We start from the raw sequence: 103272 nt of genomic DNA on the forward strand, positions 1-103272 counted from the left end.
AAATGGTAGGATGGAGAGTGCAGATTTTTTAACCTCTTCTCCATCCCTGAGAATACGCAGCATCCAGTTTGTGCTTGGCAGCCGCCTTAACTGATCTAGCAAAAGTGAAAGACCCAGGTAAGCGGAAAGGTCACCCCAGGACGTGGCGGGCTGGGAGAGGGAGAGAGGGATGAACTCTCCCTGGGCAGCCATGAGAGCGGAGTAACATACCTCTTCCAAAGATTTCCAGCGTGCTTCTCAGCTCTGCGTAGATTTGGAAACCTCAGTCTCGGTGGGTGGGTTTTTCTCCTCCACGGAGAGATGAGAAGAGTAACCCAGCTGTCTGCAACCATTACGGAGCAGGAATATTTAAGAGGCACAGGCATCCTATTTTCAGCCTCTGCTAGGAGATTTTAAAATTAATTAGCTCAGAGCAGACAGAGGAAAAATAATCTTAGAACTCTCCCTTTCCGTTGGTGCAGGGTTGTGGCACTCAGCAGGGAGCCAGCCACAGGACCAGGCAGCGCTGCTGTCCCTGCGGTGTCTGGAGCCGGGGCTGCGGGGTGCTGGTGGCTGTGGAACAGATGCTGGAGAGCACAGAGCATCCTCGGGACGGGGGCTGCAGGGCTTGGGCACTGTGAAATCCCTGGGGTAGCTAAAACTTGGGATTAAAAGAAAAGGAAAAAAAAACCCCACCTGAGTGAGATGAAATTGTTTTGCTACTGAAAAGAGAGGACTTAGTCCAAGCCATGCCGTGAGGACATATCCTGCCTTTCAGGCTTCAGGTGCCGTGGCACGCCAGCTGCTGGCATCTGACTTCCCCTGTTAACAGTTCACGAAGCACAGATCAAGTCTGAAAGGTTTTAGCTTTACTAGGCATAATATTATTAAAGATTTATCAACAGCAACATGGCAGAAAGCTTTTCCTTGCGACCGCAGTGTATAGCGGCCTGTGCTCCAAAATAGAAAGGGCAAGTCAGGATTCACCCGAGATGCTCTTTTACGCCAAAGCAGCCTCGCTGAATTAAACAGAGCAATGCTGCTGCGCACCTGTCCCATCTCCAGCATCTGGTTTCTTTTGCATTTGGCATTAATAACGGCCCTAGGAAGTGGATGTGTTGAAGCTATAATGAAAATTATCCTCCCCCCCCAAATCCTACAGTTTTGTAGCTTAATTGAGCTGTTTTTTCACACACATCAGAACCTTGGTGACATCTATGAAGAAAAGCTCCGCACCAGCCCTTCCGCTTGGCACCAGGTGCAAGAGCTCTGCTGCGGTGGCAGAGGGTCAGGGCACCACACACCTGCCCAGCACAGATGCAGGCACGGCCCCCCAGCAGTAACGCTGCTCCTCATGGTCCCCCCCCAGCAGTAACGCTGCTCCTCATGGTCCCCCCCCAGCAGTAACGCTGCTCCTCTCCCTCCTCCCCCAGACACCCACCAGTAGGAAAGGGGGGAGAGACTCTCGCTCTAACCCATCAAGCAGAGGCACTCCACGGGAGGACGAAGAGGATCTCTCTGGCTGACCAACAGTTGTCACAAGACGAGACTATCCCGCACTGACACGGATGACCCAGCTCCTGTCTAACAGTGTCTGATGCGCTGTGGGAAGGTGCCAAGGCTCTGGGGTTCCTCTTGGCCCCCGAAGTGCTGCAGCAGGGGACACGCACCCGGCTGCAGGTCAGCAGCTCTCCCTGGAGCTTCTGCCTCAGCAACGTGTTGCTTTGGTAGGACCCTCACCGCTGCCCATAGCCGCACCGGGGCCGGCAGATCCCCCTTCAAAGTTTACCCCCAAGAAGAGGCCAGTAACACATCTGTCTGCACATTTTCCTTACCTGAGATCCCTTTTTGGGTGGTCAAAGTAATCCTTAACATCAACCTTGTGTCAAAGTCACCTCGTGTCCAGAAGAGGTAGGCCTCCACGCGGGTCTGGATAGGCAATGACTCACTGCACTACCAAAATGACACAAAGTCAAACCTGAACCAAAAGACACACAGTCTTTGCACTGATGTGTCCTGTTTAACTTCAGATCACTAAATAAATTAGGCAGAAAAACCACAAAGAATTTTGAAAGTAGATGAAAACATTAAATACCCAAAACAAAAATTTAACCATTGCAGAACAGAGACCAGGAGGAAGCCAGTGGACAGAGAGCAGCCACAGGGGGGCAACACGTTCAGGGGTGCTTCTGGAAGGGCGAACAAAGCATTAACTGCAAGATAAACAGCACCATTTTTTTTTCTCAGTAAAGATTTTATTTCAATTTAATTGCCAGCTTCATCCCATTAAAAAAAAAATCGATTAATTTCTACAGAATTCAAGAAGATGTACATTAGGAGGAATTACAAAACACAGGACCGGTGAAGTACAGCAAAGTGTTATCATTTCCTAGTGTAACATCAACGCCGATTCCACAGTGAAGCCATGGCATCTCTCTGGAGTAACACTTGGGCGTACAGAACAGCAGTGAAAAGCATCCACAACTGCAAATTTTGACCAAATAAGTTTTCAATTTATTACAGTATCAGAAAAAAAATAAAAATCACAAGAAACAAAAAGAGTAACTTTGCCTCAGCAGCTTTGAAAGCGCCAGCCGGCAGCTATAAAGTAGCCCAGTATGTCCCAGAATGAATCATCACTTCATTCCAGCTCTGGCTTGCAGGCACATCGTACTTCACTGAAGTACTTTAAATAGCAGTCTGTCTTTAAATGGAATTCTGCTAATTCATTGCATGATCTGTCACTTCGCTTCCCAGCTCTCCCACGCAGATGGCCCCATCACTCTGCCTTTACTGTTTACGTGGTGGGGCCACCTGCACGCTCCGCCTGGGGGCACAGCGCCAGCTAGCCTTGCCCTCGGGTCGCCATCGCCCTGGTGCCACCACCACAGCAGAGGCAGCTCAGCTTGACTTTAAATCAAAAAGGCCACTCCCACGTACCACGACAGGGAAGGGAGATGATTTTTGGCTGGGTCTCGGAGGCCTCCAGCCTGGAGCACAGGGAGCTCACCCAGCCCCCACCCAGAGGAATGCCCACACGAGTCGTTCCGGCAGCAAAGCGGGACCACGGTCCCTGGCGTGAGGCACCGGCTGCAGAGCACAGCCCAGGCTGGCAGAGGAGCCAACTGCTTTAGAACCTGCACGCTCCCACCTCCGCAGACCACAGCCTCTCCCTGCTCACCTCCCTCCCGAGCGCCGCGTTCAGCTCCCCAGCTGATGCAGCAGCCGTTCAGCTCCTTGGCCCGTAACGCAGCACGGCCTCCGCGCTGCACGTGCCACCTGCTGAATTTCGTACCACCAGGACAACCTCCCCGCACACGAAGCAAAGCACCTCCCTGAACACCACCACGGTTTCAGCAGCAAACGCCAAGGTATTCCCGACTTGACAGGGAAGCTGGAATTCTGCAGCTAGACAGGCTCGTCCGACCCCCTACTTATTTCCAGTAACACTGCTTCCCGACAAGGACCCGACTCCCACGCAGGTACGTACGGGCTTCCTCCAGGAAACCAAGATGGAATTATCCCTTCAACTGCTCTCGGCGTGCGCTGCATAGATGTGATTACAGAGAAGTTTATTCCATGCTCCTGAAAGAAAAATCTTCCAAGAAAAAGAATGCCCCTCAACCTACGCACACGCCAGTTTTATAGCTAGCCTCACTTTCACTTTTTTTAATTGGTAACTAGCACTAATAAGGGAATAGATTATTTTCTACTCTTTGTTGTCAGGTCCTTTACCTGGCAACACTGGGATGAACCAAGATGCATTTTTCCTCTCTCCTCCCAGCCTTAACCCTGGGGAGAGCTCATCCTGGATTAATTTTCCCACCCCCACCCCCACCAAGAGGCATCCTCATCTCAAGCAACCTCATGAAGGGAAGAAATATAACTATAGCCTTCAGTAAACTCTCCTATTCCATACACTTTTCAAAGCTCAAGCAAGCCACTTGGTTTAAGGAACTGGGAGGACCACATGCTACCGCACCGCCAGCGTGCTCCTGGAGCAGTTTTATTGACCCGAGAGGGCTCCTGGCACTGCACGGCATCCTTGAGCCAGTAAGCGCAGCAGATTCTCACCTTCAGATGAAATAAGGCACCCGTAACTTCTGTAGGTTTCAGTAACAGCTCACAACAATTTGCAACTTGTTACTGAAAGGGTAACATGGCAAAAAATCTCAACAGAAAGAACGTGCCTAGCACCAATAAGGTCTCTGCATCTGCTTTAAAATGAGATGCGACTGCTACGATTACTATGAATAATGGTTTTTTTGTGTAAAATGGAATATGGTTCCTCTAATGAAGTTTCAAGGCTGGCTTTGAGGCAAAGATTTAAAACTCCTTCAGATTTCAGAGCTATTTTTCCTAGTCCCTTAAAAGGGGGCTGCTCTAAGAGGTAAGCAGCAGTGCAGAACGGAATATTTCAAATGTTACAAATTAGAGCTGGTTTGCTGGAGAAAAAAACTCAACCTGTTGTCACCTTAAACACAAGGCAAGGCAGAGAGAAAACAAGAGAATATTAAAGCACTTCCCAAGATGGAGGGCAGCACAACAGCAGACCCTTGTGTAACAAGGGCAGCAGAGCCTGGAGGTTAGGCAGTTCTGTGGGAAATGTGCTCAGCTTCATCACCATTTTCTCCCTAATTAAGAGTCCCTGCGGAGATCAGATCAAAGAGATGCAAGAGCCGGTGGGGTGGAGGCAGAGGCAAAGTCTGAATAAACCGCTCAGCTGGGTATTATTTTGTTGGCACGGCATCTCTCTTAGCGTTTCACAGGGCAGCAATCAGGCTAGTAAGTGCTTATCACCTCCCTCGGCCCACAGCTGATTTTGAGGAATGTCTGCCTGTCCGCGCAGAAAACTCTTCCGTCAGGCGCTGCAGTTAACCGGCGGAGCTGTCGGGACCGCCAGCTCTGCAGTCACACCAGCGGCTGCAGCTGTGGGAAAACAGCCAAGCCAGCGTGAACGTGGCTGGCGGAGACACCGTGCGCAGTGCAAACCCAGCAACGGGGAGCTCAGCTTCCCAGTCAGAATAAATACTTAACCAAACAGCTTGTCCTGACTTACAGTCTCGGCTGTAGTGTTATCCCTGTAGCCCATCCGATTTCACTTGGGTTTTCCAGACCAGCTGCACTCACACCAGCATCCGCCACAAAGACGCACCGTCTGTCCTGGAGATTTAACGTCACGAAGACTGTGGCTACCTCCGCGTGGGCTTGGCGCGTGTCCCAGCTGCACTTCAATGCCATAGGCAAAAACGTTTTATCAGAAGAGAAAAATCAGGGTCCTCTGAGCCCTTTTTCACCTCTCTAAGACATTTCCTGCACATACTCTTTGGGTCTTTCATCTGAAAATTTGGCCCTGTACCCAGCTCCTCCTCTGGACTATCGTGTGAGTGTTGTCCCAGAAAGAAATACAATTATTACAAGATTATTTGCCCCGGAGAAGATGATGACATTTTTGTAGCATGAATAAAGTTTAAAGCTGGCAGACAATTTTCAGTCTGTTTTGAGAAAAACCACTCCAAATGACTGAAAATTTCACATGGGATCATCCAGTGCGTGGTAATTTGTGATGCAGCTGCAACTTTTATTCAGATGACATTTGATTTGATCTGGAAATCTCTTCAGTCAGTGAGTGAATGAAGAGCCACAAAGCGTCTTTCTCACCGAGTACAAGGACACGGTCTCCTCCTCCAGCTCCTTATGCTCTTGAGCACGTAATTGAAGAACTATCCACTAAAAATGCAATTTCTCACAGCCAGTTCAGAACTACTGGCTTCTCCCTTCTGCAGGAGGAAAGCCATTTGTACTGAGCTAGGCAGGAGCAAGATAAGCAACCCCAGGCTGCTTCACCCGCAGCCTTGTCTCCCTGCATCTCCTTCACAAATTTTAGTCCTACGATGGTTTCTGCAAATTTTTCGGGTTTCAACTCACAGACGTATCATATCTCACAAATATATCATATTTTCAATGTATCATCATCAGATGACATTATGAACAACCTCAGGCTCTTCAGGTAAGCATACTTATTTCTGGCCATACAGAAGCCCCATGTCACAAAACTTAAGTCCCTGTAAAGTATCTCGGATTACTTCAGTTTCTTAGATATATAGAATGCAAAACATTTCACTGAAAAAGTAAAAGCTAAATAAATCTGAAAAATGTTCTGGGTAGTCTGAAGTGCAGATCGGACATCCCAGCCCCTGGGACCCTCCGCAGGCTGGGAACCAGTCTGCACCAGCTCCCGCACCTTCAAACCATGGCCAACAGCTGCGTGTGGACGTGAACAAGGCAGGCTGGCGTGAGGCACGAGCAGCAGAATTAGAAAACGCAGCAAGTACTAGGGACACACAAAGGTAACTGGCACTGATAAACTTCCCAGGTGCCAGCGCCCACCTGAGCTCAGGCAGCAGGTAGAAAGGATCTAGACAAAACAGACAACCCTGAGATGGAAATCCATTTCTTCGTAAGGCTTTGAGAGCATGTGGGGTTTTTAAGTGCTTTTCTTAAATTAATTCTCACAAAAGACAGGCTAGCATTCTTTAAACAGTTGTGATCCTTCATTCCAGTATAAAACACATATGCAAACATGGCTTAAGACCCATGATCACTTAAGATATAATTTTAAGGTTTGTATTAAAAATATTTTTTATCCAAATGATAAATATTTTAAAATAAGCATTTACAAAAATAAATGGTCCGTTCCATAAGGAAGGACATATATAGCTGAAATTCTGAATACATGTTGAAGCAACACAATTATTGATGAATCTAGTTAATAAAATCTTTGGTATGAGAGTAGAGTACAGTAATTTTCATGCACCGTTGTCTTCCCCTGGCAGGTATACTGTACAGACAAGCGAAGAGGCAGCTTTTCCTTAGTTTCTTGCTATGTCTTCCAAATACAACATACAAATATTTCTAACGTGTCTTCCTATGATAATGGGAGAAAAGCCCAAGATTCTCCTGGCTCTTCCTACGACTTTCGTATCTAAAACAGAATGAAGACGGGAGGAAAAAGAGAAAGTGAACACAGTTAAGTTTCATTCTAGCTAGTAAGCAGCAGCTACAAAAAATAAAACTCAATTTAAAAAATTACTCTAGAGGAAAGCCCATTTCCTTCAATATTGTATACATCAACTACCAAGACAGGAGAATGATGAAGCTGTTTGGATTCATGGCTGCAAGTTCAGAGACATGAAGGGAAGATTACCGAGTTAGGTCAGGGGGCAGCCACACACCTGAGCACAGCACCGGAGGGTGCAAGCCTGGCACACCACATCCAGGTCTGGCGGCCCTGTTACACATGGGGCATTGAGATACTGCGCTGCTACAGGGAACAGCCTCAAAAAGTGGAAAAAAGAGCCTTGGAACAAAAGACTCGAAGAGATTAGTTGGTAATTTTAGCAAAAATAAAGATGAATCGCTGACTTGAGGCACAGGGACCTCCACAGGGAGAAAATGTAGAATGTCAGCTGGTACAGAAACAAGGGGCTAAGGGGCTCTGCAATCTGGTAGAGAAATGCTTAACAAAAACGATAGGCTGAGGCTGAAAGGAGTTCAAACTGAGATGACGACGCACCTGCAACACTATGGACAATTAACTGGGATCAAGGGAAGTGATGGATTTTCTGTTTTTTTTGCTAACAGTCCCTGAATACTTTTCTGAAAATGCTTCTATTAAATGCTGGTGAGTGAATTTCATGAAGGAAACACATGGGTTAGCCTCAAAGGTCTAACGGTCCCCTTTAGCCTTAAACCCTGACTCCATGGACAGTCCAGTTGAGAGACTATGAAGGGTAACACAGCCCAGACTCACATCACCTGAGACGTCCATGAACTGGTGCTACTGTAGCCTACAGCTCTGGGGAAAAAAAACCAGGAAAGAATGACGTCCAACTGTAACTGCTGTGACTGGTTATGAGGAGCAGAAGGCACTAAACCAAAATGGAAATTGGATTCTGTTCCCCACGTGAAGACTGGCACTTCCCACAACCCCCATGAGAAGACCAGAGAAAGTGACACCTCTGAATCAGCCACTCTCTCCCCCTTGGATCTCTCCCACGAGTGCTGACTCACTGCTTTGCTGAAGTTGATCCATGTGGACACATCAACGCATTTTCTGCTAAGAGCTGTCGCTCTCACAGCCACACTGGGTGAGCGGAAGGTGGGATAGTGAAGAGGAGCAGGAGCTCTGCTCTGCTGGCTGTGTGAAGCAGGCAGCTTCCAGCCAACAGGGAGAGCTAACACCCAGAGCCAGCAACAGGGGCAATGGCTGCAGCTGCTCGGGCTCAGCAACAGCAAATCAAGCCAGCGTCCTCTGGCCCTGGCACTGGTCTTGCTTCAGCCAGCTCCCAAGGGATGGGGAAGCCAGGAGGTTTGGGCACGTCTTGTGACTGCTTGGAATCACGACCCATTTCTATAGCAACAGGAGCTCACATGACTACTGCCTTTAAAAAGAGCCCCTATTTGAGGCATCCTCTGTAGGCAAACTATCCATTATTTATATCTCAGCATGTCTGAAGCACAATTTGTATCCTAACCTCATTAATGAATAATGACACCTTGACCTGCTCTATTAAGTAAGCCATGTTAGATCAAGAGGCATGCTGCTCTCCCGCCCCGTGCTAAAGTAAGGCAACCAAGACAGAAAACACCGGAGTAGATTACCTGAGTTACAGCAATACCAAAACAACGCAAATCCTGCAGCAACACTAAAACAAGCGAGGAAAAACACTGGACCTAAAGAAAACATAAAAAGAAAGCCATTAAGACAGAACACAGCAGTGGAAGTTTAGCTCAGTTCATAAATCATCAGTTGCTATTAATATGCATAATTAAGTGTATTCAAATGAAGCTAACATTCACAATTATGTATGTTTAGCTAATGTACTATGAAGCACGTTTACTATACTGTAATTAATTTTTACTACAGTTGCTTTGATACCATTCACTGTTCATCTAGCTATATATCCTATGAAATTTAAGTGAAAGCTTCCTCGGATGTTTTGTCACTCTAAAACTTTGTGCAAAAATCCCTTTAAACGCTATAACAAAATACTAACCAGACTACTGGGACCTCACCACCCAGCGTAGCATTTTACTCTGTAAGCAGCCCCCACTGGGCCAACGCATTGCCTGTGGGTAAGAGACTGCTTCGTATGAGACTGCAGTCCCTTAGAAACAGGTTTTTAGGGGTTTGTTTTTTCCCCACAGATGTCCCACAAATTCCACTTTCATGACAAGAGCAAATATTCTTCTTTACAGTTCTGCTGGAAGCTGAAAAGCAGAGCCACAGGCACACCTCAGACAAATCCCCCACTGGAAAGATTTCCTTCATGTGCCTGCCTAGGAATTACATGCAGTTTATCGCTGACGTTCAGTACTGATGTTCAATAAAACCTATCTAATTCACACTTAGCCACAGGCAAAACCTCATAAAAATTTATATTGGCTTCTTTATTATTTAATATTCTATTTATATTTACTACTTCACTAGGAATACAGCTACAACTAAACTGCACCTGTCACTTTAAGGACAAACGTACTGCAGATTAACAGACTGGGGGGCTGCCCATGCAGAGAAGGGGGGAACAGCAAAGGAGCGAGGACCCGGTTGCCCCTTTGGGTGCAGGTCTCCCAACCCCAACGGGGGTGACGAGCAGCCGGGCAATCTCCCGTCTGAGGCCAGCTCTTTCATCAGCACGAGAAAGAACAGAAATGATTTAATTTTCTTATCTCCAGGCACCTCCTCTGTTCTTCCTGTACTGTTATGCTGATGTCAGCAATAGAGACGTGAAAAATCGGAATAGCACTTTGGTTCAATATTCAAAGTAACAACAACGCAGGCAAAAATATACATGGAGTGAAAATATACATGTGTTTCTGCCCCTCGCTTCAGTCGCCTCTCAGGGAAAACTGGCCAAAAGGCACAGCTCATAGCAGGTGCTTTTATTCTCTCATAACCGTACCTAAAGTACTAAATAAAACATTGGTGAAACTTAAATGATAAGATAGCTCGCTATCAATTTGGAAAATTCTTCAGCTTTCTTTCAGATCTTCAATTCCTTTTCAAAATATCTTTCAGTGAACAAAATATTTGCCTCTGTAATCTGGGCACTGAACAGAAGAAGGGGCAAAATTTAACACATTTTCCTAAGGAAAATATATTTTTAAATACATTAATCTGAAATGCATTTAAATTCACCCTTGCTTATCTTCCTTCCTGTCTTTGTTTTCAAATGTTTTATACTTAAATGGAAAGCTTAAAAAACTTTAAAAAGTGGAAAATTATATGCGCAATGACGCTACCAGCAGCTGAACAGACCTTACTATTCCATCATTGGCGAAATCTTAGGAAACAAAGAGTTTAGCTGTAACTGAGTAAAGATACCACTGTAAATATTGATTAAACTCTACAGTGTCTTGATTTTCCTGGCACTGGTTTCCTCAACAGCAGCTCAGTATATTTTCCTCCATTAATTCCACTTAACTTGTGACAGTAAAGACATCGTAAAACAAACTATTTGTTACATGAAAAGCAAATTACATGATAAAATAAATTGCATCATAATCTGAAAAGCCATTCCATCCGGTGACACTGTATGCATTTATTTACCCCTGTCATTTAGCATATATTTCTCCTTGTCAGTGTCTATCTCTGTGGAATCTGTGGTTTCTAGAAATAAAAGCAACACATGAGAAGTTAGTACTCAGCTCAGGCAAACCAACAAACATAATCAGCACATGCAAAATTGTGCAAAACAACGCATTTCAGAAAAATATCCGATTTTGACATAAAATATTAACCCCCTCTAAAGGTAAATAATTTCTATAGTTGAATCTGGGTTTATGCTGATTGAAGGAATATAGGTGCATAGTCATTTTAACGCAACTCTAAATAGCTGCGGCGGCACCTCCGCTGCGGTTGAGCACTAAGCACATGAGTAACATCACACCCGCTCCCCCAAGATCGGCGCCTGCTGCACGCCGGACACCTGTAGGGTCACACACACACAGAGTTCATTAACTAATTAATTATTTAATTAACACAGATAAACACCGTTGCTAATCCAGTGTGGCCACAAACACCCCCGGCCTGACGCCTGGCCGCTCTCCCCGCCCGGCAGTAGCGCTGGGCATCGGCAGGCGCACCCGGCGCCCGCAGCTCGCTCCGCAGCCGGCCGGGACGGGGTGCGGGCACGCACGGCTCCGCGGGAGCCTGGGGGTGCTGCCCCCAGCGCCCGGCACCGCCCGCGGCAGCCCCGCTCGGCCCCCCGCTCCGCACCGCTCCGCACCGCTCCGCACCGCGCCGGCTCCAAACAGCGGCGGAACAAAGGTGGGCGCGCCGCGCCCCGCACCCCCCGCGGATCGGGCTCCGGCAGCCTGCCTGCTGCGGGGCGGGCTGCGGGGGGCGCGGGGCGGGCCGCGGGCCCCGGGGCAGCGGGCGGGGCGGACGGGACGGGGGACCCTGTGCGGGCCGGCGGGCCCCGGGGCTGGGGGGCGGACACGACCCTGTGCGGGCTGCGGGCCCCAGGCTGCGGGGGGGGCGGGGGGCGCGGCCCTGTGCGGCCCCACCGGCCGGCGGCCAGCAGGGGGCGGGGCGGGGCCGCCCGCGCTCCCGCCACGTGCCGCGCGCGCCCCCCGGCGGCACCAGCGGTGCCCCGGCCCAGCGCCCCGCCAGCCCCCGCCCCCAGCACGGGCCGCCGCGGAACGGGGGTTCCCCCTGCCCAGGCGTGGGGCCGCCCCGGGCACAGCCCCCCCCCCGGCCCGCCGGGAGCTGCTCCCGGTACCGCCTGTCCGCGTCCCAGCAGCGCTCAGCACAGCGCCCCGGCCCGGGGGTCCCTCCTCTCCTCACAATTACAATGAGGGTATAATTTCTCTAAATGCTCTGTGCTACATCTGGCAAATGGAGTAACTGCTGCTAAGAGCAACGTTTGAGTAACCCAAACATTGTACTTTTTAGAGGTCTGAAGGATAATGCCTTCAACATTCAAAACGTCCCATTTCACTTAAATGAGAAATAACACCTCCTACCCAAAAGGGAGAGCTTTTCCTGAAGAATCAAATCGTTTGCAGTTTCAAAGTGCCACACAGATGCTCATCAACTATTCCATCCAGAATGCAGACATCTGTCTCAGTCACTTAACTCATAAGAAGCAACAAACACCCACACATCATCTCACCGTCTCCTCCTCAGGTCGATGTAAGGAAGCTGCAGGACCTCAGCGTGCAGTAGGATTTTAACTCGGCTATTTATTCTCATCATTTTGAGGATGGTAACGTAAGAGAGTGTACCCAGGTACAGAGAAGTTAATGACTTACGATGGTTACTGGAGTCCCCTTGCATAATGCCAAAGCAGCACAACAGTTTGGGGGCACCACACACGCTATTTTTTCTGCAAAGCGCTTCTAGCACGTGCACTGGTTACGCACAGTCTGCACATGAGAAGCCCCAACCCTGATTGGCTCCCCAAGTAAAAGCTCTCAGAAGTAACCACGTGTAGCAGGTGCAAGGACGAGATGTTTATGCTCCAGCTCAAATGAAAACACCGCGCAGACACCCAGCGCAGGTTCCCTTTCAGCTGGCTTGGCCGGGCATGAGAACAGCGCGAGGCAGCATGAGAGCTCACCTGCACAGCGCCTGCACAACTTCCAGTGTGAGCTGCATGGGTATTGGTCACAGCTGTGCTATTTCTAGCAGCCGGCTGAATCCAGACCCATCTATATGATCTAACTCAGCCGCATCTATATGGACGCGGTCAGGCCTCGGCTACTGTGTACACGTACGTTAAGATCCATTCTCAGAAATGGCTTTGGGTGTTACTGAACATTAACAGAGCTTAAACTCCTAAACCATCAACACAGGTTTGAAATTTTATTCTTAGTAACTACACTAAGACTTCTTAAGTTGATCTGAATTAATAAAGGCTGTCTGCTGCCTTCTAGGCAGGGTGGCAGAAAAACCTGCTGCTCTTGAGCTCTACCAGAGTAAAAACAACAGATCCAAGACTCTTTGATTGAAGAGCCTGCTCCCTCAAAGGGCACGACTCTGCAGGGGGAACATCGGATCAAAAGCACTGCCCTAAAGCTGCTGCAAGGCTGAATCAGCTGGGATTTGTGTTCACCTGAGATTCTGCAGCATGGATGGGCTCAGACTCCCCCAGTTCAAGAGGGTTCGGGTATGGATGTGGAGACCTGCGGTAACTCTGCAGCCTCCCTGCGAATGCAGCAGGTAAATGGTGTAGCTTCCACTGGTATTTATTTGTGGTGGGGAGATACAAACCTTTTCCTTCAAAATGAAAGGTGAAACAAAGCTAGACAATGCAGTATCTTCGCAGGTAATTACAATTTTATACGCCATATTCACTCCAGAAATAAAAGAGGCCTAACCTACGGGGTTTTGGTGTAACAGTTTGCATCTTACTGGAGTTTGACCCGCATGTCTAAAATTTCCCCTGGAACCTACCTGTGGGGTTTCTGACAACTAGAAATCAACTGACCGGTGAAGCATTAGTGCTGTTAAGATACTTTATAAGGATTTCTTAAACTGCAGTCCCTCCAGAGCTTCATTAACTTAAATGTGGGAGTTTTCCCTCAAGCTCCTCAAGTAATTTCAGTATACAGGATACCCGAACTTGTTTCTCATCCTTTTGGAACACAGTTTTCTCCAGTCCATTGGGGGAGGAAGAAGGAACACCAAGACACAGCAAGCATTATCACAGGTTGGCAACTCAGGCTGGATACTTTTCCTTAAAGGAATGAGCTCCTCTGCAGCACAGAACCAAATCTGTTTGAGGCTCAGTCCTTCTAAAGTACATACGTCTGTATCTGGGAGGCAGCTTTACAGATACCAGTCAGTCCTGTCAGCTGCACAAACAAGCCTTACATGATCAGTATCACAGCTCTTCTTTGACAGGGCCTGTGGATGTTTGTTTCACATTAAACTAGACACAACTAGGAGATTTATGGATTGAGGGAAAGCCAAGCTTCTGGGCCACCAGAGTTTTAAGCTTAACAAATCAGTGGCTTGTAATGTTCTTATGTGCTACGGATCAGAATCAACACAGAGGAAATAAACAAGCCGTTAAGAAGCAATGGTTATGAAAAGACAAATTGCACTTCATGAGAGTTATATTGCTGTTTTACGTGTTGCACTTAAACAATCAAAGAGTTTTGGACTGCCCACATTACTCAACAAGTAACAAGAACTATTCAGTCAAATCCCCTTACGGCTTTTGGAAAATTCAAATCAAACAGAATTCAGAATTATTTAAATAACCTAATTATTTAAATTAAGTATTAATCAAATAAAAAATAACCAAAAAATATTCAAATAACCTAAACGGGTTATTTAAATAACCCAAACCTCAACTGAAACATGGTTTTGTAATATACACATGAGGAAATCCACAACTCACAACTTACAAATCAACTTACTCAAGATTTTCCTGCTTGGCAGGTCATTATACAGTTGTTCAGCATTGATCTGTAGAGCCCTGTAAAACTCTTGACAGTGTCTGTCTCCTTTCTTTTGAAGGTGCTTTATCAGATCTGAAAGTCTGGTATGGAGTGATGCCTTTGGATTCCTGAACTGAAAGAGAAAAGCACTCATGAGAAGTGAGATCAATTTTACATCACTTGGAGATCAATTTTACATCACTTTACAGTATGCCTGGAGTGAAGATACGGAGCTTGGTTTTCACTTGCTAAAAAGAATGGGCCAAAAAAATGAGGGGAACCTAAAAAGGCCGTATGCGCATTGCACAGCCATCATCAAGACACCAAGCTCAATCTCATCAGCACTGCTCGATGGAGAGCATATTGCCTCTGCCTTCCCTCATTCTTTTTTCTGTCCTCATGAAGTGACAGCTACTCCATGTTTAATGTTTTCTCTGCATTCAAACTAACATGGTACTTGCTATTCTACAATTTGATTCTGACAGCTGTTGATAGAAAATATCAACAAATCTTATAATAAGTTTTTATGTCTTCAAGTTTCCCCTTAGTTGCCTAGTAACGATCACTCAAAAAAGTACTTTATGCTGCTTATGTTAGTCCCAATATTGGAGTGTTCATCATCCCAAGATTACATGTTTCATTGTTTCCAGCACAATTAGCTGCTGCATACCCAGTGCAACATGTACAAACTCTCATTACTCAGGCAACACAGCAAGAGGCTGCAGAAGAAAGTACTTTCATTCTATAGCCCAAACCATGATGAATCTTTACAAAGAGAATGAAAACGCGTACCTAGCCTTACGCACATCAAATGATTTCAGCTTACCTGGAAAATGTCCAAAGCCATTCTCAGAAAGCATCATATTTCAGACCAGTAAAACAGATAACCTTTGTGGTATACTTTGTTGGGATCAATTCCTGCTCTAGGGGGACAGGAATGCGATATACATTATACAACACTCCTTATTCTGACAAAATTCCCACAAGGTCTGCCGGATATAGCTGAGACCGTAAGCTTCCTCAACACTCGACAGAGTTGACAGAAACTTGCCTGGACCTACATGAAAGCAGTTTCTTCCAGTCTGATATGTGCAGAAGTCACAAACTATGTTTCACTGATTCTTTATGCATTTATTCTGATCCTCTTGAGGGAATGAGGTGATCTTTAATTGTGCATGTCACACTGTTTATCGTAACTGAGCAACTAGACTGGCTCAGCTGATAATTTAGCGCTGCTCTACACCACCAAAACACTATTCTGAACTCCACGGAGTTCATTTATGACAGAATTAGATCTATCTTTCCTAATGTTAAAATACTGGTATGTCAAAACCCTGAGCCTCAGGCAGTCAAAAAAGTCAGAGGGCAAGTACGAACAGTTATTAGTAGGGCTTGGGAAGCTTTTAACTGACTTTAACTTTCACTCCACATAAGTTTCAAAGATCTTTCTCCCTAAAAACAGCCACCCATTTTTGAAAGCTTCGTTCCAGGGAGGGTAGCCTTCCTCCGTACACAGCAGCACCACTGGAAGATGTTACTAACTCCATTCACTTCCCACAGCTTACAGGTGGGACTCATGCTCCCCTTCTGTACCAATACTCAAAGAGTTATTGATCCCATTAATCAGCAACTAAAACTGAACAAGCTAATATAGATGATTTTGTGGACACAGCTGGATACGGCACAGATCATCTGACATGACACTCCACACTGCCTCATGTGAGGAAGCAGGCATGCAGGGCACTTGGTCACACGATGGGTGCAATCCTGCCCACAGAGTGATTGTAAGAGTCATGGCAAGGACCGTGGCATTAAGCTGCTGCTGAAAAAGAGTGCCCTCTCTCAAAACCGCTTGGCACAGGGAATGTGCCAGCCCTGTGACTTCTCCTCTGATACGAGATCCCAGATACAACCAGTCAGCAAGTAAGAGGTGAGGAAGACCGGCTGCATGTGGCAACAAGAGTCAAGTGAGGAAGAAGGCAGCTGAGCTACTGACCCGCAAAAACAATGCAACATTCAGAAATGTAGTAAAATTCATCAGATTACCTTTTCTGCTTCTGCATTGGTAAGAATTTGGGGGTAGACTCTGTTAAGCTGAAGAATAATTTTATCAACCACTTGCTCATTCAGTCGGCTATTGCTTGTAAGAAAATACATGTCGTGTTGCAGCCGCTGACAATATGACTGATCTAGAGAGAAAATAATACAAAGAACAAACCACAGCAGTTACTTAGCAAGCCATTTTTAAAATCTGTAAATTTCATTTTCCTAACAGTGGTTAAACAGCTGAAATAGAATTACCACCATCATAAAACTTCAGAAAGCTGAACTATCTGTTAGGGAAACACAAGATAGCCACGTGCTTTTAAAGACCCAGCCACTTAAAATCCCACACATCTGAACTCCTGGCTGGTCACTCATGCCCGCTCTCTCTTTCCAAAGGGAGAAGGTTCTAAGTTACTTAGATGTCAAGCACTGACAGATATTTCATCAAATACAGTCCTAAAGTCGTTAAATCACTGAAGATAATTTTTCTATCATTTATGAAGTCAGATTATGGAGTTTAAAACTAATGCGTTTTATAATTTTTTTTATGTAAATACCTATTTCATAGAGAGAGGTTCTCTCTGGTGTAGATGTGGGGTGGGGTGGGACGCAGAGAAGCTCACACAGCCAGGCAAGGCTGAGGACTGACCGAGCTGCAGTGATCTGGCCCTAACATCACCCAACGTTCCAAGAGTTCGTTGCTGCCTTTGGTCTGTCGGAAGACTTCAGCAACTCGCCCAGCGGAAACCACCCAGACTGAAACAGAACCAGACCATCAGGAACGGCATCTCTGCCAAAGAGCCAGGATGTTTTTTAGGGTAGAACTTCTGCCTTCGCACAGGAGTGGGGAGAAAGAGCATTCAAAAAGCAATACATTTTCACCATGGAAGTACACTCAAATACACATACAAGTAAAACGCCTTTTTCTACTAACCCAAACCTCTGCCAATACACAAATCCAGACTTGCTACTGTTTTAGGCACCATTTCCAATTTGGCAGCAATGGATTTTGCAGGAGCACAGCCTTCCCTATAGCTGCTTGACTACAGTCCCTAGATTAAGATACAGGCACAGACTGTTTCCACGGGTTACTGTGCCCTTATCAGATTTAGAAAGAGAATGTCTATGACTGCATCTGAAGTAAGTGTTAAAATGTCAGCACAGCACTGTATAACCAAGCAGCATAGAAAACAAAACCAAAACACCCCCACCCCCACCACATTCCCTGTTTAAAGCAAATGCATAGGTCTTACAGCATTTTGGCTATCAGAAAACACATAACCGTCAGCCCTTTGTGCCCTGCGATTTAGAGAAGATAAATAAAAGAATGAAGGAAAAGAGCCAGAAAACTCTGGCACGATGCACTGCACCTATGCACAGCCCTTTCTATATCGAGATGGGGGGCAGGGTGGTGGTGGTGTTTGTGTTACACTGTCCTTTCCCTGTATCTGTGTAGCACTAACAGTACTGACAGGAAAGAGCTCAGGAAAAACTCCCAGTTTGACCATCACGCACTAATAACTTGTCCAGTGCCAGTGTGCCTCCTATTCAAACAAGAACACACAGCTATTGATGCTGCATAGAGAGCTGTGATTCTACCGGCACAACAAGATTTCAGTTACATTCTTACTTTTTATACAAACACTGTATTATTTCCACGGCTCACTGTCAAAGCAGCTTTTTAGTGTACTGCCAGAAACATATCGCCCTGACACCCTTGCTGTGCAACTTCCTTTTGTTGCAAGAAGTTCCGCGTTATCTCATTCAGTGTGATTAAGCTTCCCCTCTTCAACTCACTGGCATGTGCTAAAGGCTGAGGCAAGGACCAGGAAGCTGAAGTTGTGCCTGTTCATGCAAATACTTTTTGGGGACTTAAGTGCCATGCTCCCTGCAGCTTCCTCCTTCTGCCTCAGCTACATGATTTGTAGTGATTCTCAGTGTCACCAACAACTCTGTACCTTCTGCAAACTTAAAACCCCATTCTTTAAACCAGGTTCTTCCAGCTAGGAGAGCAATTAAACTTCAAATAACACTACGACATTCAAACAACCACAGCAAGCAGTAAAAGCATGACAAGGATCCAGTAGAATTAGTATACAAAGTAAAAGAAAAGTTTCAAAGTGTCATCTCCCTCGCTGCCTCCTGCTCTGTTGCTGCCTTGTCATTACCAATGCCTGCACAGGCAGCACGCAGAAGTCTATTAGCAGCAATTACAACAGTGAAGTTAACTGTGACCAACTGAAGACTGCATTTAAGCCAACATCATTTTCTGAGCAGTCAGGAGCACTCCATGTCCTTGCGGCACTTTTCATTTACACACACTCATTCAATCATCACCAGTCGTACCTGTCACCGGAACCCTGCGCGCTGGTGCACCATCTTGCAGGGCGTAAGCCTCTCTGAGATTTCAGGGGTGGCAATGCTTTCTTCCCATCTAAGCCAAAAGGTAGAAGCGAACATGACCACGCTCTTGGCCTCTCTGGCTACTGCTAGATTGTGCCTGCCAAGCACAGGTCTTATGCCTGGCTCTGACATCTGCAAGATGCTTCTCCCATCCTCTGAGATGCTCCATTTTTAAGAGCCACCCATAAAGCAGTCTGCCTTCTCCCCACTCTCACAGAGACATTTCACCTGTCTGCACCTTCACCTCCTCCAAATTACTTCAGTACATTAGGATGGTGTGTGCAAGGTTTAAAATTTCTGTAGAGCAGTTATCAATCAGCGCAAAAGTATCTCACCTTTCCAGTATCTAACCTCTCTCTTCAGAGATCTTTCATGTCTCCTCTAACTCTGAGGAATCTTTGCCCAAACCACACAAGGAACCAGCTTCAGGCTTCTGGTAGACCACAGAAGTGGAACTTCCCACTGACACCGCCCACCAGTGCAGAATTGTGCCCCAGCTACTAAATTTAAAGAAAGCAAACAAAAAAAGCCCCACCAATGCCAGAAGCCGGAGCATGGCACTTTGCTTTGGAGTGATAAGGGTATCTGGAAAGCACACGTGTGCATTTGAAGCCACCACATGATGCTCTTGGACCCAGCTTGCCGCAGGAACTCCGGCAGCTCTGTTATGGCAGAGACTCACTCCCATGCACCAGGTATAGATAGATGGTGGCACTACGAGGTTTTATTATCACCGTACACAAGCAGCAGCTTTTTAATATTGAACATGCCCATTATTTAGATTTTAAAGCAACAGAAACCCCAAAGCAGGTAACTTCACGACTGCAGTAAGGCTACTGATGTGCTGTCAGGTTTTAAGGATTTAAGGAGTGGTTGTCTGGGATATTTTGCATATCCACCTTTTATCTCACTGCCTCAAAGAGACAACAGTTACTGCCAGGAAAAATTTAAATCTTTATGCTAAAAAGACTTTAAGCGGGAGTAACCCCAGCATTAAAAGGACAGTCATGCTGTTAGCCAGTACCTGCCTAGAAAGTTCAGAGCAGCAAAACAGGGAGACCAAGTCAATTAACCACAGCTTACGGCACAGACGCGGCATTGCCAGGCGTTCTGATGCCCTCAGACTGCAGGAGGATTGTATCTAACTCTGAATTTGTGATTTGATGTTACACCTTCTCCTCCGCTAGAACATTAATCTGACTGGGCTTAACCCTGTTTGCAGGTTTTGGACCCAGGCACAGGTTTGCTCAAGCACGCAGCTGCAGTGGAGGAGTGCGCAGGCTTCAACACAGCTGGAGGAGCAGTGGACGGAGCTCAGCCTCACTGAAGAGAGGGAGCGAATACAGCTGAGATTGAATACCACAGCAACGAAGCTGACCTAAAGGTTGCTTAGAAAAAAGTCGATATTTACATTTCCTCCAGGTAAGAAAAACTTGTCAGACACAGACAGGAAGCTCAGGAATGGTCTTTGACAGTTGAGAAGAAAACATGACTAATAACTTCATGTTACTGCCTTATAATTACTGTAAGCCCACGACACATCACACACGCCTACTTTTCTCTCTTACCCAAAGTACAAAAAGCCTCTTGCATACAGCATATGTACACCACACTAACATACACAGCCTGCACCTGACCGCACACACGGAAGGAAAGGAAGTAGACGTATAATTAAAAAATATTAGAGAAAAAGCAAGAGATTACTGGTTATTTGTAGCCAGCAGCTCCTCAGACAGAGAATAAAATACATACAATCGGTGATGATAAATGCACAAGCAGCAAATGACAGAAACAAAGCAAGTCAGTCATCATTTTTCACCTGCAGGTAAAAAATTATCACCCCTGTGGCAACTCTTTGTAAAATGACACAACTCTATTCTTCCTTCCAAATGGACAATTGGGTTTCTGACAACAGCTGCCAAACGACCCAGCCACTATACTAAGTGCTGGCATTTTAAGGCTGCTGAAATATATTCTGCTCTTGGAGTAACAAGGCTCATAAAAAAAATCTGATCGTATGTGACCATAAGGTGCCACACTGTCTTCAACAGCACCTGCAGGAAAAATGGCAAAGACGACACAGCCACTCTTCCCCAAACTCCTTCTAATTTAATAGCAGTGTGTTCACAGAGAGTTTTTCAGAGACAACTCCTTACCTAGGCACCAGCATGCCAGATCCTGGCAGCAGCCAGTATGTCAGACAAGCGCTGTGGTGTTGGCACTCTCGTTCCATGTGCCTGTGGTGAGCAGTCTGGCCCCTGAAAGGTGTCACTAGCCACCGGCACAACGCACTGATAACACAAAACATAACTTTCAGGTTATAGTGGCTGTCGAAAAACCCTTTGTAATTTTGATTCTGCTTAATTATTATAAACATAAAAGACTCCACGTTATTTTCTGTACAAGGGACATCAAATGGGATTTTGTCTCTTGCAGTCCCCTGCACGTGTTTGTCTACGATCTACTTTTGCTTCCTTTCTGGATAAAACCTAGGGACCTGCCACCTTAGGCTGGGGTCTGCATTGCCACCTCATGTTTATATGAATTTTTTTACATGAATAAATCCAGCTGCATTCCAGATTCATAGGCTGGATCAGCCCCTCCTCCCTAAATTGCGACATGGAACCACTCTCATCCACACCTGGGCTGGCCAACCACCTAAGTCAGACAGGCAGACTTTTCCAATTAATAACTCCCCCAGTATTTACATAGGGACCCTTGCTACTGTCACTGGCACCACTGTATCTTTATTAAGAGTTTCATGTTTTGTTTGTTCTCCCCTTAAAAGCCTCCTTCAATTTACCAAGCAAACAGACGGATCATCACGAGCGTAGAAATTTCAAGACACAAACCCTCTGGCATTCTCCACAACAACACACAGAAACCTCGACAGTATGTGCTGTGCAAACACAAGCTGCAACTTCCTGTAAAACTCCTGGATGATTTTCATAAACTTTATAAAGGCAATGTGACAACCAAAACCTTGAAAACATGTGACCTGCCATTTGTATGCATCCCTATGAACTCCTTGCTGAAGCATCCCAGGAAAGAGATGAAAAAGCCTCTCTCAACAAAATGCAAGCTTAATGCTTATTTAATTTGGGGGTTTTCCCTTTCAAGAGCCCAAGAAAGGGATGATGAGGATTTAAGAAGGAATCTGACTGCAGAGAATGGTCTGGGGGGATCAGATTGCACTGGTTACCAAATGCACCTCCAGTGACAAACAACTGCTCTTCTCCTCTGGGCTGGAAGTGGTGATACAGAGGTGAAGGACCACTTGCCACCGTCCGCAGCCACACTCACCCACTGCCCCCGGACCGCGCTACTGGCACGGTAGTAAGCAGAAGTCAAGAGTCCATGAGCTGCTGTCAAAGAACCAGAGAATCGTTCAAGATCAAGCTCAACCATTAACCTAAGGGTGCCAAGTCCACCAGTAAACCGTATCCCTAAATGCTGTATTTACACGACTTTTAAATACCTTACTTTTAAATAAACCACGTCCTGGGCACCCTGTTCTAGCACCTGCCTACCCTTTCAATGAAGCAAGTTTTTCCTAATATCCAATCTGAGCCTCCCCTGGTGCAACTTGAGGCCATTTCTTGTCGTATCGCTCGTTATCTGGGAGAAGAGACCGACTCCCACCCTGCTGCAACCTCCTGTCAGGCAGTGGTCGAGTTCAGTACCTCATCTTTATCTGCAATATCTTTCAAAAAATAGAAGAGAAAAAAATAATAAAGCAGTGAGCAAAATACTAAAATGCTCCTGGTACTCGAGTGCGACACGATGTTACACACGTTCCCAGCCCTCCCAGCTTCCTACGAAGGCGGCTACAACAACGGGGCCCTTCAGCAGCCGGGAAAGCTCCTGTGCACCGCAGGCGCGGCGGCGGAGCCCCCCGGGCAGGAGCGGGGACCCCCCGAGGGGCACAGGGCGGCCCGGCCCCCGCGCCCCAGGCCACGGTACCGCCGGCGGCCGCGCTGCGGACACACCCCGCCCGCTCCCCGGCCGCCACCGCGGCGCCGGCTCCCACCCGCCCCCGTGACACCAGCCGCCGCACCCCGGAGCGCGGCCCGCGGGACCTGGCAAGACCGCGCCGCCGCCCCGGGGACCCCCGGCCGGGCCCCGCCTCACGCAGCTCGGCCTTCGCTCTGCGCTGCCCGGGGAGCGGCCGCGACGCCGCAGCGGCCCCCGCCCCGGCCCCGCAGCGAGGCGGCGCCGCCTTCGGAAAGCGACCGCCTCTCGGCCCCGCCGGCGAAGTGCCCGGCCCTCCCTGCCGCCCCCGGGCTCCCGCCGCCCCGCACTCACCGGCCATAGCGGCCCCGGCCCTGCCCGGCCCGCCGGCGGGCTGCTGGTCTTCCTGCTGGGGATGGCGCCGGGCCGGGCGGGCGCGGCCTGCCGGGGCGGGGCGGCGGAGCTGGGGCGGTGCGGCCTGCCGGGGCGGTGCGGGGCGGCCTGCCGGGCCCTGCCGGGGCGGCGCGGGGCGGCCTGCCGGGCGCTGCCGTGGCGGGGCGGCGCGACCTGCCGGGCGCTGCTGGGGCCCTGCGGTGCGGTGCGGCCTGCCGGGCGCTGCCGGGCGCTGCGGCACGGTGCAGGCTGTCGGGGCGGCCCCTCCCCGGCCCGGGGCAGGCGGTGCGGGGGCGGCGTGGGGCAGCGGCGCGCCCGGGGCTTCCGCCGCAGCGCTTCGTGACGGGCCCGTCGCCCTGACCGCCCCGAGGCCTCAGCGGGCCCGTGTGCCCTGAGCGCATGCGGTGGGGCGCGGGGCAGCGCGGGGGTGCGGGCCGAGACCCGCATCCTGCCAGGTTTGAAATGACCGATGCCACAGTTCGCTTTTACACACGTACTCAGAGTGACATCATACACACATGACCTCATACACATGTGTTACGTCATACACGTCACACATATGTGACATCATGCAAGTACACGCGACGTCATACAAATACACATGACCTCATACACACATGTGATGCTATACACCCCATGATGTCATACAACCCCTGTGACATCATATACACATCCTGTGGCGTCATACACACCCCATGGCGTCATATACATCCCCTGTGACGTCACACCCCCATGACATCATATATACACACCCATGATGCCATACACATCCCACTGTGATGTCATACATGTCCATATGACGTCACACTGCACGTGATGTCATGCACTCCTGTGACGTCATAAACACCCCATGACATCACACACAACTGCTCAGAGTATGTCTGCATTTTCATCACATCTGTGTTTTTCTTGTGCCGCAGCACTGTACCCATTTGTTTCAATGCAGTGACGAAGTGTAACGCAAATTTAGCAGGTAGTTGGAGCAGTGACAGTGTCTCTTAATCAGAGAAAAACTTGCGTTGAAGCCTCTAACTGGGATATATTAACTTCAAGAGGCAAGAAGTGCAAGGAAATCTGTACATCTAAAAAACTCCCATTTGCACAAAAATTAATCAGCATTTAATTACCCAGCAAAGTAAGGAGGACAACATGCATTCCTAGGAATGAATGCTGCAGAGGAGTGAAGCTGAACCTTAGCTTTACAAATAGTGGTAAAGGATGGGATATATTATTTAATACTACAGATATTTTTTTTCACTGCAAAATCTGCTATCTTGTTAATATGTTGGAAAAGGCAGATTTCTAGTATAGCGAAGACAGAGGGCGATTAGTAATTGTGACTTGTGTTGAAACCATGATGAAAGTGCTTATGTTGAAGAGGGACAGAGATCTTCTGGAGGGATTAAAATTACAGTAGGCAAAGCTGAATCCAGATTGGTACATAAAATGCTTCAACCACACAACTGCCCTTGCACAGACACCTCTTAGTAGCAGTTTGCTTCTGTTAAGCAGCAAGCCCCCAAGCACCAAGAGGTGCCCTTACCCAGGAAACAGCCATTGTGGGGATGACCGCTAGTCCACGAGATCCTGAAAGGTTTGCTCAAGTTTGCCTCCGTGCCGTCTTAAACCAAGCATGTGGAAAATCTATACCAGTGTACTGGGACTGGATAAACAGAGAGTAAAACGTACAGCCCCTCGCTTTGGGTGGTGGTCTGGTGTCTGGGAAACTTGCAGCGCTGAAGCCACCATGGCCCAGCTGACGGGCTGGGACTTCTGAAGCCCACAGGGTAGGCATGAGTTGCCAAATGGGAGGTAAGAAAGGATTTAGTTTAAGACTTGACTTTGCGCTTGGGTACATGTTGTACGCCTTCTCGTGAGAGACAGCTCCAGCTAGCCGGGGTCTTAGAAAAAATGAAAAAAAGAGAATTTGCTGGAAGTTTGCGAGTGCTGCCACTTCGTGGTCTCACGGAGGAAGTGTCACACCCAGCACAGCCCCGGGTGGTGCTCGGGGCTTACCGGGCGCGTTGCTAGCACGTCCTGGGGCAGCATTGCAGCTAGCAGGGCTAGACACACAGACCTCAAGCTTTCTTCCAGTTAATTTCTTTCTCTGATACTCTCGCCTTTGTTTTCAGTGTCTGGCCTTCCCTGCCAGGGGGGAGTTTCTAGCCTGGCAGAGCTCTCCAAAGACAGCAGCATCCCACCCCAGCACTGTCCTTGCCATGACTCCGAGGAGCTCATCACGGAGAAGTTCCTGGTGAGCACAGCCAGAACTGCTGTAACTCACGCAATTATAGCCATCACCATTAACAAATGAGATACCTGCATCCCCACTTTTACTCTTTAAAATGTTGGTCTATAACCCTGTACTACAAATGAAAGCAGCTTATTTATCTCTAGAAAGGGTAAGAACATGGGAAAAAAACCCTCACTGGAATATTTTTAGTATTGTCAAGTGCTGTGACATTTATGGTGCGTGTCCTTGGGAAGACAGATGAATAGAGTATAAACATCCTGAGTTTATTCCATTTACCCTTAGGAATCCAGATCTTCTGAACAGCATGAAAAGAGATTTTTAAAATTGTTATTATTGCACATGGAGACCTTGATCATGCCTGTATCAGAGTGCTTTCTGGCAATGTATTGTAGTAACAGAAACAGGCACCTTATGGAAAGGAGACTGTAATTTTATAACTCCTTCCATCACAGTTTTCTAAGACTATTTCATATATATATATTAAAATATCACAGCAGAAGGAGTTGCCTAGTACTAATAAGCAGTGGTAGTATGGCATGCTGAGGATTTCTTTTTATGACCATTTTATACCATTGTGAATTCACTGCATTTTGTGCTCTGCTAAAAAGTTTCTGTGGAATTGCTACCAGAATCTAAACCTCAAAACTGAAAACCTAGTAATCTTAATGTGACATAGACTGAAATCTCTAATATAAATCTTAAATGTTTTTTAGCAGACAGTGTTTCCAAGCACTGTGAGTGAAATGGAAGTAAGTGGCAATCATTCAGGAGTGCTGCAGCATAAAGTGCCACATTGCCTGGAGATATTTTTACCCTATAGGCTCAGATAATGATACAAGAATCAAGGGTTAAATATATCACCTCCTCATGCCCATGACAGGCAAGACTTCTGCAGCCATATCACTGTTAGGTTTGCCTTGGAAAGACAGGTCCTCAGGGAGTTGTCCGGCCACGGCAGAGGCAGCGGAAAGGGACGGCCATCCGCACGCAGGGGGCACGTCGCCGGGGAGGCACACACTTGGCCAGAGCTGGGCCACCAAATCCCCTCCCACGGTACGATCCATGACATTCAAAGAGCACAGCCGGATCGGGTGGACATACGCTCGGTACTGGCCACAGCGATGTGCCGTATGCAAATGGCACTGCGAGACCCTTATGGTCTTTGAGGCGAGCAATGCTGATTTTCACCCTGCTGACGGGCCGGGCGGCACTGCGCGAAGCCCTCGCTCCCTGCTGACGGCAGGTATGCCATGGGAGCACAGCCCAGCTTGCTTCCGAAACTTTTTCATTTCAGATTTCTATCTCCTGATTTAGTTGCTAAGCTAAGTGGCCTGCCCAGCAGTGTTTTATTTCCCAGTGTCTAAAGGACAGCAGATGTATTTTCTGGTTAGCTAATTGCAAAAGCCATTGCTGTTTCCCCCGAGAACCGACTGATTTGTTTATTTGAGTGAATTATTTGATTTACTAAGTATTACCCTTGTCCTGGCAGCATCGGCATGTAGCGTTTTCTTGTTTTATCAGTTAATTGTTAAATCACAATATGGTTTCTTATTTTCCCACAGCTGAAGAGGACTGGATCTCTTTAGGAACAAATTAAACCCAGATAGCGCAGGCAGTTTCTTTAACAAAGTCCTTCTTTGTGTTTAAGAAAATGCAATGAAATAGTTCTTAAAAGCTCAGATTACGCATTTAGTTCCCTTCAGCAAGTTTTAGCTAATCATTTATAAAAACAGACTCTAAGAAGGAAAAAAAAATGGCAAGGCAGCAACCGGCTGGCCACTCCCGTCCGAGCCACTGCCCCTCCTGGCTCTGCACTTTTGTTCCAGCAGATTCGGACTTTTCAGACCGGTCATTTCGCCCAAGTCCCTCATTAAAAATAGGCACTTACATGTCTTGTAGAGCATCATCCATAGGTTTCACAGGTTTGTGCTGTACACGTACAGCGGCAGGGCAGCCGGAGTGCTGTCCTCCTTGCCTGGATGAGCAGAGGTCACTGGAAAAGTGAAAGTAAACTGGGAGGGAGCATGTCCGGCTGCATGCCGCCAGCGATGGCCTCCCGTGTGTGCCAGGTCACGGCTGCAAGAACAGCCCCCAGCAGTGCCAACGCGGACTGCTCCTCCACCCCTGGCAGCCAGCCACACTTTGCTGTTGGTTTTAAGGAATGTGTAATCAGCTCTGAAACCCAAGACGTTTGTTTACTCGGAGTTATGGGATAATTTTTTTTTATTTTTTTTTTTGTGCTAGTAATTTCTAGGCTTGCTTTGCATATAGAATGGGTAACTTTCCAGTCTTATTTGTCTAGTCATATTATAATTGGTATAACCACCTTTTATTTCTTCATTCATTAGGAGGTAAACAAAAACCATTCACTGATTCCAAACACAAAGGCAGAAGCTGTGCCCCAAGTACTCAGCTCTTTAGTCCTGACCAGCTAAGCCAAACTATTAGATGTGAACAGAACTGACTTGGGTGAGATCATAGCCCAGAGCATCCACAGGTCTGGAAATCTCTGGTCAGTTTTAACCTCTTGTGTTCGTTACATGAGTGAATTACATGCACACCAATTATGCTGTATGACACCCAATCCTTGGAAATTTTGATGGCATTAGTGAAAAAAAAAAAAAATGATGCTGATAATGGAAAAATTGAGTATGTCTTGTTCCTGGCACAATGGGAAAGTCAACATATAGAATAAGGCCTTGTATACTGATCATAAATCAGCTTGTTAAACATTATGGAAGTTACATTAGATGTTGGCTGTTGTGTTGTACATGGGATAATGAACAGCCAGCTTCACATACATGTTCAAAACCACACTTAGCTCAATACCTGATCCCTTTTAAAGTACAAATCGCATTATAAACAGGAGAAAAAATACAAACCTAATTTTTTTTTCCTAGAAACCCCAAAACATTGACATACTTTGAAGGCAGGAAGCAAATAAAGCAACTTGAGCATCCTCCCCTTAAAGCAGGTGTGTAAATAAACCGCTGACAAGTTTGGCAAACTGACATTCCGCAGAACTCCAGGGAGAAAACAAAGCCACTTGTTCTACGGTGCCCTCACATGGAAGCCATCACCCTGCCAGCTCAGTGCCTCACCTGACTGCCACAGGCCGGGAAGGACAAAAAGGAAGGTGTGCTGCCAGCATGCAGCCCACAGGCTGTAGGAATTAAGGGCCAGTGTCTGGGCAAGGATTAGAAGCCACTGCAGACTCCAGCTCATAGATGCAACATACCTTCTGTGGGAAACACTACTGTGAGCACTTCCATATGACCTTGACCTAGAAACACATGAGCACTCTGAACACACACATGCCATGCTTAAGTATAGCATCAGGGATCCGGGGAACAGGCTGCTTCTGCTCTGCCTTACACCAGATGAACTTTCACTGCCTCACTTGCTGCTGTGCCAGGGGAGTTTCATGTTCCCATCATTTCATTGCATTAGCGTTAGCTACCAGGAATGGAGACTGGCTTTTGAAACATCTTGATGTGCAGGGTGCTGGGGACCAGACAGTGTTCTCACAGCTGACACGGTCTGGGTACAGTGACAATAGAAGTGGGTATTGCTTGTGGAGTAATTCTACAATAACCTTTCCAGACTAGCTCTGTCAATCATTCCTTTCTTCATACTAGTTCTTAAAAAATAATTGGAAAAGATCACCTGCTCGTGTGATTGAAGAGATGGGATTTAATCAGATTTTACATAGTCATGTATTTCGAGGTTGAACTCAAAATGCTGCCTTAAATCTGAAAGGTACTGCTCCACCCCACAGCAAGAGGTTGTGGAAATGTCACAGAAGAACCGCACTTTACCCCTGCTGGAGGTTGGTACCCAGCTCTCGCCTGTGGTCTGACTTGTCAAGCTCTTTCTTGTAGGGGAATGAGCCCAAGAGGAGGTGAAACAAGTCCCAGGAATATTTAGAACATAAATCGATAGCTTTTCTGGACTTTTTCTCATCCATGAGTTACCCTACCCTACTCCCGAACCAAAAAACATTCTTAAAATTCTCAACAGTTATTAAATGTGCTGAAGATGGAAAGTCCTATAGATGCAGCCACCTTTCTGAAGCAAGCCAGAGCAGCATGCATGCTCAACTCTGGCTGGAGGTCCTCCACCTGCAAGGTGCTTGTTCTGATGTTCCTTTCTCCTCTTTCCTCACATGTTTGTTATGGGCACAGGAGCTACTGCACTATTTAAATATAGTATAAATTCTGCAGATAACTTGTAAACTGTATTCGATGTTATCAGGTAGCATTTATGTGGATCTTTCCTGAAACTTCCACAGAACACTTAAATCCCTAAACAAAATAAAATATGTATAACAGTTTAACAGCTTCTTGCTGAACTATCAGTTATGAAAGGATGCAACCGTAAATCACCTCAAAAGCTACCAGCTGGCATGTTGCCAAGTCTGCTTCTTGGTCTTTCCAAGCAGAAGATTCAATTATAACTACCATTTAATTAAAGTTATTAAAAAGTTGTGCTGCGTGACGTTGCTAAAAAAATTTTAAAAATAGTTGCAAAAGCCATTTACATCTGACAATGAATTGTAGCAGATTCATTTAGTTATTTTACTTCTAAGACATGGCTGATGACTGGGATGTTTCGGAAGGAAAACTGTTAGAGATGTCTGCCTCCTCTCCACCCCAAACCAACAGTCATTTATATCCTGTTCTCACAGCCGATGTCTGGTGTAACCAGAGGGCTCCTGCTTTCCCGTGCCGTGCCGCTTCAGACCAGTGGTATCCGCCACCTCCTGTAGGTTGTTCACGTTCCATCATTTTCATGGTCCTGCCCCTTTTCTGGGTCCGGAGCTTCCCACAGAAACTTTGAACAATGGCAGCCTGTAGCCAAGAGATTGACAGCAGCAGAGCACGCTGAGGAACGCAGCATCTTTAGGGGCTGCCAGGATAATACCCAAGGGGCAGGTGTCCAGGAGAAAGCCTGCACGGCCAAAAATTCATGTGGAAGGCTCCATGAAAGCAATGTTAACTCTATGGTGGCTACTCTGGTATCCATCCCAAGCTTCATTGCTCCGTCCAGATCAAAAGGAAGTCTTTCCTTTTCTTTCAACCGTAGAAGATGTGTCAAGGTCATACATTTGACAGCTTCATGTACTTGTGAATCATAAGTCAGGCCCCTGCAAATCATGTCATTACCACCAAAGAAACTTAAGAGACTCGTGTGTTTTTTCTGTTGTTTGACACTTTAGGACTGAAACTTCTCCCTCCAAATACAAGTGAAAGACACTTACTTATTTTTAAATAGAAACTGCGATTTTTACACATTCATCCAACTCTACCATTTGTGGCTTAAGAAAATAAGAAATGTCATGAGACTTGCGACAAAAATCACAGGATCTGGCAACACTACATTCTGTGATATCCCACAAAGACAAGTAGGTGTCCCCACAGGAGATATTTCTGTAAGGACTTACTGCTGCCTGTTCGGGGTGCTGTGGGCTCCAGCATCCAGCGCTCCAGGTTTCCAGCATGCAAACGCATTCTTTCCTTTGCTTCAAAGAATGATTTTTCATTTAAAAGGAAATACGGATCAGATACCCTCCTACAGCAAATAGTACGTCAGCTGGCTTCAAAACTATTCTGTTTAGTATTTAGCGTAAGATCTTAAGAACTGTCTTGTGGCTTTCTGCAAGCAGGCAAAGCGTAACAACAGACTAGTGCAACAGCCTCGGCAGAGTTGCCTGGTTTAGGAAAAGTTTTAAACTACAGGATGAGGGAATGCATATAAGCAGTTGTTCTGATAAACACTGTTGCCAGTTTTTAAATCTGTGAAGAATTATCCTGTCATACTGTAACATGCATTGATTAAATTATAAGCATCCATGCAGGGAGAAGACCGTCTTGTGCTTGTTTATGTAGTTTGTGGCATTTTAACTTGTTCTTTAAGTGCAAGCCATCGGTTTCATCAAATACACAAGGAAGTGCAAGTCATCTGTAGCAGAAATGGGAGCCTAAATCCATTTGAAACCACTGGCTGGCAAACATTTAAGGGTTAACTTAATAAATACGAGTTTTTAAATGTCTATTTTAGATTCTCAGCTGCTTTCATCTCCTTCCTGCACAGCACTTATTTTCCTTCTGACAATAAATAATGTTTACATGAGCAATAAAGCTAACTCCAGGGGGTGCAGCCATCATAAACTAAGCACCGTCCCAGAGGGAACCAAGCCACAAATCTTGTAAAAACAGTATGGGTGTTTTTTCCTTTTCTTGTGTAATTTTGCTGCCTCTTGTGTTAGATGCCTAAATAAATGATAGTAATCCAATGCTCTGGCACAGAGACAATAAATTTACCTACCTTCTCTGTTGCTTCCCATGGCCATCAATGTCCTTGTCATCTCAAGGTTTTACTTTCACCCATCAAACATCTCACAGTTTAGACTCATCTGCAGAACAGGGCAACTGGGCTCCCTTCTCACACAGTGTGTTGACCCAGACATCCCAACAAGTGCATTTGTTTCACTCAGTGACTTGCAATCATATGATTACATTTAAAGTCACATGATAAAATTAAAATGCCAGGGAGCTAAATCATGAAATCCAATTAACATAGTTGCAGAGATGTGGAAGAAGAAGGAAATTCTAAAGGGCTGCAGAGGACAGGTTCAAGCCTAACTGGGCCACCCTTCACACGTGCGCCTTACCTGCTTTTAACAGGGCAGGCAGGACATCACTGTAGAACAGAACTGTTCCCTCCTGGGCCTACAGCTCTGTTTAATCCTAGGTTGAGATGTGCCGCCTTTGCAAATTCGATGTTTATAATCATCTGTCCTACACCCTTTCCGGGTATCAGAGAAGGCCCTTCATCCTGGTACTTCTTGCAGTTTTCTACTCTCCCCTTAAGAAAGTTAGGTTAGCCCTTTCCCATCTTCTAAGACCTCCCTCGTCCCATCAGTTTCCTAAAGCAGTGATGGTTCAAGTGTTGCTTAGCCAATGCTTTAGTGCTTTAGGCTTAATTTCATCATGGAATCACATTTATCTTAATATTTGTGATCTTTTGCTTGCTTTATTCTAGGCTGCAATCCCAGTCCGATGTTAAAATTCATTGCATTAACCAGTGAACTCTTCAGTGATGCCTGATCCAAAGTAGACATTAAGTGGTTGTCATCTCTGTGTCCATTTTTTCTTTTCCAAAGAAATACCTTACTTGCAGTTTTACTGTTTCTTCCACTGTGTTATTCTCTTCTTTCATTTCCCATGCTTGCAGTAACGTACATTACCTCTTATCTTTCCGAACAGCTCCACTCCTTTTTGTCCTGCTCCTCAGTCATCTGCCCCATTTCCATTTTTTGAGTTTTTCTGCTCTGATTTTCACGTCCTCAGAGTTCCTGAGGCAGCTGTATCAGATTTTTGCTGTCCTCTGCATTGGGTTTGTCTGGCAGCCTTTAAACAGTCTCTGCCAGTGACTGCCAGCTCTCCTGCGCTCCATCTATCAGATTATTTCTGCATAGATCGTCTGTTATTTTGGCATGTCAAAATGTGCCTGTTTGAGGTCCATTCTCCTTATTCTTCTGCTCTTCCTCCTTTTCTTAAAAATGTGATGTCAGCTATTTTCACATTCACCCAAATATGACTTTGATTTTTAAAGCTTTTTCCTGCTACAGTCAGAGGCAACTGCCACCCCACTTCCCACACCTTTGGAAATAAAGCAGTCACCAAGACATATGTTTGAACTCCTGATAGCTGTACACTTTTCCAGCGAAGAATTAGGCAAAATTACCCAATATTAAAGGTGGTCCTATTATTTCCCCACATAAACTTCTGCCAGCTCCTCCTCCCAGATGCAGGTGCTGAATGCCCAGCAGCCCACGCTCCACGCTCCTTCACCCTTTGTTCTTCAACCACAGACACTAATTAACCAGCATTTCACCTCATGCTGAACTTCAGAGAATGCACAGACCTTTCTTCTCATGGATCCGACCTGGAACAATCTGTGACTTACCGTGCCAAGATTCTAGTCCCGTCATTTGTCCCTTGAGCACGAGTTGTACCTTTTGCGTGGGAAGTCTTTAACTTCTTTGCATTTAATTCTAACATACCAGCCATATGTATAGAAGCATCTCAGATGGTCGGCTGGTTCTCCCAGCCTTTGTTCCTCTCTGTGCTCCTTTTGCACATTTTGGTTTTATTTTTGTCCACCTGTGGACTTTGACCACTGATGCTATTCAAGTCTTTGCTCTCAAAGAGGACCCAGGAGTGCTTTCCTCTGGCGGCTGGAGCCCAGCCAGCTGTGCTGTCAGAAAGCCCCACACCAGCAGTGAGGAGAAGCTGCTGCTGTGACAGCTGGAATGCACAGCTTTGTGCAGAGATGTCACCTCCTTGCATCCCATTTTCCGCTTGAGGGCACACCGCTAGGGTCTCCAGCTGGGAGGAGTCCCTCTCAGGGGCTGCCTTGCACCAAGACTTGATAACGCATCTTCTCAAAAACTTTCTGACCCCTTGGCATGCCCCCAAACATTGCCAGCAGCCACGCCAGGCTGGACGGGCAGTGCCTGCAGGTGATGGGACAGGCAATGGAGCTGCTGCCAGCCCCGCACGCAGTCAGAAGCAAACGCTGCATGTGGGATGCAAGAAACACATCCAGGTACAGAAGCTGGCTGGGTCTGGCAGGATACCAAAAAACTGCAGGAAAAACGGTTCATGGCACAAATACGTCCTAATAAACATTGACTAGTATTGATTTAATGAATTGAGAACTTAATTGGAACGAGCCTTGAGAAGTATATCCATTCTCCTTTTCACAGCATGCATTAAGAAGTGCATTGCAGAAGTGCAGCCTGTTATATATGTATAAAAGAACAACAACAAAAAGCTCCTTTGCAGCAATTTCCACATAGCTGAAGCTCAAGCATGTGTTTTTCATCTCTGCCAAGTATGGCCAGGATGGAACAGGGCATTTCTGGGCCTGACAGCAAGCTACAAGAATTTGAATTTCCAAACCTAAACTTCAGAACTAAAGGTCTTAAGAGGATAATCGATTCATAACAAGTGGTATATACAATACAACAATTACTGGAACTTGCAATAAGATCGTATTTCCATCATGACAGGAATGTGATGATACCCATTAGACAGCTGATGACAGAAGAATAAATAAGGCTTCAACTTGAGGAAGAGTAACTATACTGTAACTATAAGATACACGTGTGTGCACACAAACAGCAGAGTAAGAGCCATATCAGTAATTTGACTATACAAAATGGACAAAACGAGGAAAAAAAAAACTTGTTTCCTCACACAGTGAACACATGAATAATAGGAAAGGAATGCAGGTTTCCAAAAAACTACATCACCCCTTTATTTAGAGTGCTCTCCCAGGGATGCTGCAGCCACCGTCTGAGCCACGCTGCTCCAGGAAGGCTGCACTGCCTTCCCCAGCCACAAGCCCCCACACCAGCTTGGCACGTACACCAGGTATAGGTGTCCATGGTATGTATGCTCCCTCGCAGGGCAAAGCATGCCACAGCAAGGCTGCACATCCTTCCGTACGCTCTCCCCTCTCCGACAGGCTGGTGGACCTGAAGATGTGCCTCTGCTGCACCCGGTCTCACGTGGTCTCTACATGCGGAACAGATGAATTAAACAAAAAGGCCTTCCTGATAGAAAACAACGGGGGCTTTTAATTAAAAACAGAATTTTATTGCGGTTCTATCATACTACTGTGTAAAAATATGGGGGATTTTTCATTCTGAAATGCTTACAAAAAACACTGGTTAAAAGAAGGTTGGAATCTTACGCATGTGTAATTATCATCAGTGACTTTGTATGAGGCAAATAGACAAACTGGCTACCATTTCTCTCTAGAGGTACAGAACAATGACATTAAGCTTCTGCCGTGGTCATAACACATAGCACACCATAGAGAATAGCTACGGCCTGCCAGCCTCAACATTCCTTTCTTTTTCATTTGTATCAGACTTTGAAGCATTTCTGTTAAATAACCATCTTAGAATATAGAAAACTTTCAAACTCATATGAATAATTAACTTTCTATGTTGTCTTTAAGGCACGTATTTCTCTGCAAATTTCTTTTTGGTCCAGAGGAGCGATTGTATCTCAGACACCAGCTATCCAGGTAACTGACAGCTTGGTTTGTTATAACTATCCTTATGCCCATAGACTTCAACGACATGTATTGAATTCACTGCCTGTACTGCAGTGTTGTGTCCTGGTACAGCTTGTTTCACAGGCGCACTACCGCTCTTGGTGAACTTAGGCAGACGACTGTTGTCTTTGCAACACCCAGGAGCTACAGTGTCCCGAGTCCACTCCTCCTGGAACCTGTAAGCATGAAGGAAAAAAATTATTTCTGTTTCATTTGCTCTGGTGAGAACACAGAACTCTCTAATCCATTTTATTTGCACATCAGACATTTTGCAAACAATTTGTGCTGTAACATAAGGACTCACTTCTCCTAGCATCAAAACCAGTTGGCCACAGTTGGGCAAATAATTGTATTTCCGTAAAAGCTGATGCAGACCCTGAAAAAGACTTGTGAGGTTGGTTTTATTTGGGGTTGGGGCAGATGTTACATGTTTGTTTTCCACCAAAAGAGTCCCCGGCTTCAATTGACTGCTACACTATCTGGAGAATATTACCAAGAACACATGAATGCTGAGACTGGTGCAGAAGGAAAGTCCTTGCTTGGCTCTCCGAGCGCTGCTGGGAGCCCAAGAGCCAGTTGTGCTCGGTGGGGTTTGAGGTGCTATTTGTGGAGCTGCCAGCAATGCTGCTGCAGTGCAGTTGCATCACGACCTGTGCTAGCCCATGGCTGCCTCACCTGGCTACTGCCTGGCCCTCCCAGAGGGGACCACAGGCTGGGACGCTGCATTTACCAGCTGTGCATGTATGCAGCACTGGTGGCCACTGATCCATCCCGCACCCCACCTCTCCACACTGGGAAAGGAGGGTTTGCCCCGCTGCTGACCCAGACAGCAAATAACCCAGCAGTGGCTGGTGTGGGCAGAGCAGCAGCAGCAAGAGATCGCAGAGCTGCTGAAAAGATACTCAGTGAATTATACGCAACTCGCTCAGGAAAATGGAGAGATGGGATGAGCTTGTTGTTGAACTCTGCTGCAAGAGGCACGATGGATGCAGTGGGCTTTAAGCACACAGCTCTGCAAGGCAGGAGCGGGTAAGACGCAGCCCTTTTGGGTTTGTGCCAAATTACTGTAGCCTGAGTGTGTGGGCTTTTGTAAAACATCAGTTATTCCACGGCAGCTGCTTGCACGCAGGGCAGATGCTGAGGTTGCTTGTCCCACATTCACTGCAGGTGAGGAGCTGGCTCACGTGGCTCCTCTCGCTTTCTCCGAAGCCATCGGCGTTGGCCACTGAATGCAGCAGCCTGCACACCCACATCCAGGGTAACGCAGTCTTACCCACTCGTACATGAAAAGCCGGTCAGGAAATAGAAGCTGCATTCTGCAAGTATCAGTTGCAGAAAACCAGCAGAAATGCTCTCACACACAACGTGCATACGTATAGGAACCTCAGGGGAATAACAGAACATAAAACCAAATAACCGAGGGCTTGCTGTTCTGGTACAGAGTAGATATACTGCAGATATATCTTTCCTGTAAAGGAGAATAAATCTTGCTCTTCACTGGAAAGCTGTATTACAAAACTATTCGGGGCATGAGCTACAGTCAGATAGTGTAAAGGGATCTTAAAACACCTCTGTGTTAGATGTGACAAGGCACTGTATCGGTGTAGTCAGAATATATTCATCATGGAGGTGCGCAGATGAGAAGGATTTACCCAACTGTAATTTGGACAATGACAAACGCATCTATTTCTTAAAAAAACCCAGCCTGGTAGCTTTAGCCCACTTTGCACTGACCTGTACTGTTTTAACTGTGCCTTTTAATCTCAGTGCATCAACAAGCCCTCAAGTACCTTTGCGCTGGACGCTGGAACACCTACCTGAGTACCCCTGTGGCTTGTCATCAGGGAACAGGAGCTACATGGAGTAACACTGCTGAAAGAAAATCTTCCGAGATACCTGCTGCTGGGAATTATTTATATATATATATACACATATATAGTACGAGGAACTCAGTCCTGTCTTTTTGAGGTGGTAGTCAATAGTTACAAAATAAAAATAAAATCCAAAGAGCACGATAAGGAGAAGATCAGGGATAAAGTTTTGCATGGGGTAGCCACAGCCTTTGCAAATCGCCCTGCCAGGATTATAGGTCAAATCTAGGTATTCTGGTTGTTGTGCAGTAGAGTTTACCTGGGCAGAATTCATCCCATTCTGATGTTTTCTTCTATAAAGCTCTGCACTGTGGAACTCTGCAATTACCCACAGCACACTACCAACTCAGAAAGCCAAACTGGTTAAAACTGTGCTTGGAGGACAGCTATACTGTAAAGATACAGTATATACCATATAGTATACCGACTAAGCAACCTCTTCCTCCCATTTCAGGCACTGTTAAGCTTCCACTGACTGAAATAAGTCTAGGGTAAGGTGACAGCAGGCACCCCGCATTCACTCCAGTACATCGAACCCTGTGGATGTCAAGAGGGACAGTGAAGTTGCACCTAAGCGGAGGCTGAGAAGAGCTGTTGAGAGGGCTGCAGCGTCAACAAGGGATAGATAAATATGCACAGTGGGCTCCCCTCTGCTTGCATGGCTATCAGTCAGGTGCAGCCTGCAGTTTGCACTTTCATCCCCTGGAGTTCAGTACTTTATCCCAAATAAGGTTGACTTTTTTTCAAGCTCTTCAACTTTCCTTAACTCCAGTTTCCAGCTGGGCCACTTCAAAACATCAAGGTAAGAGGATTAGAAGACCTCCCCGTGCTGTTGTCTGGAAATGCAAACCCACCCAAGGATGCTAGGTGCTGAACGGCCTGGCTAGATGCACAATACATTTGACAAGGACAGACTTTATTTGACAGATAAGGCCAGAGCTCCATCTGGGGAGAAGAACAGCCACCATAGCATTTGTCAATGGGTTTTAGAGGATTCACAAGAATTTTGCTTTGTGTGACTTGAGAGCTGTTCCTAGCTGGAGGGGAAAATGCTGTTAACGGGACATCTGAGAAGTGTGAGAACTCAGGGCAGTGGGGCTGCCACAATGCTGCCTGGCGCTGGCACTGCCTCTGAAAAGAGGTTTTTATACTGGAGGATGGGAGGGGATTTTTTTGTTGCTGTATATCTGATGATTTTGTACAAGACACTGGGGTAATCATGGAAGCATTATGAAAACAACAGCAGCAGCTTTATTGAAAGCACATGTTGCTGCGCACACACCCTCCACGCTCACTGCGATGACAATTAAGATTGAAATTCAGAAATCTGTACACTACAGCAGCCAGCTATCCTGCCCTTTGTGGCAGGGCCCCAAGACGAAACCACAGCTCACTTCCCCTGCCTGATCTTTCTTTGAAACTTGTGTCAAAAGGTACTGGAAGATTTTAGTCTCTGAAAGGTGGTGGTGGGGAACACAGAGCATGGTAATAACAAACTAGAAAGGACCCCCCCACACACACAAATAGAGAAGCTTGAGGTGGGACAATCTATATAAAAGCTTGAATAGGAAATCTGCCCCTCTCCTGTGCTGGGTCTCCTCCCCTCCGGTCCTAAGCACCACTCAGTCAGCCATTGCGTGTGTAGGGATACACATTAATGAATTACAATTCTCAAACAGGTCATTTGCTCTCTGCAGCCATTTCACTGGATGCTTTGTGTAACAAAGCATTAAACACCACAGCGCTGATCGGTCCTACATCTCTTCCTGCGGCCCCGGGAGCAGCCCGCTGCTGGCTTGCTGCAGTTGAAGCCTGGGAGCTGGGGGGGCACATCCATGCCCGCGCAGACATTCAGGTCCACTGTGCAAATGGTACCGCGCACGTAGCGCAGCCTCGGGCGGTGGGAGCCAGCAGGCCCGGGCTGAGCTCGGCGTGCCCACGCTTTCAGACAAACAAGAGCAATTTCTGACAGTGAGGCTGATCCTAAAAGAAAACGCATGCGTCTTTTGGACAGGGTGAAGGGTCCAGCTCTCTGGTGAGACTGCTGACCTTCAAAAGCACCCAGACAAATTGGTTTCTCTAGGACCTCCAACAGCCTGGCACTAAGTCACTGTTGTAGAAGATGTTTTGCCTTCTTAATTCTCCCACTGATGCATTTCCTGGCAGTCATTCTAGGTGTCCTGGTGGGTTTTTCTTGTTCTGCTTATGTCTTCCATCGAGCTTTGCAGCAGCTAGTCTCTCCACATGGGTATTTCCTCAAGTGTTGTCCCCCTTCACTGTGGTAAACCTACACCACACCATCCTGCTGCCAGAAGGGCACCAATCCTTCAGCTTTTTCATCTCTTCTACTTAGGTGTTCAGAGGGGAAAAGCAGTTGGGAAAGTGCCCTCATGGGGGCAGAGGGCAAGGCAGGAATGCGGCCGAATGTCCCATCCCATCTTGCCCATACTCCTAGAACATCCTCTGGCTTACAGCCATGCTCCTCAGCAAGCCTGGGCAGGCATGAACACCTTTTAGAGCAACACAAGTTTCTGATTTGCACCTTCCTTGCAACGCTTTACACAAGGTAGCGGGAAACTTCAACCATTATAGCCACTAAATCAAAGAGAAAAAGAAAACACATTCCAATTTACTGTAGAGGCCAAAGCTATGAGCTAATTTCACCAGCCTTCTTGGACTGACTGAAAATGTTGAGTTACCTCTCCTAAAAGCATGCTGGCTTTGGATTTTTTGCAAAAACTTTTCACTTGGACATCTTTGTTGTTGGATTGTCCTTACTTGTTTTTTGCCAGGTACACTGGTAATGCATCTTGTAGTCAGAAAGGGCTCCAGTACAAAAATTTCAGGCACTAAAAATATCTTCCGCGGGAGAAGATACTAGCCTGTTTCTCTGCAGAAAAGTCTTTTTTTCTTCTTGATAATATGCTCCAGCTGTAGTGGATATCTGAAAGGAGGACTTTAGACCTGCTGAGACACAGGCTTTTCTATTCGACTCAATCCTGCAGTCAGATCAGCTACTTCATAGAGAATGTTTTATAACTTAGCCTAGAGCTGTGTAAAATAATTCACCTCAAAACAGTCCAAATTTGGAATGCACAACTTCTTCCAAATGTTTCCACACCAGGAAAAAAAAAAAAAAATATCGCCAAATATCTCTGCTGCTCTTCAGATGTATTTTTGAGCTGGACTAGTTTCTTTCTGGTCATTGTCTTAGCTGACAGAGGGTGAAAAGGAGTTAGTCTACAGGTAACTCCAGTTCTCCTTGAGTGTGGAAAATATCGGACCACCAGTTCTCCCTTGCAAAGCAACAGCACATCCCCGAGTACAGGGAGTATCTATTCCAGGACAGGTTACAGGACTGCTATGCTGAAAAAGCAGAGAAAACAGATGCTCCCCTAGGTGTGGCTGTTTCTTACCATAATTAGGAAGCTGATGTGAACTGAAACAAGCTCTCTCAGCTTTTCGTTATTACTAGCTATCTGTATTTCTTCTGGGACAGCTATCTTTCTGCACATGCTGATATATAAACACGCTACCACTCAGACAGTGGATTGCCCAGGTTTTTTTAACATCTTTGCGTGCCAGAAAGGGTTTGCTATTTGCTCACTCTCACAACGGTTACACTAGATTCTGCATGTTTTCATGGTTTCTCTTAAAGGATGGCTAGGACTACTGAATGGAAGAGGCAGCAGCTGTTTGGCAAGCCACTAGAGTTTCTCCCCCTTACTCCAGGCAGGAGACCCCAAGGCCAAACTTGCCTCAACCCACCTGCACCAACCATTCACCTGGGGAAGAGCTACAGCTGCCCCATGGCACCTGGTGAGTGCACCCCCGCACCCGCGCTAGGCTGGCCCCACACTTCAACACTGGTTTCTTTAATATCATCTCTTACCGACACACTCTCCTCCGTCTCTCAGACACTGCCGGTAGCTGGCACAGAGAAAGGATAGCTGTCATTAAGCTTCTCTTTACTGATAATCTAGCCCGTGCCTGTCACAGGGGAGGGGACAACCTGCCTGCTCAGGCAGCTGACCACGTCCAAGCTCCCCCACTTGGATGTTTGCAGGGGGTGGAAGAGGACTGTTATCTCAGGTGGTGGTTGCCCAAGCAATTATTCCAGAGAAGTATTACTGCAAGGCCAGGTATTATTCTTCATCAGAAAATAGCAGAGTCAAAAATAATGTGTTGCTCAGGAAAACACACATTTCACAAGACCTCTTAAACCCAGCATGGCGTTTCAAACGCCAGTTCCTCTGCAATACCGAACGTCCCTGGTGCTGGGGGCTCTCCCAGTGAGACCACTGTGCCTTCTAACCCCAAGCAGGTGCAGTGCTCCTGCTGCTGTGTGGAAGGTCTCTCACTTTGGACGAACAATGCCAACAGTCCTGGTTTCATTCTCATGCAGAATGATGAAGACTTTTAAATCAAAATATTAAAGACAGCAGAATACAATTTACTGATTTTAGGCTTTTCTCCCGATACACGCTGCAGTTGGGCTGAGAGCTATTCCCAATACATCCCCGTGCTGACAAGCCCTGCCTCTGCCTAGCAATCCTCCTGGGGATCTGTTCTGGAGGTTCATGCACATTGTTCTCCCCTAACTACGTGGCCCAGAGCTGCCGCTAATCTCCCTCCCATAGACAGCAGACCCTTTTCTTCAGCTAATCTGCCTCAAACCTCTGCCTCGCGCAGCAACCTGCTATCTCTGCTCTACGCTCTCCGCTTCTCAGAAGCAACGCTGGGGAAAACGTGTCCCTCCCAGTGGCCCCATGCCTTGCAACTTGTCTTCCCCTGCTCAACATTTGTGAGCTGTTCAAATATTATAAAAGAGCAAATACACTGTATTTGCAGCTTACAGCTCCTGCATACAAGACTTTCTGCTAAAAGTTGGTATTTTTATCCTCATTACATCCTTACATATCCTTACATCCAAATGGAAGGGGAAGCATCAACAGTGTCTGCGCTCTGTAGTTAATGATCCCAGGTATTTGTAGACATATTCCTCAGCCCTTTGAAGCAATTTCTTCAAGAAGCCAGAATGGGATCATTATGATTAGAGTAGTTGCCACTAAGATTCAACATTTCCCTGCAAAACTACACATTTATTGCATTTGTTCTATATTTCAAACACATGGGGGAAAAAATCTCATTTTGTGGCAGACAGGTCTGGAACAGCACTAACCTCTGCCCAACAGCTGGGCTTCTACATTATTTATAGCTTCTATACATCAGCATTCTGCATCCACATTATGTCACCTTGTTACAGCCAAAATTATCTCATCAGCATACGAAGGCTCCACTTTAACAGGTGATAGTTTTTTAATCCTACATTACTCTGTAAACCATAACAAATATCTTACCTGGCTGCAAGAATTGCCTTTTTGTTTTATTTCATATTGGCTTTTTATTTTATCTGAAATACAGATATGAAAGAATTGGCTTTTTATTTTATCTGTTCTTACAGTATTGTTGATCCTTAAAGTAGTGAATCAGAATATTAATCTCTAGTTAATCTCTAAATCTATTTCAATTAAGCCTGAAAAGCAGCACAACCTACATCTATTTCTAGTCAAAAATAGACTAAGATACGCTCAAGAGGGTCCTCTTCAAGGGTGGAGGAGTTCTCACTCTTCCTTGAAGAAGAATGTTACATATGTTACAGGAAGAAGCAGCAGAAGCTTTCTTTAAGAAAAGGAAATGCTATCGTAAAAATGACTTGAATTGCCAAGCCTCTGCCCCCTCCTTTCTCAGACACAGGCACCACTCATCTCTCAGCCTCCCCCTCCTCCGTGGGTTGCAGAGCCGCTTCCCACGGCTGTAGCAGAGCACACCACATGCACTGCAGCCCTGAGAGAGGCAGGGACAGAACCATCAGTCTCGCCTGCTTCCTAGGACAGTGCCTTATTAGAAAAGCAAAGTAGGATTTCTGATTTGCTTGGAGGTCTAGCGATGCATTGCACAAATTCCTCCAAACATCTGAAATGGATGGGATAGGACATTTCAGTTGGAAGGGGCCTACATCGATCATCTAGTCCAAGTGCCTGGCCAATTCAGGGCTGACCAAAAGTTAAAGCAAATTATTCAGGGCATTGTCCAAATGCCTCTTGAACACGGACACGTTTGGGGCATCGAACGCTTCCCCAGGAAGCCTGTTCCAGGGTTTGACCACCCTCTCAGTAAGGAAATGCTTCCTAGTGTCAAATCTGAACCTTCCTTGAGAAACCTTGTTTAAATTTTCTTTTTGCTTGTTCACGACCACGGGCACACACCGAGCTTCACGTGCACGTGGCAATATACAGAATCTTTCCTTTGGGCTTGCTTGCCCTCAGTTTTCCTGCTTTTTTCCAACCATGCTGCATGCCTTTATTTACCTCCTCTGGCAATCAATGCTATAGCAGCTCCATCACTACAGCAACACCCACACAGTTAGAGATTTCCTCCAAGCACAGGCTGACAGTGCGTCCACTTCACATAGAGAAAGGCACCATGGAAATAACCCAGGCAGTGAACATGCCCTTTCATGCTTCTCAGCATTAGCCAGCTTCACATTTGCACCTCCCCAGGGATTTGCCTACACTGTCCTGCTGTTCCCGGTAAGCTGGATGAGCGCAGGATGAGTACAGAAACGTAGCCTAATTCGCTACACACAAAAAATACGTCTTGCAAGTGAAACACAAAGCTGACAGATCATTTGTTGTCTCCAAGAGCTGGCATGAATACATTAGCAGAATTCCCACATCTCATCCTGTGCATATATCCATTTTACAGAATTAAACAGTACAAATTAGCATCTTTTACTAACCTTGATTAAATAGATCTTATTCGAGTCAAGAAAGGGAACAAGGTACAAACTGATGAAAGGTCACACGTGTTTCTACAGCAATTCCAAGACAGTCTTATTCAGAGTCTGCCACAGCTTCAATGCTATTTCCATCTCTGATTAGAAGCAGCACTCACTTCCGTGTGTGAAATGGCCAGACTTTTGGCTCTGGGGGCACAGACCAACACACCTGCTCTCCTAGCTGATTTTTGCTCTGGCTAGTGATTAGCCAGGATCACATCACCCCTGCGTGGTGGAAACACAGTAGACCTTGATTAATAGTGGATCTCACGCATCAGGAGGTGGGTACGTGCACCAGTATTTAATGCAGCGTGCGTGTTGGTCTGTGTAGGCAAAGAGCAGCTTACAGGCTTTCCTCCTCCTGCCCTCTGCAGTTCCCCACTGAAGTTCATACATTCTCTAGTTTTCTAAAGAAATAATAAACTCGTTGATTTCTGGCCCCAGAGAAGCTGCTTATCCAGAGAAATTGTATATTCCCTGCTACTTGTAGTTAAGAAAAGGTGTAGAGAATTTGGTAAACATAATACGGCAGCTTCTGCTGCACAGAGCGGTGCAGATAAGCAGCCAGAAGGAGCTCGAGGCTCCAGCAGAGCGCTAACCTCTGTTTACAGCCCTTTATAAGTTTATCCATGATATTTTAAAAGCAGATTACACTTATACAAAACATTAACATTGCAGCAGATTGAAGCTGTCCAAAATTAAAAATTGCATCCTGAGTCTTCTAAAAACCTGTTTGGGTTATAATCAGCATTTAATTAGCTTTATACATCTTCCTGAGGTCACCCAAAGCTAGGAATTGATTAAGCAGCCATCAGACTTTTGCGCAAGTGCTCCATTTAAATATAATTTCCAGCTGCACTGTGACATGGAAGCTGGTTTATAATCTGCATTAAATTGTTTTCTGCAGGTAACCACTAGAAATCACAGATATGCCGTACATAAAAGCTGTACAAGTGAGCAGTGAATTAAAGGCAAACAAGGATCGTGCATGACGACGAAGCAGAACCCGAAGGATATAAAAGACACAACGACATGTGTTTATATGAATGGTAATAGCAAAACAGCGGTTAGAATTGAGCGTGTATTCATTTTTCTGTTTTTCTTCTGTTAGCAACACACAGCCAGCGTAACACACCTGGACACGTTCAGAGGCAATTTTGAACCGACACACAAAATACCTATGCCCACCATCCATGGGACAGGAGGCATTTTATTTCAGTGTGGACATTTCTTCGGGCTCCCTGAGAGGCAGGGCTCCCGCGCTTGTGGACGAGGACCCTGTTGTGCTTGCCCCGCACGCCCTGATAACAAAAAGTATTTCTCAAGACAGCTTTCGTGGTCGCTGAAGGATAAATGGCAGTACTTGACGCTCACCTTGAGCCACACCATGGCCCCAGGTGTCCTGCGCTACCTCCTCTCCTAAGGCTCTTAGGCAAGCCGGCACCTTGGTACTGCTAACCAATATGGAACAGTGACTTTCCTGCTACAGTTTAGCATCAATTTAACAAAGCCAATTAAAAACCTCTCTCCCGTTAATCTTGTGCAACCTCCCCTGCAGACCAGGCTTAATCAAGTACTAGTGGGGATAGATGAAAAGAGCTGTGAGGAGAGAGGTCACGCTCAGCTCCTCTGCTGTCTCAACTCTTGGAAACATTAATTCCCCACAAGACAGGCAAGTTCAAGAACAAGCCTTGGCAGTCCACTGGCATCACATCCCCTTCAGGGGCATCCCTTTAAAATGCATTTGTTGAGGATTCGTCCTTCTAAAATCTGTTCGACAAACTCATTCAAACCCACTGCGTTTTAATAGCCTTACCTATAGAAGCCTTGGTTATCGTACGCCATGTTAGTCATATCACCAAATACGGATTTATTCCTGAGTTTCTTGTTGTTGTTGTTATTGTTTCTTCCCTTAAAACCAAAGTAAGCAGCTTGCATGTGCTCTAGCTCTTCGCTTCTGAGCTGGTACCACAGCTGCATATCTCTGTGAATAAAGCAAGGGGTAAAATACGTGAGTGGGATCAATGGCTGAATATCCCAGCTTTTATATGACCGCAGCCCCGACTCACGAGAGTTTAAATCTAAATTCAGGTTTACTGAAGACAGCACTTAAACACATGCTGAACTTCAAGCGTAAGCCAAATTTCCAAAGACTCAAATACCTGCCTAAAGACCTTAAGGCAGAGGGTTCTTAAAAAGCATAAATATTATTCTGTAAAACAGTGTTATTTTAAGTATTTCCCAGCACTCCTCAAAAAAAAAAAGCAAAACAAACAAACGAGCAATTTTCTTATGGGCACCTGTGGATAGTTCAAAGGAACAAAACCCCAATAATTTTGTCAATTTGGCTCAGTGGATTTTGAGACAACAGGAATAGGGAAAGTCACTTAAGGCATGATGTTGTGTCAATGATCTCATGGACTTTCATCAGTGACACATGTCAGACCAGATTCTGTTGTATGTGAAAAGACTACAGGCCATCCCCATTTTATGGGGTACATTTTTTTTTTTTTTTCTGAAATAAAGTATTTTCTGTGAATTTTTGCAGCACTTGCCATTCCTAAGGGTTCAAAAATCACCAGGCAGGATGAAAACATGAACTGACTTAAAAATGGAGGACAAGGCAGGTAATGTTGCCTTTGTTAAGAGCAGGGCGTATTCAGTCGCTGTCAAGATTTTATTCTTGAAATGCTCAAGGCGCTTCTCATTGCTTTCTACAACTGAAGAAAAAAAATAAAATAAAAACCCCCATAATTTCTTTTCTTGTTTTTGAAAGAAGTCTAAGGTGCACAGAATCACATTCACCCTAGCTGATGGGACAAGATTAAACTGTGAGGGCTGGCAATGCGGATTTTGTTGTCACTTCTGTCCCCTCAGAGCAGAGCCCTGCTCCTGCCAAAGAACACGGCAGCCACACGCATGCCGCGGGATGAGGTCTGCAGGGAGGCTACGCTATGCGAGGATTTTCAGCCTTTGGCCTTTTTCTCTCCCAACGTAAGGATAAGATACAAGATGGCACTTCAAAGATCATCAAACAGACACCTGGTAAGACAGCTTTGTAGGCAGAGGTGACCTCTTTCTAGTAGGCCAAGTAAGAGCCAAAAAAACCCCAAAATACCAAAAAAACCCCAGATGGGCAGACTGCAAAGCTAGAGGCAAGAGCGAGTCATCCTCCCCACTCCACAAGTACAGGCTGCCTTTTCTTTCAGAGATGGTCTAACTTATTTATCTGACTTGGTATTTAGTTAAATATTTAATTATTTATTATTAACTAACTAATCCCCTACCAAGTATTCTCATTTGGTATTATCAGGCCTGCAGCTCCTCTTCAGATTAATGCTTTGTGCATCCAGAAGTTGATCCCCCATCGTCCACCTACACCAAGAGCAGAGATGCGGCCACCGCGCCTGGCGCTCTGCAGCACTGGCTGAGCATGTTCCACACAGGGACGTGCTACTCTCTTGTGTAACATTGGACAGTTTCTACATCATCTCGGTTGCTTTCTGACAGCAGGGCCAAGCCACACGATGCCCACAGCACCCTGAGGTTCCTCCCCCAGAAGCGGGGCTCAGCTATGGCTGCGCTGGAGCGGCTCCTTCAGGAAGCAGCGAAGGGAGGGCAGGGGGAGCTGAGAACCTCCCAGCAAAGGGCACCGCTTTACGTCCCGATGACAGAACCAGGTCACAACGCCCGCTGTGAAGGGCTTTTCTTTTGTAAGAGAAAATGTATCAAGTCATAGAAGTCATGCGAATAGCTAGTTTTGACAGAATTTGATTTAAAGTAAATGAAAAACAAGGACTTTGATAGGAATAGTCTTAAAAAGAAAAGGGCGACTCCAAAAAACACCGATCAACCCTTTGATTTCAAAAATTATTTCATGCTATCAGTGAAAACCTAGTATTATGAATTACACCAAACAACTTTTTGCCTCACAAAATCTTTCCAACGGAAACAGAAAAATCTGTATTTTGGCTACAAATCAGATTTTGATATGACAGAATTTCCTTCCTAAGCTGGTTCTCATGCAGCTCTAAATAAAACACAGCTTGGAGCAGAAATGTCACAGCACTAGCAAAACTAGCCGGCTGCAACAAGGCTTTTACCACCCCATCCCAGGTGGACTTCAATAAGCAGTCCCCATGCCTTGCCTCTGCACAGCCACCAACCCCCACAAGGCTTCAAAAGTTCATCTACATCTACTGGCCGTGCTGTTTCTCCACCCTCTTCAGGTCAGCCCACCCTGCTCCTTGGCTCTGCTGCATCCAGATTCCTTCTTCCCCAGCTCCTCTCCCAGCCAGCCTCTCCTCATCTGGGCCTCCTCCTTGTTTCTCCTACATCCAGGGCACACACACTCTTTCTCTTCTACCTCTTCCAGGTCTCTCTTCCTCGGGGGCTTTTCTTCCATCCCCCTTAGAGCTATTTAACTGCTTAGCAGGAACCAGCCACAGCTGCACATTATCCACATCAGCCAGCCCACCGCCCCTGAAGCCAGCCCACAGCTGTGTAATATCAATGTTAATTAACATGCCTTCATTCCTCTAGAATTCTTCTACACAGAGAGACCTTCATTCATGTCCTCCCCAGTCCCTTCCATTCCACCACTGCCCTGCCTTGTGCCAAACGCTCCTCTGAAGCAAGAAGAGTCTTCAAACCCACCAGAAGTGCAGTTTGCTGGCCTGGCGGGGGCTGTGCCACCCCACTGACCAGCGAAGGAGAGCCCACGGAAAGCCTCCAGCAGCAGGGGACTGGGGATGGATGCTCTCCTGAACAACAGTGACTCAGCTTTCGTGTTCAGCCAGACAGGGGCACACAGCCACCCTTCACGCCAAGCTTTTATAACAGACTGCATTGGTAAATTATACTTCTTCCCATGCCTGTCTGTAATCCTGCCTGCTGACTTGCACTTCAAGCCAGAAGGTAAAATCCTACATCGCTCCAGAACAGCGCTGCGACAGCTGTAAGTATGCTTTGCCGATGGTGAGGGCTCTGATGGTTTCAATGTGGGTAGATTCATTTTCCCATCAGTATTCAAGGAAAGCAAAGGAAAAAAGGAAAGAAAGAGAGAAGACAGGAAAACACAGCCCATCTTAAATAATTCAAGGAGAGAGAGACTGGGCCAGCAAATAAGACGTGTATATTCAGCTTCTGCATAATCCTGGGTAAATACAGATCTGCCCGGGCTCACTGAGGTCATCTGATATTAACAGACATTAGGTGCCTAAATACTCTTGAACTGCAAGCCTTTCTATGCCTAAAGCCTGACCTACAAATTAACGATTTTAAGTAATTAACAGCATTGCAGTGTTGTAAGCACCGAGTCCTTTGAAGCTCTCTGCTATCACAGCAATGGGGTCCATACAACGTACAGTCTTACAGCATTTAAAAAAAAATCTTTTCTTGACATACCTTTGAGTTCTCCTCCTTTCACTTTTCTTCACACACTTGATGAGACAACAAGTTAAAAAAGCCATGGACATCAGCAGAATGACAGCACAGCTCACGATGGAGGCAATCACTGCGACCTTAAATCCAAAAGTCTCATATTTTGATATGGCTGCAGCAAAGCAAACACAGAAGCATGTTTCTAAGGCCATCCCATGAATTTATCTTTCACATTTTCCTTAAACCATGCTGAAAATCTACCTGCTTCACACTTCTGCTAATAATAGCTCAGTGAGGATTTTTGCACTAGTACACGCCAAGGTACCAGAGCATCTTGGCTTCAGCTTAGAGCTATGCAAGCCTCAAATTAGGCTATTTTAAAATCTCCTGTTTATAAGCTACTAATGAATTGTTCACAAGTATTTCACCACTGCAATCAATTAAACACAATGCCTTTAGCGCTGCAGTAGCTAAAAAGCCCAACTTTGCTGGCATATCAAATGCAGATGAGCTAGCAGACTTATAAGCAATTGTTAGCAAGGACTGGAGCTGCAAAACCAAGCACTGATGGGGTGAACAGGTTTAAAGCGGCCCTTTAGAACAAGGACAGTTCCACATAATAACATCCTGTTTGGCAGGCAGCGAACAGGTCTTCCTCTGTTTGGGGAAGGATGCAGGATGGAAGAAGGGACAGCATCTGCAGGGCTGAGTGTTCACTGTGATCTGATGCTGGAAGTGCATTATCCAGACAAAAGGAGGAGTAGGAATGTGGTGTGGCACAGACAACACATATCTCTGCCAAGTCATTTGGAGCACTAAGCGTGTGTTGCTTCAAAACTCATCTAGTTCTTCCAGCGCCACAACGACCAGCATCAGAAATGGTTCAGCCGAGCTCCACACAAGCGATCTGCAGCCTCTGGAGGGAAGGATTCCTCTCATTTTTCTTTAATGGAATCTCTCGAATGAGAGACAAGGATAGCTGAATTTGTGAGAGCGCGATATGTGTCTAAAAGATCCATCTACCAGTGATTTAAAATTGTACAAGGTCTAGGACACAAACTGAGATTCTCAAAGCTCCGTGTTTTGCTTGAGCCTACTTCTAGTCAAATCACCAACAACCTTATAATAAAAAAGAAGGAACACAGTATGGAAGGTAGTTAATGTTGGTGCCACTCAAACACAATTTGTCAATACGGAAACTTTCCCATGTGGCTGCCCACAGGCAGCAACCTAGAACTGTTCAAAAACTATCACTGTGTTTCTTTTACAGCAAAAATATCTTCAGAAAAGAATGGCAGGAGATTAGAAGGTTTACAAATATGCTTGCACATTAGCTGGTCATATCTACACATTTTCTAAAGAAGGATAAGTCTTGTAGCTACACAGCCACGGTTACTCTGGGTGCAACACCACTGAGCTGGAGACGTGAGATCAGGCACAAATGTGACCGAGCCTTTTCTGTGTCATGATAATGGATGATGTCAGAACACACATGGAGCGCAATTACAGTCAGTGGGGGCACCTTTGAAAGAAATCGAATTTGTCTTTTTCCTTGCACAGATGTCTAGCATTAATCCTAATGTTGCAGGAGATAGGCACAGCAAAATAAACACAATGCAGCCCAAAGGGACTGGGAACGGTTTGGAAAGAACCTTACGCTTGCAGGAGGGCACTCCGGCTGTCCACTGGGTACTATTCCCTTTCCAAATGCAGGTGATGATGCCTGGTCCATCCAGCTGGTGCTCAGCAGAGCACTGGAATGTTATCACCGTCCCCACGGCCGTGCCATTGCCATGAATGATCTGCAGCGTGCCGAGCTGGGGAGGGAAGACGCGGCTGCACTGCCCTGCAGAACAAAAGCAAAGCGAGACAATGCAGCGCCAGAGCCAAAAGCGAAGGTTCACTCAAGTTTTATTGCGATCAGATTGTAAATCAGTCCAAGCCAATGGTCAAAACAAATAACAGACCTCGGGGTGGGTGATGCCGACTGCTTTGCCAAGTACCAGCCCAAGGGCAAACCCCCTCTGGTGCCATTCAACAGCTCCACTGCTCTCACCCCTGGCACAAAGGGGGGTTTTATGCATGTTGCAACATTAGCTGCTCTGGCTGGTACATACTAAACTTTTTTTAAAAAGTCATTCTGCGAGTGGTGTGGTCTCCTATGGATTCCTGTCTTGTTAGACTCTGTGTGTTTAATTAAGTACTCAGGCTGGCATCTTTCATGCTGGGAGTATTCATAACAAATCTTCCCCCATGCAGACTTTCCAAGATCTAATGAACTGATCACATATTTAAGCATTTCAGTCTACTTGGTAGCATCCTTCCATGATCCTACAGAAACTTCCTATCTCTCAAGAATGCTGCGCCTCGGTTGGTCTCGGCTGAAACGAGCAAGTGGGTTCAAAAGCCACAGGGAGGGGACAGGGAGAGACGTACACTACAGCACATCTATGTTCAACTCTTTTTCCATTTTCAGGTGACGATCTCTGCTTCATACTATATATCATTCATTTTTAGTACAGTTTTATTCGTTCAGCTTTTCTATGTCTTGTTCACACAGCTGTTCTTTGAGTCACAGAGCTGTTCTCTCAGCCACCTAATGTCAGCCACTAATTTATACATTGAGTTTTATTGTCACAACAATCCTCGTTTCACACTCACTTTAAACACAAATTTTAATGATCATTCATTAAGACAACATAAAACATCCAAGATATTATACTTCAAAGATAACAACAATAAATACATTTTCTGGTTTTGTACATGTGCACTGACAGAATGTGGAAACTGTTTTACATACTATTTATTTTTTTTTAACTGTTACTAAATACCAGCACTGCTTCTGCATCAGAGATCTTTCACTGGATTTCCAAACAACTTCAGCAGAGTCACGAGACAACTGTGTTGCAGTTGCAAGACCAGGGTTGCAAGTGCTATTATGACACCAAAAAAATTAAAACAGGGAAAATAATGCTTCCCACACTTACAAGCAAAAAGAAACGTAGAGTTTTAATAACCTCCCTGAGAACATCTTGACAGAATCACATGTTGATAGCAAATCTATTTTATTTTTAATATTTAAACTCTCTCCTGGTCATTAACTAACATAAAGTTCCTGTGATCTAACTGCAGCAGACAGCGTTACCACCTATCTATGCTCTCAAACCCCGCCCCCCCCCCCCCCCCCCCTTCTTTGGAAAACAAACCCAAAGAAATCTCAGCAAAAGACCAAATAAAAGCCACAGTGACAATTACTGGTCTAATCCACCACGTAAATATGCACAAAGGACTAGCTTTTAAAAACGCACCTCTTTAATTCCATGCAGATTATTTCTGTTTGGTTTGCCACTTCTTTCAGACTCTTACTACGGCAGCAATTTGCCTCAATGAGAGTAAATATTTTCTAGAGGGTTATCCCCCTTCATCTCTTGTCCTTCCCTCCAACATGCTGTTACTGGCACACATTGGATGTGTGCGCTGCACAGCCTTCCTCCTCACTCCAGATGAGTGTTACAAGTTTGGGCTTTTCTTTTTACTTTAATCACTCAGAAACTTACCATGAAACCCCATTGTCCTAAGCTGCAAAATATCTACCTTTTTGCATTTTACACTTCAAGGCTATTTTTAGGTACCAGATCACGTACTTAGAGTTCACATCGGTGACACTTCCAGCTGCACGAGATGCAGAAAGTAATTCAGAGCCAAATTTGAATCAAAGTCCATCTGCTTAGCCAGCATAGCAGCCCACATTAGACGCTTCCAGTAGACCTGCCAGTTTACCTGGACTCGTTACTCAGTCTCTGCTCTCCAGTGAATAGACCATTTTGCACTGGAACCTTTCTTGCGAGGCATATTTCACTTAATCCAACATTGACCATCCTGAGGAACAGGTGCAGCTGTAGCTGGTTCAGGTGCTCTTGACACTTCCCTGCACTGTCCTTGCCCATGACGATGTATGCCAAGTGATTAAAACCTCTGAATGTTCCTGACCTTGTCAGCATTAGTCCTCAGCTGTGGACTGCAAAATGTTTTTCTTCACTTGAGCACTACGAAGATTCCTAACAGCCAATGTCCCATGAAACTATGGATGTTTCCTGGCTTTGGCTGGGGTTGTAGCAGCGTGATGCCATCCCCAGAGGATCATTCCCATCTGATGGTAACTGGGGCAGGAACCCCAGTTCGCGACAGCCAGGGAGAGCTAACCTGAAAGCCTCTATACAGCTACCGAGCTGAAAGTTCATGAATCCCATTTTATGTACCTGCATTAGGCCAGAGCAGAAATACCATTTCTTCTTCTTCTTCCAAGAGCTTTTCAACAACAATTTCTTCCCACTGAAGTCAAAACATTGTGTCGCTACTTTTTGCTTTTTACAAATGCTTTTATTGAAATGCATAGGTTGATTTTTGCCATATGGCTTTGGATTTCATCCAAGTTTGGGATTAATATCTTAGGATAAAACTTGCCCTAATTTTCCATCAGCAATGGTCTTCTAGTAACTCAGTTTTAAAATCTCTCCCATAAGCTCTAGCATCCTTTCCTATCAACTATCTATAGTTTTTTGTGGTTACTTGTTGCATTCACTTCTCTGCTAGGTTAATTTTACCCTTCCATCTCCCCAAAATCATTGTTTAAGTAAGCTTCCATTCTTACATTTATATAAGCAGCTGTTCCATATAGACTTATCCTCTGAGTACCCTTCAGCCATGTTTATCTGACTAAATCTACTACAACAAAGAATTTTATTACTGTCTTTTTTAGATGTAGTATTTTTGTTTGTTTGTTTTGTTTTCAGCTGAGGTTCGTGCTTGAGGCTGTATTGCTGCCTGAAGTAAAACACAAATACTGCTTAAGTGATTGTGCTGATCAGATTTGCATCTTGATTTATATTTCTTTTCTAAATAACCAGAAAATATCATATTCAGGTCCTGGTTTGCAGTAACTGTTAGCATCCAGGAATATAAAATTGAATAAAACCCCTAATTATTGCTCAGCAATGCAGCTTTTGCAATAGCTGCATCTCAACCCCCCCAGATTCACGCCTGGCAGCCGGCACCTAAAGCTAGGAGGAAAGCTTGAGGAATTAACAGCCTATCAGCCATTTCTACATGGTTTATAATAAACATGAAAATTCATGATGCGTTGCTTAGTTTTGATTAGCTCCATGGCAAGTCTCCCCCAGACGTGATAGGTGTCTCCGGTACCTAGCTCCATCGCTCCTCGCTGTTGCTCCCTGCTCCCAGGCTTGTGCTCTGCTGACACCCCCAGATGCTGGCTGTACTTCCAGGCTCAGAAAGAAAACTCACTTGCTGATACGTCCCTATGAAGCAAAGGCTGGAAATATTTTTTTATGTATTTACTTTGAAGTCCAACAGAAGTTGTAAGGACTCCAGCCTGTTCATTTTACTCACTGAAAAAGATTAACGAACCACCTTGTCCCCCCCGGCGTACTGTGTCAACACGCAGCATCAGCTCTGGGGAACCGAGGGGCCATCAGCCACTGGCCGGCCAGTTTGGTCTGGGCACAAAGGCCCAACACCTTCCAGTTCCTGCAGCTGCTTCTGCAGCTTCTTGTACAGCAAGAGCCGATTTATACAAATGCATTACTTAGCTTGACTTCACACCAAGAGTTCCAAAAGTATTTGAAACTGCTGCTGCTGTTTGCCAACACAGAAGGAGAGCATTTGCTACAGCAAATAAACAGATTATTTCATATGACAAATAACTGTCCTCAAAGTAAAGACACTAAAGTGTAGCATACTCCATAAATTCCTAATTCACCCAAATCTCTGGGTTCAGAAATAGTCACATACATAATTTCCAGGCACTGAAAAATAAAGAGTAAGACAAAATAATCCAAAATATCTCTTCTCATGCACAGCCAGGATTATCTGTATCACAAAATCAATTTGTCAGAAAGAGTTACCATATGGTTTCATTGTCAGCAAGCTGTGGATTTATGTCTTGCTGATAAGAAACCAGAAATGAGAGAGCAACCTAGGCTTGCTTGCCCATTAAATATTTCCTGTGTTCCTTCCATAGCAAAACATAGAGACTAAAAATCAAATGCATTGCATAAGTATATACCAAAATGATCCAAAACACATCAGTAATTACCTGAAAGCATGTTATCAAGATTGCCACTCACTGTTTGTGCAGAAAGGGAGCAATCCACGACTTCGCCTCATTATTCCCATACACACGTAACTCAAGCCTTTGCATTGCTTATTGTTGACTATTTAATGCAACCAAAACACACTGGAATAACCAGATGCCAGAAAGAGACAGAACATTAGGTTCTATAAACCCTGCAGAAAATAAACATGCCGATATTATTTCTGCAAGTCTGTTTTCCTACAAAAACATGCCTTAGAAATTATAAGTCACAGGCATAATGTTGAACATTCACAGCAGCCTCACAGAAGAGCTCTCGGAAGAGCTTGCTATGTCAAAAAGCAAAAGAAAAGCAGCTAGAAGTGAAATATGAAATAAAGCAGATGTAGTAAAGCATCTTGTGTGAGTGAAACCACCCAGCTCTGGCATTGGTCCCCTTGCGACCGTGCCTTCGCTCCCTCACAGAGCTGGCCGCGAATCCTGCCAGGGCTGGGCTCTTATTGCATGAAGTGCTGCAACAGCAAAAGGCGACCAGGAGGAGCTCATCCTCCCACTAGAACCTTCAGACACTGGCAGGGCTTTTTAAGAAATTAAACGTGACACCAACCCAGCGGTAAAAGAGAGGTGGGGAGGCTGCTGAAGCTGCCGAGGCTGAGCAGGGTGCCCAGCTGTGCTGCAGCCAGCAGGATGCGGGCTCTGGGCTCGGGGGGCTGCCTGCTGCGTGGTGGCCCCGGGTAACAACCCGCTTCAACCTTTCCTAACACACGCACACGTCAGCCACGGCGTGATTTGACCTTTCCCACCTATTTCACTGGTTCCCGAGATTCACGACAAGCCGAGACACTGGAAAGTTCTCGCAGAGCTGTCTGCCTTCCAGCACGTGGGCACGGCCCTGTAAAGTGACCCCCCTGGGGGAGGCTTTGGGGGTCCAGCTGTGGCACAACCCCCTGCACATGCATGGCTGTAAGGACCACCGCCAGCAGGCAGGGCTGGGCTCGGCGCTGCTGCCTGAGGGGCTTCACACCCCAGGGGCTAACGGGGACCTGCAAGAACCCCAACACCAATCCCACGGAGGAACCGTCCGGACAACCGCAGACACTGAAAACTTGGAAGGTACCTACAGAAGACATTTGTCAGAGCACAGAGCCTGAAAAAAGAAATGCAGCTCGTTAACGACACGTGGGTCTTGCATTTGCCAGATTTCAGCATTTCCAAATGAAAATACTATAAAACATTCCCTATAAAACATTCTGGGTTTCTACTGAAAACTTAGTTTTAAAACTGTGAAAGAGGGAACCCAGTGTCAGATCATTCTCATGGGCCACCATTAAACATTCATGGAAATGTTTTTTTCAGAAAAGCTTATTCTCCAACAGATAAGGAATTTCCATGCAATAAAGAAAGAAGGAGGGATGGAGAGAAAAAAGGCATTTTAAGTGACTTTCTTTCCGTGGTTACACATCCATACTCAGATGAGCTCTCTGCTCACACCTCCATTACAGCAGATACCGTAGGCTATCTCCTACCAACCTCCCTCATTTTTTTCCTGTGGTCCATTTTGTACATAAAACTGGTTTGGCAGCGTAATTAACTACATGCGGTCATGCCATAGCTCTGCAGTGTGAAGGGTGGTGGGACTCCCACGCCAGGCTGAGTCTCATCAGTCATGTTTTGGGCAGCACTGCTTTCCTCCTCACCACGCTCAGGGTCACCGGTGAGGGGGGAGCCCCAGGACGAGGAAGCACAGCTCAGCGTGCTGCATGCTCCTTCATGTGCAGCTACCGGCTGCCCGAAGTGCTTCAGTTCGGCCATGGCCGAGCTCAGGCAGCAGCTGCTATCAGAGGGAGCAGGACCCTTTGAGGCCTGGGGCAGGGAAGGATGCACGTACAGAACAGATAAGCACATGCATCCAGAAAAGAGAAAGAAAGAGCACGATGTCAAACGCCAAGCGGCTCTGGAACACAAGAGGGGCAGGACGCCCACGAACACGATCTTTTTGGAGAAGTGAGCGAAAGCCCAGACCCAACTGCTGCTGGATGCTGTGGGCACTTCAGTGGGAATCTGATCCTCCTGAGTCTTATTCTTCAGCCGGACAACACTGGTATGATGCCGGCAAGAAGTCACGGGCAAACCATTGAATCACCTTGTCCACACGGCTGCACCGGAGCAGGCCCTGGTGCTGTGCCCTGTGCAGCCCAGCAGTGCCGGACGGCTGCTCCGCTCCATGCGGGCTGCTGGAGACTCGCTGTGCAGAGCTGCCAGCCCTACACCCAGGTGGGAAAACACCGTCACGTACTGACCCCTGCACAGTCCTTGACAACTCGGGGTGCCCTTTGGTGGAGGAAGGACGGCAAAGCCTAATCAAGATCTTTTCATGCCTGCTAAGGTAGCAAGAATTATCAATAGCAGCAAATTCTTGGCTTCCACCTCCAAAAGAAACCCTTGTGCTACGCTGCTGCAAAATCTTACATGCAAACCTGAAGCACACAAATTCAGTTCATCTCTCTTTAAGATCCTGAGCCTTTTTCTTTTCTCTCTCCCAGCATTTTCATCTGGCTTTTGAGCTGCTCAGTGTAGCGAACAAGATGTAGCAAGACTTAGGAGTCAGCACTAAACACTTCCCAACTCTACTCTGAAATAGTAGAGGGCTGCAAGCAATTTTACTCCATGTAAAATCCAAGCCACATATCACCCCAGTGCTAGATCAGGGTTTGATGACGTGCAATTCACTCCTATTTCAAACATAAATAATGTGTAGGATTGGTGTAAAATGATTCTTATTCATGTCTTTTATCTTAAGAGAGGATTTGTTCCAGTCTCCGTACTGCCATCTCCATGATTGATTTTTTTTGCCAATTTACATCAAAGTCAGGTTATTCTCATCTGTAGATTTTACTCTTGGATCTAGCAACAAGGGAAATACTGAGTATTTCTCTTCTTAAGGGAACAATTAAATGAGAAATAAGAACTAAATGAAAAATGAGGTATTTCATTAAGTCGCCAGTAAAGCAAGAACAGATGGGTTTTCTGTGCTTTATTAGCCTGTTTACCAACAGAATTAAAAAAAAATAAGTTATAACACTTCTGAAAAGTTAGTAATAGTGCAACTTCTGAGAACAGGAAGGATTCATTAAACCTAAAGCAAAGTGTTCCTCTATTTATCACTTCACCATTATTTCCATATAAACAAGAACAAAGTAATATTCTCTCTCTCTCTCTCTCTCTTTACCTCCACTATGGAGTGAACCAGAATTATGTCTTAATTCAAAATGTTCCCAATTAAAAATTATCCATGGAAGTGATGCCAACAGTTGCTTTTGTCATTGATTGTTTAGTGAATTGAGCTAGTATTGCTGATGGTCTCCTGCCTTTGTCATTCTAAAGCAGATAACAAATAAATTACATATTTGCACAATGCAGGGGTTTTGCCCTAGTTTCTAAAACAAAGATACTAAAAAGAATAAAATTAAGAGGAATAATTTGAAACTAGCTTTTCACCTGCACTTCAGCTAAGACCCTGAACGTATCCAATGCCCTGAAGCAGACAGATCTGATGGGCAGGTGATCTCACTGGGATGCAACCAAAGTCCACCACTCCAGAGAGCTGAGTCCCAGTACACTGTCCCCACCAGGCAGCAAGGGGTCCAGCCCTTCCTCTGCTTGCCTCCAACATCTGTTAGCACTGCTTCTTGCATAATAAGCATTGGTATTTACAAGAAGGAGAACAGAAGTAACTGGTTACACAATAGCGCAGTCTTCCACAGATGGTCCTCAGCCTCCCCCACGCATCTCTACATCCACAGCCCCTGGAGAGGTTCAAATCCAAAGCAAGATGCAAGTGTTACCCCAGGATCCGTCACCCCATCTTTAGAGAAAGCCAAGCAGAATCAGGGACATAAGAAACATACAGCAAGACAAAGGAATTCATCAGCTCAACTCTGAATTTGATATTTGTAGGTCAAGAATCTGTTTCTATAGAATTTTCTTCCTCTCCAGGGAATAACAAAAACTAGGAGCATGCCTACACCTTCCCCCTGCCACCAGGTCCCTCTGTCCACAGCCAGGTTTTGAGAGGCACATCCTTGCTGGAAGAAGTGTCCTTCATGAAACATCAGACTGGTGAAGTCTGTAGGTTTGTATTTTCAGCTTCCATCACTATTTTTCCCCAATGCTCATGAATAACCTCTCTTTTGTTAAACCTGTGCAGTTGACTGCAATGTTTGCAGACGGTGCAAAGCGATACATGGGCTCCATTAACCAGACCCTGTTTATTTTCCAATGGAAACTATGATGACCAGAAATGTTAAAATTTTCCCTTGTCCATAGTTGAGATGACAGATTATCTTGGACCAATGCTCAAAGCATTTTCATCATCACAATAACTGCAAGAAAACAATCACCGCAAGTAAAAATAAAAGTTAAACAAATATGCTACAAAAGGCCAATGATTTGGGGTTATATAGATTTCCGCATCCAATTCAATATTTAGCACTTAGGTAACGTGGATCAGCTATCAAGAGGAGGACACTAGAGACTGTCTCTGGAGAGCCCTTCTCCACACATTTGGGAGCCTGATGTGACCGATGACCACTTACCAGAGCAAAACTATTTCAGCACTCTCCCTTCATGCAGAGATCATGAGGGGCATTCCTGGGGTCTGGAGAAGGCTGTGGATGCTCACTTGTAGGAGCCTGAATTGGAAAACCTGACCCTTTTGTCTGAAAGGGGATGCTCTGACAAAATCTGTTCACTTGCTTTTGTTCCCTTTACAAAGGCAAAAAGAAGAAAAATGCCAAACCCACCTTGTCCGGCCAGTTCTAATCCAAATACTTTATCAGGACTCATCCCATCAATGGGTCCAAGAAAAGGGATCACTGTCAAAAATCTTCAGCTCTGCAGCTTTTCACCTACAAAATTGTTTAGCACCTCTAACTCTTCAGCTTTTTCTCTGTAGAGCAATTTCCTTTTAACGCCTAGGTGGATCAGTTTTATATTTAACCTGAAAGCCAGCTAGTAACAAATCCAACATTTTCTGGCTTCCTGTGATAATTACTGAAGTTTCGACACCAAAATTAAATATTTTGGTAGATCTTTGACAAACTATGCAAGACTCAGATTTTACTGCTTCTTGCAGGTGAATAAACTAAAACAGAGAGAAACCAGCAGCAATGTGGTCCATTAGGTTCTGGATCTACAGATCTGATATATCAATCAGTGGTGCTGCTGGTGACCCTCAGTGGGAACGTATAGACAGCAGGAGAGCTGGGCAGAGCTAGCTACAGATCCAGGAATTCAAGGGTAAAGGATAGAAAAAGTATTATCTGAACACACCTGGTGGAAAAGCCAGTCTGAATACGATGCTCTGGCAACATCAGACCGCCTACTTTTAACATGGTTTTCAATAGTCTATTTAATTTGCAATAAACAGGGTAGAAATTCAGCACTTCATTGAACAGCCAGCCACTGGGGAAGCCGAAAGAAAACCTCACACCTATTTTCATAAAGGAAAGCACATAGCTGTTAGGAGCTGGAGGAAGGAAGAAGGATGCTCTTCCAAACAACTTGACAGGGCAGAGGCTGCTGCTCATGCCCCACAGGAGCCCCCTGCACTGCTGCCCGCCCTTTGGGGACCTCTTCTGCAACACGCCCCTAGAAGGAGGGCAGCATCCCTGCACGCCTGCTGCCCACAGCCGGACACACTCCCAGTCCTCACCACTAACCCGGGCACGACGGAGCAGTGGAGCTCAGCCTGGCTCTGTGCGTGGCCCCTCGACAGCCAGCAACGGCTCCAGGTTATCTGCCTGCAGCAACTGTTTGGTCTGGTTTGTGTACAGCAGCGTGCAAACACACTTGGGGTAATGAACGTCCCTGATAAAAGCAGATGTCACCCGATGACGATGACGTGGCTGGTGGCCTCTTGCTTCTGCATGACAACCGCCAGCCTGGGCACAACCTCTGGAAGGCAGAAATCCCTGCCAGTGTGGGGGGACACAGGGTGAGCACTGCCCCGATGCTACCTTGACCAAGAAATGCTCAAGTGGGAGGGGTCCCAGTGGGAAGAGCTGGCCAAAAACTGCTTCAGGCATTAGAATATTCACCCCCAACATGAAATTTTAGGTGGACCAGAAATGCTTGCTACTTGACGGTTACATGCTCATTTTTGGCCAAAAAGCCCCAAAACTGAATTGCATTTGCACAAAGCACTTATTTGTAAAGAGTACAGAAACTTTTCCTCTTTGAAACTACCTTCTTGTTTTAAAATGTACTATTGAATACAGGCTTGTTGGTTTTCTATAGGAAATTCCAACCATCCTGTTAGGCAAAACCAGCCTGAATGCTGGAGACTTTGCCTGCATTTGCTCCCGCTGTCTGGCCTGTTTTGGCTTCTGCAAGTCCTTTTTCCTTCCCAGTAGCAAACTGAAGCTGTTCCTGTACTTGGTTTGCTGTGTTAAGCTGCTAAATGCACACCACAGAGCTGTGACCCAACATTCACAACTGTCAGCAAGAATTTCTGTGAATAATTGATTTTTTTAGACAGCAGTCTGAAAAAGTTAGACATAGCATGCAATTTATTATGGGGATAGAAATCACTCACGGACTAAGAAACTAATAGCCAGATTTAAAAACCTTCTCTGCAGTTTTTTTATCGCTTTTTATTTTTCTTCTCTGCTTATTTTTTTTTATTATTATTTTTGTGCTGCTGGGTTCGGCTTTCCTGTTCCTGAGCTTCACCCGTGACAGCAGAGGGGCATGCAGCCAGGATCCATGGACACAAAAGCAGCCTGCAAAAGTGCAACATGTGAAAGTCACGCAGCATCCTGCCAGAAATCATTCAAACACAGCAATGATTAACAGTATGAGTCAATAAGCACATCTGCTTTCAGCCTCCCTGGCCATAGGAATTAAGAGGAAGATGGCATGAAGATTGACCGGAATGCCAGTATAAGGACAGGGAACCAGTCCATTGTGTTTACTTTTTCCCATTAAAAAAGTCAATGATTGCAGGCGAGTTATATGCAGAATGACAACTAGCTTAAGCAAGTAGATCAAAGGACAGCAGCCCCCTGCCCTTCGCTTTCCTGTACTGCACATGCCTAAGAAACCAAGATCTGCATCTCATAATTCAGCTAAATCACTGGCAGCTTAATGGATGGCCAGAATTTGGAGCAAGGAGTCTCCGATTTGTATTTAAAATGAGTGAAAAATTTTGCCCCAATCTGTATTTCTGCATTTATTAACAGTAATCCCAAGATTCTGCTCTTTCACCTGAAGGCACAACTTTCTGCTCTCCTGGACAGGGGTAACCAAGTAACAAAACTTGCCCCTTACACCTTCAGCTACCCCAGCCCAAAAGATCTTCCCAAGCACCATCACCCAGCCCACGCACCTGGGTTTCTGTACACCATCTCGTCCCTTCACCTCACCCAGCTGCTGTCCCCGTCATCACCCTTCCTCAACATCATTCCCAATCAAACCCCCCTGGCTTAGGAGGCTTGCCCATGTGAGCAGCATTGTGTTTGGCTTTATTTCATCCCAGAAATGATGACTTAATAGTCGCTTCCAGCTCCGTTAGAGGGAAAGTAAGTGGTTATCCCATCCTCCCCCGTGACGGGTGCTCTCCCGGCCGCTGCTGCTCCAGCCGAGGCTGTCACAGCTGTGAGCACACCTCCCCGAGCTGCCAGGGGGGCTGTTGGGCCAGCTCCCCTGCACCTGCTATACAGGCTCTGCTCTGCTGTGCTGGCAAAAGCTTGTGCATAAACCAGGCACCAGCTCAACCCCATCCCTGAGACCCTCAGCAGATACAGGAATCGATTTATTTTGGTGAGCGGTTGCTCATTCTGCAACTTCTGCATTTCTTGCTGTCATCTTAAAACAAAATAAAATGCCAGAGAGGCAGACTTCCACCAAGACTTCAAAATCATCTCTCTGTCAATCTTTTGATCCACTGAGCCAGTCAAAACTGCTCCCCAGAGTAGCACCCTTGCTTATCTGTGACTGCATCTGAAAGACACTGTGTCAATAAAACGCTTAAATGAAAACTAGCAACTGCCCTACATGTTGGCTTGTCCCCATCGAATTATTGAAGGGGAGACCCTGTAGTGCCAGGCACATAAAATGTCAGTGGCAATCGTGACGGAAGAAGCTATGTAGCGCTAATTTCTGCCCAGTGAAAATTGTCTTTGTTGTATAGTTGCAGACATGTGTTGGGAGGCTCCACTTTCTCATGGAAAAGGTCCGAAGACATCCTGGCTCTGCTGCAGTGGGAGCAACCAAACTGACAACATTTTGCCCCTTTAGAATGGACCGCATTTCTGGTCACAACTAACCCAGAAAGCGGTACATTATCTGCTGTCATTTGGGTAGTTTTGCCTCTGTGTTTTGAGGCTGACTTCTGATTTTTGAAATATCAATGTTTTGGGTCCAAAACACTGAGCTGATTTCATTCCCTCGCTGAAATTCAGAAGCCTAGACATAATTCATCTCTATAACCCAGGTAATTTAAGAGCAACTAGGGCAAAGTATTGCAGAATACCATAGGGAACAATCTTGCACCATGGAGGACTGTGCCAGAAGACCTAATCTCTTTTTCTTTCCTATTTTGTTCTGTTCTAGAGTTTCATGACAAGCACAAAAATCATGCCCTCAAAGCAGTAATAATGCCTGGTGCAAATGCTTAACCACTAAGATTAGCATCTTGCAGTACAGGAGATAAAACCAATTAGCTGAAATTCTGCAACTGTCACCTCTTTTACCTTATTTAATAGAAGGTTTCATTTTGATCTCTTGGGTAAAAAAGGAGAAATAACCCTGAAGAAATTACAAACCCATATATTCCAAGTTGTGTCACGTTCTGCCCTGTGGAAATGGAAATTCAAGATTAGTATTTTCCTCCCCAGCCTAAAAACTGAGCCGCATGTCAGGATCACAGGAACAAGGTGAAAAACCTCCTTGCAGTCTTTCTGCAGAGCGGCAGCGCTCTTGGCTTTGAAGAACAACTTTGCTTTTGCTTTCCTGGAAGAGCAACTGAGTTCTCAGTGACACGATTTCACAGTTTCTACACTGGCAAGGAAACTCACTTCAGACAAAAGCTGCATATAACAAAAGAACAGACACCTCGAGTCACACCAGAGCCCGGTGCTCACATCCCACCATGGCCACTAACAGTCATCCAGAGTATAACTGAGCAAATAGGTGGTGATGCCTCTTCCACTCTCCAGCAAACTGCAGCTTGTGTCTGCCCTAAGCCAGAGATCACATCTCTCCCCTCAAACAGCGTCTGCTAGGTAATTTCTTCCATGACTTGGTCTGGAGGTAGCATCCACTGGGTCCTGCAGCACATTCCACCTCCTCTAGGCAGCCTCTCTTCTCCCCTGGGTGGGGAAGGCAGAGGGACAGGGCGGAACCGCAGCTACAGGCAACAACCCAGCAGCAAGACACCCACTAATTCATAACCTGGTATAGTGATTGTTCCTCATGTTCTGTATTTCCCTCCTACATTCCCTTTGTCTGTGGCTGCACTGATGTGTTTATAGATGCATCTATATGTTTACAGAAGCATGTGCTGCCCTGGTCTGAAAGAGCTACAGGATTGCATTGAGGAATGAGAGAGGAATCACAGCAAAAAACAAGGCACCACCCTGGAAAAACAGAGGGCGAGAGCCCCCAGCTTCAGAAACACGGAGACTAAAAATAACGACACACCTTTGTTACTCCTTCCTCTTTTTCCTGTTTCACCCAAAGAGCCCCCAGTATAATCTGAGCAGCCTCAGAGGCAACAGCAACTCGGCAGCTGGGCTGACAACAGCACCCGTGCTTCATGGCAATTTCTGCAGGGCAGAAAAGTGCTCAGGTCACCACCGACATGAGCATTTCAGAATTTCAGAAGCTTTTCCAGATAATATAATGAGCCTGGCAAGAGATGGTCGATGAGTATCTGTCCATAGTAAACTACCGCAGAAAGGTAGTAATACTGTAACGCTGCTGTGACAGCAAAACAACCACAGGACGATACAGAACACATAAAAACATCTGTTTCATTTAAAAATGTAAGAGGCTGAACTGAAGAAGGCTTCTTAGCTTCAAGACATTTACTGCCTCCCTCCACCCCAGGCTCCCACTCTGCACATTTGCCCTTCTGATAGGCAGGATATATGAGCAACGCGCTGACCTTGCCAAAGCGTGCGGCAGGCTCCCACGGCTCCTTTTGCAAGTGCGCTGCTGAGCCTCCTCAAGCACAGGGTGGAATCATCCTCCTCGCTCAAGGTGAGACTGTCAGAGGGAGAAACCGGTCCTCAAAAAGTAGGCAAGACCAGGAAAAGCAGAGGGTGTTTGAATTTCACAGCTGTGTTTCAGGAAGCTGTAAGGCCCTTTAAGTGCTACAGGCATCAGCCTGTGACAAGGAACTTCATTTAAACTTCCCTCTCATTCACACATTAATTCAAATGGAAATCTTGCCACATTTGTTTTTTTATCCTCTGCAAAAGGAACCTGTGAGGGAGGTTGTCCATGCAGATCTTTATTATCACCCTGTTGCTCATGGCCTGAAATTTTACAAGGGGTCCAACCAAAGCAGCATGAAAAATGGTCACCAATAATAACACGATACAAGGAAAGATACCGTGTAACACTTGTCATCAGCTTTCTCTAGAGGTCACTTCTCCAGCAAATACTGCTGTATAAATAACATGGTCACATTTAAATTAAGCATCCTGAACAAGACTTTAATTTAAAATTAACCAAGTAGTCATAATTTTAGCTAAGCCACTCAGCTATAACAGCAGCACGTCAGCCTAACCCCATACATTTGTAGTAACAAATGGATCTTCAACAAAGGTGAAATCTGTACAGATGGTGAAGGCCACGACAAACCCCCATGAAGTAGCAGGACAATAAGAGGAGAAGGGAGTAGGGAGCATGACACTCAGCAAAGGTCTGGCAAAGCCCCATGTGCCACAAGCATCTCTGCTGGTCCTGCAACAGATGCAGCAGCTACATGCAGGCACAGCCGTGCCCTGACCCCGCGTGCTCCCTTTTTATTTCAGTTTAGCACTTTACTGAGAAATTCCTGCTCCATGGCTCTGGTGTAGCTGGTTTGGAAAAAAAATGGTGTTTGTTGTTCTCATGGGAGACACGGCTGAGAGAAGCCAGGTTTGTAGATACCTGAGGGATTAATTTACGGTGGATTTCTAGTCTGACTGCCAATACTTTTTATGTATTTTTTTTGGTGGATCCTGCATTTCTGGGAGTTTTGCCACAGATCTTCACAAGGCAAGATCAGCCCAGGCAAGAACAGAAAGGCTGAGCGTAATGTGGGATGTGCCACTTCCAAACCTCACCTTAATTGTGGGCAAACCCAGGCCCAGAAGACAATTTGACACAACAAATAAAAGCACCTAAATATACACGATTTTGCAAAAGAAAAAAGTCAATAATCAGTAACATTAGCATCAAATGAGAGCAACAGGGTCTACACTGTGTTTGAGTTGTTACATCTCTAAGTAGATTTCCCAGAACTTGTTTTGCATTTTTCAGATGAACGGCTCTATTAAATTCAAATTAAATGCACAGTTAAGCACATTCAGGGGATGCAATTTAAAGCGTTGCTGCGCTCTTAGCCCAAACACATTTGCTCATTTCTATCAGCACAACAAAATCAGGTCATTGATAAAAACTGTTAGAACTGCACATGCAAATTAAAGCACAGTGATATGTGGGGACAGGCTGCGATGGAGAAGGAGGTCCCTGAATTGTCAGGAGCTCTCAGCCCTGCTTGCACTGAAGACGGGGAAAAAACCCTGCCTGCCCTGCGATGGCTGGGAGAAGCCTGGGCAGGCAGCGCAGTGCCGGCAGCAGCTCCCACCGCCCACCCTGGCTGCCAGGCCCCGCAGCCCACCGTGGCCGTGGCCGGGGGTCCCGCCGCCCGAGCCAGCATGCCGGGGGCCGCGGCTCTGCCTCCCCCCGGGCCCGGCAACTCGCAGGGGCTACAGCCCCCACGCAGTGTGCACGTCCCACCCGTGTCGGGGCCAGACCCTCCATCAGCTGCCATTACCGTCAAGTTAATCGGGCCCACGTGAGCCAAAGAGGTTTTGAAGGGATGTTATGATCTAGGCGATCAAATTGAATAAAAACACTGCGGGCGGGGGGGGGGGTTGGAGAGAAAAAAGGAAGCAAAAACGCTTTGAGCGGTTGCTCTCCCCACAGCCCAGTGCATTATCCTGTTCCACTACCACACCGCTGCCTCCATCCAGCCGACTCCCGTCCCCCCGGCGGCGGATGCTCCCCGAAGCCCAGCAGCTCCCGGGGGCTGCCCGTGGGCGGCCGCTGCGCCCTCCCCGCCCGCAGCGCTCCGGGCTGCGCGGCCGCGCATCGCTCCGCACCGCCGGGACCCGGCCGCGGCTCCCCTACGCCAGCCCCGGGGCTTCTCATTACACCCCAGCGGAGACCCGGCAGTCGTGTCCCGTCCCCCCTCCCCCCCCGCCACACCGCAGGGCTCTGCCCTCCCGTCGCTACCGGGGCTCCGGCAGCCACCCCCGGGGGTGACCCGCCGGGGGGACCCTGAGGAGGGGGCTGCTGGGCAAGCCGCGATCAGACACCCGTCCCTGGGGGGCGCGGGACGGCCCCACCGCGCAGCCCGGGCCAGCACCGTAGCTCCTTCCCACGGGAGCCGTCGCCCCCCGCCCCGGCAGCCGGCACGCAGCCCCGGCACAGCCCTCAGGGCCGCCGGGACCCCCCAGCCGCCTCCCGCGCCCGGCGCCGCGCTGGGACGATGGCCCGAGGCGTTCGGTCCCTGAGAACTTCGGGGTGGGGGGTGGCGAGGCTACCCCCAGGGCCTGGGGCCGGCACAGAGCGGGGGGGGGGCCTGCCTGGAGAAGCGGTCCCGACCTGAAGGGGAAGCGCGGGGGAGTAACGCAGCCCTGGCCGGGGGGCCCCGCGCCCCTTCCCGGGGGACACACAGCGCTGCCGGGGGTCCCGCACCCTGCCCGGGCACCCCGCAGCCCTACGCGGGGTGGCTCCCGCGCCCTGCTCGGGCTCCGGCGCTGCCCCCCGGCATCCCCCCCCCTGCCCCCCGGCGCGGCGCCGGAGGGAACTTGTGCGGGGGCCGCCGCGGGACCCCGCGGGCCGGGGCCGCGCTCGTACCTGCGTATCCGCGGGGGCCGCCGCCGTCCCGACCGGGCGCGGCGCTCCGCGGCACGTCCAGCCCCGGCGCCGTGGCTGCCGGCATGGCTCCGCCGAGCCCCGCCGCGCCGCGCCCGGCCGCGCCGCCCGGCAGGTGCAGCCCGCGCCCGCCTCCGCCGGGGCCGGGCCGGGGCGGGGGGGCCGCCGTCCCGCCAGCCCCCGCCGGGCGCCCGCCCGCGGCCCCTCCGCCGGCAGCCGCGGGGAGCGGGGCCGGCGGCTCGGGGCGAGCGGCCGCGGTCACCGGTCCTCGCCGCGCTGTGTCACCCCCCGCCGGCTGCCCCGCCGGCACCCGCCGCTCGGCCCGGCCTCCCGCAGCGGCCTGGCGGGGGCGCGGCACCGGGCGGGGGTGGGTTGCCTGCCCTGTCCGCTGCCTGCTCTGCCTGCTGCCTGCTCTGCCGCTGCCTGCTCTGCCTGCTGCCCGCCCTCCCGCTGCCTGCTCTGCCTGCTGCCCTGCCCTGCCTGCTGCCCTGCCTGCTCCCCCCTCTGCCTGCCCAGCCTGCCCCTGCCTGCTCTGCCTGCTGCACTGCCCTGCCTGCTGCCCCCTCTGCCTGCCCTGTCTGCTTCGCCCCCCACTGTCTGCCCTCCCTGCCCTCCCGCTGTCCACCCTGCCCTCCCGCTGTCCACCCTGCCTGGCCTGCCTGCTGCCTGCCTGCTGCCTGCCCTCGGTCCCCAGTGTGGCCAGGCAGTGCACACAGCCCAGAGAGCCTCCGGTGGGGCAGACTGGTCTCATGGGTCTGGACTTCTCACTGCAAACGTGCTGCCTGCTGCTCATTGTGCCATTATGTGCCAGGAGACGCATCTCTCACACACTTGCTGCTGACGATCTTCAAAGTTGTGTTTATATCTAAAACTGAACTGAATGGGTAGAGCCAAGATCCATCCTCTTCCCACCTGGAGGCTGGACAGCACACACCGACGTGCGCCGGCTGCTCAGTGAAACCCAAGCACCTTGCGCTCCCTTCATGTGTCTCGCGGTGCCCATCACACCCAGGCCCGAGCACCCACAGCCACTGACCGCCCGAGCAGCACTACCTCAAGCGGGTGAGCTTGGGTCTCAGCAGTGTTTGGTGAGATCATTGCTTTGCTGACACTGGCAGTAGATTCAGAAAAGTACTTTAGTGGTTTGCACCGCGTGTCCAGGAAAAGCAAGAGGAGGAACAGCAGGCTCTTCTGAAGGCGCTCTGCTTGTTGGTGCTGAGCATATGGGCTGGGGCCCACACTAAGCACTGTGGCTATTAACACTCACTCTGCTTGTTTTACCCTCTCATTATTTTTTTCACACGGAATTAGAAGGAAAAAAAGTCTGCAGGAGCAGATTGGAGAGATGAAATTCCAAGATGCACCAAAGAAAGAGAAAATCTCCTAAGGCTCTTCCGACAACATGCAATGGAGCGGAATTGTACCCATGGGGAGTGGTGACACAGCTTCTCTGTGCTGCTGGACATAGCACTCTTTCCTGTAAGCTTATTTGGCAGGGAGTCCATAGAAATATTGCAGACGTAAAGGGCTGCTATTTCCATCTTTACAACTAAAACACATTTTTAAAGTAATACTTGGTTGCATTATAGCAAAAGAACAACATTTTTTAAAAGGCTTCAGCTTACAAATTAGGGCTGTATTTCCAGTAATGCCAAATACTCATAAATCTAATTTAAGTCAACAAGGAACTATAACTCCCGCCATCGAGCCCTTCGCGTCTGTGAAGCCAGAGGAATACCAAAACCAGGTGGTTTTTTCCTTAAGGCATTTTTGCAGCTGCTATTATACAATTAAAGTTGAACTCAACTGTGTTGCAAGTCAAATATTTTCTTACAGGCGCTTAGGGAAGTAAGTTCAGAAGCAGCATCTGAATCCCACTCACCTCATGCCAGCGCTTAGCTGTGCTTCGTAACAGAAAGCATAAAGCATCGCCCAGCCAGAGCTGGTTTTGCTTAAGCATGCCCCGGAGCACCGCAGGCCAGGCAGCCCTGGCTGTAACCTCCCAGGAGGAAGCCCCCTGCCCCACCTTCAGGGCGAGCGCTTGTGTGGGGAAGCTGTGGGGCCTTAGCACTTGCCAGCAGTGGAAGTCTTGCTGATGATTTTAATGGAGAAGGTGGCCAATTCCATTGACCTGATGTCTACAATCCTTATTTAAAATCCAGCTGTAATAAAGGGGAATTTTGCCCAAGTTAGGTGCTGTCATCTGCCATCATCAACAATGGTGACATGATTTCACTTTTAAAGCCACCCCTCCCACGCAAATATGCTTTGAATTTAGCAAAAAAAGAAATATCTCATGAGTATAGTGGGAACAAACACAAGAAAAAAAGATGAGAGAGAAGGAAGAGAACAGAGAGCGCATCTTAGAAATGATGAAAGCTTCCATGCTGCAGCCCAGCTTTTCCCTGCTGGCCCGCTTATCTCACTGTCAGTGTCAGGGGAAGCTGTGCAACCCCAACCAGACACTTGTTGCCCTTGTGTAGGGTTGGTTTAGCTGTTGGATTTTGCTAAGCTGCCCTAAGGCACCGACTTTCTTGTAATCCCAGTTATTAGGGCTGCTTAAGGCATGCCAAGGGCACAAGGCTGCTGAAGCGACAGCCTCCCTTATGGCGCTGCCTGCTTGGCCCAGCTGGCTGCAGGGCAGGGATGCGCTCCCCAGCCTGGCCCTGGCAACTTCCCAGCCCTCCAGCAGCAGCAACCCGCTCTCTAGCTCTCTGCCTCCCTGCAGCCAGCCCTGCTGCCACCTCCTCCTTACCCTCTCCTCCCTTTGAGCTGCAGGACCCGCCTGCTGCAGCTGAACACCAGCCCCTCAACCTCCAGGCAATGAAACTTGGTTTTGCCTACATTGCTCAGACGCCTTGAGCGGGCTGTGTTGCTTACTTAGTAACTCTTGAAAAGGATAGCAGCTCTCAGCCACAGGTTTCTGTTTAATCAGGTAACACGTGCATAGGTGTTATTGCCTCCTCAGGCTCTGCAGTTAGGTTACTGAAGGAAGAACGAGACCCTGAGAAGTGGCAATGAAATAATCCACTGGGTTGGAAGAACTGTCCCTGCCCCCAGGGTACCCCTGAACAGCAGTGTGCCGCTGCCCCAGGGAGGCGGATTCACGATGCTCCGCAGCTTCTCCTCCTCCCAGCTACAGGCTTTCACACTGGCCCTTCTGCTGTCTCTGACAGCCAGGTGTGCTGGCAAAACCTGCCAACCCAGCAAAACCAGAAGGTGAAAGCAGCCTCTTCCCCCTTGCCTCAGCGCGGGGGCTGTTATCCACACCCAGGCTTTGTGAAACTGGAACCTGAAGCCCTTGCCTTGTCTTTCAGCTACAACAGCTACTGATGGCTTCAGCTGCCCTGCCTGGTGCAAGGTCTGCCTGGGAGACTGCAGTCTCAGATGCAATCAAAGAGTCCTGCATGGAGCAATGGCATAAGGACCCTTCCAGAGGAGAAATGGCCCAGAGCACACTGTCTGCCTGACTGCCACCTTTGAGCCTCTGCTTACAGACAGCAGCATTCTCTATGTCCAACCTCTTTGCAAGAGCAACAGGAGCCAGACAGTTCACCCCCATGGTACTGACCTCGGAAAGGGGAACAGGGTAAGAGGACCTCATCAGAAACCAGCCCCTGAGGAAGAGCCAGCAGGGTCAAATCCTCCCACACAGACCAGAGACTGTTGGTGGCCACTGGACTGGAGGCACAGGACACACCTGCTTGTCAGCAAGGGCTTGAGGAGGATCAGAGAGTAGAAGCTGGCAGGACCAAGCACCAGAGAGAACAGGGTGTTAGAAGCAAGGAGGTATCCTTTTGAAAACCTGAATATGTGCCCAAGCGAGGAAAGTAGAAAATCTGGCAGGTTAAACGTGAAAGGCACAAAAAAGAGACCAAGAGTGGAAGAACAATTTGCAAAAGACATCAAAACAAATCATACATTTGTCTTTGGATGCCTTACAGGCAGGAAGTCTGTCACAGAACCGGTGGGGTCCTTGATCACGATCTGAAAGAAGCGCTCAGAGGAGACAAGGTCATAGCACAAAGGCTAAATTAATTCTTTGCCTACCCTGGAGGAAAATAGAGAGGAAAGCCAGAGCCCCTCTACGAGGGGGATGCACGAGATGGTCTGTGTGTAGGCAGAGGTTGCTGTGGAACATGTAGGCAAAGAACACGCATTTCAGCAGAAGTGCAAAAGAAATTCCAGATGAAAGAATCAAATTAATTTTTAACGAGGATGCATAACCTCTCACTTAAAATCTTCTTGGTGACCCAAGGTCTGAAATAGAGGAAATGCGACACCTGTTTTTTACAAGGAATTCTTTTGGATGGGACCTCAGAAACTACTGGTTGGTCAGCCTGAAATCTGTACCAGCCACTATAATAGAAAATGTTTCAGCACATAAGATCAGTGAACACATTAGTACATTTAATATACTGGGGAAAAGTCAACACGGGTTTTATGAACGGAAGTAAGTTAGATCTCACAAATCCTCTGGAGACGTTTAAAGGAGTCAACAGGCCAGAAGATAGGGAAAATCTAGCTGATATTTTCTATATGGATTTTCATAAAAGGGCTCTCAGCAATATCTCTTCTGAAAGGGCTTCGAACAGCTATGGCACAACAGGAAAGGACCCTGCACCAACAAAAGAAGTGATTAAAGGTGGGAATAAAGGGCTGCTTTTCCCAGCACAGAGGAGCAATGATGAGAACTCCTCAGGGCAGGGGAAATTAATCTGATTTTGGAGTGAGAAATACTGCACACAGGGACCTGGAGAGTCATTTCTGCCAGGGGCAAGCTGCCTATGCCCACGTCAAACTCCATTTCAGCTCCTCTGCTGGCTCACTTGGGCTATCAGTGGTGCAGAGGAGCCGTGGTAGCAGTGACAGCTCATGGCTGATCACAAGAAGTGACCCACTCACGTGCTGCAAAAAACCCAGTGTAGTTTCCTTTTGTCTAGTGACCCTACACTTTTTCCCCCAAAAGACGTAGGCAGAGGAGGTGGTGGATTCAGCATGGAGCCATAGCTCAGGAACCATTTTCTTGTTCTACGATTTAGAATAGTGCAGTGCCACAATATAGAAAAAATACAGCAGCACACAGCTATGTTTATCCCATCAGAGTCTGAAAACATTAAGCTCATTTGAAGAGGGAACATTTTTGTTCCCTCCGTAACAGAAATGAATAAATACAGTGTGACAGGCCAAGTGGCATCAATATACATATCATTTTGCCAGTAGCTTGGAAAAACAAACATTCTGAGAACAACCATTTATGTCTTCAATACAAGATAAAGTGTTGCTGTGTATACTCGCACACAGACTATCTCCTCCAGCATTGTTCAGAGCTAATCAGCATGGTTAGAGTTAAGCAGACACGGCCTTACAAATTCATGTTTGGTTTGGGATTTGGTGCCTGTGGTAATCTGGCATATGTCACACTTTATTCTCCAGCTTAATTTCTTAGCATTATAATGGAAAGCAAATAATGATCATTCTAGTTCCCTATTTAAATTGTTTGTGCTGATTACGGGAATAAGAAAACAAAATAAATGGTAAAAACATGCAAATCCCTACACTACAAACATGCATGCTGCATCGCACCGTAGGGGTGGGGTCTGACAGCCCTGGGCCCTGCTACAAACATGCAAGAGTGTCCTGCAAAGCAGCCTCAGGTTTGCTGAGCTTTTGCAATCCCTGTTTAAGCTCAAATAGCCTTTGAGCTGGTAGAGACGTTTTTAAGAGGCACAGTATCAGAATTAATACGCATAAAGGAACAGGAAATAAATAATAAAGAACAATGGGAGGAACTGGGGAAGGAGGGGCAGAAAGCAACTGGTTTGTTATTAAAAATAAAGTAAAAACTGTGTGTGTGTGACGCTTCCAGGCTCCCAGCAGGGCAGACAAGCCAGAGGACAGTCCACAAAAACGTGTCTGACAGCGGGTTGCAGGGAATGAGATGGTGTTTCAGCAAGGGGTAAGAAAACTACGGAGGCTTGCCACCCATGGGTGCTGCCTGTTGGGGGCTGATGGCTGGCACCCAAGGAAAAGCTACACTGCAGAGCTGAGGAGCATGATACCTGGAGAGCAGATAGGAGCTCACATGGACACCAAGGCCTGGGGGGTTCCAGCAGGGACAACCTGAAGAAGAAAAGATCAAATTTCAGGTTCCCCCCCTCCCGTCCCCTAAAAGATGGGCATTTCAAAGCAGAAAACTGCATTCCCCCAGGATTTGGAACTGAGCTAGAATTGCATTAGGTGTCCTAGATATGAACACCCCGAAAGTTGCTGCAGTCAGATATTAGGGTACTGTTCAGACTGCGACTTGCTCTAACAAATAAGATTTTTGTCTTTTTTTTAATAAAGTCTTTATAGTTAAGATCTGAATGTGAAAACAGTTTCAAAAATCAGGAGCCACTTCCAAAGAAAAGATGCTGTGAGGCATTAAGTACAGGGATTGTATGGTGGAACAAAAATGTGAGTAAGCAGGGGGATTTTTCTCTCCACTTAAGACCTAGAGCTCTTGGAAAGCAGATCTGCTGTGAAAATCAGGGCGCTGCTGATTTGAGACAGAAGCAGCTTTCTGCAGAAGCATGTCTCCAGGCATTATCAAGCAGCATAATTCACCATGGGGGGTTTAGTTCCTCAGAAAGAGGATGCCCTCCCTCCTTGGGAACCACCAGAAAAGAGGCAGAAGAAATCACAAAGACCGTGGCCAACGACAGCTTGTACTCAATATTCAGAACTGAGCTTGGGTTTCTGCATTGCAGCCCCTATCACCAGGGCACCCCTTCCTCAGGGGTGCAAATCCAGCCTCAGGGCTGAGATAACGTGAGCAAACATAGAGGATTTAAGATGAAGTTGCGGGACACAAAATGCGAGACTGACAGGATGCTGAGCCTGATGCCACAGACAGGATTTGTATCGGTTCACCACGTTACCAGCAGTAGTGAGATGGCCTGTTTTAAAGCGTGTGAAGAGGAGAACATTGACAGGTTCACAAATAAACTCAAAGGTCAAAAGATAATTTTTAAATTAGCCCCAAGAAGATGGGCAAAGTTAATTCCTATTATATGTTAGTGAAAAAATACTGAAGCCAGCAAGAGCTTGGGTTCCAACCGCAGTTGATTTTGAGCTGGTACATCTTCACAGCGTGTGACATTTTGCACTAATATGGATTCTGAGCAAAGGCATGAAATGTGTTCCTGAATGTACTTCTTTTTCTTAAACTGAAAATAAATGCACACTTCTATGTCCTGGGTTTTCTCTTGAAAACAAAAACTAGCCAGGGCACAAGCAATGTACTCCTAAAAGTTCAAATTTACACCAGCAAGAACAAGCACAGTAGTCATCACCTTTGCAAAAGCTCATTAAAGGAGTTATTTCCCCCCCACAGGACTTGTCAATCTGATTTCACAGACAAGGAAAGTCATTATTAGGATATTTATGTTAATTTTATTTTCCCACCACAAACTAACCCCCGGAGCTACAGTCATCCAAAATGCATTGTGTGATCTGGCAGCACTCCAAACCCCGCTGACTCCCCTCCCGTAATTAGTACCTTTTACTTCATTGTATCCACTCAGTCTTTGTACCTTGAGCCTCCATGAAACCTCAGGTGCTTATTTTTAATGAGTACAGCAATGAAGAAAATATATTCCTGACAGGAGTTATGAAGAGAGATGTCAGCAACTTCTGAAAGTGCAAGCTATACATTTGCTGGTGGCTAGAGTAAGTCAAGTGGATCTACTTGCTCGCTGTTTATTACTCTGTGTAAAATACAGTTACACTTTATGCAGGCAGCTTTATGCAGGCAGTTTTCTGTAATAACCATTTGTTAGAGCCTACCCTGTAATAGCACAAACAGAAGAACTATAGCTTAAATATTTGGCCTGAAGCAAAAACCTGTGCGGTTACTGATGTGCATTGTTGTTAGAATTACCTGTGTATTGAATTATATTAACAAGGGCTATTAAGTGAGATGGTTTCAAGTCCATCTGATTCAAGCAAGAAACAATTTAGTCTAATAAAAAAGACAAGAGTAGCAGTATTTCTGACCCAAGTCTGCCAGGTGTGCAGTTACAGAAAATATTTAATTCTGCAAGTGATAACGTGGCTTACTTGAGCTTACTGAGAATTGCTGGGCTTTGGCTACAGCCCTCCCACAGCTCCATTCTCAAAGAAATGTGCGGAGGAACTTCCAGGAGATCTAACCTGTCTGTCAGGAGAAAACTCAATTCACTTGCTAGCAGCGCTACAAGACCCCTTGTGTGTGGTCAGCCAGTTTCTTTTGCCCTCTGATGGCCCCTGATGAAACCAGTCTCTGCTACCCCAATAATCAAATGGAACATGGTAATACCAGAGCAATACAACCAGCGGATCTGCAAGTGATATCACAGGCACAAATGAAATATTAAAAGCTAAAAAAGGCAAAAAAGATCTCAGGAAATATTTGCCCATAGCATCCAGGAGACTGTTCTCAGGTTTCAAGGGAAGCAGCATTAAAAGACTCACCTTTATTCAGGGTGGTCTTCTTGACTGCCAGATGTCCACAGGTTCTCAGATGCTTCCAACCTAAACGCTGGAAGGATAGCAGCACAAGAGAGAAAAGAGTGAGCAGAATTAGATGACACATAAAAACTAAGTTAAGAAAATAAAATAATGAAATGAACCTTTTTTTCCCACAAAAGGCAGCCAGGCCCTTCCATGGTTAGCCAGAAGGAACGACTCTGCTGGACATCTCTCAAGGCTCCAAAATGTTTAAGAACTAACGCTGCTGTTGTCAAAACGACAGATTCAGGGAAAGAGGAAAAGTTACATTTCAAACAATACTAGTAATGAAAAAAAAATGAGTGTCAATGCACAAGTTGCTCAGCACAGCACTCCACAGTAATTGAGGACAACAGATATTCAGTGAGCAGATGCATGAAATGGCTGCAGCCACACAGAGTAGAGGATCCCAGTCACCTGGCCACAAAGAGAGAGAAAAAGAGAAATAGAGACGTGAAATTATGCATGGTTTGCCATTTCATTTCCTACACTGGGGTTCAGGCCAACTACACTCTGCCATAGAGGTCAGTGCCAGCCGGAGCTGGTTGAATAGCAAAGTACACAAGCAAACATGAAAATATTTTCCTGAATATGAAAAGCAGAGCTCAGCTGGCCAAAGCGTGCAGAATGCTCCCACTCCTGCTGGCACGCGTTTCCCCAGACAGCAGAGCTGTTTGAAGGTACCTGTAAATATGCGCAGTGCTCCTGAAGTTGTACAAAAGCTTTTCCAGCGAAAATTGTAATCCAGGGTATGCCCTTAGTAGTCACTGCAGTTTAACTGACAAAAAAGGTATCGTATTAGCAACTGAGGCTAGCTTTAGTAACTATTGAAATGAGGGAGAAAAAGGCGAGGGGAGAAACGCTCCCATGTACAATTAGTGATCGTTAATGGAAATTACTTACATCAGTTAAAATTAATTACAAATTACATTTACTCTATGTTATAGTAAAATTGCCAGAGAGCTTTCTAAGGACAGTAAGCTATCTGGTTACTAGAATACATAATTTCTTGGTTGTCTGCCTTGCTTTAGTATTTCATATCCAACACTAAGTGAAAAAGCAATACAACTGTGTCACATCTTTGGAGACTGTGTTCACAGCTGAGTGGTAAGTGAATACGTCCTAAAAATACCATGAACTGGATGCGTTTCAGGCTATCCAGTCAAAATGATAAACTTTCCATTTAAAAACCATCCATGTACTGTTGAAGTAGCACGTTCATCTCTCATTCTGCAGTCACATGAATGACAAAGCTGAAGTTTTATGTGCTGAGATCCTGCACTTAGTAAAGGCAACGGCACAATTCCCACCGTAGCCGGAGCTTCTGGTCACTGGGTACTTGTCTCTAGACTGAGCCATCATGGCAGTGGAATATGTGGAAACATCGTATGTGTTCATACGTTCCTACAAAATAATCATTTGGCTAAACACAGGTGAACCATAAATAATGATTCTCCTAAATCAGGAATCTAGCAAGCAATAAGCTGGAAATAAAATTATGAAAAATCAAGGTTGCTGGAATTCAGAAACCTGACTGCAAATTAGCAGATAATGAGAACTCAAATCAAAAACCTACAGCCTAAAATTGCTGGCACCAAGACAACAAAACTTTGAGAAGCTTTGAGAAAGACCACTTTCTTATTTCTGCATCTGTTTACTAAGTTGCATTGTACCATGGGTTGTGTTCTGCTAAAAATTACCCCTGTGTGCATTGATCTGTGTAGGAGTTATTTCACTGTGGTATCCCATCATAACACCATCACCACGAGTACCACAATGGACTATTGTATGATCAGCATAGCTGGAAGGAAAATTCTCTTCTAGCTGCTGGACATAGGAAAAAATCCCGGTGTAGTCCTTAGCCAACAAAATAGACAATACATAATGCTACCATATAATATCTCCTCCTAACAGAAACTGGAAGGGAAAGAACTACTGACTGGCACAGTGGTTTCATCTTGGGATGGGTTATGATGACAGGAGATCCCTGTCTCCTAAATTAGCTTATTTTTAAAATAACTGCGTAAAAGGGAATAAACATAATCTGAAGAGAGTTGTGAGAATTACATGACTTGTTGCTGCCATTGAACTTAGAAAGTTCAAGCGGAAAACATGATTTTCCTACAAACCCAGGATTACAGATGCAATGGAGTTTAATGATGGAGTTAAATTCTTTTAAATTAGCCTTCAAATTTAGGAAAAGAAAAGATGAGAATCTGCAGTATAATGAAAGTAAAACAACCTAAAAGTAGAAAAGGTACATATGAATTAAAAAAAAAATAATAATAAATCAGGGAAGGGAACATTTCACCAAATGAGAAAGTCCACAGAGGATTTCCAGAGCATCTCTCCTCCTTGTATTGAAAAATGATGGAAGGAACCTTTATTCATTTATCCCTTGGGCAAATATATCTTTCTTGTTGCCATTGCTTTCTCTCAGGTGCCTCTTTCAGCTGTAACAGGGAAACCTCAGCCACTTCAATGCACGCAGCCCTTAACAGCCATGGTTTGTGCAGAGCCGTCAGCAAAGTCCTCAGCGCCGGAGGGTCAGAGCTGGGAGTACAATGCCCACAGACAGCTGAGAGAAAAAGAGTCCTGACCAGTGCAAAACCGAAGTCAGAGAGGTCTGCCTTTGTAGCTAATCGTAGCTAAAACAAGGTATGAAAGGGACTGGCTGTGTTGCCAAGAAAACACAAGAATATATCCATTTTCTAACACTGTACAAGTGTGTTTGTCACCCATTGCTGCCACCCGAGGATCTTAATGTCTAGAGGTGATAAAAACAATCAATGGCTGTAAATGGACTCTGGAAATATTGATGTTTTATTGGCTAGTGAAGCATTTAACTTTCAAAATGATACAGCTTCACCACCGTCTGCAAATGCTTGAGTACTGAGTGCGAGCAAGAGATTGACTTCACAAGCATTTCAAGAGAACCAGGCTGCCTCCAGCCTGCAGCCAGCCTGTCTCCTCGAGTCTGACAATAATGCTGTTGCTAGGAGTCTCTGCAGTAGTTTTAATCTCTGCATTCAATATTTGGCATAAAATTTAGTGCAGCAAAAATGTCCAAATTAGAAACCTTAGTGTTCTGCTTATAGACGGAAACTCACTCTGCTTGCTGTACCAGACCATCACCCCAGGTTAGAGGCTGATGCTTCCAATGTTGCTTCTGTAACAGCAAAATCAGAGCCCTTATCAGCAAAGACTCTCTAGACTGGGAGGTTCGATCTATATCCTAAATCTAAGCAGTTTCTTTTTGTAATTTTAGCTTTTATAGCAGTTTCACTCCAATATGATTAAAATACTAAAATGATAAAGGGATAAGTATTAATTTTCTATAAAGACAGATGAACACACAGGGATACGAATACATACTCACATAGCACCATCATATACAAACCTCACATCTAGATTAAGTGCATGTGTGGTGCAGTTTGTGCTTGATAGGTTTTAAAATCGCATAAAAGCAAATTCCCTCTCACTCTGGCATGAACGTTCTGTAAGATGCTATTCTATACCTGTAAGAAACAATAAACTGGAGAGAACTAGGAGATATTTTCACATTTTATTTTAAAACCAAATGGAATATGAAATTAGTATTTTCCCCAGAAGACCTCTCTTGATTTTAACTAATCCACTACAGTAAAACAAAGGAGAGGTATGTTAAAGCAAGTTCTGTGGGAGCCTTTTGTATCTGGCAGAGTTTCTTCAGAGCCCTGGGAATGTCAGGATAGCACATCTGGAAGATGCGAGAACAAAACAGAGTATTTAAAATCATTTTTCTTGCTCATGGGAGGGAAGAGCACTGCAGGCCCTCTACATACACCAACGCAGCTCTGCAGTGCTTGTTTACTGTATTTACTTGGAAAATTAAAAGAAATAAGATTTAAAGGGGACTTCATTTGATATTGCTCAAGTGCTTTTTTTGCAGAGAACTTGCTTGGGGCAATGCACCGCAGCAGTGCATTCTACAGAGATACAGATTCAGTCCTGCGGGAAACATTCCCTGCCATTTCCCAAAGTGTGAGAATTTTCAAGTGGCATTTTGGTACCATAAACGTAAGTTTCTCTGTCGACTACAGTCACCTCCACCTTTCACGGTCATAAAAATCTCTTCTAGATCTGATATTTTACAATCAAACCTTCACATATGCAATATTAATGAGGTATGTAGTACCGCATGTGACAGAAGGGATCTGAGCTCTAGTTATATACAGGACCTTCTGATTCTATTTTCTTCTCTAAATCAATAAGAAGGGAAACTTACTTGCCGGTGGCCTTGTTCTTTGAAGATGACTCTTGCATGTCTGTTCCCCTGAGTTCCTGGGAAAGCAACTCTCACCCACTGACACTATAGCATATCAGAGATGAAGTCCCAGACTATAGCTGGTTTCTGCACGTTGTGGTTTCTGATGCTGGCAGTGTGGCTTTGCAGGGATAACCCAAGTCTCCTAGAAAAATGGTTGCAAGGTCAGGAATAAGTCTTCTGTCCAAACTGCTGCAGGTAAACTTTGCCAGCTTCTTTATTCCCATTGAGAGATTCAGATAAACTCTACCAAGGCAACTTGCTGGATTGACCCTGCTCCTCCTACAGTGTGTTACCTTCATTCTGAATTTTATAAATATTATTTTTCATTTGTATTTTTATTCTAAAAAGAAGACAACTTTGCCCGCATAGTCAGTAATGACATTTCCATCCTGCCATTTCAGTCACCCATTAGCAAAACAAAATCATCAATTCTGATGTGGGAACCTCACCTAGGCACTCTCCCACACAAGGTTTCTGAAGCAAAGTGGCCTAAGTTGTCTTATTCTGGCAGACACATAATACTGGCATAAAAAACCAGCCTATACCTAACAGTCCGAGCCCTAGGAGACCCAGCAAGAAGCAGAATTTGCTATTCTGCCTTCCCTTCTGCTCTCTGACCCCAGATCTAATTAAACTGGCATGATGCTGAACAGGGCCAAGCTTAAATATAAGCCATTGTAGAACCAGCAGCAGTTTCAGCTTGCAAGGAGCCTGTCCTGCTTTCAGAGCAGGGTGAGCACTGATTTCCAACCATGTCCCTCAGCGCTTTGGAGCTGAAGACCTCCAAGTTCAGCAGTATCTTTGGTGTGCTGTGAGCTGCTGTTCCTGTGATTAATTATCCTCTAAATGAAAAATATTCTTCATTATCTCTGGTCCTTTGCTTCAGTTTACACCTGTTACTCTTCTGCTGTGCACCTCTGTAAAGAGCCTGGCTCTTCCTCATGGGTGCTAGGAAGTGGGTATCAGGTCCTCTCTAAGCAAGCCCCGTCCCCTTGGCTGCCTCTTCTAATTTCCTTACCATCTTGATTGTCCTCCTTGCTACAGTTCATCAGCATCTCCCTTATACTCCCTTCATCCAAACCTGGATGAAGTGCTACAGAAAGCTAAGTGCAAGGACATACAGTAGCCGGGAAAGTGTAACCAATCCAAACCTTAAACCTCGTGTACTACAGCTAATAAAAAAAGCGTATCATTTAACCAATATATGCCACAGCCAGAGGGCTTACAACTGGTGTAAAAAGTCCAATGCTTTTCCTGGTCTCACACAGTCGTGCACCTCATCTCCACCTTAAAAGGCTGTCTTGGTTTAATTCTGCTGATGGATCTGAAAACACAATACGGAAGTGCTCATGTGCTCCAGCAGATCCCTGAGAAATCAATACAAGAAATTACTGATGATGAAGGCAGGCATTTGACTCCCTCCCAAAGAGAATAATACCCCCAAGAGCATTGAGATGCACTCAGTTACATGGGATGAAGACACTAATGACAAAAGTTTCTTCCTAAACATGTTATTTACCCTTCCTAGTTGCTTGAGATGCATCTCTATTCCCCTACTACCAGAGACAGTTACCTGGGAACCCATCTAGAGTTCCAAGTCAGGAATCTCTGTTGGCAGTAGATTAAGTTGGAGGTGGAGAGAAGTAAACGGGGGTGTTTTTCTTGTATCTTACAAAATCACTACCTTTCCCTACAACTGGATATGCCATCGCTCCAGCAACTGATAAATCTGAATTACAGTGCATCCATTTATTTAAATCTCATGGCGCATTTCTTCAGGAGCTCTGCATAGTCCACCAGCAGATACAGGTTTTCTCCCTGCTTAGCGAAACACTGGTTGTTCTGAATACTGGGCCACTGTACGAATAGCAATCATAATCTATGGTTTTTACTCCAAGCATTTTACCAGTGATCATTTTAGATATTAGCAATCTTATAAGAAAGTAACAAAGCAGCTAAGAAAGCCTCAGTCTCCCCAGCCCCCTCATCTAAAAAGCAGAAATGCTAACTGACAGTGGTTTGATCTGCTCCTTATTTAGCAAGTATCACATTATAGTGCAGTAATCATTTTCTCCTTGCTCTCTATGAAGTGGGAAGTGAAGTTACCATCATTCTCTTAACAATGTGAAAGATTAAGGAGTCCATTTCCAAATCACTGCAATAAACCACAATCGGCAGGCAGGAAGAGGATGAGAATAAAAACCAATAAATGGTACAAGTAGCAGGCTGAGGGAGCAAATTGCGCTTTCAAAGCAAGGCACGGAGCTCAGCTGGGTGTTTTCCTTGGAAGAATTGCAGGTCCTGTCTCCTGAGGCAATCAGGAGCAGTTCAGGTGACAGGTAAGCTCTGCAGAGCCGAACCCAAGCTACAACGGGTCTGCAGAAAGGGACTGAGGAGGGGGAGTGTGATTTCTCTCCCCTTTCACACAACAAACAACTCCTTCTCACTGCTTTAGTTAAACTATAAATAAAAGTGTCCTGTCATCATCTCCTCCCATCCACCCCCTCTGTTCTCCTCAGGGATGGCTCTGGCTTTCCTGTATCCCTCATGGAAGAGCAAGAACCCAGCAGCTTGCAGGGGGCCTGCACCAGGATGCTCAGGCAGCAGGTGCCCCCGCCGGGTCCCTCTCCCCCTGCCAGAGGCACCTCCAGGTCTCTGCGGTGGAGGCTTGGGAGCCGGGCATCTCCCTTGGGCCCCAGATGGGTGGCTTTTAATAGCAGGAATGACGAAGTCCACTCTTCTGTTAATGGACTGAATATTAATATAGAAGAAGTGCTTGAGCATGGCTTATCTCGCCTTCTCTGATAGAGCACAGGATGTGCAATGCTTTCAGACATGGGTGCATTCTGCACGGAACACAAGTGATAAGGCAAATCCGGAGCAAAGAGGTCATTCAGCTAAGGACCAGCCTGTATGCACCTCAAACAAACCTTCATTTCGGGAGTTTTAAAAAAGAAAAAAATGACTTTTTTATTTTAATTAAAATTTATTTTAAAAAACGACTTCTTAAAAAAGAAAAAAATTCAGTGCTTGTGTAACCATAGTGTGTATGAATGTACCGTTGCGATTTACATTTTCATGTGCCTCAAACTCCAGCTTTTTAGCTGAGATAGCAGGAAAATGTTCTTCTCGAGACATCTCTGATTCCGCCAGAAGCCCCTGTCTAAACCAGAGAAGCGTGTGACCCTCAGAGCTGCAAGAAGCAGGATCACTTGGTAAAGTACCAGTCAAATGGAGATACAGATGCTCCAATTGCTTCTCAGGATCCCAGACCTCAAATAACATGATAATTCCAGGGAAATGGCAGAGACAAACACTAATGTGCCTCCTTTTGTCCCCATTTGGCTTCTGATTTACTATCTTCTCTATGTCGAATGCAAACCCTGCCAGGCACAGGCTCTTCATTCCCACACAGTGTGTAATACAAGGGGAGCCTAACTCCTGCCTGCAGGTGTTTCTGATATATCTGTATTATACAGCACGTCATCTTGGGGGTTGTTGACTTTTGCATTTGTGTTTTAACACAGGAATTCAGAAAAGGGCTCATGAAAGAGCAGAACTACCTCGTAATGCACTTTAAAGCCATTTTCTGTTTTACAAAGCCCCATCTTCCCTGCACTTGGAAAATGTAAGGGAGTTCAATAAGAACCAGAACCTTTCAGGTTCTCTTCCCTCCCAACAGATGCTGAACAATTTAACGCTTTTTTTTTTTTTCTAGATGGCTGCATCTGCTTGGCACAGAATTGATTTATATTGGACATTAAGAGCACCATGCTCAGGAGCTTGCTAATCTTTCAAAAGTGCTTTAGTGCATCAGTTCTATCTGGTGCTCTGTGTGTTTGTGCATATATATTTTACATTTTATCTATATAATATATGCACACATAATATGCATGTATTATATATGCGTTTTATATATGTTTTATGTATATTATATGTTATATATATATGCACTAAAACAGAGCACCACATGCATACATATATATATGTTTTTATGTGTATCTTTTTTTTTTCCTTGTGAGAAAGCAATACTTTTGGGGTGGGCTGAAACAATTATTTCAGTTAATGTGGGCAAACAAGCAGGCAGTGGACAACATCAATAACATGTCCTAAAAATTTCACTAAGGCAGAGATCTTTCAGGACAATATTTGACATGCATCTGGTGGGTCCCACAGAAGCACTCAAAGATTGGCATATGGTCCATATATTAGCTTTACATTTTACCTCAAACAAAACTTGGATTTCTGGTCAAGTGAAGTCGTCAGAAATCGAAGAAGTGCGCCGTGCTACAGCTGGTACCCCAGGCCAGAGAGCTGAGAAGCTCCTAAACACCACTGAAGGCGATACAAACACATAGTTTTAAGTTCTTTGGGCTCGTTGTCACTCAGTGTCTCATAGCCTGACCCTGAAGCATCCATAGAACAGGTCAAATGATGGGGATAACAGCTCAGGATACGGGAACAGGCAGGTTTGACTTTGTATCATTCTAAAGCCTTCCTGCTCTAGTCAAGGGCAAGAATCTTGGCTTAGCTCTAAAAAGGTGTTTGGACACCCAGTACCTGTTTAAGTATCTACTACTTATTACATAGGAGCTACCTATGTAAACACCTCCACAAACCTGGGACTGAATAATGAGCTTTACACCCCTCCATCTGTGAAACAGGGGTAACTGTACTTCTGGAAAGTATAGTTAATTTTTTAATATGTTTATTTTTTTTGGAAAATGATTCCTTTATAGTTAATCCAGCATTCTACTAGTTAAAGAGAAACAAAGGGAAAAGCAAAATTTATCCAGACACCCTTCTGTTTGGCTGCATTTATTCCCTCCCTGGGTTTAGCCTCTCTTGAACCTGGTCTCTCACAGCCATCCCAGAAAGAGGGTATTTCATGGAGAAGTCTACCTCTGTAGGGACACTGGGAAAACAACAACAGACCCATGAGGTCAGTGCGCTTAATTCCCCATTGGACCCCTCTCTTAAAGTGAGCTGTACTCCTGAACCGCAATCCTCCTTGCAGGAGGATTAACACGGATTAACAACTGGCAGACTGACAGCCCTCAAAAAGCCACTGCAACTGGGGCATCAGCGGTGTTACGTCACTATTCCCAGTACATTCCCACTGTGCCAGGCTTGGAATCATTTTTATTGATGACAAAATATAAAATCACCATGGTTAAAATTTTCTCATGGCACAAAGCTAGAAGAAAATGGGTAATTGGCAGAGAGAAATCCTGCTCGTTTGGTAAGCTGGCTGTAGGCTAACACATGCATTTTAAAACAGCAAAACATGGAGCATCAGCTCTGCGACCAAAGAGCATCACAGGATGGGGGCTTCAGGGAGCTGGGGCATCCAAATGGAGAAACACCTGATCTCGTAGTCCCAGCACTGTGCTGGCCTGGGAGACGGACACTGCCTATGACTGGAGAGACAGAAACACTGAGAAACAGCTGGAAATTCCCATCATTTCTGTAACTGGTACCAGTTTCTCAGCTTCTGAGGTACGGTGCCTACCGCTGGCCTCAGCGTGAGAGAGGGACTGCTGTTTTGGAAGGGACTCGAAGTGTGGCAGAAATACTGGGGGGGCGGGGAATATCTCATAGATTTGATGGAGGGAAAAGTAAGGGGATTACTTCCCGGTCCTTAAGGGCAGGGACAAAACATTTATTTGGCTCGTTGGTCTAATGAACTACATCACAGTGTGGCCCAAGCTGAGCTCACATGGAGGGGTGTGAGAAACCTGCACATATGTCCTTGGTGGTGGGGACCACCAAGCGAGGATTTACCAAACATGACTGTGAATTTGCAACCCCCAGCAATCTTTACGTCAGGAGTGGATATTTTCCTGAAAGAAAGTAACTAAGGGAACTCTAGCGATGTTAGTGTCTGCCTAAGCAGGTATCAGTACTATTCCCTTCCAGCCTTAGCAAACTGTGAGACCATGCTTCTGTTTCCCCTTGTTTAAAACACTCTGTATAAATGACATTGTGATGATGGTGTTGGCACTGCAAGAGCTGGAGACAAGTTTTAAACATAGTCCAGGAAAATCCTTATGCAAATGGTCACCCAGATGTTACAGTTTTACAGCTGAAATAATTGCTGCTTTCTCTTGCGCAGCATTTGATTGGGAATATCGATCCTGCCCTGCGTTAACTGAGCTGGGGTGCTCACAACCCCGACCCAGATACTTACAGCTGCCTGCTACTGTGGTCCTGGGTGCCATGGCATAGGTCACTTGTACCTTGCTAAACCATATTATCCCTTGTTTGCTTTCCTAGACTCTAATTTCTATGGGTTTTGAGTACCCCTTTAAAAGCATTAATGTTAGTTTTCATACATGTTTGCTACTAAAACTGAAAACAGCTTTTTGTGTTGCCTTGAATAAGGCATGAGGACACCTTGAACCCTTAAGAGTAAGCTGATGATATTCTTCACCATAAATGCCGTTCTTCATATTAATGCAGGAACCCTTTAAAATGGTATTACATTTCTAAAGCAAATGCAGATAACCTCAAGCAGCCTCAGTTTTCCACCAAAGTTCAGTCGCAAGAGTGCTTTTATAATGGTAATATATAGGAAAGCTGTCATCTTGTCATCTCAAGAGCTGTGGGTCCATCACTTTATAAGCCATTCTGACATTGGCTGACAAGAAATATCAATTTTTTAAATTATTTTTATTTTTTTTTTTTTAGAACAGATTAGCTATCTGGTCTCTTGAACCAATACACTTAAAATTTTGTATCCAGCCTGAGAGTTTACAAATAGTAATTTGATGGATTGTCCATAAGGAATAGAAAAGCTAAATTTATGACAGTGCCATATTGCCTCCCCACGCTGACATTTCCACTTGGCTCCCACTAAGCTCATTCTTGGCCTGGGTCAGTGAAAGACTCCAAGGGTCACCATATCTTGTTCAGATTTCTGGAAAAAAAAACTTCAGAGCATCTTACTTTGGAAGACCCATAGCATTTAGTACCTGGGTCAACATCCTGGCTCCCGCTACTGGCCCTAGCACCTGCCGTTATGAGATTCTGGTTTTACCTACCTAAAACTTGTCCAGCTATAGAGTCCAGATGAAGTTTCTCCTCAAGGTGAAAACTAGGTTTAGTTTTCTCAAAGTCTTAACCAAAGTATTGTTCCAATGTTAGGATACAGAAATAATTTTTTTTTTTTTTACATCCTGTCTTTCATATAAGAATCTTTTTTTTTTTTTTTTTTTTTTACAAATTTTACTCTGTGTTGGGGAGGTGTCTGGAAGAGCTAAAGGTGACACATGAGCAACTTGCTGCAATAGCAAGTAAGTTACTCTGATTTCAAAGGAATACCATTCACTTAGTGGAACCTGCTTCATCTCTGGCCAAGTCTGGGCCAAACCATGGCACCAGGGTAACGTTTGTGTAATGAAGTCGCAGTCGTGCAACTCCAAGTCCCTAGGTCAAACAAGTCTTGGGGATATTGATCTGCGTAGCTCAGAAGAGGTTTGACCCCATGTGATACCAGTGACTGCTTTAGAAACTTTCGCAAGATGCGCACTGGGATTGCTTCATCCTTTCAAAGCAGCCACAGGAAGTAATGTGTAAGAAATGTAGTAAAGCATTAGTTTACTGTTCCTAAGTGCTGGCTCCATTACAGACTTACAGTAATGCATTATTATCCTAAGCCTAGTGCTTACTTTGGATATCAGGGAAGATGTGCTAATATGCCACAAATCTTATACAAAAATTATCTCACAGACAAAAAAGTAGTGGCTATTGCAACAATACCGTAGCATCTGGTTGCCTCTGTGCTAATGGGAATTGGGAAAATTCACTGAAGAGGGAGAAAATTAATTAAAGAGATACTTGTGGGCAAGGGCCGGTGGAAATCTGATGAAACTGGGTCTCTGACTGACTCTTTGGGGAGTGGGCATCCTCCTTGCTGAGGGGCAGCTGTGGCTGCCAGCAGCCCCCCCATGCCAAGGAGGATGGGGAGCGGGGGGACGCCTACTCCTGCCCAGCAGGCACCTCCATGTCCAGCTCCCACCTGCCTTCTCCCCTTTGGAGAGCAAGGTACAACTGAAGTGACCCCCCTGCCTCCACCCTATAAAACCCCCATGGGCCACAAGTACATAATTTCTTTGATTATTATTCCCAACTTAAAACTAAAGCTCTCTTTGAGAAGAGAAAGAGAAATTCAGTCATGGTGCTGGCTGTTTTTTTTTTTTTTCCCCCTGCTAAGACAAAATTTGCTAAGCCCTACAAGCATATTGCAGTGCTGTTTGACCTCAGCTTGACTTTGGCTCAGTTTGGTCCCAAAAGCTTCCTTTCCAAGGGCTCAGCCAGCTGGTTGAGTGCCATCCTCCTGGGGGTAACCATGTCCCTAATCTTTCATGTGAACTGCTGAAAGACCCTGAAGCTGCCTCAGTTTCTCATTCTGGGAGTCCTCAAACCTAACCTTGAATACCAACTTTTCCTGTCCCAGGTGCCAACTTGAACTAAAATACTTCTTTTCTTGGCAACATTTTTTGCCACCCTCCTGGACTGTGTATGCTGTGAACAGTCCAATTCACGCTCACCCCTAGCCACAGCAAGGCAGCTAGCTCAAGCCTTTACCAGCATCTGATGATCTGACAACCAGAACATCACCTCTTTTTTTAACTACATCTTTCTGATCTGAATGCCACAAATACCACGAATCAATCACTAACATTTTGGAGAAAAAAAAAAAAAGTTTAACGAAGTAATAATTTTTACAAACTTTTTTTATTAGTATCCAGGTACTATTCCTTTCCCCCACAGCTTTACTTAACACACCATTACACTCAACATGAGAAGCAAAGCGCAATAGCCACGATTTCACTGTCCAGGCTATGTGATGCAATCCTCCCTCGCCTTACGATAGTTTGGCAGACTGATGTCAGCTTTAGCAAGACAAAACCAACATCCATGTAGATTAAAAACATGCAAAAGTCTCTCACATCAGCTAGCAATTTCTGTGAGATTATAGAGTTGGTTGTTGGGTTTTTTTTTTCTTTCAGAAGATTCCCATCTCTGTTTTTTCACACCCTGGCTCAGCCTTCCATCCTCCTGTGGCCATTGGGGGCTGTGGGAGCACCAGCCCACCGTGCCAGCCACCTGAGCGCAGCTCACTTGGACCCCACAGACAGCACTGCTGCCACCACAGAATCTCCCCACAGCTACTTGTGAACAAAAAAAAAAAACAAGGACAAATTTTTGAGCCCCAGCTTGAAAGGCTTCAAAAGTGGTAGCTGCATTTGGCGACATGGACGTGGTGGTTTGGCGTTTTTGTTTTTTCTGCAAGCTTGTTGTGGTGGCTGAGAAGATTAACCCAGACATTGCATCCCACCCCCCGACCTTCTTAGTCCATGCCAGGGCTGATCTCAGCGGCAACCTGCCTGCCCACCGCCAAGCCAGCTCACCAGCTCTCCGTGCTTCTGGAAGCCTCAGCACACAGTGCATGGGGCCACCGAGCCAAAGCACGACTACGGCAGCATGTGTTTTAACTGAAACTGGTGAGAACACGACTGTCCACCTCAGAGCTCCTACAGGGTGGGAGAAACTGCTGCTTCAATCCATGCATCCATATTGACTCCAGCACTGATGGGCCCCAGCCGAGGTCCCTGCTCGGGGCTGCTCACCCCAGCTAGAACGGGGTGGAGTTTCACATTTGTTTTTTGCAGGGAAGAAATCTGAAAGTATGGAGTGTCATAGGCTTTGCTGTATGAGGGGAAACAGTGTCATGAAACTGAACAACTGCAGAAGTCTCCCGTACGCTGCGGGACAGTGGAGACCACGAACGATTTAAATCCCCGATTGCCTAAGGCTTAGCAGGAGGCAGAAAATATCTCGTGCTTAAAGATCAAAGTTATATGGTCAGATCCACAGCTAATTTAACAGAGTTGTAACGATCCATCTGTTTGTACCAGACAAGGAGCTGCCCACTGTCCATTTTTACAAATAAATATTTTTTACATGGTGAATGCTCAGTCTTTTTCACAGTGCTGCATTTCCCCTTGCGCAGTTTTAAACTGATTATTGCAATAATTTTATTAAGCCATTTTTATTTTACCCTTCTGCCCTTTTCACTTCATGCAATGGATTTGTCACAGTCTCTAAGTGATGTATTCAAACATAATGCAGATGCTCGGCAACATTATCAATTTGTTCATTTAGCAATGGGCAGCGCTTGAAGGATACACAAGTACAAGTCTAGTATCAACTTCAGAATGGGCTGAAGCTGATGCTGGTTAATACCTTCTATCTTGTCAGAGGGACAGAACAAAGGAAATAATGCCAGCCAGCAAAGTGCTGACGCATCACTATTGATCAAGACAGTCAAAACAGCATGAGATGCTGAAGAGGGAAAATATTCTTTGCCCCAGACACAAGCAGTCTGGGACAGAGACATAAGAATAAAAAGTCACCCAGGCCACCCAGCAGTCAGCTGGCAGGGAACCAGACTGCTGCACCCCTTGGGCTCTCAGGCAGCAGGCTGCATGCAGCGGTCATGGAGGTGCGAGCATCTCCCCCTCCACCCTCCTGACAAACACAGGTGCCCGCCCTGAATTGTGTAACAGAGGTCAGACTGGAAACGCTGAGAAACGTTGAGGAGGTTACATATATAAACAGAGTACAAGAAAGGAGGGGAAAACAAACCAGAACGAGGTATTATGCCACAGTGGCGAGCCACCTAAAAAACCATGCTGCTGCCCTTGCCCTCGATCCTGCTCCTACTCCACACGGTGCCAAAAAGAGCATTATGGAACTGTGGCAGCTTCAAAGAAAGGAGATCCAAAGAAGGGATGCAAATATGATCAAAGCTTCCCAGCTAGGTGCAAGACTCTTCAGCCTCAAAAAGAAACACCTGGAAAGATCCGAGAGCTCTGTACGACCTCAGGGTCTGGGGGCAGTTAGGGTGGGTGCTGTGCTGCTCCCCAGGCAGGACCTAGAAGCTGCCAGTGCAGCAGCCATAAAAAGTGGAGTTTAGCTATAGGGTTCTTTGACACAGGATATTGTTGATATAAAAATAATATAATAAAAAAATTGTACAGTGAACCCCCTCCCATCAGCTAAGTTCTAGGACAAAAATCTTCTAAGGCACTATATCAAAGGCCAAGTACAACTTCCAGCTTGAGATGTCTTTGAGCATCAGGTGGCTGGCAGTCACACTAAGGTGTATCCAGATTAGCCGGTGCCGGTGGTCCCCAGCAGGCACAGCAGACAAACACCATCCATCTTATCATTTCCTTATTTCTATTTAGATTTGTACCTGCCTGAGCCCCACAGGACCCCACACACAAAGTGTCAGATCACGTGGATACCCTCAGGTAATTCAGGGCCAGAGGCATTAAAAGGTCACACATCACTTTGCAAAAACATAACTCCTACCCTGACCATTTCTCATTCATCGCTTTAAGTGGCTGTTGCAGCACAAACAAACTAGCAGGCCACAACAAGGCTTTTACCTTCAGTCAGATTCCACCGTCCATCCATGCCATTTCTCCCTCCTCCAGAGGTCAGACCACACTGCTCCTCCCCCCCCCCCCTCGGAGCTATTTAACCACTTTGCAGAACGAGCTACAGCTGCACATCGTCCATGTCAATCAACCCACTGCCTTTGAAGCAAGGCCACAGCTGCGTGTTATCAATGCTAACCAACCCACTGCCTCCATTCCTCTACAAGTAGCAACAAGGATTTGGAAAAAAACCACCTCTTCAGTGCTTTTCTGCAGTCTCGGCGCTGATGGTGGGCCTTGCCCAAGCTGCAAAGGTCACAGCGTGGCTATGAAGAGCCGGGTTCTCACTCGCGCAGCACTCAAAGCCCAAGTGCAGGTAGAGGAGAGAGCTTCCAGTTGTAGGTGGCTCGCTCCCAGCAACCTCTCAGCCGCGGGTGCATGTTGGTGCTCACCCTCATCGCCGTGCTTCCCAGCACCCAGCAAATTAGACACCTGCCAAAGTCCGTCCACGCCTGGGGAAGGGACTGAACACTGGAAGAGCGGCCACGGCGCTCGTGCCGCGCGTCCTTCCGCCCCGGCGCTGGCAGCTCCCTTGCTCACGGGTTTGCCTCTGCCAAGTCGTCTTTCTGCCGGCCTAACGCTACGTTTTAGCAGATTAGGAAAATGATTAGAAAAGCATGCAGACTGAAAACCGCACCGGGATGATATTGAGTACATCTAATTGATTTGTTAATGAATGTCTCCTGAAACAAAACCAGTTTTGTTCCAACCCCTTAATCTGTGATTCTCAATTAAAAAAAAAAACAAAACAAAACAAAAAAAACCCACCACAATGACAGCCACCGGTTCAGTTGGGTGCAGAGGAGGGATGATGTGCACCTCAGAACGAGCAGCCGGCCCGAGGAGAGCCTGACCTCACTGCTGCCGGGGGCACGCAGCGGGCTGGCACAGACCCAGGCGGCTCAGCTCCCAGGTGCAGCAGTGCTTTGGGATCCTGCAGTGTTTGAGAGGCCAGCACGCCGCAGCTTGGTTTCATTCTGCACGCACCATGCTCAGAAAAGGTATTTTATGGCTCCGAGGCAGGTAGGAAGTGATGGCCTTGGTCTGGCAGCTGGTATCACAAGACCTGATGTATTTTACTTCATGGTTGCAACCAGCAAAGTGGAATCAGTTTGTTGGTGCAGCTCAACAGCCCATGTACCTCATGCGCAGAGGGGGTTGTTGACTTATTGCCTAGTTTTGGCATTATTTCTGAAACACGCTTAGTATCAGGACATCTCAGTTATGGCTATCACACTTCTAATTTCCACTTCATTTAAATTCAGTCCTCTATTTAAATCTGACTGCTGCTGCCACAACCGTGTATTTTTTCTCTAGTCTTATCATGGCCAGCACATAAAATTCAGCTCTGTGCAGAGAGCTAGAAAGGGGCTATTAGCAGCTTAAATCTTATTTATGCAGTAATACGAAAGCATATTAGCATTATGGGACGCTTAATCCCTGTGCTACCCCTCTGCACAGAAGCAAGCTATACTCAGAAGGACGGATTTTAGGACAAAGGGAAGTCTTAGGCTTACAACTTTTGTAACAAATACTGCCAGGGACTCCTATTTCTTCAGCTTTGGAAGCTCCCACTTCCTTCCAAATGACAGAAGATGAAGAAAGAGAATGAAACTAAGGTCCTGACCCGACACCCTTTTATCCGGACAAAATGAGATGCTGCTGTAGGTTTCTGACAAGCCTCCAGAGAGCTGCAGCGATGTCCTCAGAGGAATGCAGCACGGTGCTTGGGGCCCCTTGCGCTGGTCTCTTTGGTACAGGAAACCGATGCAGACCGAGATAGACCCTGCTACAAAACTATTTTGTAGTGCATCCTTTCTTTGAGGATGCTGTGCTATTGCATTTTTGTATGTTTCTTTGTTAATGTGTTCATTTTCATCAAGTATATTTTCCTTGATTTGTTTAGAATGCACCTCCCTGAAGGATTTATAGTAATGAAACTAAATGAGATCCAGTTCTGCTGCTGCATTTCTTGGTGTGTCTTGGTTGCAAGAACAACAACGCTAAGCAAGGAAACCTCATAGGAAATAAGTTTTGCCTACTAGAAAATGACTGGTGTGGTTCATTATAAGACTAAAAGAAAACTGAAGGAAACCATTAAAAGTTTTTGTAAAGTAGGGTTTGTCATTTGGGTATTTTCAGAGTCAATTGACATGGTTTCCACAGTTCTTCAGTGAGATAAACAGACGACTCCCTGTCTTCTTTCTGTAAACACAGAGCAAAGCTCCTCTCCCACCTTTAAATGGACTGCCAGCACTCTTAGTAGGACATACAGTGTATTACACATCCCCTACATTAGTGACTTAACCTGAATTTACGGCTAGATTTGAATTTATATGCACTAGCACCAAAAGACCCTACCCAAGAGTCTAGACCAGGCATGCTTGGTGCTGTTGAGGCACGTACATAAGGGTAGACAGCCCAGCAACAGAGGCAAACCAGAGGGTCCGTGTTCAAAAACAAAGAGGTGAAAGAGAAGTAAAGACTAGAAGAGTTGTCATAAGTCACCGAGCAGGCTGGAAACATGCAGAGAAACTGGCACTCTGGCCTCTTTCTCCAACCTCCTCCACTACACCACGCCAACTCTCCAGTTGAGCAACACCTGCTTAGACCCACCTTAAGGCTTTGTGCTGTTACCAGAGTGATTTGTTTCCAAAGACGTTGCCTAAACCAAAGTTAACTCATAATCAAGTACTTCCCTTTCCAAAATGCTTTGAATACTTATTCCAACTGAAAAATCTACATATTAAAAAAAGCTGTTTCTTCGAGCTTGCAATTATAAAATGAATGGGGTTTCTGCATCAGCAAAGCAGCACAAATGATGCTCTACCTTGGTCAACTCCTGTGAAAACTGGTGAAACTCATCTTCTTTCTTTGGAGTAGTTTTCTGAAAAGATACAACTACCCTCACAAAAATACCTGACAGTGCAGTAGGCTGTAGGAAAGCTTAATGAAAAAGGCACTGCCTGTTCTTCTTAGCTGGAGTCATACTGACATGAGATATATTTGGTGATAGAGTTCAATTTCAGTAGCATGGTTTTGAGATAAGAAGAGACATTATTAACAACGGTGAAGATAATAACATAAGGGAAACCAAATCTCTTGTCTAACAGTTTGCCACAATGTCCTGAATATTTAGTATTTATTTTAAATATGTATGCGTTGCTTCAGTTCAAGTTTACCCCAAAGAAAAGAATTGCTTTAATCCTGTAATTTCAAATGCAGATGTCTTAGAGCCAGCTATAGAAATAAAAGTCATAAAATAAACAAATAAAAATCAGATGTAAAAGTTCTGTAGTTTAGGACTTGGGTTTATATGAAGAAAACCTCAGCAATATTGTTCCTATCACATTTATCCCGCTGTAACTTCTTCACAGTCTTCCACACTGGCACGCAGTGCAAATGGTAGATGGAACTGGGTTTTCCTGCAGGTCTAAATGTAGCAGATGCTGTTAGGAGGAACCGCTCTTTGCTTGATTAGAGGACACAGAAAGATCTTCCTTTTTGCGGTGGTGTTCAGATAAATATTATAAAGAAAGAGAAAGGCATGCAGTGGTGGGGAGGGCTGGACCCGCTGGAGCTCTGCTGTGCCGCAGCCCCCTCCTGCTAGTGCTGCAGCCCCGGCTCTGCTGAGGAGAGGGAATGAGGAGCAGATGCAGTAACACTGCACTTGAGTTGCTACAGCCAGAAGTTTGGGTTCATACATGGGGAGCAGACATGCCGAGAAAGAGGAGGCAATACATCCCCTACCCCCCCCTTAATTTTTCAGAGTACAGCTGCACTGTCAAGGAAAGAAAAATGACATGAAAAAGAACCCAAGTTTCGTTGTGCCCACCACTACAACGTCTGCTCTGCTGCTGAAGGTCTGAGATGAGTGCTGCGTTCACCAACTTGTTCTTCAAGCCCGGGGGGCCACGAACACTGGATGCGGAAGCACCATTCCTATCGCTTGGCTGTGCCCAAGAGAGTGGGGGTGAATTCAGGCAGAGATCATGGTGTGGTGCTCTGTAACCCACCACCTGAGCTGGGCTGGGGCACCTCCAAAACACCTCCAGAGGTACCTGAGAATAAGGTTGCTCGGGTTCAACCCAAATGCACAAGCCAGGGGCAACCTCTGGAGGGCAATTCACCGTCCTTCCTGCACCTCGGTGCTGGGGGGCCGCTGCGGGAGGGGGGCTGCCGGCAGAAGGCTGTCGTGTACGACACGAAGAGGTAGAGTTGACAAGATTTACTCCCCTGCATTTCTCTAGATCCAGCTGACCCAGTTTTCCTCCTGAAAAAAAACTGGCATTATAGAATTGTTGAATCAGAATCATTTGGGTTGGAAAGGACCTTGAAGATCGAGTCCAACCGTTAACCCAGCACTGCCAAGGCCACCACTGAACCACGTCCCTCAGCACCGCATCTACACAGGCTTTAAACACCCCCAGGGATGGTGACCCCGCCGCCTCCCTGGGCAGCCAGTTATCATTCGAACAAACCTGGGCAGCAGATGTCTACTGCAAGTGCTGGTGAGGACGTCACAAAATGCCCATTTCAGTGCTGCAGAGAAGAAACGAAGCTTAAAATCCATAACCCCTCCCCAGCTACAGAAGAACACTGGAGATGAGTTCCTGTTGGTCATTTCATAGAGTTTTAACTCCAGAGTTGCACAGAAGCACCTTTGTAAAACAATGAATTGTATTATTAATTTACCCATCAGCACTTTTTTCCCCTTTTGATCATATGCTTCCCCCTTGGGCTTGTTCAGTCGAACAAACTCCTGTTCCCCATGGGACAAAACCGAACTTTCTTCCTTACTGGGCAAGTCAAAAGCACACTTGGAAGGCTGCGTGCTGAGGAAGGCTGCTGACCCAAGGCCGGGTCGCACAGCCCAGAGCCGTGCCGTGTGAAGGCACGGGAGGACGCACACCGTGTCCGACCCTGCTGCGTGACCACGGGGTCTGCCATCGTGTCGTTCCCACCCCGCGGTGCCAACTGCCTTGCTCCTGTGAACGCACCCTCTTATTTCTAGTGGAGATAAGAGGGAAGGGGACAGCTGGGGGTCTTTTGGAGGGGCTGCTAGATAGCCACTGGAGAGAGTATCTCTGAGGTTTTGTTTCTATATTTTTGTTTGAACTGGTAATAAATTCAGTCCCAAAGGGTGGTGTAAATCTGTGGGATGTACAACGCTCAGATCAGGGCTTGTGCTTCGTATGTGAAAGAAACATGAAAGGCAAATTGTCCAAGGATCTCAGCTTCAGCCTCACGCTGCATTTCATACATCTCACAGGTTATTACAGGCACATACAGAATATGCAGGATTATTTGGGCTGCTCTTACTGCAACTGTGAATTTTCCAGATTTGCAGGCAACCAGCTGAGTACATGGCTAGCTCTATGTTTCAATTCTGGCTCTGAAAGACCACCTGGGAAAATATCTACAAGTTTTTATTTTATGCTTTTATGTATGAGGAAAAAGCACCAGAACCTGCCAATGAGGAAAGTGAGGTGTTTTTTTATCTTTGCAAAAGGGAAGGGGGAAAAAAAAAAATAAAGTGTTCCCAGCTTACCCCATCAGAACAGAAATCTGGAATTGATGAGGGAAAGCTATATGCGGTTTTCTGCATTTATTTAACCCACACTTCACCCCCCCTGCTTGGCTCTGACCATCCCCAAGCAGACTCTCACCTATCTCCCTGGGGATGGGAAGGTGGTGGGAGCAGCCAGGGGGACTCAGCACCCCACGTCTGCTCTCCCCGTGCCAGCTCACTGGGTTTGCAAGGGAACAAATTAACATGGGATTCACTCTAAAGTTGTATGAGGGATTGAAAAGGGTAGAGAGAGAAGTTTGGGCTGTTCTTAAGGCTTGCTCATGGGCAAAACTGGCACACGGACTACTCCACAGATACTCTGAATTGTATGTTTATTCCTGTGCAGGTTAGTAGTTCTACTGCCTGAGAACATTTACCCTTACAGTTAGGCATCCACTTTGCTGGGCTGCAGAATTTAAAAGGCGCGATGAAAAAAAGAAAAAAAAACCCAAACCCAACTCTATAAAACTAGGGAAGAAAAAAATTGTATTTGACAAAAGAAAAATAGGTCCAAAGGGAGGTCAATGAGAATTTTACCACTAGATTTCTAAGCAGCCAGGGTATGGTTTCAAACTGTGAAAACATAAGTAAGGGAAATACCTCTATTTCCCCCTATTTCAGAAAACAAAGCCATTATTTTAACCTGAACCACAGGGTTCATAGTGACTGCTTCCTCTCCCAGGCCGGTCTGTTATCACTGTGAGCAGCCTGCACAACCCCCTGCATTCTGCATTAACCAAAAGCAGCGTTACATTGATGCATTTCTTAATAATAGGCAATTGGGTCTACTGGAAATGTTATTAAACATACTATTTGCAGCATTCTCCGGAAGAATACCAACTATTTGTGATTAAAGCAGCCTGTATAGATCTTATTCAAACTTTACTGTAGTTGTGACCTAATCCACCCAAGCCCAAATCTCCCTGCAACAACCTTCATGCACAAAAGGAAACTTGAACAGAGACATGGAATACTGAATTCAAGGTCTTACTGTGGACAAGATCAGCATGTTCTTTGCACAAATGCAAAAACACTACAAAACTGGTGAGGCTAAACTACAGACTGAATCCTAGCTCTGTTCATGAAAATATGGTACTCATTTCTTCTAGGCTACTGAAAATAAATTCAACCTAAATTGCATTCTAAATTAGTGTTTCATTATGCACAGTGTATACAGCAAACTCTTCTAGAAAAAGAATGTAATGAAGAGCTTCACGCTTCTCAATTATGGCTATTATCCTTCCATTGCTAGCTCTTTCCTTTCTTTCTTTCTTTTTTTTTTTTTTTAAATATATCTGATGCTTGTGCAGAACTCTCTACTAAGTCTGCCATTACAGAAAGTGCTAATGCTGGCAATTAAACCTAAAGATTGTTGACAGTTACTAGAAATCACCGTTTAGATTCTTGGCAATTCCTGTACTGAGATATCATTATTGGTGAGCTCGTAAGACGGCAACATTCAAGAACATAGCCTGGTAGAAAACGAAGAAAATACCAGCACCTGAAACAACTTTATGACTCATAAATAAGTAATACGCTGGATATCTTACACTTGTTCATTTATTATTCACTTCTGTGATGATTCTCCTCTCCCTAGTACAGCACACCAAAGATGAGCACTACAACAAGCTGCGCAGAGGGTGCCCAAGTGCTCGCTGCCCCTCTGGTGACAGAGGTGGTGGCCGAGGGACACGGCAAGGATGGCAGTGCCAGCTCCCCAGCTTGGTCCAGTCCTGTCGGCGGCGCTCCCGGTACGCACCAAGAGCATCATAGCCTGCATCCAAGGCTGGTTTAATTAGTGGACCAAATCGTATACAATTTTAGGACATAAGCCAAGTGAGTGAGCTTATATAAACGGTGTCACCAATCGGGCGTGTGAATTTGCAGGAGCTGCAGGAAATGCTCCAGGAAATGCTCCAGGCAGACAGAAGGGAGATGCACACACTCACCCCTACACATCCCACTGTCTCCCACACCGCTCCCAGCTGCAGCCAGGATTTCTCGTTTTCTCTTTATTCATTGTCCCTTCGGCCCCCACCAGGGTTTAGTAACTGGCTGAACTGCAGCCAGTTGCTTTCAACTTGACTATGTAGAAATGGCACGCGTATGATGTATTTTCATAGGCATTGGTGATTGAAACAACAATAAAAGAGGTTGAGCTTAAACAGCCTGTCACAGTCTGTATGGTGGGTTGGTTGTGATTAATATCCAAACAACGTGTTGTTGGTTCTCACTAGATAAAAGTAGGATAAATCCATAAGTTCGAAAAAATAAATCCACTGTCAAAACACAAACCCAGCAACTACTCATTTTCAAGGATGACACTGCTGAATAATAAATGACTTACAGGCATCCAGTGGGAATTCTTCAGAGTTACTGTAATTATGGGTGTGAATATCACAGCACTGAGATGGGGAGTACCACTTAGCACCAGTTAAAAGCTGCCAGCTTCACAAGCACATCTTGCTTTTGGCCACAGGTACCCAAGTCAAGTACACCGTCAAGGTTCTTCCTTCAGCCAGGTGCTGCCAAGCAGCTCAGTCTTCCAGGGCGAGTTCATTAACAATCTCTTATCAATTTGCAAGCGATTATTTTGTGGGTGTAGACACAAAAGATGTGGGAAGGGAACCAGCACGGCATTTAAGGCTCTGGAGACAGACCTCAGGAAGATGCACGTGGTTGCAGCAGATGAAGTTACGGCCACTGCCCACCCCAGCGGAAGGTTACCATCTCCACAGCCTATTCAAGGTAGCAGAGAAAAAAGCCCCAAAGTACAAAACCCCAAAGCTTTCTGCCCTCCTTTCAGCCTGTGTCTGAAGTGTGCTGGCTCAGCTGTGCCAGGGATGGGCACAGGTTTTATCTAACTGCTGGCTTTTGCATCACTGTGGCTGCAAGGTGGTTAATAGCTCCCTGCTGGCAAGTAAAACTTTCAGATGTTGCGCTACGATCCACAACAGCTCAGCTGCCTATGGCCCATAAAACACTAACACCCTGCAGAGCTCAGCCACATGTTCCTCCTTCCTATGCAGCGTTGCTGGGAGAGCAGGAGTCAATAGAAGAATGCTTGGTGGCAGCATCAGGCGCAAAGTAACACAGGTCAAAAGAGAAAAAAGGTATTTTTCAACGGGAAGAGTTCCTGTTTTACAACATGGTTAAGCGTTTGTGTTGGCATGAGGCAGGGAGCAGCATCATGTATTTGTCACCAGGATGTTGATTTGAGACCTCATTAGCAGTGACAGAGCACGTTTAATGAACAGGGGTTCATTTCTTATTTAAGATGCTAAAGCAGCACTTTACCGTTTGAATCTATCACCCCGAGGAGCAGTCACTGCCCCATGGGGGGCAGCTCTGGAAGATCTCTGAGGACATTCACTTGTCAGCAAGTGCAGGAGCGGTAAACGAGCGACTCGCTGATGGGGAGAGGGTAGACAAAAAGAAAGGAGGCTTGGTAAGCAGTTAGCAGCAATGGGGGAAAGAACTGAGACAAAGCAGATGGAAAATAAAAGTGAGGAAAAGCGGGTGGCCGGAAGGGGATAGAAGCATTCTTCTCTTTCTGTGTGCTCCTGCTTATCCTGAAGATGTTTATTGCGTCTTCTCCACTGATTTGTTGCTAGAATGCTGTTTTCTTCTCCACTTGGCAGCCTAGCAAGAATGTGGCATGGTTTAGGGACCTCTTTGTCATCATCTTTGTTTCCTTTTTTGTCTCATCAGCAAGTTTACATTTTTTTATATTTGTTCAGATTGCTGTGACTGACTTATTTTTAAAGGAACCAAGTTTTGCCTAGGGAAGCACCAGTTTTATCAGTCTCTGCACAGACAATCTTGCCCTTCAGAGAGGGCTCCAGCTCTTAGCTCAGCAAGGCACCATCTTCCTCGTTTGCCTTCACTTTATATTTAGAAAGATCTTCTTAAAAGTCAGTCACCATCACCACATGTGGCCCCTATTTAGGCAACAATAGCAAAGGGCAGCAAAGGATAAACAGGAAAGGGCAGATGGGGAAAGGTGAAGGAGGAGTAAGATCAGAGGCTGCTTTTGAGGAACCCAGTGAACACCAGTCCCTGAAAGCTGGCCCCTGGGCACAGAAATCCAACAGATCCCAGCCCCTGGGCACAGAAATCAAACAGATCCCAGCACCAGCTGCCACACGTGCCTGAGCCGATGGCAGTGTATTTAAGGAGGTGATTAAAATTGTGCTGCTCCACCAGAAGACAGGTTGCATCTCCCTGCACAACGCTGCAGTCACAGAGTCCAGGCACATTCTGATGTGACTTTGTGCACCCACTGCACGTCAAACGCTACTTTGTGAGTGAGTGTTTTAATGTGGGTACACTTCTGAAGGCTTAAATTCAGCCCCAGCTCCGAGTAAATAT

General features: G+C 46.1%; 2 protein-coding genes and 1 long non-coding RNA gene across 10 annotated transcripts; all 3 read right to left on the bottom strand.

Moving 5' to 3' along the window:
* Window positions 1–2206: 2206 nt before the first annotated feature.
* Window positions 2207–27531, bottom strand: CARD19 (caspase recruitment domain family member 19). Of its 7 annotated transcripts, XM_037386565.1 has the most exons (8): window positions 23188–23273; window positions 21039–21173; window positions 17037–17235; window positions 16480–16622; window positions 14413–14566; window positions 10592–10651; window positions 8644–8715; window positions 6418–6964 (listed from the first exon to the last, which is right to left on the bottom strand). In XM_037386565.1, the coding sequence occupies exons 4-8, from the start codon at window positions 16588–16590 to the stop codon at window positions 6852–6854; spliced, it is 510 nt and encodes a 169-aa protein (XP_037242462.1). In that variant the 5' UTR covers window positions 16591–16622; window positions 17037–17235; window positions 21039–21173; window positions 23188–23273; the 3' UTR covers window positions 6418–6851. The 7 variants fall into 7 exon arrangements, with proteins under 7 accessions (XP_037242459.1, XP_037242462.1, XP_037242463.1 ...); XM_037386566.1 differs by lacking the exon at window positions 17037–17235; XM_037386562.1 differs by lacking the exons at window positions 6418–6964; window positions 17037–17235; window positions 21039–21173; window positions 23188–23273 and adding exons at window positions 2207–2463; window positions 27369–27531.
* Window positions 27532–34525: 6994 nt separating this feature from the next.
* Window positions 34526–69148, bottom strand: SUSD3 (sushi domain containing 3; the record flags this gene model as incomplete). Its single annotated transcript, XM_037387178.1, has 6 exons — window positions 34526–35790; window positions 46143–46310; window positions 49733–49880; window positions 51366–51554; window positions 65989–66089; window positions 68958–69148. Coding segments are annotated over 6 exons (1011 nt in total), but the record flags the coding sequence as incomplete, so codon positions are not given.
* Window positions 69149–69511: 363 nt separating this feature from the next.
* Window positions 69512–78209, bottom strand: LOC119147007. Of its 2 annotated transcripts, none has more exons than XR_005103918.1 (3): window positions 78192–78209; window positions 77472–77538; window positions 69512–69524 (listed from the first exon to the last, which is right to left on the bottom strand). It is a non-coding gene; the product is annotated as an uncharacterized LOC119147007 (long non-coding RNA). The 2 variants fall into 2 exon arrangements; XR_005103917.1 differs by lacking the exon at window positions 78192–78209 and adding an exon at window positions 77630–77649.
* Between the last annotated feature and the right edge of the window lie 25063 nt (window positions 78210–103272).

The sequence above is a fragment of the Falco rusticolus genome, chromosome 4, assembly GCF_015220075.1.
Source record: "Falco rusticolus isolate bFalRus1 chromosome 4, bFalRus1.pri, whole genome shotgun sequence".
NCBI classification, from domain to species: Eukaryota; Metazoa; Chordata; class Aves; order Falconiformes; family Falconidae; genus Falco; species Falco rusticolus.

Excerpts from the sequence above, each read along its gene's own strand:
- CARD19 (XM_037386560.1), bottom strand. Across the intron at positions 14,567-16,479 it reads CCAATGCAGAAGCAGAAAAG|TTCAGGAATCCAAAGGCATC; the intron begins GTAATCTGATGA and ends TTTCTCTTTCAG. Across the intron at positions 10,652-14,412 it reads GCCAAGCAGGAAAATCTTGA|AAACCACAGATTCCACAGAG; the intron begins GTAAGTTGATTT and ends TTTTATTTCTAG.